This window comes from Leiobunum rupestre, chromosome 8 (genome assembly GCF_980474605.1).
Source record: "Leiobunum rupestre chromosome 8, qqLeiRupe1.1.hap1, whole genome shotgun sequence".
NCBI classification, from domain to species: domain Eukaryota; kingdom Metazoa; phylum Arthropoda; class Arachnida; order Opiliones; family Sclerosomatidae; genus Leiobunum; species Leiobunum rupestre.
Genome location: NC_143391.1, coordinates 12,806,163 through 12,950,341, shown reverse-complemented (window position 1 = coordinate 12,950,341; position 144,179 = coordinate 12,806,163). Strand labels below are relative to the sequence as shown.

The following is a 144,179-nucleotide window of genomic DNA, read 5'->3' as shown; positions in this document are numbered from 1 at the left end:
AAATTTTAGGGAAAAGTGGAAGTAGGGGGGCTCGGATAAAGTTGGCCCCCCCCTTTGAAATTTTAATTTCTTACTGAACACCATGGGTGCGTAATGGGTTACTGATGGTGCAAAATGGTGCCTAATGGGTGCCTTTCAATCAACTTGTTAGTTTTTGAACACAGCGCTTGGGGGGGGGGGCAAGTTAACTGAGCCCCCGGCTACGCCTCTGAACTAACAATGTAAGCGCGTTCGAAGTCTAATTATGAGGCTTTTCTCTCGCCTAAATAATGTCGCAATACCTGTTGTACGTTTAGTCTAAGCCCAAAAGACCAGAAATTAATTTAACTTACTAAATGAATATGCCACGTAATAAGGCATAACGAAATGGCGTTTGCAAAAATATATAGCGAAAGCAATTGCCGCTGTGTAAAAGACATAAACGACGGACAATAAAAATGCGTTGTAGCCTTTCATATTTTCCGTGACAGAGACTTTTTTGTTATCTCTCGAAACGACGCCACCTCCGAGAAGGAAACAGCTTCGGCGCGCGCCTAGTTATAAATTTCATTTCTATTCTTTTTATCATTGAAACGCTATTAAGCCGCTCTCTTCTGTCGCATTCAGAAAACAGTGGCCGTAAAGATGGAACTATAATTCAACGGAATAATGCGTTCCCGCTTTTCCCATAGACCGGAAGAATGGGGTTATATACATATATACATATATATCCGCGCTCGCCCCTTTCCTTTAGGCTTTCATTTATTACATAATAGGGGAAGAAGCCTCCAAATGGTCAACGCGTGCATCGCGCGCTTACATATAGCATTGTTTCTAGCGCGGCCCCTCTTTCAAAAGGAAAATGAGACCGTGAAAGAGAGAGAGAGAGTCCATAAGGCGCAGCGGGCCCCAAAGGGGATCACCGTCGAAGCGAGCGGCCCCAACCTAAGCTAATGGGACTGCCGCGCAGTCTGCCGCTTGGGGACCAACCGAGATGTTTGAAACCGACTAAAGTTCTACTCTATAGGTCTACGGTGGCTTTGTGTCCCGCCATATACTGATAGCGAAAACTCCCTAACGTATTACCTACGGGTCTTTCCCTCAGCGTAAGACTTTACACCAACGGGAACGACGCTGGTGAGTGCGGAGGGGGACCAACGGAATAATAACCGTTTGCACCCGCGAGGCGCCCACACCTCGCGAGGATCGATAATCTACCTTAAGTACTAACTGCATTCTATAGCTCCGTCGATTTTAAAAGATACGGCGCTTAGCGGCGCTAGATTAGAACGCCCGAAGACCCACCCGCCTCTTTTTAATTAAAATTTATCGAAAGATTTGAGCGGTGAAAACTTCTAATCAAGAGTTTTACAAAGGTCGCGCCTTCCCTTTTCTGGACTTTGTTCCCTAAATTTCCACGGAAGAGTTGTATTAAGTGAATGTACGTGTTTTGAAATCGGATTCTTTCGAAGGAAATTGGATACGAAAACTGGCTTCTAAAATTGTATCATATTTGTAAAAGTCGAAGCGATTAATGAGAAAATTGAAACCACCGGGATAAAAACGTAAGCCACGTGTTTCGTTGTTTTCCTGTAGACGAGGACAACGACAGCGCAAAGTTCGGAGTTGCGCCTTTAACCTCGTAACTACTTTTAAATGGTAATGGCTCGTTAAGGATAATTGGATCTCAACTCGCTCATTCGTCGAAAAAGAGAAACTTTCGGTTTCTTCTTTTTTCCTCTTATTTCTCTATCTGGGCGTACTTTCGGCGCACTTCCGTAGTCCTAACGATCCGGAGTCACGATTAAGAGAATCGACCGTCTATCTGGCCCGCCACCGCCGCCACTAAAATAAACCTCGCTGAATATGGAGAGGAAAGGCCCACCCGAGCGAGAGAGCAAAAAAACCACGCGCGTTTTGGTTAATTCTCTCTTTTTTTTTCTTGGTTCTACTGTTAATAATCATTCGCTTCGTTAATTCGTGTTTTATTTGTCCTTCATTAAAATGAGCGGACCCCCAAAAAAAGAAGTCTTCAATCTCACGCGCCGACTCTGGTCCGGATAATGCCGCGACGGGACGTATTCGAAAGCGGAAGAAAAAGAAATTTTCATTTATGTTTAAAAATGTTTCAACCGTAATGAGGTTGGATGAAAAAAACGGCTGAAAAGAAATAATGGATTTTAGGGATTGCGAAAAAGAATGCGCTAACAAAACGGTACGGAGTGGCCGACCTAATTACCGACTTCATCCATTGTTTCTGTCTGTTTACACGTGAGTGATGAAAAAGAGATATTTAGAGCGTGGAAATGTTCTGGGCTAATGCGGCTAAGATTGCCGTTTTTTACTCCCGCCAATAATGCATTCGGGTACTTTAAGAAGTTTAACGTTAGCCTTTGATACCATTCTCACGTAATTGGTATCGTAATTTCGTTTGCTTCTTAATCTCGTAACGTAACCATAGATGGCGTTAAATAGGTGGGGTGGCGGAGTGGTTAGCACTTTCGCCTCGCAGCAAGAGGAGCCGGGTTCGATCCCAGCTTGTGGCACTGGGTGAAAACTCGGAACAACTCCTTCCGCGTTGAGTTTGCAAGTTCTCTCCCCACTGGTTTAAGGGGTTTTTCCCCGAGTTCTTCGGTTTCCCCTTCCATAAAAACTTGTCGAGGTTAACGGTAATAGTTGGTGTAGGGAGCTGTTGGCTCGATCTCGTGGCATGCAGGGCTTGCCACCACCCTCCTACGCATTGTAACCCGGCCACCTGAATTAATGGCTTCAAAAGTCGCATGATGACTTAGGCCTAAGGTGGTGCCTTGGGTATTAGCCTAGCTGATAATTATTAGAATCGAAAGCGAACCAGGATGGGATTTAGCAAAGACCCCAACGCCGCGAAATTTTGACCGGCGACGGCGATTCGGTGATTTTCCATCGGCGGCGGCGTTGAGCCAAAATTTAACGGCTGCGGCGTTTATATGAAATTTCGTTTAAATTGTAGAACGTTTAAATAATCCCTTTTCTAGGAATTTAAGACGTTAAGAGTACACACTAAATACCAACATCCGTGATAAAGAAAGAACTAAATTTTTGTTAAAGCTGCATAGAGACTGATATCAACAGAAAATCTGGTAGACCTGTTAAAATATATTATAAACATCGGTGGCGGCAGTGGCGGCGCACCGTTCAAAATCATTAGGCGGCGGCGGCGGCGCAAATAAACGATCGGCGTCGGCGGCGTCGGGATCTTGTTTAGCATCTGTACCTTCTCATATCCTTAGTTCTTCAACTTCGTCGTAAGTTGGAGAGGGTACCAGTGCCATATTATCCGTGATTTATAGGCGTTGTCCTATGGACGGGCGCCCCCTACCGCCGTCTAGGGAGGCTAAAAACAAATGGCAAACGAAGGGGACTAAACAGGGGCAATAATAGGTATGATCATCGAAAAGGAATATACACGCGGGAGATAGGGACGGGAAAAAAGGGAGAGTTCGGAGCGTTCCACCGTAATGAGCCATAGATTTCCCCTAAAGAAAAACGAGCCCCGCTCTCCTCGGTTCCGGCTTTATCCCCAACGTGGCGCTCAAACACTCCCCTCTTCGCGGGAGGAATAGGCCGCCTTTTCAGCTTATGCAAAAGCAGCAAAAGCCCTCTCCCTTCGCTTTGGTTTAACCTCGCGTGAAAACTTTTCCTACACAGAAAAAAATCATTCCTACGAATTTATTGAATTTTCAATCGGCGTGTTAATACCAGGCGAGAGTCCCTTCAGAATACACCCGTCTATTTCTCTCTCTCTTTCCGCTCGGAAACTTCAATCGTTATTAGGCCTAGTCCTACTGAAAAATTTAAACCGACGCCTTTCCGAATCGCGGATATAAAGAAATACTAGGAGTGTAAAGTTTGTTTACACGCTAGCCTCCGAAGCGAAACAGTTTCGTAAACGTACCATTACGGGGGCAGACTCGTCTATTTTTGGCAAAATTCTGAGCCGGGTAAATTAATCGATGAATGATTTACGACTTCGTTTCGCGTAGCTTAGGTTTAACGTCACTAAAGAGGTGTTGGCTAAATATTTCAATCGCTTCGTTCACCTCAATTAAAAATGTTTTAAAAGACTCCGGTATGAAAAATGGGCGTCTCTGGTTACGAAGGGAACCGGGGGAAAGGAACGGGGGTCGGAGGGGCAGACGGCTGGAAGGGAAGAGAGGAAAGGGCTTTATTTATATCAAAAGCGTTCGAGTCGGGGCTTATGACGTATTAATTAGTTCAAAATATAAACTATTATTAGTGGGGAGGCGGGCTTTCCGTCTCCGCGCTACCAACAGCCAACTATAAGGATAAAGCCCGCGTAATGAATGCCGTCGAACTGTAAAAGGAGTAAACGGTGCGGCGGTGGCGTCCCCTCGCGGGAGTGTTGGGTGTCACTTCCTCCCTTTTCGCTTTTAATTACTCGCGGGCTCCGGCAACTTTCCACCAAAGAGTAATTTTAGATCAAGTAAAGCGGCGTAGCACGCGATACTGCTATACACCCGTACACCCGTACGCGCTAGGAGAGGAAGCGCGGGAGGCTCCGGTTTTCCAAAACTTGACTCGTTAATTTCGAGCAGAAAAGCGAGAAGATAGCGGCACGAAAGTGGTTCCCGGTCGTATTAAATGTCGGGGACAAGATCGGCTTCCAAAATTTAGCGGAATCTCCTTTCTTCTTACTAAAAGCCGCCTCTAACGAGACACTGAGTTTATTAAGGGCTATAGACGCTTAATTCCGCCAAACGGAGCCGCGGATAGGCTTGACCGGATATAAAGAATGAAAGGGAGATCCCGCGCGTCTACGTCCGTCGACTCTGTACGGCTTCGCGGAGAAACAATTAAGTATGTCCAATTTCCGGAATTGGCGAGTGACGAGCGTAGAACCCAAATCGGGAGCTCCCTTATTTATTTTATTACCTCGTAGGCCAGACGGTCCGATTAAGGATATAACTTACGGATCGGATGAAACGGGGGCTTCGAAACCTATCAACGTCCGAAAGATTGGATATGATCCAAGTTGAAAATCTAAACTTAGATAAGAATATCGTGGAAAGGGGTCGCCGTGGCTTTGGCCGTGGTCGGATTCGGAAAAGGACCCCCTCCTGTCGAAATGACCACGCCCGAAGCGAGCCCGCTAATTAATTACCGGGAGACCCGCTCGAAGCCCTCGCCGCCGCCGCCGCCACCTACGTCGCCTCCCGAAGCGCGAGTAGGGGCGATATATAGGCGGCCGCGGTGTAAAGGAGGTGGGAGGGGATATTCAAAATTAGCTTGATAGATGGGCCCGGGCATCGTCTTCGTAGACAATTCCCTTATTAATTAATGATCCCGATCGCCGTAAATTAATGAGCGCCGCCTTTTCAAAGACTGTTGATTTTGCCATAATAGAGGAATTATTTCGGAGAGTATAACGTCGAGAATTAATGAATACTCCGGCGACGCCGACGCCCGGATCAAAGCGATATATACACGTTTGCGTATAAAGTCAAACCATTTCCAACGGGAGGGGAGGACGCTTCCGAGGGAGCTTGTCAAAATTACGGACACGGCTTATATAAACGTAATCCCATATACAGTCTGTAGACAGACGCTTCGTATTTGAAGTCGGAGAATTCCGCGTTGCGTAATTTCATCATCTAATCCCGTAAAACCCGCAATAGGCCGAAATACGCGTTGGCTTTCGTTATTTTGGAGGTGAAAAAAGGACGGATATCGCGTTTAATCAGAAATAAGCGACAATTATATCGAGTTTGAAATTCCCAAATGACATTTATTAAGCCAAAGTATTTATATATACATATAGTCAAGTATATTATTTGGAATTAACGGAAAGACTGATGTCTATTTACGGATAGTAAGTTTCCAAGTCGCTCTTGGGTTTCGGCCTCTGTTTAATAATACGCTTTGGTGGACCTTCCGTGACGCGGAGACGTTAGAAGTTTTACGAAATTAATTTCAGATGCGTGTATAAAGGTAGCGGATCAGTTTGGAAGAAGCGTTTAATGACGGGTGTCTCAACTGGCCGGCCCCCCTATCGGTTCCCGTTTAATAAGATTTAATATGGATTTCCAATCCCCCCCCCTTTCTCTCCATTTTACGAAATGTACATCTGGCGAGTGACTGGGGAGGAAACGAGAGCTGATAATGTCCGCACGCCGCCGAAACTTTCTAATTACGACCACGATATACGGTACGATGACTTTTCACGCGTTCCCAACTTCTCCGCCGCCATGGCTGACTGGCAATCGGTCCTCGAATCCCTTTTTGCGTGGAAATAGAGACGTGATAGAATAGGGGACGCGGACCGGCGTGAGTCACGCGCCACTGTGATTGCTGGATGGCATGACTAATCCCATCTAAGGCGAGGGAGAATGTGGAATCCAATTTCAAACGGACCCTTTTCTCGGCGTCACCGTATCCTTCCCCGCGGACCTTTGCATTAAACATTTTTCCGTTTAAAAAACACGGTTAAATTACTCGTTAACACTATCGGTCGGCCGCCGTTTTAATGTTCTCCGCGGTTAATAGCGCCGGGTTCCGCCATCTCCCCATTCTGGACTGCGACTAAGGGAGTGGCTTCGTTTCTTTCTCTCCAGTTTATCGTATTGTCGTTACGAGACTGTGGATTATCGGCAGTATGTAATGGTCATATCGGGGTTGTTACAGGATCTACCTCAATTTGAACCACCTACTTTGATTTATAAACTCAATAGAGGATTAAAATGATAGAAACTAAACGTAATGGTCATATCGGGGTTGTTACAGGATCTACCTCAATTTGAACCACCTACTTTGATTTATAAACTCAATAGAGGATTAAAATGATAGAAATTAAATGTAATGGTCATATCGGGGTTGTTAGAGTTGGCATCCCTCAATTTGAACCACCTACTTTGATTTATAAACTCAATAGAGGATTAAAATGATAGAAACTAAACGTAATGGTCATATCGGGGTTGTTACAGGATCTACCTCAATTTGAACCACCTACTTTGATTTATAAACTCAATAGAGGATTAAAATGATAGAAATTAAATGTAATGGTCATATCGGGGTTGTTAGAGTTGGCATCCCTCAATTTGAACCACCTACTTTGATTTATAAACTCAATAGAGGATTAAAATGATAGAAACTAAACGTAATGGTCATATCGGGGTTGTTACAGGATCTACCTCAATTTGAACCACCTACTTTAATTAATAAACTCAATAGAGGATTAAAATGATAGAAATTAAATGTAATGGTCATATCGGGGTTGTTAGAGTTGGCATCCCTCAATTTGAACCACCTACTTTGATTTATAAACTCAATAGAGGATTAAAATGATAGAAATTAAATGTAATGGTCATATCGGGGTTGTTAGAGTTGGCATCCCTCAATTTGAACCACCTACTTTGATTTATAAACTCAATAGAGGATTAAAATGATAGAAACTAAACGTAATGGTCATATCGGGGTTGTTACAGGATCTACCTCAATTTGAACCACCTACTTTGATTTATAAACTCAATAGAGGATTAAAATGATAGAAATTAAATGTAATGGTCATATCGGGGTTGTTAGAGTTGGCATCCCTCAATTTGAACCACCTACTTTGATTTATAAACTCAATAGAGGATTAAAATGATAGAAACTAAACGTAATGGTCATATCGGGGTTGTTACAGGATCTACCTCAATTTGAACCACCTACTTTGATTTATAAACTCAATAGAGGATTAAAATGATAGAAATTAAATGTAATGGTCATATCGGGGTTGTTAGAGTTGGCATCCCTCAATTTGAACCACCTACTTTGATTTATAAACTCAATAGAGGATTAAAATGATAGAAACTAAACGTAATGGTCATATCGGGGTTGTTACAGGATCTACCTCAATTTGAACCACCTACTTTAATTAATAAACTCAATAGAGGATTAAAATGATAGAAATTAAATGTAATGGTCATATCGGGGTTGTTAGAGTTGGCATCCCTCAATTTGAACCACCTACTTTGATTTATAAACTCAATAGAGGATTAAAATGATAGAAATTAAATGTAATGGTCATATCGGGGTTGTTAGAGTTGGCATCCCTCAATTTGAACCACCTACTTTGATTTATAAACTCAATAGAGGATTAAAATGATAGAAACTAAACGTAATGGTCATATCGGGGTTGTTACAGGATCTACCTCAATTTGAACCACCTACTTTAATTAATAAACTCAATAGAGGATTAAAATGATAGAAATTAAATGTAATGGTCATATCGGGGTTGTTAGAGTTGGCATCCCTCAATTTGAACCACCTACTTTGATTTATAAACTCAATAGAGGATTAAAATGATAGAAATTAAATGTAATGGTCATATCGGGGTTGTTAGAGTTGGCATCCCTCAATTTGAACCACCTACTTTGATTTATAAACTCAATAGAGGATTAAAATGATAGAAACTAAATGTAATGGTCGTATTGGGGTTGTTAGAGTTGGCATCTACCTCAATTTGAACCACCTACTTTGATTTATAAACTCAATAGAGGATTAAAATGATAGAAACTAAATGTAATGGTCATATCGGGGTTGTTACAGGATCTACCTCAATTTGAACCACCTACTTTGATTTATAAACTCAATAGAGGATTAAAATGATAGAAATTAAATGTAATGGTCATATCGGGGTTGTTAGAGTTGGCATCCCTCAATTTGAACCACCTACTTTGATTTATAAACTCAATAGAGGATTAAAATGATAGAAACTAAACGTAATGGTCATATCGGGGTTGTTACAGGATCTACCTCAATTTGAACCACCTACTTTGATTTATAAACTCAATAGAGGATTAAAATGATAGAAATTAAATGTAATGGTCATATCGGGGTTGTTAGAGTTGGCATCCCTCAATTTGAACCACCTACTTTGATTTATAAACTCAATAGAGGATTAAAATGATAGAAACTAAACGTAATGGTCATATCGGGGTTGTTACAGGATCTACCTCAATTTGAACCACCTACTTTAATTAATAAACTCAATAGAGGATTAAAATGATAGAAATTAAATGTAATGGTCATATCGGGGTTGTTAGAGTTGGCATCCCTCAATTTGAACCACCTACTTTGATTTATAAACTCAATAGAGGATTAAAATGATAGAAATTAAATGTAATGGTCATATCGGGGTTGTTAGAGTTGGCATCCCTCAATTTGAACCACCTACTTTGATTTATAAACTCAATAGAGGATTAAAATGATAGAAATTAAATGTAATGGTCATATCGGGGTTGTTAGAGTTGGCATCCCTCAATTTGAACCACCTACTTTGATTTATAAACTCAATAGAGGATTAAAATGATAGAAATTAAATGTAATGGTCATATCGGGGTTGTTAGAGTTGGCATCCCTCAATTTGAACCACCTACTTTGATTTATAAACTCAATAGAGGATTAAAATGATAGAAATTAAATGTAATGGTCATATCGGGGTTGTTAGAGTTGGCATCCCTCAATTTGAACCACCTACTTTGATTTATAAACTCAATAGAGGATTAAAATGATAGAAACTAAACGTAATGGTCATATCGGGGTTGTTACAGGATCTACCTCAATTTGAACCACCTACTTTAATTAATAAACTCAATAGAGGATTAAAATGATAGAAATTAAATGTAATGGTCATATCGGGGTTGTTAGAGTTGGCATCCCTCAATTTGAACCACCTACTTTGATTTATAAACTCAATAGAGGATTAAAATGATAGAAATTAAATGTAATGGTCATATCGGGGTTGTTAGAGTTGGCATCCCTCAATTTGAACCACCTACTTTGATTTATAAACTCAATAGAGGATTAAAATGATAGAAACTAAATGTAATGGTCGTATTGGGGTTGTTAGAGTTGGCATCTACCTCAATTTGAACCACCTACTTTGATTTATAAACTCAATAGAGGATTAAAATGATAGAAACTAAATGTAATGGTCATATCGGGGTTGTTACAGGATCTACCTCAATTTGAACCACCTACTTTGATTTATAAACTCAATAGAGGATTAAAATGATAGAAATTAAATGTAATGGTCATATCGGGGTTGTTAGAGTTGGCATCCCTCAATTTGAACCACCTACTTTGATTTATAAACTCAATAGAGGATTAAAATGATAGAAACTAAACGTAATGGTCATATCGGGGTTGTTACAGGATCTACCTCAATTTGAACCACCTACTTTGATTTATAAACTCAATAGAGGATTAAAATGATAGAAATTAAATGTAATGGTCATATCGGGGTTGTTAGAGTTGGCATCCCTCAATTTGAACCACCTACTTTGATTTATAAACTCAATAGAGGATTAAAATGATAGAAACTAAACGTAATGGTCATATCGGGGTTGTTACAGGATCTACCTCAATTTGAACCACCTACTTTAATTAATAAACTCAATAGAGGATTAAAATGATAGAAATTAAATGTAATGGTCATATCGGGGTTGTTAGAGTTGGCATCCCTCAATTTGAACCACCTACTTTGATTTATAAACTCAATAGAGGATTAAAATGATAGAAATTAAATGTAATGGTCATATCGGGGTTGTTAGAGTTGGCATCCCTCAATTTGAACCACCTACTTTGATTTATAAACTCAATAGAGGATTAAAATGATAGAAACTAAACGTAATGGTCATATCGGGGTTGTTACAGGATCTACCTCAATTTGAACCACCTACTTTAATTAATAAACTCAATAGAGGATTAAAATGATAGAAATTAAATGTAATGGTCATATCGGGGTTGTTAGAGTTGGCATCCCTCAATTTGAACCACCTACTTTGATTTATAAACTCAATAGAGGATTAAAATGATAGAAATTAAATGTAATGGTCATATCGGGGTTGTTAGAGTTGGCATCCCTCAATTTGAACCACCTACTTTGATTTATAAACTCAATAGAGGATTAAAATGATAGAAACTAAATGTAATGGTCGTATTGGGGTTGTTAGAGTTGGCATCTACCTCAATTTGAACCACCTACTTTGATTTATAAACTCAATAGAGGATTAAAATGATAGAAACTAAATGTAATGGTCATATCGGGGTTGTTACAGGATCTACCTCAATTTGAACCACCTACTTTGATTTATAAACTCAATAGAGGATTAAAATGATAGAAATTAAATGTAATGGTCATATCGGGGTTGTTAGAGTTGGCATCCCTCAATTTGAACCACCTACTTTGATTTATAAACTCAATAGAGGATTAAAATGATAGAAACTAAACGTAATGGTCATATCGGGGTTGTTACAGGATCTACCTCAATTTGAACCACCTACTTTGATTTATAAACTCAATAGAGGATTAAAATGATAGAAATTAAATGTAATGGTCATATCGGGGTTGTTAGAGTTGGCATCCCTCAATTTGAACCACCTACTTTGATTTATAAACTCAATAGAGGATTAAAATGATAGAAACTAAACGTAATGGTCATATCGGGGTTGTTACAGGATCTACCTCAATTTGAACCACCTACTTTAATTAATAAACTCAATAGAGGATTAAAATGATAGAAATTAAATGTAATGGTCATATCGGGGTTGTTAGAGTTGGCATCCCTCAATTTGAACCACCTACTTTGATTTATAAACTCAATAGAGGATTAAAATGATAGAAATTAAATGTAATGGTCATATCGGGGTTGTTAGAGTTGGCATCCCTCAATTTGAACCACCTACTTTGATATATAAACTCAATAGAGGATTAAAATGATAGAAACTAAACGTAATGGTCATATCGGGGTTGTTACAGGATCTACCTCAATTTGAACCACCTACTTTAATTAATAAACTCAATAGAGGATTAAAATGATAGAAATTAAATGTAATGGTCATATCGGGGTTGTTAGAGTTGGCATCCCTCAATTTGAACCACCTACTTTGATTTATAAACTCAATAGAGGATTAAAATGATAGAAATTAAATGTAATGGTCATATCGGGGTTGTTAGAGTTGGCATCCCTCAATTTGAACCACCTACTTTGATTTATAAACTCAATAGAGGATTAAAATGATAGAAACTAAATGTAATGGTCGTATTGGGGTTGTTAGAGTTGGCATCTACCTCAATTTGAACCACCTACTTTGATTTATAAACTCAATAGAGGATTAAAATGATAGAAACTAAATGTAATGGTCATATCGGGGTTGTTACAGGATCTACCTCAATTTGAACCACCTACTTTGATTTATAAACTCAATAGAGGATTAAAATGATAGAAATTAAATGTAATGGTCATATCGGGGTTGTTAGAGTTGGCATCCCTCAATTTGAACCACCTACTTTGATTTATAAACTCAATAGAGGATTAAAATGATAGAAACTAAACGTAATGGTCATATCGGGGTTGTTACAGGATCTACCTCAATTTGAACCACCTACTTTGATTTATAAACTCAATAGAGGATTAAAATGATAGAAATTAAATGTAATGGTCATATCGGGGTTGTTAGAGTTGGCATCCCTCAATTTGAACCACCTACTTTGATTTATAAACTCAATAGAGGATTAAAATGATAGAAACTAAACGTAATGGTCATATCGGGGTTGTTACAGGATCTACCTCAATTTGAACCACCTACTTTAATTAATAAACTCAATAGAGGATTAAAATGATAGAAATTAAATGTAATGGTCATATCGGGGTTGTTAGAGTTGGCATCCCTCAATTTGAACAACCTACTTTGATTTATAAACTCAATAGAGGATTAAAATGATAGAAATTAAATGTAATGGTCATATCGGGGTTGTTAGAGTTGGCATCCCTCAATTTGAACCACCTACTTTGATTTATAAACTCAATAGAGGATTAAAATGATAGAAACTAAACGTAATGGTCATATCGGGGTTGTTACAGGATCTACCTCAATTTGAACCACCTACTTTGATTTATAAACTCAATAGAGGATTAAAATGATAGAAATTAAATGTAATGGTCATATCGGGGTTGTTAGAGTTGGCATCCCTCAATTTGAACCACCTACTTTGATTTATAAACTCAATAGAGGATTAAAATGATAGAAACTAAACGTAATGGTCATATCGGGGTTGTTACAGGATCTACCTCAATTTGAACCACCTACTTTAATTAATAAACTCAATAGAGGATTAAAATGATAGAAATTAAATGTAATGGTCATATCGGGGTTGTTAGAGTTGGCATCCCTCAATTTGAACCACCTACTTTGATTTATAAACTCAATAGAGGATTAAAATGATAGAAATTAAATGTAATGGTCATATCGGGGTTGTTAGAGTTGGCATCCCTCAATTTGAACCACCTACTTTGATTTATAAACTCAATAGAGGATTAAAATGATAGAAACTAAACGTAATGGTCATATCGGGGTTGTTACAGGATCTACCTCAATTTGAACCACCTACTTTAATTAATAAACTCAATAGAGGATTAAAATGATAGAAATTAAATGTAATGGTCATATCGGGGTTGTTAGAGTTGGCATCCCTCAATTTGAACCACCTACTTTGATTTATAAACTCAATAGAGGATTAAAATGATAGAAATTAAATGTAATGGTCATATCGGGGTTGTTAGAGTTGGCATCCCTCAATTTGAACCACCTACTTTGATTTATAAACTCAATAGAGGATTAAAATGATAGAAACTAAATGTAATGGTCGTATTGGGGTTGTTAGAGTTGGCATCTACCTCAATTTGAACCACCTACTTTGATTTATAAACTCAATAGAGGATTAAAATGATAGAAACTAAATGTAATGGTCATATCGGGGTTGTTACAGGATCTACCTCAATTTGAACCACCTACTTTGATTTATAAACTCAATAGAGGATTAAAATGATAGAAATTAAATGTAATGGTCATATCGGGGTTGTTAGAGTTGGCATCCCTCAATTTGAACCACCTACTTTGATTTATAAACTCAATAGAGGATTAAAATGATAGAAACTAAATGTAATGGTCGTATTGGGGTTGTTAGAGTTGGCATCTACCTCAATTTGAACCACCTACTTTGATTTATAAACTCAATAGAGGATTAAAATGATAGAAACTAAATGTAATGGTCATATCGGGGTTGTTACAGGATCTACCTCAATTTGAACCACCTACTTTGATTTATAAACTCAATAGGGGATTAAAATGATAGAAACTAAACGTAATGGTCATATCGGGGTTGTTACAGGATCTACCTCAATTTGAACCACCTACTTTGATTTATAAACTCAATAGAGGATTAAAATGATAGAAACTAAACGTTATGGTCATATCGGGGTTGTTACAGGATCTACCTCAATTTGAACCACCTACTTTAATTAATAAACTCAATAGAGGATTAAAATGATAGAAACTAAACGTAATGGTCATATCGGGGTTGTTACAGGATCTACCTCAATTTGAACCACCTACTTTAATTAATAAACTCAATAGAGGATTAAAATGATAGAAACTAAACGTAATGGTCATATCGGGGTTGTTACAGGATCTACCTCAATTTGAACCACCTACTTTGATTTATAAACTCAATAGAGGATTAAAATGATAGAAATTAAATGTAATGGTCATATCGGGGTTGTTAGAGTTGGCATCCCTCAATTTGAACCACCTACTTTGATTTATAAACTCAATAGAGGATTAAAATGATAGAAACTAAACGTAATGGTCATATCGGGGTTGTTACAGGATCTACCTCAATTTGAACCACCTACTTTGATTTATAAACTCAATAGAGGATTAAAATGATAGAAATTAAATGTAATGGTCATATCGGGGTTGTTAGAGTTGGCATCCCTCAATTTGAACCACCTACTTTGATTTATAAACTCAATAGAGGATTAAAATGATAGAAACTAAACGTAATGGTCATATCGGGGTTGTTACAGGATCTACCTCAATTTGAACCACCTACTTTAATTAATAAACTCAATAGAGGATTAAAATGATAGAAATTAAATGTAATGGTCATATCGGGGTTGTTAGAGTTGGCATCCCTCAATTTGAACCACCTACTTTGATTTATAAACTCAATAGAGGATTAAAATGATAGAAATTAAATGTAATGGTCATATCGGGGTTGTTAGAGTTGGCATCCCTCAATTTGAACCACCTACTTTGATTTATAAACTAAATAGAGGATTAAAATGATAGAAACTAAACGTAATGGTCATATCGGGGTTGTTACAGGATCTACCTCAATTTGAACCACCTACTTTAATTAATAAACTCAATAGAGGATTAAAATGATAGAAATTAAATGTAATGGTCATATCGGGGTTGTTAGAGTTGGCATCCCTCAATTTGAACCACCTACTTTGATTTATAAACTCAATAGAGGATTAAAATGATAGAAATTAAATGTAATGGTCATATCGGGGTTGTTAGAGTTGGCATCCCTCAATTTGAACCACCTACTTTGATTTATAAACTCAATAGAGGATTAAAATGATAGAAACTAAATGTAATGGTCGTATTGGGGTTGTTAGAGTTGGCATCTACCTCAATTTGAACCACCTACTTTGATTTATAAACTCAATAGAGGATTAAAATGATAGAATCTAAATGTAATGGTCATATCGGGGTTGTTACAGGATCTACCTCAATTTGAACCACCTACTTTGATTTATAAACTCAATAGAGGATTAAAATGATAGAAATTAAATGTAATGGTCATATCGGGGTTGTTAGAGTTGGCATCCCTCAATTTGAACCACCTACTTTGATTTATAAACTCAATAGAGGATTAAAATGATAGAAACTAAACGTAATGGTCATATCGGGGTTGTTACAGGATCTACCTCAATTTGAACCACCTACTTTGATTTATAAACTCAATAGAGGATTAAAATGATAGAAATTAAATGTAATGGTCATATCGGGGTTGTTAGAGTTGGCATCCCTCAATTTGAACCACCTACTTTGATTTATAAACTCAATAGAGGATTAAAATGATAGAAACTAAACGTAATGGTCATATCGGGGTTGTTACAGGATCTACCTCAATTTGAACCACCTACTTTAATTAATAAACTCAATAGAGGATTAAAATGATAGAAATTAAATGTAATGGTCATATCGGGGTTGTTAGAGTTGGCATCCCTCAATTTGAACCACCTACTTTGATTTATAAACTCAATAGAGGATTAAAATGATAGAAATTAAATGTAATGGTCATATCGGGGTTGTTAGAGTTGGCATCCCTCAATTTGAACCACCTACTTTGATTTATAAACTCAATAGAGGATTAAAATGATAGAAACTAAACGTAATGGTCATATCGGGGTTGTTACAGGATCTACCTCAATTTGAACCACCTACTTTGATTTATAAACTCAATAGAGGATTAAAATGATAGAAATTAAATGTAATGGTCATATCGGGGTTGTTAGAGTTGGCATCCCTCAATTTGAACCACCTACTTTGATTTATAAACTCAATAGAGGATTAAAATGATAGAAACTAAACGTAATGGTCATATCGGGGTTGTTACAGGATCTACCTCAATTTGAACCACCTACTTTAATTAATAAACTCAATAGAGGATTAAAATGATAGAAATTAAATGTAATGGTCATATCGGGGTTGTTAGAGTTGGCATCCCTCAATTTGAACCACCTACTTTGATTTATAAACTCAATAGAGGATTAAAATGATAGAAATTAAATGTAATGGTCATATCGGGGTTGTTAGAGTTGGCATCCCTCAATTTGAACCACCTACTTTGATTTATAAACTCAATAGAGGATTAAAATGATAGAAACTAAACGTAATGGTCATATCGGGGTTGTTACAGGATCTACCTCAATTTGAACCACCTACTTTAATTAATAAACTCAATAGAGGATTAAAATGATAGAAATTAAATGTAATGGTCATATCGGGGTTGTTAGAGTTGGCATCCCTCAATTTGAACCACCTACTTTGATTTATAAACTCAATAGAGGATTAAAATGATAGAAATTAAATGTAATGGTCATATCGGGGTTGTTAGAGTTGGCATCCCTCAATTTGAACCACCTACTTTGATTTATAAACTCAATAGAGGATTAAAATGATAGAAACTAAATGTAATGGTCGTATTGGGGTTGTTAGAGTTGGCATCTACCTCAATTTGAACCACCTACTTAGATTTATAAACTCAATAGAGGATTAAAATGATAGAAACTAAATGTAATGGTCATATCGGGGTTGTTACAGGATCTACCTCAATTTGAACCACCTACTTTGATTTATAAACTCAATAGAGGATTAAAATGATAGAAATTAAATGTAATGGTCATATCGGGGTTGTTAGAGTTGGCATCCCTCAATTTGAACCACCTACTTTGATTTATAAACTCAATAGAGGATTAAAATGATAGAAACTAAATGTAATGGTCGTATTGGGGTTGTTAGAGTTGGCATCTACCTCAATTTGAACCACCTACTTTGATTTATAAACTCAATAGAGGATTAAAATGATAGAAACTAAATGTAATGGTCATATCGGGGTTGTTACAGGATCTACCTCAATTTGAACCACCTACTTTGATTTATAAACTCAATAGGGGATTAAAATGATAGAAACTAAACGTAATGGTCATATCGGGGTTGTTACAGGATCTACCTCAATTTGAACCACCTACTTTGATTTATAAACTCAATAGAGGATTAAAATGATAGAAACTAAACGTAATGGTCATATCGGGGTTGTTACAGGATCTACCTCAATTTGAACCACCTACTTTAATTAATAAACTCAATAGAGGATTAAAATGATAGAAACTAAACGTAATGGTCATATCGGGGTTGTTACAGGATCTACCTCAATTTGAACCACCTACTTTAATTAATAAACTCAATAGAGGATTAAAATGATAGAAACTAAACGTAATGGTCATATCGGGGTTGTTACAGGATCTACCTCAATTTGAACCACCTTCTTTGATTTATAAACTCAATAGAGGATTAAAATGATAGAAATTAAATGTAATGGTCATATCGGGGTTGTTAGAGTTGGCATCCCTCAATTTGAACCACCTACTTTGATTTATAAACTCAATAGAGGATTAAAATGATAGAAACTAAACGTAATGGTCATATCGGGGTTGTTACAGGATCTACCTCAATTTGAACCACCTACTTTGATTTATAAACTCAATAGAGGATTAAAATGATAGAAATTAAATGTAATGGTCATATCGGGGTTGTTAGAGTTGGCATCCCTCAATTTGAACCACCTACTTTGATTTATAAACTCAATAGAGGATTAAAATGATAGAAACTAAACGTAATGGTCATATCGGGGTTGTTACAGGATCTACCTCAATTTGAACCACCTACTTTAATTAATAAACTCAATAGAGGATTAAAATGATAGAAATTAAATGTAATGGTCATATCGGGGTTGTTAGAGTTGGCATCCCTCAATTTGAACCACCTACTTTGATTTATAAACTCAATAGAGGATTAAAATGATAGAAATTAAATGTAATGGTCATATCGGGGTTGTTAGAGTTGGCATCCCTCAATTTGAACCACCTACTTTGATTTATAAACTCAATAGAGGATTAAAATGATAGAAACTAAATGTAATGGTCGTATTGGGGTTGTTAGAGTTGGCATCTACCTCAATTTGAACCACCTTCTTTGATTTATAAACTCAATAGAGGATTAAAATGATAGAAACTAAATGTAATGGTCATATCGGGGTTGTTACAGGATCTACCTCAATTTGAACCACCTACTTTGATTTATAAACTCAATAGAGGATTAAAATGATAGAAATTAAATGTAATGGTCATATCGGGGTTGTTAGAGTTGGCATCCCTCAATTTGAACCACCTACTTTGATTTATAAACTCAATAGAGGATTAAAATGATAGAAACTAAATGTAATGGTCGTATTGGGGTTGTTAGAGTTGGCATCTACCTCAATTTGAACCACCTACTTTGATTTATAAACTCAATAGAGGATTAAAATGATAGAAACTAAATGTAATGGTCATATCGGGGTTGTTACAGGATCTACCTCAATTTGAACCACCTACTTTGATTTATAAACTCAATAGGGGATTAAAATGATAGAAACTAAACGTAATGGTCATATCGGGGTTGTTACAGGATCTACCTCAATTTGAACCACCTACTTTGATTTATAAACTCAATAGAGGATTAAAATGATAGAAACTAAACGTAATGGTCATATCGGGGTTGTTACAGGATCTACCTCAATTTGAACCACCTACTTTAATTAATAAACTCAATAGAGGATTAAAATGATAGAAACTAAACGTAATGGTCATATCGGGGTTGTTACAGGATCTACCTCAATTTGAACCACCTACTTTGATTTATAAACTCAATAGAGGATTAAAATGATAGAAATTAAATGTAATGGTCATATCGGGGTTGTTAGAGTTGGCATCCCTCAATTTGAACCACCTACTTTGATTTATAAACTCAATAGAGGATTAAAATGATAGAAACTAAACGTAATGGTCATATCGGGGTTGTTACAGGATCTACCTCAATTTGAACCACCTACTTTGATTTATAAACTCAATAGAGGATTAAAATGATAGAAATTAAATGTAATGGTCATATCGGGGTTGTTAGAGTTGGCATCCCTCAATTTGAACCACCTACTTTGATTTATAAACTCAATAGAGGATTAAAATGATAGAAACTAAACGTAATGGTCATATCGGGGTTGTTACAGGATCTACCTCAATTTGAACCACCTACTTTAATTAATAAACTCAATAGAGGATTAAAATGATAGAAATTAAATGTAATGGTCATATCGGGGTTGTTAGAGTTGGCATCCCTCAATTTGAACCACCTACTTTGATTTATAAACTCAATAGAGGATTAAAATGATAGAAATTAAATGTAATGGTCATATCGGGGTTGTTAGAGTTGGCATCCCTCAATTTGAACCACCTACTTTGATTTATAAACTCAATAGAGGATTAAAATGATAGAAACTAAATGTAATGGTCGTATTGGGGTTGTTAGAGTTGGCATCTACCTCAATTTGAACCACCTACTTTGATTTATAAACTCAATAGAGGATTAAAATGATAGAAACTAAATGTAATGGTCATATCGGGGTTGTTACAGGATCTACCTCAATTTGAACCACCTACTTTGATTTATAAACTCAATAGAGGATTAAAATGATAGAAATTAAATGTAATGGTCATATCGGGGTTGTTAGAGTTGGCATCCCTCAATTTGAACCACCTACTTTGATTTATAAACTCAATAGAGGATTAAAATGATAGAAACTAAATGTAATGGTCGTATTGGGGTTGTTAGAGTTGGCATCTACCTCAATTTGAACCACCTACTTTGATTTATAAACTCAATAGAGGATTAAAATGATAGAAACTAAATGTAATGGTCATATCGGGGTTGTTACAGGATCTACCTCAATTTGAACCACCTACTTTGATTTATAAACTCATTAGGGGATTAAAATGATAGAAACTAAACGTAATGGTCATATCGGGGTTGTTACAGGATCTACCTCAATTTGAACCACCTACTTTGATTTATAAACTCAATAGAGGATTAAAATGATAGAAACTAAATGTAATGGTCATATCGGGGTTGTTACAGGATCTACCTCAATTTGAACCACCTACTTTGATTTATAAACTCATTAGGGGATTAAAATGATAGAAACTAAACGTAATGGTCATATCGGGGTTGTTACAGGATCTACCTCAATTTGAACCACCTACTTTGATTTATAAACTCAATAGAGGATTAAAATGATAGAAACTAAACGTAATGGTCATATCGGGGTTGTTACAGGATCTACCTCAATTTGAACCACCTACTTTAATTAATAAACTCAATAGAGGATTAAAATGATAGAAACTAAACGTAATGGTCATATCGGGGTTGTTACAGGATCTACCTCAATTTGAACCACCTACTTTAATTAATAAACTCAATAGAGGATTAAAATGATAGAAACTAAACGTAATGGTCATATCGGGGTTGTTACAGGATCTACCTCAATTTGAACCACCTACTTTGATTTATAAACTCAATAGAGGATTAAAATGATAGAAATTAAATGTAATGGTCATATCGGGGTTGTTAGAGTTGGCATCCCTCAATTTGAACCACCTACTTTGATTTATAAACTCAATAGAGGATTAAAATGATAGAAACTAAACGTAATGGTCATATCGGGGTTGTTACAGGATCTACCTCAATTTGAACCACCTACTTTGATTTATAAACTCAATAGAGGATTAAAATGATAGAAACTAAATGTAATGGTCATATCGGGGTTGTTAGAGTTGGCATCCCTCAATTTGAACCACCTACTTTGATTTATAAACTCAATAGAGGATTAAAATGATAGAAACTAAACGTAATGGTCATATCGGGGTTGTTACAGGATCTACCTCAATTTGAACCACCTACTTTAATTAATAAACTCAATAGAGGATTAAAATGATAGAAATTAAATGTAATGGTCATATCGGGGTTGTTAGAGTTGGCATCCCTCAATTTGAACCACCTACTTTGATTTATAAACTCAATAGAGGATTAAAATGATAGAAACTAAATGTAATGGTCATATCGGGGTTGTTACAGGATCTACCTCAATTTGAACCACCTACTTTGATTTATAAACTCAATAGAGGATTAAAATGATAGAAATTAAATGTAATGGTCATATCGGGGTTGTTAGAGTTGGCATCCCTCAATTTGAACCACCTACTTTGATTTATAAACTCAATAGAGGATTAAAATGATAGAAACTAAATGTAATGGTCGTATTGGGGTTGTTAGAGTTGGCATCTACCTCAATTTGAACCACCTACTTTGATTTATAAACTCAATAGAGGATTAAAATGATAGAAACTAAATGTAATGGTCATATCGGGGTTGTTACAGGATCTACCTCAATTTGAACCACCTACTTTGATTTATAAACTCAATAGAGGATTAAAATGATAGAAATTAAATGTAATGGTCATATCGGGGTTGTTAGAGTTGGCATCCCTCAATTTGAACCACCTACTTTGATTTATAAACTCAATAGAGGATTAAAATGATAGAAACTAAATGTAATGGTCATATCGGGGTTGTTACAGGATCTACCTCAATTTGAACCACCTACTTTGATTTATAAACTCAATAGAGGATTAAAATGATAGAAACTAAATGTAATGGTCATATCGGGGTTGTTAGAGTTGGCATCCCTCAATTTGAACCACCTACTTTGATTTATAAACTCAATAGAGGATTAAAATGATAGAAACTAAACGTAATGGTCATATCGGGGTTGTTACAGGATCTACCTCAATTTGAACCACCTACTTTAATTAATAAACTCAATAGAGGATTAAAATGATAGAAATTAAATGTAATGGTCATATCGGGGTTGTTAGAGTTGGCATCCCTCAATTTGAACCACCTACTTTGATTTATAAACTCAATAGAGGATTAAAATGATAGAAATTAAATGTAATGGTCATATTGGGGTTGTTAGAGTTGGCATCCCTCAATTTGAACCACCTACTTTGATTTATAAACTCAATAGAGGATTAAAATGATAGAAACTAAATGTAATGGTCGTATTGGGGTTGTTAGAGTTGGCATCTACCTCAATTTGAACCACCTACTTTGATTTATAAACTCAATAGAGGATTAAAATGATAGAAACTAAATGTAATGGTCATATCGGGGTTGTTACAGGATCTACCTCAATTTGAACCACCTACTTTGATTTATAAACTCAATAGAGGATTAAAATGATAGAAACTAAATGTAATGGTCATATCGGGGTTGTTAGAGTTGGCATCCCTCAATTTGAACCACCTACTTTGATTTATAAACTCAATAGAGGATTAAAATGATAGAAACTAAACGTAATGGTCATATCGGGGTTGTTACAGGATCTACCTCAATTTGAACCACCTACTTTAATTAATAAACTCAATAGAGGATTAAAATGATAGAAATTAAATGTAATGGTCATATCGGGGTTGTTAGAGTTGGCATCCCTCAATTTGAACCACCTACTTTGATTTATAAACTCAATAGAGGATTAAAATGATAGAAATTAAATGTAATGGTCATATCGGGGTTGTTAGAGTTGGCATCCCTCAACTTGAACCACCTACTTTGATTTATAAACTCAATAGAGGATTAAAATGATAGAAACTAAATGTAATGGTCGTATTGGGGTTGTTAGAGTTGGCATCTACCTCAATTTGAACCACCTACTTTGATTTATAAACTCAATAGAGGATTAAAATGATAGAAACTAAATGTAATGGTCATATCGGGGTTGTTACAGGATCTACCTCAATTTGAACCACCTACTTTGATTAATAAACTCAATAGAGGATTAAAATGATAGAAACTAAACGTAATGGTCATATCGGGGTTGTTAGAGTTGGCATCCCTCAACTTGAACCACCTACTTTGATTTATAAACTCAATAGAGGATTAAAATGATAGAAACTAAATGTAATGGTCGTATTGGGGTTGTTAGAGTTGGCATCTACCTCAATTTGAACCACCTACTTTGATTTATAAACTCAATAGAGGATTAAAATGATAGAAATTAAATGTAATGGTCATATCGGGGTTGTTAGAGTTGGCATCCCTCAATTTGAACCACCTACTTTGATTTATAAACTCAATAGAGGATTAAAATGATAGAAACTAAATGTAATGGTCGTATTGGGGTTGTTAGAGTTGGCATCTACCTCAATTTGAACCACCTACTTTGATTTATAAACTCAATAGAGGATTAAAATGATAGAAACTAAATGTAATGGTCATATCGGGGTTGTTACAGGATCTACCTCAATTTGAACCACCTACTTTGATTTATAAACTCAATAGAGGATTAAAATGATAGAAATTAAATGTAATGGTCATATCGGGGTTGTTAGAGTTGGCATCCCTCAATTTGAACCACCTACTTTGATTTATAAACTCAATAGAGGATTAAAATGATAGAAACTAAATGTAATGGTCGTATTGGGGTTGTTAGAGTTGGCATCTACCTCAATTTGAACCACCTACTTTGATTTATAAACTCAATAGAGGATTAAAATGATAGAAACTAAATGTAATGGTCATATCGGGGTTGTTACAGGATCTACCTCAATTTGAACCACCTACTTTGATTTATAAACTCAATAGAGGATTAAAATGATAGAAATTAAATGTAATGGTCATATCGGGGTTGTTAGAGTTGGCATCCCTCAATTTGAACCACCTACTTTGATTTATAAACTCAATAGAGGATTAAAATGATAGAAACTAAATGTAATGGTCGTATTGGGGTTGTTAGAGTTGGCATCTACCTCAATTTGAACCACCTACTTTGATTTATAAACTCAATAGAGGATTAAAATGATAGAAACTAAATGTAATGGTCATATCGGGGTTGTTACAGGATCTACCTCAATTTGAACCACCTACTTTGATTTATAAACTCAATAGAGGATTAAAATGATAGAAACTAAACGTAATGGTCGTATTGGGGTTGTTACAGGATCTACCTCAATTTGAACCACCTACTTTAATAAATAAACTCAATAGAGGATTAAAATGATAGAAATTAAATGTAATGGTCATATCGGGGTTGTTAGAGTTGGCATCCCTCAATTTGAACCACCTACTTTGATTTATAAACTCAATAGAGGATTAAAATGATAGAAATTAAATGTAATGGTCATATCGGGGTTGTTAGAGTTGGCATCCCTCAATTTGAACCACCTACTTTGATTTATAAACTCAATAGAGGATTAAAATGATAGAAACTAAATGTAATGGTCGTATTGGGGTTGTTAGAGTTGGCATCTACCTCAATTTGAACCACCTACTTTGATTTATAAACTCAATAGAGGATTAAAATGATAGAAACTAAATGTAATGGTCATATCGGGGTTGTTACAGGATCTACCTCAATTTGAACCAGCTACTTTTATTTATAAACTCAATAGAGGATTAAAATGATAGAAATTAAATGTAATGGTCATATCGGGGTTGTTAGAGTTGGCATCCCTCAATTTGAACCACCTACTTTGATTTATAAACTCAATAGAGGATTAAAATGATAGAAACTAAATGTAATGGTCGTATTGGGGTTGTTAGAGTTGGCATCTACCTCAATTTGAACCACCTACTTTGATTTATAAACTCAATAGAGGATTAAAATGATAGAAACTAAATGTAATGGTCATATCGGGGTTGTTACAGGATCTACCTCAATTTGAACCACCTACTTTGATTTATAAACTCAATAGAGGATTAAAATGATAGAAATTAAATGTAATGGTCATATCGGGGTTGTTAGAGTTGGCATCCCTCAATTTGAACCACCTACTTTGATTTATAAACTCAATAGAGGATTAAAATGATAGAAACTAAATGTAATGGTCGTATTGGGGTTGTTAGAGTTGGCATCTACCTCAATTTGAACCACCTACTTTGATTTATAAACTCAATAGAGGATTAAAATGATAGAAACTAAATGTAATGGTCATATCGGGGTTGTTACAGGATCTACCTCAATTTGAACCACCTACTTTGATTTATAAACTCAATAGAGGATTAAAATGATAGAAATTAAATGTAATGGTCATATCGGGGTTGTTAGAGTTGGCATCCCTCAATTTGAACCACCTACTTTGATTTATAAACTCAATAGAGGATTAAAATGATAGAAACTAAATGTAATGGTCGTATTGGGGTTGTTAGAGTTGGCATCTACCTCAATTTGAACCACCTACTTTGATTTATAAACTCAATAGAGGATTAAAATGATAGAAACTAAATGTAATGGTCATATCGGGGTTGTTACAGGATCTACCTCAATTTGAACCACCTACTTTGATTTATAAACTCAATAGAGGATTAAAATGATAGAAATTAAATGTAATGGTCATATCGGGGTTGTTAGAGTTGGCATCCCTCAATTTGAACCACCTACTTTGATTTATAAACTCAATAGAGGATTAAAATGATAGAAACTAAATGTAATGGTCGTATTGGGGTTGTTAGAGTTGGCATCTACCTCAATTTGAACCACCTACTTTGATTTATAAACTCAATAGAGGATTAAAATGATAGAAACTAAATGTAATGGTCATATCGGGGTTGTTACAGGATCTACCTCAATTTGAACCACCTACTTTGATTTATAAACTCAATAGAGGATTAAAATGATAGAAATTAAATGTAATGGTCATATCGGGGTTGTTAGAGTTGGCATCCCTCAATTTGAACCACCTACTTTGATTTATAAACTCAATAGAGGATTAAAATGATAGAAACTAAACGTAATGGTCATATCGGGGTTGTTACAGGATCTACCTCAATTTGAACCACCTACTTTAATTAATAAACTCAATAGAGGATTAAAATGATAGAAATTAAATGTAATGGTCATATCGGGGTTGTTAGAGTTGGCATCCCTCAATTTGAACCACCTACTTTGATTTATAAACTCAATAGAGGATTAAAATGATAGAAATTAAATGTTATGGTCATATCGGGGTTGTTAGAGTTGGCATCCCTCAATTTGAATCACCTACTTTGATTTATAAACTCAATAGAGGATTAAAATGATAGAAACTAAATGTAATGGTCGTATTGGGGTTGTTAGAGTTGGCATCTACCTCAATTTGAACCACCTACTTTGATTTATAAACTCAATAGAGGATTAAAATGATAGAAACTAAATGTAATGGTCATATCGGGGTTGTTACAGGATCTACCTCAATTTGAACCACCTACTTTGATTTATAAACTCAATAGAGGATTAAAATGATAGAAATTAAATGTAATGGTCATATCGGGGTTTCTAGAGTTGGCATCCCTCAATTTGAACCACCTACTTTGATTTATAAACTCAATAGAGGATTAAAATGATAGAAACTAAATGTAATGGTCGTATTGGGGTTGTTAGAGTTGGCATCTACCTCAATTTGAACCACCTACTTTGATTTATAAACTCAATAGAGGATTAAAATGATAGAAACTAAATGTAATGGTCATATCGGGGTTGTTACAGGATCTACCTCAATTTGAACCACCTACTTTGATTTATAAACTCAATAGAGGATTAAAATGATAGAAATTAAATGTAATGGTCATATCGGGGTTGTTAGAGTTGGCATCCCTCAATTTGAACCACCTACTTTGATTTATAAACTCAATAGAGGATTAAAATGATAGAAACTAAATGTAATGGTCGTATTGGGGTTGTTAGAGTTGGCATCTACCTCAATTTGAACCACCTACTTTGATTTATAAACTCAATAGAGGATTAAAATGATAGAAACTAAATGTAATGGTCATATCGGGGTTGTTACAGGATCTACCTCAATTTGAACCACCTACTTTGATTTATAAACTCAATAGAGGATTAAAATGATAGAAACTAAATGTAATGGTCATATCGGGGTTGTTACAGGATCTACCTCAATTTGAACCACCTACTTTGATTTATAAACTCAATAGAGGATTAAAATGATAGAAACTAAATGTAATGGTCGTATTGGGGTTGTTAGAGTTGGCATCTACCTCAATTTGAACCACCTACTTTGATTTATAAACTCAATAGAGGATTAAAATGATAGAAACTAAATGTAATGGTCATATCGGGGTTGTTAGAGTTGGCATCTACCTCAAATTGAGCCAACGACTTTGATTTTTATCAACTTTTTATCCTCTATTTAATGGCGTATAAATATCATGTCTGTTATTTACTTTTTAAATAACCCGACCACCTGAATTTATGGCTTTAAAAGTCACATGATGACTTAGGCTTAAGGTGGTGCCTTGGGTATTAGCCTAGCAGATTATTATTATTAATCTTAGTATTAAAAAATTTGTGAATTAAAAATTGTAACTAGTAGATTCGTATTATTCGTAACGGTCGGTAATTATTTAACTTAAAAGTACTCGAAGCGTACCCAACAGAAAGGGGGCAGTTGTATGAAGAAATTGACTACATTGTCCCTAAACGTGGCCAACGGAAAAGAGGAAGGCCAACGTGTCAAGCGTTTTTAAAAAGGGCAAAACGCGGGAGCAGCTGCTGGACTATATTGGATTTTTACGCTTTTCTTTTTATAGTTCCGTCGCGAGAAGGTTGACAGTTTAAAATAAGAAGCTCCTGGGACTTTTAGCCATAATTTCTCACTACTAAAAAAATTGCCCTTTTTCCCGCGCGTCGTCGTTTCGCGAGGAAATCCGCCTCAAGTTTTTATCAGCCTGTCCAAGTTTATTTGGCCACCGCTTTCGAGGAGACCGGAAGAAAGGAGCTGACAGCATTCGCTCGCTTCTACTCTAACGAAATATGCCTAGCGTCTACGACCCAATTCTCCCGGACTACCTGACGCTCGAGGGTTCGTGGTTTAGAAAAGATTGCACTTTTTCGATAAACATATTATTATCAAAGGATGGTAAAGCCTAAAGGTTTGTCAGGATAAACCAAAGAATCGCGTATCTTTCTAATTGATATAGTCACGAATCCCGGGAGATACGACTCGTCTGGAAAGACTATCGAAACCCGAGGAACTTTCTCGATAAAAGAGGGGCGTTAAGGGCGCGTAAATTAGTCAAAAACCTGTTGACGGGTAAAAGAAATCACTATGAAAAGATTAGTCGAAATTGATAATTTGAACAATGCCTTCCCGCGAAATGGCGCAAACCTTTCAAAATATTCGCGAGAATCTTTCGCTCCACCGTTTTCGAAATGGCGAAGCGATATTAGCGATCATTCATCTTTCCATTAAAGGAAACGAAGAGGAGACATCAGCGGCGAAAAGGAAGGAAGGGAGAAGCCCCGAAGAAGAGAAGAGAGAGAGGAAGCGACGCCGGAGTTGGAAGCTGTCTGTCTGCTGGAGGAAGATTTCGATGATGGCGCTCGTAGATAATCATTCATTAAACGAGACAAAAGGAGAAACACGGCCGAGACGATTTAAATTTTAAACGAGATCCTTAATTGTCAGTATCGGGGCCATCCGCGAAGGATTCATTTATTTTAACGCTCCGCTGCTTTTGACGGTTCGCCTCAATAAACGAACTGCCAGAAACTCCACGCGCCGAATCGAAAGCGAATAATATCCGGGAGGCCCTCCGACGGCGCCCAGGGGGTTCAGACGCGGATGAACCATAAATCCCGAAAGGGGACCCTTCTTGCCATCGCATTTGGCCTCCGACTAAGGCTATTTCGGGGGCTTACACGACCATGCCCGAAAAGGGGTTCGCGAGAGAAAGACGCCGCGAGCCACATCCGCGATTGTAAGCGGATCTTATAACTAAAGAGAGAGAAACGACGTACACGCGCGTACGTTCGGAATAACTGATTCGAGGGGAACGAGACGGGGTGTTATACAGTCTAGCACCCGTTCCCGCGCTTAACACGAATTCATTAGTAGAATTACTCCTCGCAAATTGCGTTCGAAGCTATAGCTGACCAGGAGAGCGGTCCAATTCGAAGCCTCCGCCGGAGCACCTTCCGGGGAACCTTACCGGCGAACAAGCGTTGGGGGATCTCTTCGAAACTACGAAACGACGTATTGTTATAGCGATGATAGACATTGAGTCCCTAAACTAGCGATACGGGGCGCTTATAGTTTAAATTAACCCAAAGGGGTCGGGAGGAAAGGGCCGTATAAAGGGATATACATATTCGAGGAGCCCGTTGGCGAAATGGCGATTGTGTTTCGGAAGGTGGCTCTAGAGCGGCTTTCTCGACGTCCTTCCCTTCAACGCGCGTCTCAACAGCCGCGAGTTGAATCGGCGAAGGCCAATATTAAGCCAGGAAGCGAAGCGTATTTACACTCGCGGAGAGACCCCCGACACCGTCGCCGCCTGTTCAACCTCCGACGAATTTGCGCATAATTTAGGAGCGATTAATTGGCTTTCGATAAACCCCCGATCTCTTATCTCGCGCCCTAGTCCGGCTGCCAATCACTCGCGCCTACGGAGCGCCTCATTCCAGGCCGCGAATTACAGCCAGACTACAGCCTCGCTCCTACAAGCCATAAAGCGTTTCATTACGTGACCCGTCGAGGCGCGATCCAACGTAAACAAAACTCGCGACGAATCGAGTGTTTACTTTCGATTAGGGCCGCGTCGATTATAGGTCGGGACGCGTGACGCCAGAGCGCGTCGTGAACGTAGACCGTGACCGATTAATAACCGCCAAGTTATATCGCGCTAGACTGTCCACTTCAAATAGCTCTCGGAAAGGTCTTGACCTCGAATAAATTTCCGCCCGAGATATAAACGTGTCAGCTTGTTGGACACTAGCCGCGAAATAAAAGTTGTTGTCCTTTAAAGCGCGTTACGAAGATGTACGGATTGCGTTAAACTTTTAAAGGACAAATAGCTTTGTTGGCGCTTAAAATATCCCCTCTTAATGGGTTTAATTCGAGCGGAGATTCGCTAAAATGAGCCGAGCCGGTAAACGAACGTCTTCGCGGAGTCATTATGGTTCGGAGACGCTCTTGTCTTTGAAATATTAAACTTTTCGCCACTCAAACAGGCGACGTGAGCCGAATTAATTGTTGCGCGTTCAATATTAGCTCTAACTAATAAACGTTTACTAGAACGGAGGAAGTCGGCTCTCTCTCTCTCTCTCGGGGGAAGAGGCCAAATAGTCAACTGCAGCGAAGAGAGGGAGAGAGTAGCGAAGTCAGCAAAGCAAACAGAGGGAGCCGGAGAGGGCCACTTGAGGAGTACAGTTCAAGCGAGCGGCTAGAGAGACTCATTTGCATTTTCGGTAGCCAACCTCGTAAAAGGAGCTTCAGTAGCGTCCGTCTCTTCCCTTAAAGGCGGCACAATGAACGACTTCGTCGGGGTCCGGGGTGGCGTCTTTTCCTAAATTGTCACCGCTGGATTCGAATCTATAGCGCAGAATCTTGCATGGGCGCTAATGAATAAGCAATGACTTTGAAATAGAAAAGGGTAAAAGGATAGGCCCGCGCTGGCGTAATTTCTCGCTTTGAAAACGAGCAACGTCGAGACGACGGATTCCCCGGTGACCCTCGTTGACAAAAATCCCCCGTCGCCGCACCCGCTCGCATCGATCGCCCTCTAGAAGCCAGAACGACAACATTTCTCCGAAGAGACGATAAAAGCTGGCGGACACTGAAGAGAAGGCGACCACTGAAGAGAAGGCGACCATTCGTCGTCGTGCCGGGTCCGGATGAGACTGCGATAATTTATCAACGAAGAGCCCCTCACCTCACGCGCCCAGACGGCCTCTCTCGATTCTCTTCCTCCACCTCTCACTATCCTTATACGTATAAGCGTGATTAATGGAGCGAATTAGGCGAGTCTCGGCGTGGCGGAGGCGGTGGCGGCCTCTAGGCACTATTTACTAACGTGTTAAGGATCCTAAATAACTTATTAGCTACCAGGCACCAATTAATCTTTTTCATTCGTAGAAACATTTGATTTTCTACCAGAAACGAGAATTAATTAGCTTCCAGCCGAAACCCCGGAGGAACATTTCCATTCGTTACTGATCTACCGTATACTTCTCGGCTCCTTCAGTCGTTACTCCCAAAAAGCCCACTCGATAGAAACCGAGAAAAAGACCCTTATAAATAACGTCCGACGAAGTGCCGGCGGTTTTGGAAATATTTACCCATCTCTTTCTGTAAAATACAAACGCTAATTGAAATCTGGTTTTCAATTAAATCTAGATTTAGAGTACATAATTTAATTTAACGGAAATACAATTATTATGCTTTAAGGCTGGTTTTCACTAGGACAAAAACGCAAAAATATTGCATTAGGCCTAACGGAAATTTTTCGCGTCGACGTTCACCGTCGTGGCGTTTTTGCCCTAGTGAAAACCAGCCTTTACGCGTAAGCCAACGATTCAATTAAGCCATATTAGCATCGATTCCAGATCTTGTTTAAGCGTCGTAAGCTATAGATCAGTTACTGTACCGAGTAGGCTTGGATTAATTAAACACAGGGATATACCACAGAAGCAAAAACGAGGAAACGATTGCTGTGTAACCTCTATTGGTGAAATCGACGCCCGAATGGAAATGACTAAAGCCCATGCGCGATAAGTGGATCAAGGGGCAGGCTGAGAAATAAGGAATTTTTTTAAACTGGACCTGTGGCCAGTAGAGCCCAGGTAGTTTAATTAAAAAACTGGCCACTGCCCACTTACCATTTTTAACCTTCAAAATCAGGCTTTCATAATTAAAATTAAAATAATGGTAAAATTATCTATTCTTGACAATATGTGCTAGAAGCAAAGACCAAACAATTTTAGGGGTTAATATAGTTTTTTTTAATGAACTAAAATCTTAAAGGGAAAAAAAATAATTAAGTGGTCACCAGGGCCACTAACACCCCAAGCATTTAATTTTTAAACTGGCGATTGGCCTGTGATAGTGCTTTATTTCTCACACTGTCAAGGGGAGATTCTCCATAATAGCAATTGAAACTAAAAATGTTTAGCGATCATATATTTGAGTTGATAGGTATTAAATCATCAGAACCAAGCAATATAAGCAACCGAGTCAATGGTAAGAAATTAATTACTGAAATTTGTAGTCTGAGAGTATATTAAGATTTTACCATATTATTTAGGTGAAAAGAAAGGGGTGTCACTAAGCCTTTTCTCAAAATGTGAAGATGCGCTACTAGTTTGACACACATTTCGTGCATGCGCAATGGGAATTTCCGTTAATTCGCCGATTTCCTCTGATAGAGGGTTTATAACAATCTTTTCCGCTACATGATGGAATTTTAAACTGGAGCGGTATATCCGCGTGTTTAATTAATTCAAGGAGTAGGTAAGGTATTTTAGTTTTCATGGAATGATGAAACAAGTCGTTCCAATATCCAACTTCGAAATAGTAACTTCAGTTACTTAATCATCAACTTATCAAAAAGATGTTTCCAAAGTGGGGGATGGAAGAATGGGGGGCTGTAGAAAAGAGATTAACCCAAATGCCTTTTAATAACCCGATTAAAAATGTGATGTACGTTCTTCGTTGATTCCCAGTTCACCTAGCGCGGCTGACGTAGCAGTGCAGAGAGAGAGAGAGAGAGTGAGTGAGTGTAGGAAGGGAGTTTGACACGCGGAGACCTTCCCGTACAAGCGTAACAACTCGATAATATTTCTTCGCGGAACCTTCTTAATGCGTTTCACGTGTTTCCCATTTGTCTCAATAGAGTCCCGGAGCGGGCCCAACTTACAATGAACGATACACGTCTCCGCGTGGCCCCCGTTCTTAGCCCCACGCACCGAGTCCGCCATTCTTGGACTCCTTAAACATCAATATTCCACCACGAATGTCGCCCAGTCCGCGACTGAACTCGGACGTTCGCCGAGCTGTATAGCGAACGAACGAAACTTTATTACCGGGCCCGTGTAGTGATAGATTTACGAGCGTCACTTCGTATTTATCATTTTCGCTAAAGGCTGGTTTTCAGTAGGGCCAAAACGCCCCGACGGTGAACGTCGACGCGAAAAATTCCCGTTAGGCCTAACGCAATATTTTTGCGTCGACTCTCACCGTTGTGGCGTTTTTTCCCTAGTGAAAACCAGCCCTAACGCTGGTTTTATTAGCGCGTTAAATGAAGTTGAATCGATACGTAAAACTTTCCCATAATAAACGAAAACGAGCCTCTCTTTACGCAAACAAAGCTTTTCGCGTTTCGGACACGGAATAGAGAACTTGATTGAAACAGACTGCGTGATTTAAAAGGAGCCTAATGATCTTTCTCTCTGTCTCTCGGGATATTTGCAATTCCGTAACGCGCCTGGTATAGAGCGAACGCTCAAGTTGACAGTTCTTGGTAAAGCGAGGCGAAGTACGGTTACGAAGTATACCCACGAGCGTGTCTAGTCTATTTACGAAATGAACTTCAACGCGATATCGAAACTCCGTTAAATATTCAAACTAAAATATATAAATATACTAAATGAACGTTAGCTGTATAACGTATAAAGTGAACGTAATGGAAAAAAATACTTAAAAATTCCGTTTTCATATACACAAACTATAGAATTTCATTTATTCTACAAAGAAATTCAAAACGAAAGATGAAAATAAGGTCAGCCACATTAGGAACGAAACCCGATATTTCAAAAAGGCCGAATGGCTAATACGGAAAACATTCGCTTTTAATCTAAGATTAAGTTCATTCTCTGTAGGCCTAATTGAAAACTATCGGAAACTCAATTACTTCGAACAAAGCGCGTTTATTTTGCACTCTGGCTGAAAATATCGACATCTATGACCTAAAACTAAACCGGGGAAATAAAACTAAGGTTAGCCGGGTTATTTTGAAGGAATTTCTTTTTTAAGCGCGGGAATCTGCTCGCTTTTCTTATAGCAACGGGAATTTCCAAAGGAAACGGTAAACAAGTTTGCCAGGGGCAAATTATTCGCTCTTCTTCCTAAAATGTATTTAAGAGTTAGCTCTTTATTTGAATAAGTAAGTCTACCTTTTGAGAATGATTTCAGTAATGAGACAAATAATAAATGCGCGTGCTGCTACCTAAGATCGAAGGTCAAGCAAGTCGAGGTACGTTATTTTTTAAATAAATTCTAAATTAAAATCCTCGAGTATTTTTACGTTGGACTTACCCATTACCTTTAATAATAATAATAATGGTGATTTATTTTGTTAAAATGAATATTTACATTTTGTTTGTTAATTTTTTTTCGAGTTTTAAATGAAAAATTAAATATCATTCGTTACATAAAAAAAAGTTACAATAAGAGTTGTTGTACAGACAAGAGAGATAAATTTATACAGTTTTAATTAATACGCATGATTTTTAAATGATTCCACGGTAACTGGGGCCAGCGGGTTACTATTATTGTATAGAAAATTGATTTTAGTTTTAAATTTATTCGTGCTAATGGAATGTCTAAAATATATTTTTGACCGGTTGATTCAGGCCCGGACTGGCTCCTTTGGGGGCCCTCGGCTAGAGACTGAAGATGGGCCCCCTTACCGGGTGGTGTGGGCGTATGGAATAAAAATCTATTTATTATTAAAATTGATTATAGGCAATTTGGGACCCCCTTGAGCCAGGGGCCCTCGGCGATCGCCGACCAGCCGACCTGACCAGTCCGGGCCTGGGTTGATTTTTTATAGTTGAAGGTATTATAAATTTTAGAAGCTAGGAACTCCAATATAAAAATAAGACAAAATTATCCATAGATCTGAAGGATAATTAAAATTTCATGGTATTTAAATATAGGAGATGAATGCGCAAAGTACTTTTTGTTGTCTATTATTCTCTATATTCTTTTTTGTAGTAAGAGCAATCGATTAATTTTTTCCCCGCGGGGTTTCCCTAGATAGAGACGCAAACATGGATAAATTAAACTATAATATAAATTCAGACTAGTTTCATTTCCAAAAATTGAACGGTTTCGATTAATTAAATATGTACCATAAGTAATCTTTTTGGAAATGATATCCATGTGCTCATTCCAATCTAGATACCATAATCCCGGATATTTGCCAATCATTGCGTGTTTGTTCTAGAATATCATAAATACTGTTTTTTGTTTATTTACTTCCAGGAAATGATTTTTTGGCCATTTATCTATTGTATTCAGGGATATATTGGTTCTAATTATGATGTCGTTTAGGACTGGACCTCCATCTAGATTTAGCGTGTCATCAGCGTATAGGAACCCTTGGGGCACACCGATATGCACTATTCTTTGTGTGGATAAAATTTCGTTTAATTTGGTTTGAGTTGGGCGGTCGGTAAGATAGGATTTTAACTAATTGCGCGCCTGGCCTCTGATACCCATAATTTTTAAATTACTTAGCAGACGTTCATGATTTACGGTGTCGAATGCTTTCCTAAGGTCTATGATATTATTAAGATATTTCAATTATTAGATTACTATAGCAATTATTATAAATATAACACCTTAAATAAGGGCGTTTTATTTGCTTGACCTTGTCTCTCAGGTAGCGGTGTATCGTTGATACATTGAACTGAATACGCCCTTATTTAGCACTAGACGCGGCTAAGGTAAGGTCAAAAATATTTTTAAGCCGCTATTAACGAGGTGCTGATTTTAGTTTTATACGGTTATTAAAGTAATTTTAAAGTTAGAGCTTACAAAAACTCATCTGGTAAATACTGTGCAGTGTTTAATTGTCAAACATAATTTGAGTTGAAGAATTATCCTATGACGAACATAAGCCTTTGCTTCATTCCATATTCATTTAACTCATTACCCAAAGATGAAGTTTTACGACAGGCTTGGATTAAAACTATAAATCGAAAAGATTTTAAACCATCTCAATTTACTTTCGTAATATTAATAATAATATTTGACCTATCAATTGAACTAATAAGTATGTTCACTTCATTTTGAAGAATAGCATAAAAGTAATCGTAACAAAGTACCAAATAAGAACCTTGGTTATAACGGTAATAGTTAGTGTAGGGAGCTGTTGGTTCGCGTGGCATTAAGGGCTTGCCACCACCTTCCTACGCATTGTAACCCGGCCACCTGAATTAATGACTTTAAAAGTCGCTCGATAACTTGGGCCTAAAGTGGTGCCTTGGGTATTAGCCTAGCTGGTAATTATTAAATTAATTATTATTATTATATTCCCAAACCAAGAAGAATTTTAAAAAGAAATATAAACAACGATGCTTTAAAGAAATGTAAGAAACCAAAATTAGACTCTGCTATAGGAATTATAGACGCTGTTCTAAATATGACTAGCAATAATTAGGAGCTAATATTAATGGATACACATTTATTTGATAATGAACGAATCACTGGTTTTGCTATGGAAAATAAAGAACTTTCTTGTATGACGAGACCTAAAATTGTGGAATCTGCCACACAATACATCATTTGTACGGTAAACCTCTTCGTGACTCACGTATAGTTGGGACGCAAACCTATTTTCCATCATTTTCACGTAAAATGTTAAATAACACAGATTGGTTTAAATTTAGTGCTGTTTTTCCGCTTATTTACATGAATGAGTGGATGCGATGTTCCTTTCAAGCTTCCTCACCCTGGTACGACCAAATATTAGTTCTTACGCGAGTTCTAGGGTGACGATTTGGTATTCCAACAAGCCTTGCCAGCAATATATTCAATACATGGATCAGAAAAATGTCAGCCGCATCAATAAAACCTTCAGTGGTTTGCTTACCAAGAGAGACAATCCCAGAAAATATGCCACGTTCTTTTAAAGAAAAATACCCTAACACAACTGCAATTCTTGACTGTTCAGAAGTGTTTATTGTACGACCTAGATCACATCTGACGAAGGCTTTAACTTACAGTAATTATAAGAAAAAATCATTATGAAAAGCTATATCACCAAATGGATTTATTATGTTTATTTGAAAATGCGTACGGTGGACGTGCAAGTGATAAATTTATCGCTGTTGTATATAAAAAACTAAGATCTATTTCTTATCTACATCTGATAAGATATTAGATAATGCATATGTGGCGGCGTGTCTTAACGACAGTATAAAGGGCGTACCTAACTGATTCCAGACACTCGAGCTGGGAGGTTGGATAATGTAACTTCATTGTAAATATCATCATTCTTTAACCTTGTAATAAAGACTTGAATTTCACTTCAATCGTATCGTTATGATGTCCAAAATACATAACAAATGGCGACGGAGATAAACGGAAACCTTAAGGAGGACAGTGTAGAAGCCTAGCAACGCAATCCAAGGAAATCACGGCACGTTATCTACCGACCGTAAGAAATTTTCATTATGGCATCTATAAGTCAATTTGGATCTTTTAATAGTAGCGTCGAGTCCTGGCCATTGTATTCAGAGAGACTAGAACAGTTTTTCATCGCAACGAAAGTCACTACAGAAGAGATGAAACGAGCTCAATTACTGACTTTTATCGGGGCTGAGACTTATGCTATCCTAAAAAGTATAGTCTCGCCGATAAATCCCAAGGACAAGGACTTCAAAGACTTGATTGACGCTCTTACCAAGCATTTCAACCCTGTTCCATCTGAAATCATCGAGAGGTACAAATTCAACATTCGGGAAAGGAAACCGGAAGAGTCAATAGCCATCTACATATCAGAACTTCGTAAGATGAGCGAATTTTGTAATTACGGAGCTGTTCTCAATGACATGCTACGGGACCGATTAGTATGTGGCTGCCGAAACGATGCATTGCAGAGGAGATTACTTTCGGAAGAAGGTTTGACATTGGCCAAAGCCGTTCAGATTGCTCAAGCAATGGAATCTGCCAATCGTCACTTGCAGGACATCAAGAGTCAATTAGCACCGTCACCTCGACCGTCACTACCAGAGAATGTCAAGGCCATTTCAATTCTTCACAAGAAGAAAAGATCTCAAAAGTGTAATCAAACTCACTCTCAAACCAGAGGACATCAAAGAGACGGAGACAATAAGCAGATCCCTAGATCGCAAGAGAGGCAATTTTCGAAGTATAACCGATGCAACGATCCGATTCACTCATCAGCTGAATGTCCGTTTCGTGATTCCAAATGCCACAAGTGTACGAAGCACGGCCATATTGCACGTGTCGTTCCAAACCAAGCAAGACCAACCACGGTGGTAGAATCTATGTAACCAATACCAACCAGATCAACCACAGCGGTAGAAGCTACGATGTGTTTCCTGAATACGAGTCGCAAGACCCTAGTGTAAATCACATCACCACGAGGAAGAGTCAATCTAGAGCAAATTCGAACGCACAGTCTGAGAGCTATCAGTGTCTAATTGAGCAAAGTTCACCGGCAATCTATCATATAGCGGAAGGCAAGAACCATCAACCATACAAGCTACCAGCGCCTTACCAGATCACAGTCACCATGAATGATCGAAGCGTCGACATGGAAGTTGACACTGGGTCAGCCTATTCACTCATTCCAAGTTCCAAAATTCAAGATCCCTTGAAGACTTACGACCTAGAACCCTTCAATACACGACCAACTTCATTTTCTGGTCACGAAGTAGACGTAGCCGGGGTCATTTATCCCAAAGTCTCGTATAAGAATGTAGAAGTGGAACTGCCTCTGATCATCTATTGCGGTCATGGTCCGACATTGTGTGGAAGAACCTGGACGTCTTCACGTTTACCGATCTTACAAAACGGAGTCGTACCCCAAGCTGTTGACCAGGTCGCTCATATCACGCAGAATACGCATTTGGATATCATTCTGGATAAATACCAAGAACTTTTCAATGACGAAACAGGATGTCTCAAGGATGTTGAAGTTCACCTGCATCAGAAGTCAAATATTCATTCTGTTTTTCATAAACCTCGATCAGTTCCTTACGCTCTCAAAGACCAAGTAGAAGAAGAGTTGAAACGAATGGAAGATCAAGGCATAATCAAGCCGATTTCCTTCGCCAAGTTCGCAGCGCCGATAGTTCCAGTTATGAAGCCAAATGGGAAGGTTCGAATCTGTGGAGACTTCAGCGTGACTACCAACAACATTATCAATGCAGACCAATATCCACTTCCGAAGGCTGAAGACATATTTTCGAAGATGTCGGGATGCACTATATTCTCCAGAATCGACATGAAAGACGCTTATAGTCAACTCCAACTGGACGAAGAGTCGAAAAAGATCACTGTCATCAATACGTCGAGAGGACTATTTCAGTATAACCGACTTCCGTTTGGTGTCTCATCCGCGTCGGCAATTTTTCAAAAGCATATGGAGGTTCTCCTGGCGAATCATAAATCAGTCTCACCATATCAAGATGATATCCTTCTGGGTGGCGTCGGCGAATCCGATCATCTCGAGAAATTGGAGAAACTGCTATCTACACTACAAAAAGCTGGTCTCAAACTGAGAAAAAAAAAATGTCAATTTCTGCGAGAAAGTTTGGACTTCCTGGGTTACCACTTGGATAAAGAAGGCGTGCACCCTCAGCAATCTAAAATGAAAGCCATCATGGAAGCACCAGAGCCTACGAACCTCGAAGAATTGCGATCGTTCATAGGATTCCTGAACTATTACTCAAAGTTCATTCCGAACCAAGCTACAGAACTGGCTCCGCTGTACGACCTTATGAAAAAATCATCTGGATGGAAATGGACTCCGGAACATAAGCAAGCTTTTATCAATTCAAAGAATTTGCTGTCGAAATCCAGTTTCCTGACGCATTTTGATTCGAAGAAGGAAATCAGATTGGCTTGCGATGCTTCGCCGAGAGGAATTGGCGCAGTTATATCCCACGTTGTAGACGGTAACGAGCAATTGGAGCGAGAAGCGTTATCTCTAATATTTGGAGTGACGAAGTTCCGAGATTACCTCCTTGGGCGGCGGTTTACATTAATCACCGATCACCAGCCGTTAATCTATCTGCTTTCAAAGAAGAAACCCGTACCTCAAATGGCTGCAGCGAGACTCCAAAGATGGGCTTTGACGTTATCAGCGTACCGTTATACCATTGAGTACAAGAAGGGAGTACTGCACGCCAACGCTGATGCTCTGAGCAGATTACCGTTACCAGCACCACCAGGAGATGTTCCTCTTCCAGTAGAATCAGTATTGCTCATTCAACAATTGGATTCTGGACCTGTAACTTCGATGCAACTTCGAGATGACACTAAGAACGACTACCGTTTGACAATGGTCTTACGTCAATTGCGAGACGGATGGGAGTCGCGGTATACAACTGGAGATTTCGAGCCATTCTATAGACAACGAACGGAGTTGTCTACACTTAAAGATCTCTTGATGATTGGGAGAAGAGTCGTAATCCCGAAGACCAGACGACAATCCATGCTACGAAGTCTTCACGAAACTCACCAAGGTGTAGTGCAAATGAAAGCCGTTGCACGTTCAACATTCTGGTGGCCCAACCTCGATAAAGAGATCGAAGCCATAGCTCGAGAATGTCAAACTTGTCAAGCACTCGCTCCTGATCCAAGAAAGACGTTCATAACACATTGGCCAATTCCAGACGACCCTTGGCAACGAGTTCATGTCGACTTTGCTGGACCAGTCGAAGGGAAAATGCTTTTCATAGTCATTGACGCCTACTCAAAATGGATAGAATGTGAAGTAATAAATTCAGCATCGACCGAAGCCGTAATACGATCATTGAGACCCATCAATTTAAGATTCGGTATAATGAACGCGTTAGTCTCGGACAACGCAACCTGCTTCACCAGTTCAGAATTTGCCACATTCACGAAAAAGTATGGGATCAACCATCTGAAGATAGCGCCATTTCACCCACAGTCCAATGGACAAGCGGAACGAACGGTTCGGACGGTCAAAGGTTATCTCAAGAAACTCTCGGGCGGGACAAGCACCGAAACCGAAATACTTGAAATGGGACTTGACCTCTTCAGAGCTGGTACACTAGAGGAAAGGATCAGCAAGATCTTACTAAGATACCGAAGGACGCCATTATCAACTGGGAAGTCACCCGCTGAACTACTTCTCGGACGTAACGTAACGACAACTATTGATCTATGTCATCCGAGAACAAATAAAGCTAAATCTTCAACACACGCTGAAAAGACGCTACGCTTCAAAATCGGCGAAGAGGTCCATATACGCAATTTCAGCAGAGGACCTAAATGGATTCCCGGTCGCATCGTCCAAGTCATTGGCAACAATATGTATGAAGCTCAGTCCTCTAATCGTATTCTACGTAAGCACGAGAATCAACTGCGACCAAGGCAAACTGTTCGATTCAACGAGAGCAACGTCAAAGAATCTCGTTCCGATAATCCCGAACGTTCGTTCATGACCAAAACGTCATCAGATGTATCCAATAGAACGCCAGTCATAATTCGTAACCAGTCGAAGGAACCTGAGCCGGATTCATCAGCGACAGTCAGCGACCATCCATCAGCTAACGATGTTCCAGTATCACCAACAACGTCGGATTCGAACACGGTACCATCGGACAAGATCATATCCACCGATTCAAATACCAGTCCACCAGTAAGACGATCAACACGTCACAAGAAACCCATCGAACGAATGGTACTTTAAAATTAAAAATGGGGTAGTGTTGTATATAAAAAACTAAGATCTATTTCTTATCTACATCTGATAAGATATTAGATAATGCATATGTTGGGGCGTGTCTTAACGACAGTATAAAGGGCGCACCTAACTGATTCCAGACACTCGATCTGGGAGGTTGGATAATGTAACTTCATTGTAAATATCATTATTCTTTAACCTTATAATAAAGACTTGAATTTCACTTCAATCGTATCGTTATGATGTCCAAAATACATAACAATCACCAATGATTGTGGAATTTCAGATTTCATTTTGCCAGGAGATGAATTAATGTGTGATCGTGGGTTCTTAATTGAACAAGAATTAAGTGAACGCTATGCTCGTTTAAATATGTCAGCCTGCAATAAAGGGAAAAGCAGCTCAAAGCGGAAGATGTTCACGGAACAAGGAAATTTGTTTCAGTTAGAATTCACGTAGAACGGGTTATTGGCAGGTGGAAAACTTTTAGAATATTTAAACAGATATTACCCGTAAGTACTTTAAAAGAATTTGATGTTATTTATAGTGTTGTAAGTCGGAAAATTTTCCGTGGAAAATGACCGAGACCATTTCTCCAAAAAAATGAAAAACAAAAATTTCATTCCATGATTAGTCTAATACCGTTTGCAATTCTAAATAAAATGGCATTTTCGCCTCATTTTTTCGAATCTAAAAGTAAAACTATACCTCTAGACTAGCTTTAAACTGATTAACATTGTAACACTATTAATGTTTTGTAGTATGTTTACCCTTAAAGAGTAATTTATGTTTCAATTTTTAATTTTTACGATTTGGGGAAACGTTTTCGCATTTTATTTTTCCGGAAATTTAACAACACTCGATATTTACAGTCGCCCAGAATATCAAAGGAAATATAAAGTAACGTAGAAAACAGCGTTACAAATCTTCATGGTTTTTTACTTTTTTATATTAATTGTAAAATTAATTTTTGGGTCATTATTAATAATCTATTTTAATTTATACGCTATCAAAAATTAACTATAGTCGTTAAAGAATTTCAAGCCAATTAATTAATTTTTAATAAAGTCTGAATTTATTGTGTACAAAACTTTTCATATTCCTTTTGCACAATAGTTTTATGAATAAACATTTCTTCAACATAACGTAACAATGGGTTAAAGTAAAACTGTTTTAAAAATTGCTAGGGTCAAATTTAATTTAAAACATAACAGGGTCTTTCTCGGTATAAACAAAAAAGAAACAATACAATACATACAATAAATAGCAATTTGAATTTGTAAATAATACCCAATAATTTATTTTAAATATTATTCGGTGTCTCCATTTCTGTCCACTTTTTCTCTTACATCGATTTTTCCACCCTGAATTAATTTTCTGGCGTTTCTCGTATCAGGACACTTAATTTCCAAAATGACAAAGTCACTAATTAATCCGTCGGGGCTTGCTAACATCCAGAACTCTGATTGCGCAATCCAAGTCCCTGTTTGGACAACGGTTAGGCTTTCGAAATGCTCACGAGCCACGGATTCAAGGCAGATTCCTCTTTCCATAGCTGATGAGGATAACCTTTTTAAACTTAAATATTCACGTTCTTTCTTTGGGACACCATTAGCCGAAGTACCAGTAATTCTTATCATTCTACTTTGTTTCCATTTAGTATAAACAGATTGATCACATGTGTTCCATATAGTATTAACAGATTGAATGATTGATCACATGTGTCATTTGGTCTTCTTACATCTGATAAGCGAGTTAACCCGGGCTATTTATTTTAAATGTGGAGGTCAAATTTATAAAATAAGCTTATGGGGTCTAGTGTCCTCTTTTACGAACAAAGTACCATATAGAACACCTCGTTATATTTTCCTCTAGAATATGTTTACAAAAAAATATTAAAAAACAAATTATATTTGTACTAATTTCTGCACCTCCGTTATGGTGACCGAAAAGTTTAAATAAAATGGCGCGCTACAGGCCTTAGTATATTCATCTGATCATGTCCAACCAACAGTGGCCTGTGGTGCGGGAGGGCCCCTAAAATATTCCGGTAAAATGGTCCACGAGTTTCGTGGGCGGGCCTCAGAAACCTTACTTATGAAATATAAGGTACATACTACGATTACGTCTGTAATCAACGCGTTAGTTACGCTACGGTAACTCCATCGACGCGGTTAAGCTAAAAAGAAATCGAAAGAGGAAGGAAACGTCGGGAATGACTGGAGGAATAACGGTTAAACCGCTTTTTAGAATTTATATTCACCTGGCATTATTTACCTGGACGTCTCATCTAGCCTTCGTGGGCTTAAGAGCTTAAAAAAACTCGCGGGGTTTTTTTTTGCGAGCCGCGGCGTACCTACCTTATTCAACAACAACAAAAGAAAGTATATTTTTTCGCTCTCTTTCTGCCATCCATTTTTATCAGCCCGTGGCTCTTTTAGTCAGCTTATTGGCTCTGTTCGCTACTAAACGCCGACATCTATATAAGCATCCGACCCCGCTAAACAGGCCGAGCGCGGAGGCGGGTTACCTCGCTTCGCCGTATAGACGCTTTATAAAATGGCCTCTGTAATGAATAAGGGTTAGACGATATTTGGGCACGACTATCCCCGATTGAGATGCCGCCTTTCGTAATAGATGAAGGCTATTTATCTTAAAAACTGTCGGCCGGGACCTAACCTAGCCTCTGATCTATTTTTCAGCCACGAACGTACGAGACCCCGCCAACTGCTCCCGCTTTGTTTCTTATAAAGCGAACCTATATAAAGGAAATCTTTTGACTTCGCTATCTAAAGCGGCTCGCCCGCGATACACCCTATATACTACGTACCGTATAACGTGGTCGGGATCAAAGTTGGCAATTCGCTCAATTTATATAAACAATCGCTATTATCTACTACTATTGCGAAAAAAGGCGGATGAAAATAACGGTTTATTGACAATTTGTTGGAAGACCAGATTACGAGATTCGGTATAGAACTACGAAGGAAATTAAATTTTCAATATAACACGCCCCGAAGCTTCGTTTACCACCTAAAGTGGTACACGTTTTAACCGCGATTTCTATTTTTCGCTCTATAGAACGCCAGATAAAGAGAGAGCCTTTTATATACATTTTTCTGGAAACCAGATAAAAGAGACTCCGGGTTGTGGGCTGATCAAATCAAGATATTCTTCGTCTAAAGTAGGTCTACAACGCGTTTACGCTAGCTAGATTTATGAAGAAATAAAAATTATCTATGGAAAAAGTAGGGTTTGTAGAAAAATAATCAACGTTATAATCGTCGAATATGGGACGATAGGATTAGGAATCGGTGGGTGGAAAACTCCTGTTTACGGAGATAATTGCTGGCCAAATCGAAGAAGCAATTATGGAGAAGTTTCCGGGATAAAAAGACGATTCTTTTCAGAAGAGCGGAAAATTTTGAAAGCGGGAACGTCGGGGTATTAAAGGGAAGTAATTGACTGGCGAGCCAGCGTTTCATTCTTCTCGCGAAATTCCAATCTTCCAGAGGGCTACTGCTACACACCGGTAACCGATGTTACCCGATATTTAAAACGCGGGCACGGTATACAGGTACACTCTGCGAGTCCCAATATCGACTAGTAATTTCAAGTGCCGTTCTTATCGGACTATACACCCTCTCCTTTAATATATTCCGATCTGATTCTCGGGGTTGGAAAATTTTTAGCGAAAGCGATTTTTATTAAAGTGGAGCCCCTTCTCCCCCCCCCCCCCCTGCCACCATAAACGATTCTTCTGCGCAAATAAGAAAGGATCCTAGAAGACTAGCCGAACGAAAAAAATGTTCCCATCATTTCAGCTGTCCCGCTATTAAAAGGATCTTTTTCGCGTCGTATCCGGCCCACTCGGTCTCTCTCTCTTCGCCTTATTTGCAATTTATTTCTAGCCGTTTACGGTTAAAGACGGTCGGAGTTGGTCGTCACTTATATACATTATACGTAACAGTCGATATTGAGAAGGCCGTTTCTCCCGATACAGGTAATAGGATGAGAAGGAGCTGATTCTCGATAATAGCTGGCGCGTCTCTTCCACCCATTCGTTAACTTGATCGCGGACGACATTCGATATAGTCACGGAATGAGGCAATCGAGTCCGGCCGTCGCTGGCTCCCAGTTGCCGGCAAAGAAAGAAAGAGGCTCTATTTGAGAGGCAAATCCGCGGCCACCCCGGGACAAATATCCTTTTTCATCTCGCAGCTCCGAGAAAAGGCAATCAACTCTTTCGACACCTCAATCAGGGCGCTCAGCTGTCTGTCGCCACCGCCGCGCCAGAAATAAACGATAAACGCCCTCCCCGATAAATCTATTCCGAAAAATTAGCTTTCTCTCTAGCTCAAGCGCGTTGTTACGATATAGATTTTCGAAACAAACTTTATTTATGGTGTTTCTTATTTTGCGTGTAATACTATTTAGAAATCCCACGCTATTTCGCGATCTGGCCTATTTGTGACCTACTAGCGCCTGTAGAAGTGTTCAACACGCGGCACACCAATGTTCAGAAAGAAGCCTACTACCAAGGTTTAAAAGGATCGAATATTATTATTAATCGTTATAAATAATATCGTATTTTCAGTGTTTTAAACAGGAAAATTATAGTTTGTTTCCATTTTATACTTTGTATTTGTGGATAAAAATGACATTTGTAGATTCGGAATATATAAATAAATATGTTTAAAAAACACGTAGACTTTTATACCGTGGAAAGTGTCATCACGTTAAAATTTAAAATGAATTCCCTAGTAAATCCCATTTTGATTTAGACGTACGATTAAATGTTTTTTCACACGGATATATGAAAAGTAATTAATACCGGTGTTGACGACCTTAGTGTAGATTAGCTAGGAAATGCAAACGCTGGTGACAACGGTATCAAGACACGAAATATTCGCGTACTTCAGAGCGAAATAAATTTGCCTGCAAGGTGAGTGATATGATCTGGAATGAGATTACTAAGGTGACTGTCCTCTTCGTAAAAGCATCTTGATATTTGATTCGTAATATTTGCAAAGACGACATCGAGTATATACGGAACGCCGTACATCGTGGGAAGATGGATCTCCTCTTAATTCGCTATCCAAATATGTCATTTCCTTCGCTGTCTCGCGCTTCTCAACAGTCAGTAAAACGAGACCACGAAATTCGTAAACTGACGCGCCGCCCGACCATATTTGCAACTCCGCGCCTAATACCATCCATACATAGTGATCGATAATCTTAATATCAAGACTATTTCTAACCGAAAAGGGGGGTCGCAAATTGAAAAGTCCAAATGAAAATGTCGGCGGTGAATGCGTGTGTATTCATCGGGGATGGCTCGACTGGGATTCAAAGATCTTTGCAACAGATATATCCCCTCAAAATGAAGGTTTCTCCCTCTCTTGATATATAGCGAAAAACTTCCAAAAACCGGGATGAAAAGTTTTTGACCGAAAATATAAATAGAAATATATAACTCCAGCTACTGCAATAAATTCTACAAGCCACCCAAATTAATGGAAATTGCTATTTCAGTCGGGCTTTCCACGGCCGATACAGTTTTTTTTACGGTATAAACAAATCTTTTTTTTGAACACGGGTGAAATTTAACGTTAAATATATAAAAATTATTATTTCCTTTCATCCGATTTAAGGAGCTAGAAATAACATTTTATTACGAAGATCTAAAGTTTTTGTTTTATATTTGGCTAGATGAAAAAATATAAAGAATATATATAGTTAACAAGACGTCCAAATGGCCATAATGTGATGGACTCTTCCTTTGATAAGAATATTGAAGCGGGGATGGGAACCAAGACCGTATTGTAGTATTTACGTAATACATTTTAGGTTTACTCGGGCGCTCCTGTAAAATGGGAGCCAATTTCGGAAAGAGTTTTTTCGCCGCTTCCTTCCTTGTTTTTATTCGCGCGTTACGCGTCGCCAAAAACAAAGGGTGACACTCGTTTGAAGCTTAATGGTCTGTAGTGGAAACAAAACGACTTTCCCCACCCAAGGATTCTTACATACATCAAAAAAGCGATGTTTTTAAACCCAAGCAGCCGCGCTCGCCCGTAGTCGTTCCAAGTTGGCAGGGATAGGATACTCGTAAGTTACGTCAAAACGAAGCCACCTTGTTGGTCAAAAGAGATAGACCGCCGAGAGAATATACCAGCCGGGTTCAAGACGAAAAAGGTTTTAAGGGCGCCCTTTTCATTTGCGGGGACGCGTTAAAAACAACGACCCCGTCCTCCAAAAAGCGGCTGGACCATTTAGGGGGCCCCAAGTCCTATCGGTAATACAGTTTTCCCGGGTATACGTCGTCCGTTTTTCCGGGACAAACTGGCCGTGTCGAAGCCACTGTACCAAACCACGCTATTCACTAGCGGTTATTATACACATCTTTGATCTCCAACCTCTTCCAGCGGTTTTATGGAGCGGTTATAAAGAGAGAGAGAGAGCTGGCTAGTAACGACGTGGTGCCGCTGCTTGTCTCAGGGAGGACTCACCGTGGCTAAATTTCGGACGTTCTCTTTCCATAACGGATGACAATTATCCCCAGAGAGAAAAGAAAACTGGAGTTTATAGCGAAACTTTCTAAAGGGTTTTTGGGTTCGCAAAAAAAAGAACTACCCAAAAGAGAGCTATAACCGTTTATATGGAAAACCAAATGCGAATTCGGCAGCGACGAAAAAGTATCACTACAGACAACGACAGCTGGCTCGAATGTATACGCGCTCTTTAACTTCACTACGCATTGCGTTCCCGCCATCGCTCGTGCATGACGGAGCTTGATAAAAATACATTCCTTATTACATTCGGTAATTTTAATACAAAAACAGTGTACATTTTGTTAGACGACAAGCAAGAATACTATGCATATATTATAGTTAATTTGTTATTACCAAATATCTCTTATAACAGACGTAACTTACTAATTAAACTCTACCAGAATATGTTGCTCAATCGACCAGGAGTCGTGATCCAAGCTGAAGCGACAGACATTTCCCTCGATATTGGCGGAGGGCAGCAAAAGCCATAACGACTCGGGGTGTGGGCTACCATGGAAGAAGCAATATAAATCTCCCTTCTCCCAATAGGTATAACCATCAACTCCAAAGGGAGGATATACCGGCTTATTTTACAAGAAATAAGGGTCTGGTAGAAGGTGCGCCGCCGGCAATTTGATAGGACTATTCGAACGATTGCTCGAGCGATTCAATTAATCAAAAACTTCCAAGGAACCCATTTGTTCGTCGACTGGGGATTAAAAAAGCGATGGTCCTTCGGGGCCTCCGTCCATCCGGGTGGGGGAGAGGTGGTAAGGAGGGTGGGAAAGAGGGTCGTCGAAAACGACAGGGTGCTGCGCCGTCGAGATCTCCGGAAGAGATCAAAAATGGGCGGAGGAGAGATAGGTGACATGTTTCTCTTTCAATTGTTTCGATCACTGTCCTATACGCTCAAATGCCTTTTTCGTTTTTTTAAGGGGTCTTCACGCTCCCTTCCCTACATATCGCGTCCTCCCGCCAGCTTGTTCGTTCCGCGATGGATTTTCCTCCTCCCGTTCGTCTCCCCCGTTTTGCTAGCTCCCAAAATAAGTAATAGGTTTCGACAAAACGTCGTTAAACTGTCTTTGGCCAGTCACCCCATTTTTTACCCGATACCGTTCGATCTGTTTCTACACAAAGTCTTTCGCTTTAACGTCATACTGGCGCTTCCCAACAGCCTAAAAGAAAAGTATATCAATATAGAGTTCGCGAAATAAAATCCAATGAAATCAAGCTCCAATAGGAACGGAAACTTTAACCTAAAAGGTCTACGATGGTTCCGTAATTATCATATCAGTTGATTTTTATATATTCGAAGCGTATGGCCTATTTACGTTTTCATTTTGGAAAATCTGACTCTAGAGGTAATACACGCCGAATTGACTCTAGCTTAAGTACCTGATATCAACTCGAAAATATTAGCCTAAGGATTTTGGCCTCAAAACGGAACAGCTGATATTCTATAAGAGGTTTATATACGTACATATACCATCGGTGTTAGGCTGTCTAAAATCTCAAATTCTATCCAACGAAAACGATCAATTCAATATAGTGGAAAACGTTATCGAGTTATTCACTTTGGAAAACCGTACAGCTCGCTCTACGGAATATATATATATATATTTGAAGGAAACTTTTGACCTTATCGAGCAAATATATGAGAATTAAACTTCATATTTTGATTCCCTTCTGCATAACTGCTCGTCGAAGCATTCGAAAAATCCATTTCATAGAGAGAGAGAGACAGAGAGAGAGAGAGAGAGAGAGAGAGAGAGAGAGAGAGAGAGAGAGAGAGTGGGCGCGAAAGGCGAATGGAGGAAAGGTGATTTTTATTTTTCCGCTTGGGGGGAGAAGGTGGCTTCTCGAATACCGTTGTCGGTTTAGCCACCGTGAGCTTCCAGCTCGATTTCATCGACATTTTTCGTCCCTCCGATATTGGTTAATACTTCGCGCAATGACGCATCGCCGTACATTCGCCAAATTTTCGCCTTCAAACATCAAATCGAGTTTCGTTCACATTTACTTCCTACCCTTTAAATTCCCTTCCACCAATACCGAAAACCATTATTCGTATGATAAGAGAACGGGAGGCTGACGCGTATAGGACCATGAGAAAATTTGACAAATTATGAAAAGAGAAATTAAGCGGAGAGAACCGGACAACGCGGGCCGCTCGTAAACAAGCGAGGGTCGAGCGGGGGTTGAGTGGCGCAATCGTGCGAACGAGACATATTCTCTCTCCGGGGGAAGAGGTCAGTTTGAACGTATATGATCGGATGCCTCTACCGAGGATGTACCGGTCTCTGGGAGTTGGTCGATCGTCCGTTGCCGGAGGGGCCCTCTCCGCGGGTGTGTGTGTGCATGCGAGAGCTTCAAATACTTAGCGCGCTTTATTTCAGAGCATGGCCTCGCCAAACGCCGCAGTGTGTAGTTCCAGCGATCGTTTTTCTTCGGTCAGTGCATTCCATTATCGTAACTGTCAGGGAGGAAGCGCGATCCGGGAAGCTCGGGAAGAGAATATCGCAAACCCCGCGAGCGCTCCTATAGGATCTCGAGGTGTCTGGATTTTTCGGAGCAGCGCGCTGGCCCGAGCTATAATAATAACGCGTCTTCTCCCCCGTATATACTTCATATCATATATTACGTTTTACGTAAATCACAAACCTACTCGAGAACCCGAACGGTGAAGAACCGGGAACACCTCAAAGTCGCGAACTCAGCTACTATCCTGAACAGTGGCGCCTTAAAAACTAGCGCACCCATCGCAGACCCCAAAAATTATTAGTTTCCAATTTTGGACACGGAATTGATATCTGATTTTTGAATATTTCCTCGGAAGAGAATATAGGAGCAGAGTTTCCCCTTCCCCCAAAAATGCGATCCACCCCAACCGGCTTCATTACTATTCGTCCATTCCGGGGGAAATTTCCATACGTATAGCTTAATAAAATTTCTCGACCATTCAGATAAACTAGTCAAAAGAATTTTTGCATAAAGTAAAACTCTTTCGGGCAACGTCGGCGGCGAAATCGGTGGAAGTTCGTAGGCGCAAAATTCTTCCGCGAAGTTATTTAAGAAAATGCGCTCGGGCCAGTGAAAAACTGAGAAAGCGGCCTCGAAATAAAAATAGGAAATGAAAAAGAGAAAACGAACGGCAGAAAAATCCCCTAATTTTAACGAATGAATATAAATTTGAAATGTAAAATTTTTAACGATTTATTTAGCGGAACTCTCTCTCTCTCGCCTTTGGAGGAAAACGAGGGAGGTGGTGGGAATGCAGCCCAGCCAAGCTACTTCTAAAAAGAATAAAGAATTTTCTTAACTCGGGAAAAAGTTTTACGGCTCGACGAGTTCGAATAAAGCTCGCCCGTATAACCGTAAAAGAGGGCCCGGCAAACGGGGAAGTCTTCGAACGAGAGAGAGAATCGGGCGAAGGAAGAAAGATGTTTAGGAAAGAATTGTTCCAGAAAATCAGTTGCGAAAATACATATTTCCATTTCAAATATTATTCCGACTTCTTCTCGGGAGCTGAGACAGAGAGGATGATAGAAAAGAAGGGAAAACGGAGCAGAGCCGCGAGAGGAGATAGAACACAATTTAACACTTCCCCCCTTCAGCCCGGGTACGACGAAAATCTGCTCAACCTTATTCAAAAACCCCCCTCGGAGTTTTATGTATTAGGATGAACGGTAAAAAGATCGTAAATATTTATGAGTTTCCCCTCTCGCGCGCACTCACTCTCGCGAGCCTCTAAAACGTCTATTCGGTAAATAAGAAAGAGGACGATGCTGAGAAAACGGACCAAACGGAAGATAGAGCCGACAGGGGAGGAGAGGTTGGACACAGGGCCCAAAATGACCCTAGGGCCCTTTTTCGCAGTTTCATAATCGATAGAAAAAACAAAAACCTTCACGCGAGCTTCTCCGTAGAGAACTTTCCCGTATAGCGGATAAAGAAACGTATACCGCTCTGTATAAAAAAATGAATGGTCAACTGTTTTTTCCCGGGCCTCCTTTCCACCCAAGGCTCTCTCTCTCTCTCCTTATATATATATACGTATTTATCCGGGTGCTCCTATCCCAGCGCGTTTACTTCAATCTACACTTTTCCATCAAGCATTGATGGCTCCGAGTAGAAAGAGGGCCAGCAGCATTCGATAATGTCCGAAAACCTAATAGAGAGACGAAGAAGAGAAGGCTGCGGAAGGAAACCCAAGGGTTATATCGCCTCCTCTCCTATCATACATTGGAGGTACGGGTATAGACAGCGACGGAGAAATGAAAAAAAAAGAGAAGAGATCTTCGGGGAATGGGGGCCCCGTCCGCGTTATCATTGGCCCTGGGAATAAAAGGAGACGAAGCCTGGATATGGCGAACTTTTTGGCCTATAATTTTTGGGGGGATAAATTCTTCTTGTTCCTACCGTCGCGAAGTTTTTCCAGCTTCAGTATTTAACCAAAAGCGATCTTCTTGCTCGGGTTTGGGTGTATACTCCGTTCTATACAAACATCATCAATTTCCCGCGGGACATCGAGGACAAGAAAATTTAAGACGTATACTCCGCTACTTCGCTGGTGGCGCAGTTAAGAAACGTTTTTCCAAGACAACGACCCTTTCCACCCTTTCAAAGTGCCCCCCCCCCCCCCTCCATCACCAGTCTCGAGTTTGTTCTCTCGTTAGCCCCAACTTTTTTCGTTCCGTTTTTTTCATCGTTGTCTTCGAGAGCCGCTTTCTTTCTCTCTATCCCGCATTTCCCCCCGCTTGTTTTAGGTTCCTTTTTTGTCGCGGCGGAGCCCCGCTGGCCGCCTCCGTTCTGACGCTGCCCGCATTTTCGTCCATCGGGGTCAGGGTATTTAGGACCTTTCGCCTCATCCTTTCACAATGTTTACGCGTCTCCAGTCGCGTCAGAAAATACGTAGCTCGAGTAGCCAACCCTTCTACAGCCATCGCAAACGCGCAATTTTTCTCCCTCCTTCAAACGGCGAGAGGATATACGTAAAACATTTTTCATATAACAGTGGTCAAGCTAGCAGTGGCCTTGATGAGCTTCGACATTTACCTTTACAAACAAATTTAAAAATTTAATTATTAAGAATTCAAAAGATATTTAAGTCATATTATGTTTTCGGTTTAAATTACGTGACGTTGATATAATTTATTATTAACTTGAATAATCAATATTAGAACATATATTGAATGATAAATAATAGTTTTTAAATTTTATACAGAGTTTCGATGCGAGTGTTATAAATAAATTAATTATTTATATAAATGAAAAAACAGGTAAATATAGAAGTAAACTTAAATCAATATATATAATGTCTTAAATGAAAATATTGTTGATAACCCCCTAACCTATGAACATTTTCATATTGTTTTAAATTATTTAGTACCTTAACACAATAATCTGGATTTACTCATATTTACGGTTATTAATAAAAATACCTTTTTTGCCATAATTTACCAGAGGCAATATCTTAAAAATATATATATTTTGCGACAGTGAGTTCATATAATAAAAACAATGGATGATATCCAACTATAGTTAAAGCCGAATTTTACGCGTACAGTGGTGATCATATGGTGCGAGGGGGAGATTTTAGCACTGGTTGTGGAGATAATAAACCCCGAAAAATCAGTCAGTTGGAGTTTATTAAATACATATTCAAAATAATAGAAAATACCGTATTTTGAATATTTTTTACCGAAAAAGTAAAATAATTATGCCAATCCATGCGATAAAGTTATACTGCGTTTTGTTGGTAAGCAATAGTTCGAAATAGGTGTTTCTTTAAAATAAGTAAAAAAAAAGTAAATGTTTTTTCTACCGTTTCTACAGCCCCAGTTATACGCGCGGAAGTCGGTAAAGATTTTGAAATTTGAAGTCACCTGCGAAACGCTCGTGCCAATAAAGTACTAAAAGGCTTAAGCTCGTGACGAGGGGAAAAACATTTTAAACTTAAAATTTTTTATAGTTTTAATTTATGGAAACTTCCTACCGTTATAGATTTTGAATAGGATTAAATACGTGTTAAAATTTGTGTTTTTTCATTTGATTTTATAGAAACATCTATAGGCTTCGTGCGTAGTTTAAACTTTGGTCAGAAGTATCGCCGCCTACCGACTGAGTTTTAAATCGAATATGTGAAAGCTGTCTGTTTATTTCAAATTATCTCGAAATAAAAGCTGAACGTTTCAGTTAAAGAACATTCATATTCAAAAGTCGTCTGCTATTTCTTCACACACTTAGTTGACAGGTATTAAAGTAGATGGCGCTATCTTTTCTAAGCTCGAAGTCTAACTAATACGTTTTTAACTAGTTTTAACACATCACTTCGCCATCTCGGGCAGTTTATAAACGTGCAAAAAGAAATTAAATACGTAGCATTTCTCTTTACCGATAGTAGATGGCGCTTTTGTAGTGTATTGGAAAGAATAATAAAGAATAAATTATTTATTAACTTTTGAGAAACCCGAAATTGATATAAACCATGACTCGAAAATTGACCATTCCGACCTCGTCAAGGTTGGTGATGAAAACTATAGAATACTGGTCGGGTTTGGCGATAAAATCCATAGAATACAGGTCGGGTTTGGTGATGAAAACCATAGAATACTGGACGTGGTCGGTGATGAAAACCATAGAATACTGGACGTGGGCGGTGATGAAAACCATAGAATACTGGACGTGGGCGGTGATGAAAACCATAGAATACTGGACGTGGGCGGTGATGAAAACCATAGAATACTGGACGTGGGCGGTGATGAAAACCATAGAATACTGGACGTGGTCGGTGATGAAAACTATAGAATACTGCTCGGGCTTGGTGATGAAATCCATAGAATACAGGTCGGGTTTGGTGATGAAAACCATAGAATACTGGACGTGGTCGGTGATGTAAACCATAGAATACTGGACGTGGGCGGTGATGAAAACCATAGAATACTGGACGTGATCGGTGATGAAAACCATAGAATACTGGATGTGATCGGTGATGAAAACCATAGAATACTGGACGTGATCGGTGATGAAAACCATAGAATATTGGACGTGAGAAAAGGGGTCGGGATCGGTGATGAAAACACGAGAAAACGTTCGGGTTCGGTGATGAAAACGTGAGAAATGCTGTTGGATTCGGTGATGAAAGCGTGAGAATAGTTCTCTAAGTCAGTTTCGGTGATGGAAACGCAAGAAATGGTGTCGGGCTCCGTGATGAAAACGCGAGAAATGATGTTGGATTCGGTGATGAAAGCGTGAGAATAGTTCTCTAAGTCAGTTTCGGTGATGGAAACGCAAGAAATGGTGTCGGGCTCCGTGATGAAAACGCGAGAAATGATGTCGGATTCGGTGATGAAAACCCGCGGAAAAGTTCGGGTTTAGTGATAAAAACGCGAGAAATGGTGTCAGGTTCGGTGATGAAAACGCGAGAAAAGAGGTCGGGTTGGGTGATGAAAGCGTGACAATATAAGTCAGTTTCGGTGATGGAAAACGCAAGAAATGGTGTCGGGCTCCGTGATGAAAACGTGAGAAATGCTGTTGGATTCGGTGATGAAAGCGTGAGAATAGTTCTCTAAGTCAGTTTCGGTGATGGAAACGCAAGAAATGGTGTCGGGCTCCGTGATGAAAACGTGAGAAATGCTGTTGGATTCGGTGATGAAAGCGTGAGAATAGTTCTCTAAGTCAGTTTCAGTGATGGAAACGCAAGAAATGGTGTCGGGCTCCGTGATGAAAACGCGAGAAATGCTGTTGGATTCGGTGATGAAAGCGTGAGAATAGTTCTCTAAGTCAGTTTCGGTGATGGAAACGCAAGAAATGGTGTCGGGCTCCGTGATGAAAACGCGAGAAATGATGTCGGATTCCGTGATGAAAACGCGCGGAAAAGTTCGGGTTTAGTGATAAAAACGCGAGAAAAGAGGTCGGGTTGGGTGATGAAAGCGTGACAATATAAGTCAGTTTCGGTGATGGAAAACGCAAGAATAGGTGTCGGGATTAGTGATGAAAACGTGAGAATACTGGTCGAGGTCGGTGATAGCACTTTTCCGAGCAGGTAATGAAATGCTGAGCTAGGATCCTTGACTTTCCAGATTAGATCCGGATGGCCATCAGCGCTCCCTATAGAACATACGAATTTACAAATAATTTTTTACTTATTACTTTTCACCCGAGCCTTCCACAAGCCACTGCCCCCCCCCCTTTAATTAATTTCTGGGCGCGTCACTGGTTCCCGTACTATCGCTAGTGTGGAAAATATAAAAATTGTCTCTGAAATTTTATTACAATATAATTTCTATCGTCAAATATCATTTGGACCAATTGCGATATCATCATTTAGGAAATACATACTCCGGTAACGAGAAAAAGAGTAGCGAAAATCAATTCGGCGCGGACAATAAAGCTTCCGTATTTTATCCCGGCCCGTCCTCGCGGGGTAAACAAAAAATACGCCGCTTTGTGTATATATATGGCAACAAAAAATAACGGTAACGATAAGTAATTTTTCAGGAAGACAGCTAATTAAAAAGAAAGATAAAGTGGTTGCCGGAATAAACGGACTTTGGCCAAAGAAAAGCGAGGCGTGGGGTCCCAGAGAATATAATAAACAAGAGACATTTTCCATCCCCAGAGAAACGCTAGACGAGCCCCAAAGATTGATGCAAGCGCGGGCTCAAAGAGTATAATTGTATACAAATGAGAAGACCGTCATCCATTATGGATATCGAGAGACAGCCGCGGTGTCGCGCGCCGCTAGCATCCGATTTAACGCCAGAAAACTACATAAACACCAACTAGGGCCTCACCCGACTCCCGTGACCAAAGAAAACAGGCGTCGCCCCGCCTTTATCCCTAGTGCGTGGTGAGGTATAACGAAGCCCGATTGCCGCTGTATTATACCAAGACAGAATCTTGGCAGGAAAGATGCCGAACTACTTTCATTAAAAGCCAAGTTTTAATAAATAATCCGACGCCGGAGCGCGCTATTCGAATAATAATTCTCGGGGTTCCTCTCTCTTTCTGCGGAGGATCTCTCTGGGGTGTAGAATTTGGATGACAATAAGAGAGAGAGAGCGCGCGTTATTCGAATGGAAATCCGCAAATCCCAGAGTCTTAAGGATGGTCGAATGGCTGGCAAAAGGATCCGAGAGGAAAGCTGTCGGATCGATGGCCAGCATTCTCGGCGCACCGGTGCCAGATTTAATTATTAGCAATAAGTCGTCGGCGCTAGAACGCTCCGGAAAAGGAAGAAAGCGAGCGTAATTTTCATTTCAATATACGAGGGATTAAACGGGTATCGGTTTCGCTTCATTCTCAGCCAACTGCTCCCCGATCATTTATAGACTGCGGCCTTAAAACCCGCGACAACCTCATCCATCCAGGCGAGCCAACTGGAGGCTGATAATTAGGAAATCCTAATGTCATTCTATCCTCTTCCTTCATTCACTCGCTAATACACGCGTTGGAAAGCCGCTTCTAGCTTCGTCAACCAGTACGGTATTAAAGTTTCGCGCCGTGTTCTTTTTTGTAAGACTAATTCCGGAAGAATAAAGCCGGCTTGGAATTTCATTACGAAGAATAAACTTTCCCGGAGCCAACGCAGTTCCGCCAAAATAATAATCCCATTTAAAGGGAGTATCCAGTTTCATTTTTATGGAACGAATTTCGTATTTCTGCCGCTACGTTTAAGAGAAACTAGGGGTGATTGGCGCTGATTACGTAAAACCAAGTCGTAACTCGCGATAGCGGACGCTTTTTCTATTTAGTTTCTACTCCGGAAAACTCCACTTTGTACACTACTACATAAAGTATAAGAAAAAAGATGTTATCCAGCCGTGTATTAATAGAGTGGTTAAGCCGAGCAGTGTAGAAGTTTGAACAGCAACGTTCAATATCATTTTAGACCTTTTACTTTTCCCGTTTGTACTTCGGAGTCGAATATTTTACCACTTCAAGACGACTGTTGAGCTCACGGGACACGTAGTAATATATTTATAGTGTTTAAATAAAAATACTGATAATTATAATTTTCCAACACAACAAATCGAGGTAAGTTTCGAAAAATTATCTCGGCCATAAGGCATTTATTTCTTCTTAGGGATAATGACTATCCACCTCGCACTCTGTATCATCCCCTTAACGTCAAACAAATTGGATCGTTATCTCGTTGGTTCCCTAAATCTGACGACAATGCAAAAAAGTTACCAAGCGTTTGGAATTTACAGAAAAAAAACGACGATTGGATTTTGTACTTTTACCAGTTTAACTTAAGACGTTTTACTTTTCCAGTTTGTACTTCGAAGTCGAATATTTAACCACTTCAAGACGACGCCATATTTCTGTTGAGCTCACGTGACACGTCGTAATATATTTGTAATTTTTAAATAAAAATACTGATAATTATAATTTTCCAACTCAACAAATCGAGACACAGTTATGACAACTTATTATTCATCTAGCAGCGTACTTGTTAAAAAGCGTAAATACTTGTTTGAATTGAAATACGCCTAAGCCTTGTGGAATTAAGACTAACTTGGCCGAGCTTGGCTCAATAAGTACGAGTATCCAATAAGATACATTTTCGGTACACCCGGGCACATGAAGAAACAAATAATGGTATTTCGACAACACTGATACCCATACATAACGCCTGTTTTAGTATTGTTCAAACGACGTCTTTAATTCTTCGTGTACCCTGCGTTAACGAAAAGTGTTCAATTTGTTAAAATTTGATTGCAAACGTACTTGATTGCGTTAGCCGGCGAACTGAACTAAAACCGATTTTACAGAATGTTTCTCCTCGAACGTCGAGACGTCGAGAGTAACTTCTAGGGCGCTTGGAGAGGATGGTTACTACAGTTCCAAGAAAAATAATAGAGCGTTCTATAAAATCGGTGTGGTGTGCTTTCCCCCTTTTGAGTTCGGAGGAGGTGAAGGTTTGGCCGGTTTTTCGTGTGAGATAAAAATATTTATCCGGCAAACCCGTAAGAAATTGAGAGCAGTCGATTTTTAGGAGTAGCGTAGTTGCTAGCCTAGGCTTCACAAATTTCCGGCTTTCCGCGCCGTTTTTCTTATTTTAAATGATTTTTGTAATAAATGTATGATGGCAAATAAGCCAAATACTAGTCCCAAATACACGGGTTAAAAAGAAACTTAGATCATGAAAATATTCTTAGGGGTCCTCCTACAACTCCTAAAAGGTACGTCTCTAAAATATTCATATACAGACAGGACATAAGCCGAATTCTCTCAAACCAAAGAATAACAAATGTTGTTAGTCCTGCTCAACTAGCTCTATAGTCTGTATGAAAGTTGGCCGGTTTTGGGCCGATTTTATAGAACGCTCTATTCTGTACTTTTTAGTAACGCTAAATTTGAGTTTAAAAAAATTAACTCTTCGATAAAGTTAATAACACCAACGTACAATAAATTTCCTACAAGAATTAACGTTTTCAATTTCAGGTTATATATAGCCATAAATGTATTCATTTCTACCATGAATATAGAACTATACCATTACCCTTTCTACCACCTAAGGGTAAGATGGGCAGTACCTTTCTGCACTTTACGTAATCACTTGAGCCATAGACAAATAAAAGATTATCCAGGACAGAAATCCCGTGCCTTACCCCGTACTAATATGGTAGTCTCCGCAATGTTACCCTTCACTTGGGGGTGAGAAGGGGATGAACCAGAATTGGGTACAATATCCGGCTTGTTTTTCCGGTCGGTATTAGTCGGTTTAAAAATTATCTAAAAAGTCTGTGACGTAAGTTGTACCCAAAGTGACGTAATTCTACGCTTTCACCTTTTAATCAAAAGGTGGCGCTCGTAGTTAACGGTTACGTTGAGAAGAAGCGTTTTGAAACGGATAGTTTATTTTATTTATCGACTCATCATTTTTCTATCAATTTTTCTATCAATTCTATCTGATTTCCAAATATTTTCGATATTTCTTAAATTTCCGGTATTTCTTAAATTTCCGATATTTCTTAAATTTCCGATATTTCTTAAATTTCCGGTATTTCTTAAATTTCCGATATTTCTTAAATTTCCGATATTTCTTAAATTTCCGATATTTCTTAAATTTCCGATATTTCTTAAATTTCCGATATTTCTTAAATTTCCGGTATTTCTTAAATTTCCGATATTTCTTAAATTTCCGATATTTCTCAAATATTTCCGGTATTTCTAAATTATTTCCGGTATTTCTCAAATATTTCCGATAATTTTCATATTTCCGATATTTCTCAAATATTTCCAGTATTTCTAAATTATTTCCGATATTTCCGATAATTTTAATATTTCTGGCAATTCTCAATTAATATTTCCGATATTTCCGATAATTTTAATATTTCCGGTAATTCTCAAATATTTACGATATTTCCGATAATTTTAATATTTCCGGTAATTCTCAAATATTTACGATATTTCCGATAATTTTAATATTTCCGGTAATTCTCAAATATTTCCAGTATTTCTTTGGATTTCTAGATTTCCGGAAATAATTATTTTGATTTTTCGCTATTTGTACACCATATTTCTTAAGTGGCTACCCCCTTGTCTGATGGAGCCAGTTAGAAACAAACAGAATTATTCTAAATGCTACAAACTCTTTAATTGATAAAAGAGCCCGTGTTCGTGTGTTGGCTTCAGTAAACATTCGAAATAAAAATATTGATTTATAGTAACCATTAAATTTTCTGAAGTTTCCTTATATATCAATATTGACAGTTGTTAGAACGATCTTTATATTACCCATAACTCGAAAGCTCTGTAAATTGAAAAGAATACCCGTAAAGTGATCAGAATACCCGTAAAGTGATCAGAATACCCGTTAGTATGCCCAGAGTGCTTTAACTTTATTTAGGATATCATTAATATGCCCAAAGCCGCGAATCTAATCTTATCGTTCCCGAATGAAATTCACCGTAGCCGTATTTAAATTAATAAATTTAAATCAATTGAAACCAGGTTTCGAGGAGAATTTCTCTAAAGTGGAACTCACACGATTTCATTGAAGTCAAAGCGACTTAAACTGGGTTTTAAGGTCTTGCTTATGACAACAAAGAATTCCTTTTTATTAAGTGGTTATACCTAGAACGTCCGTAAAGATAGTTATAAAGATCTATAGAATTTCATAATAAATAACTAATTAATTCCAATTAATTCCAATGATTTAAATTGAAAAATATTCGGCTGGAAAGAAGAGCTATTTTATCTAACTTCGTTTCCGCTTTTTTATTACAGCTACAACATAACAAAAATGTCTATTTTTAATAAATATTGGTGGTGGGATTAATTTATTTTATCCATGACCTTTGACTTTATCACGATTAACTCTTTGTTGAGAGTTTGTGTAGGTGGTTATCGAATTACATGTTTTTAAAAATGAGACCATTTTCTAAGATGGCGGACAATCCTGGATTGCCTTATTCCTTTATCATTAAAATATAAAAGATGGCACCTATTACGCCCACAGTCGAAGCATCAACTAAAAAGGAATCGAGCTAAAAACAGCCATATCCCTCGGGAAATAAGAAAGAAAAGCTCGAAAAAACGCTATCATTGCGAGGGACCGGTGTTTCTTTAATAATACTCTACCGTTAAAATAAACTAAGCCAAGGCTTAACACCAACGCTTGAAGCCTACGTTTTCCCACATATTCCCAGTTATTTAAGAGAGGGAACGTACAGAGATGCAACGTCACCGAATGAATAAAAAAAGTGCGAAAGATAAATCCAATAAAAAATATATATTTCCTTTTAAACTGGAATGGAAATCCCGACGGACTGCCGCGTAGAGTGTACGATACAATATTACCCACGTGCATCAGTATAAATTGAATAACGTAGAAAATTCGAATTCACTGCTGGAATGTAACAATACTCTACAGTTAAAGCTATAGAATTTTCCAATGTTATAACATATTTCATTTAAACTGAATTAAATTTTGATTCATATAAGTGGAGGGGCTTTAGGTTTTTAGAAGGAGCATATTTCTCCAAGAATTTGGTCAAACTAACACTTTGACCTTTTCGGCGTTGCAAACGCGTTATTAGTGAGAAAAACCTTCTGTTCAGTACCGGATTTACTGAAGGTGGGGCCCTAGGCAGATTTTGGTGGGGGCCTATGTAAGGAAAGCGTAAAAACGCTAAACTCGCGTGTCCCGAAGCTGAGCTTATGTCACGAGAATAATGACTTTTCAAATAATAAAGCAACAAGCCTGATATGTTTTTCTCTTAAACCGAATCAGTGAGGGCATTCTGTTGGTGCGGCCCATTGGCCAGTGCCTAGTAGACCTAGTCCTTAATCCGGAACTGGGGCGGTAAATACTAATCTCTTCCTGTCAGATCTACCAAAGATTTATAGAACTGCGTACCCTAGATTCGAATTCTGAGAGCTTTGGGATTGACGGTTTTGTAACGAAGCATTTACCCACTGGCGGCACTTGACCTCCGGTCGCTGCCAATAGTCCTATCGCGGTCAACTTTGATGACTCGCTGTTGCGTGGCCAGCGCGTCATCAAAGTTGGCCGTGTTCTTAACTTTATTTGGCTACCATGGAAACAATGGAGCAAATGTTTTCGGAGTTTCCGGCAAGAAGTGGGTAAACGCTATTGATACGCGCGAGGCAGTCATTTCGAATCTAGGGTTCCAAGTTTATATTGTAAATTTTCACGGCTAATGTTCTATGGTAAGGCTAGATTGAACCGTAGCTTGGAGATGAGTGAAGAATGTGTAAAATAAAGATACTTCTACATCGATTTCTACTCGTTTCACAAAACGTTTTTAACCCCTCCTTTTATCTGTTGCACGCGTACTTACATAATCATAATGAAAAGCAGCTAGACTAATACCCAAGACACCACTTTAGGCTACGTCATCTAGGTAATTTTAATTGGGCTGGGCTACAATGCGTAGAAGGCTTGTGCAAACCCTTCAAGCCGAGTGAACAAACAGCTCTCTACATTAACTATTTGGCGGTAAAGTTTTTTTGGAAGGCGAATCCGAAGAACTTCTTGGGAAAGCCAAGATAACTTGCTGCGCGAATTTTCACCAAATGCCACAGGCTGGGATCGAACCCGTGTCCTCTTTATGCGAGGCTAACAACAATAATAATAATAATAATCAGCTAGGCTAATACACAAAGCACCACCTTAGGCCCAAGTCATCTAGCGACTTTTAAAGGCATTAGTTCAGGTGGCCGGGTTACAATGCGTAGGAGGGTGGTGGCAAGCCCTTCATGCCACGCGAGCCAACAGCTCCCTACACTAACTAAGTAACTATTACCGTTAACTAGGGGAAAAATCCCTTTAACAAGTGGTGAGAGAACATGCAAACTCTACGCAGAAGGAGTGGTTCCTAGTTTTCCCCCAGTGCCACAGGCTGGGATCGAACCCGGTTCCTCTTACTGCGAGGCTAACCACTCCGCAACATCACTACATTAGCATCAAATTCATATGAAAAGGATGACTCGAAATAACTGAGGATACAATTCTAATTTTTAAAATTCGGGCTTTCGACTGACTTGTTATATTTTCAATTAGGTTCAAATTGACCAAGGTTTCATATGTTTTCTACTAAAACTAATATTTTCATATTGATTTACACCCCCAGGGATACTGGTATTCGTCGAGATCTCGAATAGTAACACTTTAAGACGACGGATACTTCATGGTAGTAATTTTATTTTGAAAACACAATATTTTTAAAAACACTTTGCGAGCTTTCGGAGCCTAGTCCTTACAAATTTAATTGTATAAAAACAATACAATTAAATTTGTAAGGACTAGTGCTTGAAAAGGGACTCCGCAAAGTGTTTTTAACAGTGATGGGCAACGCTCCTCTCATTATGAGCGCTTTTGTTATTATGAGCAAAATTGAGCGGCAAAATGATTTTTTAAAAGAGCGCGAAACTAAAATGAGAGGAGCGCCAATTTCAGCGCTCAAAAACAGCGAAAAGTGAGGAGCACCAATTTCAGCGGTCAAATAAGAGCGAAAAGAGAGGGGCGCTTATTTTACCACTGAAAAAGAGCGAAAAGAGAAGAGCGCTTATTTTACCGCTCAAAAATGCGGGAGCGTGAGCGGATATTATGCTAGCGAGTACGAGCAGTGAGTGAGCTGAGCGGCTCTTTGACGAAAATGCCCAACACTGGTTTTTAAAAATATTGTGTTTTTAAAATAGAATTACTACCATGGAGTATGCGTCGTCGTAAAGAGTCATTATTTTAAATCAATTAAAAACCATAGTAAATAAATTCAACATATACGATTCCTATTGTCTTAATGCTAATTTTCTTCACGAACCTTTTTTCGACACTGACACAGCTACAACTTGCACTTACAAATGAATTGAATATTATGCCTATATTATCGTTCTTTGTAGTAGTTATTTCATCTTCGGCACGTTCACACACTAGGCGGATCTGTTTTAACTAATCCGTGATCGCGCGATGAATCTGAAAATCATTTCGGTGATAATAATTGCTAATGAGGAAGATTTTTGCCCTGAGAATGCTCTTTTATAAAATAATGGTAAGTTAAAAGGAACCACCTATGAATTGCATTGTAAAGGATGATAAAATTACCGAATAAGTAATAAATAATTTAATTTAGTTTTTTAACTCGAAGATCTATTTGGTCCGAGTTTCGTGTCTTTTTGTTTGCTCGAAGACCTATTGGTACGAGCTTTTAGTAAGTTTTTAAATTCATTCAAATTTGTTTAGGGTTTAGCTCTACTTATTCGGTAATCTTATCATCCTATAAAATAATGGTACGTGCTTAATTAGAACCTTCCTCATGCTCGTATTTATTGTTATTATGTTACTTATGGTATTATCAAACAAAATAGCTCGGTTGGAAGCACTATTCGAAGACAGGGTCGTGTTGAATTGCTTATCTCCAGTCCATTTGATTTTCTTTGTCGGGGGCGTTCCTGTCAACGCGAGAAGCGCCGCAATACGGTCACACTTTCCATTCCTTAGGTGTATATTCTTCGGGTAATAAATCACTCCGTGTTAACGAATAAAGTACCATTTTAGCTCGTGCTTATGCAAATTAGATTTTGACTCGTGATGATGACAACCGCGTTTTATTATATTATCTTAAATATATCATTTATTTGACTGAACTTTGACCAGCAATATCGCAGGTCGAATTTTTAAATTTGGCCTTCGTCACGACCCAGCGAAATATCGTTATTTTATTTTTATTTGAAATTTAATTAAAATTGATTCGCAATTGGAGTCGGTCCTACAGCAGCGGAATATTTATTACGGTAAAATTATTTATTTATTAGAGATATACGGGTATTAAACATAAGGTTTAACAATTTACGAAACAGCTGTTGATGACATAGAATTCATTGTCCCGCGATATCTTAACAGCGGTAGAATCACTCAGCTTGAAACTTTATATGGTCATTCTTCGAACTGAATTCTAGATACAATTATAATAATAGTCAAAATAATTAAGTTTAATTGGCTTTTTTTTCTTCAAAAATAATAAACTTTATTTTGGTGCACATGACAACTAGGTCTTCGCACCATACACACCCTGATACAGATACTCAAAAACCAAAGAAAAAGAAAAAATATATATACAGAAAGATAAAAGTTGGCAGTCCTTTCTACTGTTTTCTGTTTTTTTCCCGCAAGTTTAATTGGCTTTGATATATTTTTTAAATTATCGACAGAAGCGATAGCGTTTCAATGCCAATTATTCTACCTATAATTATTATTTAAAACTATATTCAATCATTAAAAATAAAATGGCCGAGTTAATATATGAGTTAAAAGATATTTTCATAAAACTTTTATCATATTTTATATTAAGCTGAGTACAAATTAAAATTACTCAATCAAAATTATTTCAAATATTTTAATGCTAATTTTTAATATTTTTATTCTACATGGGAAATTTTAATAAACTGTCTTGGGTATAAAAATAATTATTGGACGTGGAACCCTCTTCAATTCCAACAGAAATATTTGGCCCCAAAATGACCCAACTTCATTTTTTGGGTACACTGCTCAAAGGCCTTGGTATTAGCACTATTTGTGACTGTAGTTGAAAATGTCCTTAACAAAAAGGGATTCGGAACACACCAAGGTTCGGAGTCAAAGTTTTAATCAAATAGTACACTCTTAAAAACGTTGGGTTAAATGATTTTGGTCATTTCATTTTTAACTACTTTTTGAGTAAAAAATAACCCAAATGTAGTTGAAAATCTTGAAACGCAAAATTTGGGTTAAATAAAATTAGGTTGTTCTTAAGATAATATAATAGCAACCCAAAATTGGGTCATACTATCGAATTTAAAGTTCCCTCGCGCCAAAGACGATATGAGCAACTAAATGTGTCCATCGAACTTGTAGTCTTTGGAAGACTGGAAATTAAACTTTCTGCATCGTTTCCATGAGTGCTTGAAAGGATTCTTAATTTTTAATTCTAAAGGTATAGAATATTTTTAATTTTATTTACTATTTATAATTAACATTTTTCCAATATTTTAAATTTATTTTTATGTTGTGTTGATATTTCAGCGGAAGAACGTAATGAGCTCCCATGTTTAAATTTATTGCAAATTGCCAAGGCCTTACGATATTCTTTCAAGTGTGATCAAATTTATAAATGGATGTTTTTGTGGAAACAAAATTGAATGAGTGGTCAATTTATAGGCATCTTTATATCCCCATAGAAAAAAATCTTAACAGGACATGCAGGTACAAAGAATAAAATTGGAAGGCTTATAATTTCAAGACATAATTTTATACAACCAAATTAATTGTTAATTTATAACAAAAAATTGAGTCATATATTAACCATATTTTGAAAAATAACCCATTTTGGGTGAAAACGAAAACCACCCAATATTTTGTTTGGTTAAATACTGACCCAACAATGAGTAAAAAAAACAACCCAATTAATTGTTAAATTATAACCCAAAATTTAGTCATATATTAACCATATTTTGGGCTAATATTCAATCTATATTAGGGTAATTTATAAATTTAACCCAAAATAGCGTTATGAAAATAACCCTTTTTGGGTGAAAACTAAAACAACCCAATATTTTGTTTGGTTAAATACTGACCCAACAATGGGTAAAAAAACAAACCAATTTGGGTCAAAAACAACCCAATATTTTTAAGAGTGTAATTAAAAATACAGTGCCCGAATTTTCTTGGTGTATTTGATTTTTGCATGAGGTATATAAATAGATAATTTAAAATTTGAAAGGTTTTACCTGCCATGGCTTTAGAATTTAAAATAAAATAAAATTACGTAATAAAAAGACTGGATACTTCATGAAGTATCCAGTCTTTTTATACGTTATTTTATTTTATTTTATTTTAAAATATATAAATAGATAATTATAATTATATTGGTAATGACGATTTTACTTGAAAAATATATATTCACTGGCAAATTGAAGTTTTTAAATGATGGGGTAGGCTTTCCTGCATTTCTTGGGTGCCCATTATTGACGTCATTTGCGGGTAGATGTTTATATTGGTTGCTACTAGAGCGAGCCGAGAGATAATGTTTCGAGGGAAATCAGAGAGAAAATAGTAGGATTAAAATTTATTGTTGAAGTTTACAACATGCACGCAGGGCATAGCCGCTTGAGGGTTTAGGAGTAACCAAACTGAACGACGTTAGAAATAACGAACTAGTAATTTATTAATAATGGCATTAAAAGAATATTTACAAACTATATACATTTAACGAATATTACTAGAGCGACATTACTGCAAGAATTGCAGAAGCTAGATGACACACCTTAGTGAAATGACAGGCGGTTTTATATACGGTCAAAATCTTATCTCTCAAGGAGATAGCGGAAAGATAAGATTTCATTGATAAAAATATCTTCATTGCTCTTTTTCTTCAACATCTTACTCCTCATTTTAGGATTAACATTAATACGACATCGTAATCAAAATTCTACCTTTAATTAAATCATATTATATTTTTACGCATAAAGAATTTAATTCTCAATAAACATAAATCAATTCCTTATTTCCAAACGAAAATTTTATAATCTTTCGAAAATTATTGGTGGTTTTCGCTTTTTTCCGATGCACCATTAAATTTATGGAGCGCGCATTTTTATTTTTGAAGGGAGGGGGCAAAATCACGCCAGTCACACCCCCTCTGAAATATTAAGAGCGCTCGCCCAAAGAATCAACACAGATTTTACACGTGTTTAGTCCTTAGTCGATAATTAAAAAAAACGGTCAAAAACGCCGCCGATCAGTTTAGTAAAGTATTTTCGGCGGCGTAGTCGTTGGCCATTTTCGGTATGGAGATACCGGCTGGAAGGCAGGCAAGGCTGCCAGATTTCGATAGACCGAAAACGGCCAACTCTCTCAAATGTTTTCGTTTTCAAAACGAAAATTTTGCGGCGTAGCTATCGACTAAGACTATAGCTGTTTATATAAAATAAATCAACTAAGAAATAAAAATATAAAACTTTTTTCTCCGCGTCACGAGTTTAAGGTTATTAGTACTTTATTGGCACGTGCGTTTCGCCTTCGCAGGTGAACTTCAAATATCTCTTTCTATAAAATAATAATAGTTCTTTTTATAAACTAACGTGGCCTTCTTGTTGAAATGTTGCTCTTACGTCACAGTCTCTTACTTTGACAAGCCTACTAGCGCGCGCTACAGTCGCGAGGAATATAGCTTTTTCTAGAGCGCGTGCAAATCGCTCGTGCGAAGAATACACAAATAAAGCTGGGTCTTGTGACGTAAGAGCAACAGTTTAACAAGTTGGGCAAGACCACTTTTTATTTTATAAAATCAACTATTACGCATACATGCAAAAAAGTGTTATTTTTTGGAACGCGCGCTTCCTAATATTTTCGTGCGTTTTCGCGCGTGCTCAACAAAAACAAAAATATGCGCGCGCTCTCTAACTTTAACCAAAGATAATATAACTACGTACCCTAGATTCGAAATCAAGCTCCTTGCACGTAAACGCAGGCTCTTACTGATTTCGCGGCGGAAGTCGGAAAAAACTGCCTCCATGGAGCTGGCAAGGCTACCGACACCTAGAAGTGAAGAGAAGCACATTGTGAAAAACTAAATGAAAAGAGACTTAAAACGGTTTTAAAATTCTCAATTTATTTATTTAAAAAATCCAACGTTTCGGAGGAACTTTTCCTCCTTCTTCAGGGATTTTTACGTTGGAATTTTTAAATAAATAAATTGTGATTTTTAAAACCGTTTTAAGTCTCTTTTCATTTACCGACATCTAGTTAAAACGTCAAGTTTTAGTGAAAATTGCGCCGTGGTTTTTGACTCGCGGTTTTCAAGATACCAGATATTTTTGCGTTATATTGTTTTAAGACATTAATGGATCATGCCTGTAGCTCTAAAAATGTTTCTAAAACTAAAGGCGAGTAATATAATCTTGGGTTATCTATTGAAATTCCTTATTTCTCACCCTGCTATGGAGCCCGATTTTTTCGACTTCCGGCGCGAACTCGGTAAAAGCCTTACGATAAAACGCGCTATCGAGAAACGCCGTGATTTCGAATCTAGGGTACGTAGTTATATTATCTTTGCTTTAACTGCACGATGAATCTAACGTAATCACGTGACCCCTCGTATTTTATATAAAGAGCTATTTCATACTATATTTGTCGACTCGAGCCCGTGCTCTCTATCTTCAATAACTGTAGCTAGTGACTTTGAAAAAACATTTAAAAGCGACCTACCGTATTTTATAGAAATATTTATGAGGTAGGAAATCTTTAAAAAAAAATTATCTCCGCAACAATGTATGATGTCAACCATGCGGCGAAGTGATTAACATATACATATTTTAATATTAATTTAATATATGTTTTAAGTGCCATAACATATATATTTAACATAAAAATCGATCTTATGATGTACCGTAAATCACAAATTTCGAAATTGCTATGTAATAAAGAAATACCTTTATTATAACTTTTTAAAACGAAAGCAACAAGAGCCAGCTTTCAAATGTTTATCCATCAATTTCGACAACTTTTTAATTAAATTAGAAAAGAGCTTTCTATGTTCAATAATGAGATAAAAACAAGTTGGCAAGCCAAAATATACCTCTCCTCGGAAGAATTGTCCCTAGTCGTATTAATTTCTCGAGACGACCGCAATTCGGAGTTATTTACTTAAAACATAGTCCCGGTTCAATCCCGCCCGGTATAAAATATTAATTTTAATTAAAATAATTGAGACGAAACCATGGAGTTTAATATATTTATAATAATCTAAACAAGTTCACCAAAATAAAAAAAATCGCCGTATCATAACGGTTCCTTTACTTCAATATTTTGCCTGTGATGTGTTTTGTTTTCAAGGAAGTCAGTAGCTCGGCGGTAAAACATCTGCTCAGTAACACGACAACCTGGGTTCGATTCTTCGTCATGAGCGTATTTTACAATTAAATTATTAATTCATAAATTAGTTATAAAATTATAAATTTTTTATAAATTTAGTTCATAAATATTTACAAGATTAAATCAACATAATTTCATTCGTAAAAAAACCAGATTAGGCCTTCATAAATTCATTCATAAAAAAATTCAAGACTTTATTACCTATTATGCTTACGATGAGTGTCTTATTTTCAGTGAAGCTAAGCAGATATCGCTGGTTCTGTGGTAGAGCGCTCGACTGCCAAGTCGAATGGCCTGGGTTCGAAACCTAGGTGGCGCTTTTGTTTTTAATCAATAGAGAAAACGCTAAATTAGAATTTCTTCGATACAACAATTTCAATTTTAATTCTATTTCAATTAAACCAAAATTTCGTACTCTATTAAATACGCTTCCGATAAAGCTAAAGGTCTAATTTTCAATGAAGCGTAACATGTGTCGGTGGTTCTGTGGTAGAGCGTCCGCCTGTCAAGCAGGAGGTCTCGGGTTCAAATTCCGCCCGATGCGATCGCAAATTGATACTAAGACGAATACCGTAAAAATTGGTGGAAACCCTGCTATTGGAAGTTGAGAGGTTGCCATAACACTCAGAGAGGTAAAAACTTACAGAACACAAACCGGAAACGTGCTCTCCTATTTTTGAAGATATACATGATGTTAACTATTAACGATACAGAGCTAATAACTTGATCCAAATGTGTTATAGGTACGAATTTGAAATTTTAAACAAGGATAATTTCAATGACTTTGAACCATGTCTTCAAGGTAATTCGAAATTTATCTTGAGAACCATTAACTTGGTTCCAATTAGAAATGTGTTCCCCATCACAATTTATGTTGAAATGCTCTAAGCCCGACCTTATGTGACCAATCGAAACCCGATCAATTTTACACCAAACGCAAGAAGGTCGCAAAGGGAATAATAGTCAATAGATTACACTTAAAGGCTAGTAAATCAAAAACTACTAGTTCTAAGGCATCCAATAATTTTTCATGACAAACTAGTTGAAATTTTCATTGTCGAATGAGCCCCTACACGCTCTATATACTCTTAAAATTTAAAATTCGTACCTAAAACACATAACTGAACCCACGACTAAATATTTAGCGAGCGTTGTCTTAAGATGAAAGTTAATTTATAAATTACTTCGAAGTAGAAGCTGAATTGTCTTACCAATCCTGTGTCCCTGTCAAAAAAGATTCGTCTGTATTAAGTTGGGTAATACTAACTTTGTATTTGTTCTAAGCCAAGTGTCTTCGGGGCATTTTAATTCTAGTTAGTAGTAAATTCAAGTATAAAAGCGAATGGTACATCTACTGTGAAGCTTCCTCCATCCAAAAACATTCATCGATGAGATTCATTGCCATAAGAAGTCATTTAAATCAAAACAAAAATTAAATATATCGAATTTTAAAAATGGCGTTTACTAAGCTTTGCCATGGGACTGCCAATTTTTAGTTTCACTTAATATTATACTTTACAACGTCTTAATGGCAACTTTGTTATTTTTATATTATGTCCAAACGACTCCTTTTTCGCTAAGTCTGACTGGAGGAAATAATATTGTAAGTTTTCTTTTACTTTTAAAGCATATATTTCATATTTAGATTCGACTGAGAACTTAAGCTTAATTTTATTTTGTCTAGAGCCAGCAGTCTGCTATAACCTAATCTATAAAATTGAATTATTTCTAAATATACTATTCTAATAATAATAATAATCAGCTAGGCTAATACCCAAGACACCACCTTAGGCCTAAGTCATCAAGCGACTTTTTAAAGCCATTAATTCAGGTGGCCGGGTTACAATGCGACTATGCCGGCCATTTATTAGTGATAATGCATTATACAATATAGAATATCACACATACAAAAAAGTGTCCAATCCTTTGAAATTTTGCTTCAAATTTGATCGAGTAAAAAATACATATAATAATATTTATTTTTAATAAAAAATGGTGCTCTTGGGGTGATATCGATCTTAAAATGGTGATCGTTAAAATTGAAAATTGGGCACATGACCTGTATGATTTAAAACTATTAAGTAGTAGCCTTTGCGCGTTCATTTACAAGATTGCAGCGCAAAATAAATAACATGCAATCTAACTGTCGCTTCTTTTCTAACTGCTTACTGTTATAGAGGCTAAAAAAATTACAGCTGCTGTGGAATAAAGTGGCATATAACCAACCTTGTGTCATTCATCATACCGAAGCGGACACAGGAGTTTGAGAGGATATTTAGTAAAATCCCAACAGTACAATTCCAAGTATACAATACCAATGTACAAAAATTGTACTATTAGAAAAGATTGTTGGATCTCTTACCGTATTTATAAAACTATAATTTATTATATTCAAATTTAATTTTAATAACTGCTGTACCAGTAAAATTTAATTTGTTATTGAAAAGACACCCTTAATTTGATTAATTGTTACGTAAAAAAATTATATACCAACTGAAAAATAAATTATAATTTTTGTACATTGGAGTTGTATAATTGCTTAAAACGTTTGTTCCATCTTTGTTAGACATATTTGTGTTACCTAGAATGTATTTATTTATTGGTACCCTAAACTCACGTTTTCCAACGCAATTGAGACAGACGCAAGTATGGATTTCCTCCCCTCCCTTCCATGCTGGGTGTCCACATCTTTATCTTTAATTAAAGACAATCTTGGTGTTACCAAAAGTAAATAAATTATTGTTCCTTTCCGAAGTTTTTACGTATATTTTTTATTATTTACGTTCAACGTTAGCTTAAAAAAAACTATTTTATTTTATTTTATTAATTTAAAAAAATTTGATGTGCCAAAAATAACTTATCTTGCACTACGAAAATCCTTTTCAAAGACTCATTTCATTATTCGATATTGTAAGAAAAACATTTACACATGCATTGTTGCTATTTGACTAATTTCGAAAACTTTAGGCCATATTATTTTCATATAAAAGGTGCGATAAATGACATTTAAACCCGTGATATTAGACCAATTTTCAAATCCCTTCCACTAGAAAGACTATTCTGTAAAAATCAAAAATGAGCAAAAAAATCTCGATCCGTCAAAAATGTCAATACGCATGTTTAGAAGGGGCGGATATCGAAATATCAAACTATCGATTGTATAAGTTCAATTTTAAGCATTGGTAGTATGTTACGCTATATCCGATATTTTAGTCAAATCATAAACTAAATGCTTAATCGAACGAGAAATAACTCACGTCGGCATTACAGACCGCTACGATTTTGAATTTGACCAATACTATCGATAGTTTGATATTTCGATACCAGCCTCTTCCGCACACGCGCATTGTCATTTTTGACAGAACATGATTTTTTTGTCGTTTTTTATTTTTACAGAATAACCTCGACCGTAATGATGAGAAATAAATAACAATATTTAATTTATCATTAAAATATTACGACCAAAAGTGGGATAGATAGGGATCCTATATATTATTTTTGTTTTATAATCGCGATATCTGACCTATTTAAAAGATATAATATTTCCGGGCATCGAAATAGCATCTCAATTCTCAATGAATACGAAAAATATCGTCTCTAGTTGTATAAAAAGAAGGAATATTCAACGGATCAAAGACATCTGCTAGAAATATGGCACAGGCCGTAGGTCAATAACTCGAATAAGACCTACGTCGTCGGGGACATAGGGAAAATCCGCATTTCTAAACCTTAGGGCTTCCCGGGCGCTTTCTTGAGCCGGGCTCGGAATTCGATCGAGTCGACACTATACAACGCGGAAGGCCTCTACGACAGAAACTATAGTCGAGTCCAAATGTTTATTTGATAGCCCCGGCAAAGTACGCCGAAAAGAACAGCCCGGAGACTGAACTGCCACCGAGTTATTAACTAGTACTCGAAAGGTGCTATATCAAAATTCGGCGTCACATCGCGTGTCAAATGCAGAAGGTGAACGCTATATGGACGCTCCTACGTCCGAAAGGGCAAAGACGACGAAGATGACAAACAGGCCTCTCTCTCTCTATCTCCGCTGTTAATATAGAGGAAAATCTCTATTTAATCCGATGACCAAAAAAGGAGAGTGGGAAGATGAGGATGAACGGAGGAGGGAGAGTCAGGGAGGAGTGAAATAAAGTATATTCCAACGTCGAGGCTCTGGAGTTTATGGGAAACCAATATTAGAGCGACATTATCGCGAAATTCATTTCAAGGACTCCGTTTTATAAGAGGATGCATTCGGCTAGTGAAAACTTAATAGTAGGTCCGGGTGATCTCCAATAATATAGCGACGGAAATTCTTTCTAAAAACGGGTGCTTATTTCTCACACCAAATCCCCAAAAACGCATTAAGGCGGAGTACATTTGTCTCCTCGGAAAGCGGGCGCCAAAACATTGGTTGACACCTCGGGAAAGATTGCTCTAAATAAAAAAGAGACGCGAGCAAAACACGAGGCCGGGTAGTTGATCATTGCCAAAACTCGGCGGGATAAAAACCGGCTGAAGGTACGTCGGAGAGACAAAACATTTAGGGAAGCGTTAATCACGCCTGCCAGAGTCTTTCGTGTCCGATCAACTTGGCTACCCCTTCCCCTTTTTATAGGAAGAAAACTTAATAGTAGATAAGCCTTGGCGTAAAAAATAACGCGCTATTTCCGAAAGTGGGCCGACAGAAGGTGCTCAAAGACAGAGATGGAAAAATCTTTACGAAAAAAGCGACGGCGTAAGAAACTCCCCGAGAGAGATTCAACGCTAAAACCAAACAAAAAAGCAGAGCTAAAACTTTCCCAACGGAGAATTATTTCCATTAACCCAATATGTTAATTTTCTTCAACTAGAAAAGATGAATAATTTTTTTCAAAGAGAATTAAATTTAAATATTCTCCGAAACTGAATTTAAAATCTATCCTTATTTCCTTAAATTTCCCCCATTGGGTATGGAAGTTATTTGGAATCAATCGTCAACGGACCGAAACAAAATAAATATTTGAAAATTTAATTTAAAGCATAATTTCAGTCGTAATATTGACTTTCGGAATTACGCTGCTAGAACCGATTTAAATATGAGAATTTACTCTTATTTAATTTATTTATTTATTTAATTATCTTTCTATCACCAAAAATTAGTTTATCTTTACCTTAGGAAGTTTAAAAACAAGTTTTGTTGTAAAAACTAAATACAAATTGTTGATTTTTCCAAGAAAATCCGAATGAATATTTCCAATACTATTTATCGTATTGGCAGAACCTACGAGGATTGATTAAACTTGGCAATTCAAACTCGTTGTATTTGTTTGTATAAAAACTCATTTAAATTTACCGAAAATCAAGTTTTTTAAATAGTTAAACAGACATTTACATTTAAATTAGTTTGTAACTTACACTGAACAACTGAAGTGGGCGAAAAATTCATTACTACTACGTTCACAATTTTTATTATTTCTTAGAACTCTGCACATTTTAGGATGGAAATTTTGAGATTTTATTCAAGATTTTAAAAAAAGGATGTGATAAGGAGCGTTAAATAATAATCAGCATATAGCGTGTGTATATTTTCGTATTCCGTACAGAATCGAAACTTATTTTTCTACAACAACATGTGGCTGGGAAGCGGAGATAAGGAGTCGTCCCATCCACCGAGAAAGCCTACGAATTGCGGAGGCAGGGATGGAGAAGGAGGAAGAGTCGAAGAAATTTATGGGACATCATGTAGCACTCGTTCCCTGCAAAACCCGATATCGCCCCCCCCCCTTACCATCGCCAAAAAAAACACGTTACACGCTCCAAGGCTATATTGAAAGGTTTTTCCTGGAGCCCCGTGAAATATCGCCAGTAAAATGCGAAAAAGAACCAAGCAAAATGAGTCAATAAAATAAGGCTGGATAAATAATAAATCCCCTCCCAGTCCGATCGAAACCAATCAAAGAGACTACAACCCAAAAATAAAAAGCGAAAGAAAGCGCGATAAATTAAACTGTCCAACGTTATAGCTCGCCTTCCACTTAAGTTTTCTTCAATTTCTACAATAGTATTAGCCCTAAAAGTAATGTTACGCTTTAAAAGAAGGACGAGGTCTCGTTCATAGTCAACAACCAACTCTTTTCGCGGATAACTGCAGGGTTGCCACAGGTCACACAAAATAGGGATATCAGGGAATAAATAGTGAATTTAAAAATTGCCCTTAAAATTTCCTGGGAATTTCAAGAATTTGTAAGAAGTCAGAGATAAGTCAGGGATTTTTAAGAATTTGTAAAATGACAGGGAATTTAAAGAATTTGTAAAATGACAGGGAATTTAAAGAATTTGTAAAATGACAGGGAATTTAAAGAATTTGTAAAATGACAGGGAATTTAAAAATAATTTGTAAAAAGTCTGGGAATTTAAAAATAATTTGTAAAAAGTCTTGGAATTTAAAGAATTTGTAAAAAGTCTTAGAAAAGTCAAGGAATTTAAAGAATTTGTAAAAAGTCTGAGAAAAGTCTTGGAATTTAAAGAATTTTTGTAAAAAGTCTGAGAAAAGTCTTGGAATTTAAAGAATTTTTGTAAAAAGTGTGAGAAAAGTCAAGGAATTTAAATAATTTGTAAAAAGTCTGAGAAAAGTCAAGGAATTTAAAGAATTTTTGTAAAAAGTGAGAAAAGTCAAGGAATTTAAAGAATTTTTGTAAAAAGTGTGAGAAAAGTCAAGGAATTTAAAGAATTTTTGTAAAAAGTGAGAAAAGTCAAGGAATTTAAAGAATTTTTGTAAAAAGTGTGAGAAAAGTCAAGGAATTTAAATAATTTGTAAAAAGTCTGAGAAAAGTCAAGGAATTTAAAGAATTTTTGTAAAAAGTGAGAAAAGTCAAGGAATTTAAAGAATTTGTAAAAAGTCTTAGAAAAGTCAAGGAATTTAAAGAATTAATAAAAAGTCTTAGAAAAGTCAAGGAATTTAAAGAATTTGTAAAAAGGTTGAAAAAGTCAGGGATTTTAAAGAGTTTGTAAAAAACCAGGTAATTTCCATATATCTTGATAATCTTTATGAAGGTGATCTAAAAAACTAAGCTTTGTCTAAAACCTAAATATTAAAATATAAGAAAATTCCTTAATTTTGGCTTTAAAGGGGTTAATGATAATATCTAAATAATGGTCAACGAAAACAGAGCAAAGTCAGGGAATATTGGAAAATAAATTATCCACCCGGAACTGGGTACGCGTATAAAAAAACGGCGTAATATTAGTTGAAAATGGACTTTTCCATCATTTAACAAGAGACGAAAACATGTTAGAGCGAATAAATATACACGTATACATAAAGGCTTAAAGATACGGTCACGTATAAAGAGCCTAAGGGGATACACATTTTGGAACATTTTTGGGAATATCCCAGAGGAGGAAAGCGCGGTAAGGGACGGTGAGGTATCGGTGACTAAATCAAAACTTTGACACGATTTCGACAAGAAAGTCGGTGCGCGGTGTCCCCCAAGCGGCGGCAAGGGCAGAAGCGGCACCGAGAGAGAGAGAGAGAGAGCACGCTTTAGCCTAAATCTTTCGACGCGGAATGACGAATGGAGCGTCATCGTCCGAAAGAGATACATCGAAGGCAACTGCTCTCCGAGGTTTCGCTCGACGATAGGTGCATTACCAGAATTGCCTATGAATTATAGAGTTTTCGGGGCCTTCTCCTCTATCCATCGCCTTTCGCCTTCACGTACAGAACCGCGCCGCATCCTTCAATCTTCTCTTCGCCCGTTATCCTCGCGTCAACCTGGGTTAGCCTTTATTTCTTCCGAGTTTCGTCTCGTCAAATATTCGACGCTACGCGGACTGTCGACGTAAAGACGACCAAAAAAAGAAGAGAAATAAACTATTCAAATCAAAGCCAAGAACCTTTTCCGAAGAAAAATTGAAGACGGCGAGAAAGGGAAAAAAAAGGAACAAATTTTCCGTGGAAAACATTGGAGAATATTAGATTAGGTGACAAAAATATTTCAAAGGGAGATGGAACGAGTTGAACTGCGGAGAAAAGGGAATTTCTAATCAAACGAATTTGCGACGGCACGTATCCGTGATTCGGATCGCGAACTAGAAGAGCTAACAGACCGGCTTCGGAGCTAGAGAAGACACGCGTCTTGAATTAGTCTCGTTTAAATATTTCGGACTCCTCTTTTCGGACGCTACCTTTATTTCGGCGAAGCTGGAGCCGTATTTCGAGACACATGTTGCCAAATATAGAGGCGGGCTCGTTCAAACATTCATTCGTTTGATGTCGGGGAGTCACGGATCAAAGTTATGATTCGCGTATAATTTAAGGAGATCTCGTCTCTCCGATATTAAGTAGTTCTCCTTCGAATCATTTACTATTTAATGAACGAGCTAATTCAAACTTGGAATGAGAGTTAGAAAATTCCCGGAAGCATACCTAGGAACACGACCGCTCTGCTTCGATAGTTCGGACTCGGCGTGGATTGAGAGATGCAGACTCTCCTAGAAACCGATGGAATCTTAACTATTACTCCGCTCGGTGTCAGCTTTCTAGCATAAAGTAGGGGAATTTCGCTCGGGGAAATAGGATACTGCCGATATTATTAAGGTACCGGCTGCCTACCGGCTTCCTACCGGCCGAATGGCGACTCTATCCAGTGACTGGATGCCGCTGCTATATTTCATTCCCAACAAATTCATTTCATTCAATTTATAACGGCCAAAAAGGTATTATCCCTCCAAGGTGTTTGCTGTTATCAGGTAAAATTCATAGAAATTTCAAACCATTCTTAACTAATCAAAGGAAACGCCGTTTTTCTAAATTATTCGCTAATGATAAATTTTATCATTTACTCTTTATCAAAGAATAGCTTTCTTAAATAGCTATATTTTAGCTTTTTTCTTTTAATTTGTTCTAATATATTCCTACTCTGCGTGATTAAAATATTTTAAGAGTAAAAACGCGAAGAAGAAAAGAGACCAAGAAGTGGGGGAGAAAACTAAGCTTTATTGGGGAAAAATATGTGGTACTTCGGCCGATAGGCCTTCAAGGCGAAAAACTTAATTGACGGCTTTTAAAATTCATTTTGCGCGTGAAAATACCTCTACATGTTATGGTCAAAAAAGCACGCAAAGAAGGCTGTGTGCCCAAGACAGGTACCTGTAGTGTCAAGCGCTAAAACGTCATTTCAAAATCCGTCCATTAGGCCTAATTGACAAATTGAAAATGTTTAAAAAATATTAAAGACGCGTGGCGCGAGACGTTAACACGCGACAGCAAAAATAGAGGGGATTGTTCGCAATAAGTTTGATGAAAATATACCAAATGTAAACATTTGGATCATTTTTAAAACTTATTTATTTCAATTTACTTAACTCAAATTATGAATCGTTTCTATCTATCTATCGTAGACCAATCGTGTCTGAGAAGCTTATCTAATCTCCCCACTGGTTAAAGGGGTTTTCCCTCGAGTTCTTCGGTTTCCTCTTCCAAAAAACTTACGGAGGTTAACGGTGAAGGGCTTGCCACCACCTTCCTGCACATTGTAACCCGGCCACCTAAATTAAAAGTCGCTCGATGACTTAGGCCTAAGTTGATGCCTTGGTATTAGCTAGAGATACGTATCGGTAATTTTCTTGAATCTTTCTGGCTAAAATGTACCTAAAATACGTCGCACAAGATTACAAAACTCAAAACCAACCGTTATTCCTGTTTTAGTGTATTTTTGCATCGTTTAATAATGTAATTTCACTCCAGCAAACCCTAGATCATAGGCGTAAACCGCGTAACGCACTAACAAGGAGACGACCCGAGGTGATAATCACCGATTTTGTTCAAACTCGGGTATAGTGTACACCTCCATGTAACTTAAAAAACCTGCAAGGGAAAAGTTGCGACGGGCTTTCGTTTTGCCATGGCAACCGAAAACGTTTTTGACAACATCATTTGGAATTATTACCATTGAAAATAACATGGGAATCTGAAGGATTTTAAGGGTCCCCCAACTGACGAAATTGCATTTAAAATTGATTAAATTTAATTTTTAAAATCAATTTATATTTTTTTTAACGTTTTTGAAATTATAATTGTTTTCATTTTTTAAAAGGTTTCCCAGGGAGGGGGGGGGGGGACCCTTAAAATCCTTCAGATTCCCAGGTTATTTTCAATGGAAAAATCCCAAATCATGTTGTCAGAAACGTTTTCGGTTGCCATGGCAAAACGAAAGACCGTCACTGATTTCCTAAATAACGTTAATTTAAGACCTCTAGTATTAGCCTAGCTGATTATTATTATGTCAAGTTACGGTGGCAGAAACTCCATATTTTTAATTTGTATCGAAGCGTCTATTAACTTGACTTACGTCGTTAGCGCCCAAAGGGCTTTGTAAGTTTTTCGTAAAAACCCGCAAAGGTCAGATGTGAGGAGTTGCTATAAAGATTCTTTCCAAGAGACGTTGTCCAAACACGGGAAAGGTTTCCACCTTTCCCGTGTTTGGACAACGTCTCTAGGAAGATCGTCGGTACCACGTCGTTAGACGAAGAAATCAAGAATTTATTAATTCAAACAGGCTCTCTTTTGGGAATCGCGTCGGCAATACCTAAGTAGGAGAAACTATAGTTCCTTTCTACGGAAACTCTACCTGAGCCGTTTGATAAATTGGTAAAAAGAGGTTATTTCGTCTGGAAGCGTAACTCGGCATATTCGTCGGCGTCGGCATCTTGGGGCAGGCAGCCGCGTAAAGGCTCCATTTGTTAGATTGAATTTGGGAAAAACTGGACGCGGAATGCCGGTATTAGCGCCAATACCCGCGGCTTCTTTATTTTGGCACGCTCTTGAAAGAATAAAGACATCGGAGCAACAAAGTTGTTTCCTTTTGGGATAAGCGAGAAAACCTCCGAAAAAATACGAAAAAGTAAAGGAATTCCCTCGGTTTATTCGGCGAGCTATATTCCCCGGGCGTTTTCTAGTGTTTATTCCCGGCTACAGAGGGCGCGACCAGCTTGGTGGCGAACTTTAGCCGAGCTTCCACCTTCGGGCAGGCGTCTCACTCCGCGCGGCCCGCACTCCATTCCAGTTTGGCGCTTTATAAAACCCGCGGATCGAAGGGCGAGACGCGCACATTAGATTGGAGCGTCGGCGCTGAAAGATTCCGGCTGAGAAGCCTCCGAGAATTCCGTCATTCTCGGCCCGTGCGAGCGAACGTTCCAACATCCCGAACGTTAAAAGGGTTCCGCTAAAGAACTGATACTAAGCCCCCTTCTTCGGAGCGAGCCACCCCCGGTGTCTGCCGCCAGATATAATTTGGGCGTCGGACGCTCCCGCCGTACAGCCCGGAGGAATGTGATCAGTGCGGGATGCGGACGGATCTCTGGTGGATGAGAACTCGTTTCAGTTTCGGTTCGGGCCCGCTGAATTTCTTTTCCCCACGGATTAAAGTTTAGTTTCGTTCGTTTTTAAGTTGCTTTTTTTACGCGCAAAGACTTTCGATCGTCTCCGAATCACGTAAATAAGGTTGAAGATGCCGTGTCCGAATTCGACCGTCGAAGAGACCGAAGTTCCGAGGAAGGATGCTGCTGGTCACGGATTTAGGGGAGAAGGATGGTCTGACCATCAACGGGAAACTACCGGGTACCGTCCGTCACGATTTCGTGATACAGTAGCTTCTACGCGTGGTTTCGCGACTCGGTTGACCGCGAACGGACGTCTCAGCGTACGCTTCATTACCGTGTCCACTCTACTCTTGACGTTTAGTATTACGACCACCAACTGCTCACAGATTTTATCAGGTCAGTATATACTGTCGTTTCGCTTACTATTTATATCTAGGATTATCTTAACTCGCTTAACTTAAATACGATTAGTTTTTGTCATTGGATTCCCTCCATGTTTTTGACGATAGAGATTTCGAATTTTTATCAGTCTCGATTTAAAGTTTATACGGCTGGAACGGTGGTAGACTTACAAGGAGAGTACCCGAGGTGTAACACACCGATTTTGTTCAAACTCGGGGGTTTGGTAGACCTTCATGTTACTTGAAACACCCTAAAGGGAAATGTCTCCATAAGCAACCGTTTTGGCATGGCAACCAAAAATGTTTTTGACAAAACAAATAGGAAATTTTCCCATTGAATATAACATGGGAATCTGAACAATTTTAAGGGTACCCTCTGTAAAAATTTTAATCAATTTCGAACTTTTGTATTATTTTTTTATTTATATTTTCTAGCATTTTAAAAAAATTAATTTTTTTACACGGGGTACCCTTAAAATTGGTCAGATTCCCATGTTATATTCAATGGGAAAATTTCCTATTTGTTTTGTCAAAAACATTTATGGTTGCCATGCCAAAACGGTTGACTATGGAGACATTTCCCTTTAGGGTTTTTCAAGTAACATGAAGGTCTATCAAACCCCCGAGTTTGAACCAAATCGGTGTGTTACACCTCGGGTCGTCTTCTTGTTAGTTGGGGTGGATCGTCAAAATCTAAACTAAACGTCTCCCGAGCTCGATTCAAAGGCCATAAAATAAAAGAGCGTGACCGGCTCGAGGGGAGGGGTGTCCGCTCTTCGATGTTGGCCATAAGGCACGACTGGGTTTCGCATTATTGGATCCGCGATAAAGCCGATGGTTACGCTTACTCGGTTCCGGAATGCGATATCACGACCGGAATCCGAAGTAAACCAGAGGCACCCCCGAAATAGCCAAAGCGAACCTATCGAAAAGTCCTCCATACACGGTTTCGGAACGTAGAAAATAAAATATCTGCCTCATATTGTTTCCAATTTCTTTCAATTTGGCTGAAATGTAATTTTTTTGGCAAGGTCTACGGTAGAATCCCTTTTCCCTCGTGTTAAGTTTTCGTACTCCCTCAAATATACGTAAGACAGGCTAAGAAGACCCGAAACACTACGAAATTATACTTTGGATAAAAGCAAATATCACAAAGTGCCTTTGCTTATTAAAAACCAAATGATCTATAAAATCATCCTTTTCGCGAAACTTGAACCCAACTAAAACTAAGATGCTTATCGAGGAACTGATGCAATTTTAATCCACGTAGCGAGCATTCTCGGGTTGGTGGAACAAGAAATGCGAAATTCTGCGAAACGTACGATAATAATAATCATCGTAGAGCTACTTAGCAATTTACAATCCAGGTCGGACAACGAATGTTAAGGACGCCGAGTTCCGTCCAAAGAGAATTATTAATCGTCAGGAATGTTTCCGGGACGAATCTGTCATGAATTAATAATGGAATGAGTAAAAGGGCCGGGGGAGGGGCCCAAAATATACATACGCCTTAGACGATAATGATTAAAATTAACGGTGGCTTTATTAGCGGGACCTCTGTCTGCGCGCGCTCTCGCGGCTTTTCAAAGTGAATTAGAGTGCAGATTAACGAAAGGACTACGTAAGAGATTAACGCTCTCCTGAACGCCTCGCGAAGAACGAATTTTCACCTGACAAATGTCTTTCGCATATCGGTGACCCTTAAGCGGAGAGTGCCAGGGAAATAAAAGAATTAAACCTACAAAAATGGTTCGTTAATTTTTAAATACAATCGTAATGGAGTGTTTTACGTAACGGCGTAGTTAAAAATGATATTAAGAGAATATATTACCTTCGTTTCTACAATTTATTATCAATTAAATATAAAATACTGATTTGGATCGTAATGATATAAAATAGCAGACAGACGGGATGGAGCTGAATTTCCATAAGAAACCCATTCGCTTGACAATATTTAGGAAATGTGTCTAACCTAATTTGTAGATGGAGTAAATTTAAAACTATTTAAGGAAAAAAGTCCCGTTGATGAATTACCCTCGTTTACCACCCTCGGATCTGTATTAAATGTAATTTAGATTAATTTGAATAGCATCGGTGTAAGCGATGGTCTTTCTCGCTCCTAATAAGCCAATTAGAACCACAACACAATTTAATTAATTATCCCGCAAAAAATCATTAAAAATTTACAATAGCCCATTCTATAAAATCCAAGCAAAACCAGCCAGACTGTGGGACTTGCAACTTCTGTATTATTTCGTTTCAAAACTTTAGATCATTTTCGGTCTTTACATTTTCAAAGGTATTTATAGACATTTTTTTACGTAACCGAGCACAACTCCCATACTTCAAAGTGGGAAAACACTGGTAATTGATTTTATAAAACGTTCTATTCTCGGGATATAATCTAAACAGCGTAGAATTTCCATTATTTCATCTTACAGTTACGCCCCCAAAGACCCACCGATTTTAAAAGACCATAACGCGCCTGGTTTCAAACATTGTTTGCGCTTCCTAAAAATGAAAATCCAAGTATATCATTAAATTAATTCGCTCGGCTCATCCTACTTTGCATCCGATTAAAATTAAATCTTCGAGGTTTACAACATTAAATCTAAGGAAGCGCGGGGGACGCTCAACCTGGCACACTGTCCGCGTTATACGTTTAACCGTAACCAGGGAATTATATCGTGAAAAGGGGACAAGAAACGTCGCAAACTGGGGCTGACGTGTTTTATAAAAGCGGGGAGTACGAGGCAAACCCGAAATACTACAAGTCGTTAGAAAACTCTTCTTGGAAAAGATTGGAGGCGAGCGCGCGCGGGCCAAGCTTACGAGCTAATTAGTGCTAATTTGCATGTTTTTGCATACTAATAGCTTCGGTTTGTCCGTCGCGACCACCGCTCTTAACGCATCTTCAACGATAGCGACGTCTCTCTTTCCTTCATTATACGGAGCCTTAAAACAAAACTAAAACATAAGCGAACCTCTTTTATAGCGTCTATTTGTCCCGTTACGAGCCTCGAACCGACTCCAAAAAAGAAAAAATAATAAAAGCAAACTGTGCCAGAGGGGGGCGAAGCGGAATCGCTTCTTCCGAGAAGAAGCTATTTGTTCCTTAACGAACTCATTTCCTTTAATGATGGTACGAAATGCCAGTCGTTCTTTTAGGTCCGAAGACTCTACGTACGCGACTGGGGCGTCTCTCGTATTAAGATGAGTTGTTAGTTTAGAATAAACCGCGTCCGATGAATACGCGAAGGGAGCGAGCTAAAAAGAAATACCTTTAAGCGACCATTAAAACATTCCTTGGAAATGGATTTTTGAGGCTTAAGTCGGTTCGCCTTTAATATTCTTAAAAAGAGAACGAGAGATGGCGCTCGCTCAAAGGGGAAACGATATTTACTGCAATTCTGTATCGTGATAAACTTTTAAGCGGCTTACAAAACCCGCTCCTGAATTTTTGCGCGCTAAGACAATCCCCGACTCGTACAATCCATTAAAATAATATAAATTTATTCCGCTGTTATTCGAGAAATATTTCGCGTGGGTTTAGTTTTAAGTGTATTAAAACTTTTAAAAGCGAGAGATGAAAATTAAATTACACGTAGTTTAAGCGTCAACTCGAAATATTATCGCTGATAAAACAGCGAATTGACCTTAAGCCGTCGCGATTTCGGGATCGATATAAGCTCAAATTTCAAAGATGTACCAAAAATACTTTTATTTTCGTTCTTGAGTTATCGAAAACTTTGCCCTTTTTGCCCGAGCAGTAACAGTGTTTAAAATCCACTTCCGATTTCTCTCCTCCGGGTTCAAGTTTTTTTTATATATACATTTTTTTTTCATTTTATCGCCCATCGATTTTTCTTTTGGTTCTATCTCATCGGTTTCGTTTTAGTAAAAGCGTTTTGGCTTCGACAGAGGAGTCGGCCGAAGGAAATTTCTCTTTTTTTTTTCGCCTGTCGACGCTGCCCCGAAACATTTGTGTAGAAATTCAAAACAGCCAAACGCGAGAACAATCAATCTATCTCGACGGCGGATATAAGTGTTGAAAAAAAATATTTTCCGGGGATAAAAATAGAGGCTCGTACGATTGAATGAATGAAAAAGGGAGAGAAAACAGCCCCCCGCGACCATCTACGTTACGTATGGGAGAAAACGAATCGCGAGAAGACACGTACAAGCCCGAGGCTACAGGGACGAGCGTAGTATTAAATGCGGGGAATCGATATTGGGTCGCGTTTTTTGTCACCTTCTGATGAAAGAACCCGACGATTAATCTTCGAGAAGAACAAAGATTGTCAAAAATGGAACCCAGCCTCGGAGATAAGCCTTTAAAAACGCGAAGGAATGAATTTTGGCCTAAATCCCGCCAGAAACCTTTTTTTTCTCCCAACTTCTGGTTTTTTAGTATTCCACTGCCGGGGTATTTCTGGGACTTGGAAATAAGAAGAATAAAAAAGAGTGTAGTATTAAGTACGTGCCCAAAATATATTAGCGAAGATTTCCGAAGACTCGAAAGATACAGAGCCGCCGAGTTATCTAGGCTACTTTTCTATACGCCTTCTTATGGATATTTATTATTATTATTATTATTATTTTAACCATACATACACCTGGAGCGAAAAAAACAGTGAGGAATTGGCCACGAAAAAAGTTGGAGAAATATATTTTGTTTTTAGTTCGTTCGGGGCAGCGTATACTAAAAGGAAAAAACCTGAAAAAAGGCAGTGTTTTTCATCCGGAAAATACATTTCTTTCCTTGGCTTATTCCTTCTTATACGGCCGCCGCTTATTTTACTTTTTTCAATTCCGACTCCATAAAAATAAACCCTAACGGTACTAAGAAAAAATTAGACTTTTCTCTCTATCTATCTCGTACGATAGAAGTAGAATAAAACAATAGGAACGGTGGTTTTTAAAGAAAAGAAACTACCTCGGATTATTCTTATCCCTTTAAATATAATTGAAGTTCGCTGTAAACAGATCATAAAACGCGTTTTTCTTTCTTTATCCATTTTCAAAATAAACTATCGCTGTTATATTAAGAAAACAATTACGTAATCTATTCTATGTTTTACGAATTTCGTGACTCGAGGCTATTTCCTCGAAGTCAAATCGATAAACAAGCAGATACCGGTGAAATAAAATAGATATATACGTCACATTTCCGCTTTTATACGATGAAATGCGCAACAACAAACATTATCGTCACTTTATTGTTTACGTTCTCAAATTTCCTGATTTATCGTTAAATATATTGACTATACGAGGGAATATCACTGATTAAAGAAAATATCATTTTTAGTTTCTATTTCCGATTGCGAAAAGCTAGTTTACAATAAAAGGTATGGATGCGTTTTTCCTTTCTCGTGAAAGCGATGGCGAAAGCCCTTCTTATTGTAGTACACTTCGATATGTCGGCTAGATTCCGGAGAATCCGAAAGCCAATTACGCGGAACAAGTTGAAGCTCACTAGGGTGCTGACCGTATATGGAAGACGCCAACACCCCGGGGACTGGCGACCTCGGAGAACATTAGCCGCTACGTAGAAGTTCGGGTTTTGCCTCCCGGAAGGAACGATACCAGAGGTAAAGAGTCCGTGCTAAAGACAGAGACGCTGAGAGAGAGAGAGAGAGAGAGCTTCCGAGGGCAAAGCCGCGACAGCGTCGCCCAATAATTGGTGATTCGGAACAAAGATTTACAGAGGAGGTTTTCTAAATAGAAGCTTACCTAACGGTTTCAGAATGATGGTTTTATACGCGGATTAACTGGGGTCTAGGGAGGGGAGAACGATCCGGTAGATCCTCTCTCTTCCACCCCTCCGTCGCGACTCATCTCGACCCCACTCGCGGTTCTTCTATCGGTTCCAGGCTGGTACTGACTTGGTCCTCCGCCCTTTCCTTATCTCTCATATGCCGGGGGACTTCAGCCACACGCTGTCTTACTTTAGGACAAATGCACCCGGCGCCTGTGGAAAAAGAGTGCCATTCGGTTTTAATATTAATGAGACAACTTCTCCCTGGTAAAGCTTGTAAGCGTTCATGCCAGAGGGACGAAACTACTTTAATTGCGCCGTTTTAATCAAATGGGCAATTGAGAGATTTTTATCGCCCTACCTGGGTTGTGTTTCTCGGAGACAATTTTTTACTTAAAAAATATAGTTAGATCCGTAAGCCACCTAAGCGTGTTCGAATTTAATGGCGCCATTCATTTTAATTCATGAAATGAAGTAACTTTGAAAAAGATGGCAGAACAAAAATAGGCCAACTTGCTTGTTGAAGTCATTGAATTTGGAATAATACTGCTAGAATTACAACTAAGACTGTACAAAATTCATCTTTATAATTAGGCGGTAGCGCCATCTATATTTTGTAAAGTTATATGGCTAAAAATAAATAATTATTAGCTAACTCGCCGTAACTTAAGTTAAAAAGGATCGTGTTGACAGAATAAAATTATTTTTAAACAACTTCAAAGTTTTGTTTGTTACGAGAAATCATACATTTCAATTTCGCATCAGATTCGCGAAAAAATTCAATTGCAATATCGTTGCCACACTAGAGACAGATGCCGCCACGGTAGAACGATAAAGTTGATAAAGTCTCCTTATTCCACGAAATTGGTCCCGCGCCAGCCAGATTTAGTTGTACCTCTATTTATTCCCAACTCAATGGTTGAAGTGTTCTAAACGCGGCATGAATGAATGTATATTTACTCAACACAATACAGTGAATCCCTTTTAAATCAGGGAGAAGCCTCTTTTGAGGTTCTCAAGTAACGATGAGCAGGTAATCCGCTTTAACCGTGTCAACCAAATAGCAAAAAAACGTATATATTAAAAAAATTAGATTGACAACGAATTTTTCTCGTGCACAAGCGTAAAAAGTTTATTTTAAAATAAACTTTTTGCGCTTGTGCACGAGAACAATTCGTTGTCAATTTTTTTAATATATATATATATATTTTGCGCAAGTCAATCGCTAACCTCTGAATAACAAAAAAAGTGTTTTCAAAAATAAAATGAATTCCAATCTCCAACGGTCAATAGGAATAATAGAGTGTCACCCCAATGGTCAATTCATTGAATGAGGGAGCTGAGGTTGGCGGGTATACTAGCTTTTGAGTATGGATAATGTCACTTTTAGGATCTGGGGCGCTTAGAAAGACCAGGACCGTTTTATCCATAAGGCAGACTAGGCAAAGTGCCTAGGGCCTACGAAAATTTTAGGATATATTAGAGCCTACGATTCCATAATATAAGGCCTACGATGGTGCTAAAAATCGGTAAATGAGATATTTTTTCATTAAGCCAACTGAAGGGCTTAAACGGTCATGAGAAAGACGCGACCCACCAGGCGCTTGGCCAAGCATGCTTTTGACTCGAATAAAATTTAACGAAATGTTTGTTGCAGGTCGAGAGTACACGATCGGCGGCAGAGTGGGAGACGACGTGGTGTTGCCCTGTGATGTGAACGTGACAATGTGCGGAAGGGTTTATTTCATTACGTGGACAAAGAACACTTCGACCGAATGGAAGCGCGTCTATTTGTACAGCGACTCGTACGAAACGCCCATGGGTCAATTGACAGACCCGGAAAAGGCCTCCTTCTTTTTGGAGAAGAACGCCGCCTACCTGAGAATCAAATCGCTAAGCATAGAAGACGAAGGCGCTTACAAGTGCGACGTCACCTACGTCCACGGAAAGTGTCCCTCCCTCTCATTCGTCCAGCTTCACGCTTTCAGTAAGTACGCCGCTACTACACGTACGTCCCCCGAATTCTGTACCATCCAACTTCCGGCCCGAGCTACTCTACCTTGATAACCCGCCACACACCACCCTTTCCTCGACACCTTTTTCCTAACTTTTTAAACGGGCTAAAAGTCGACGCGAAAAGCTTACGCTTTCTTGATAAATTGGATAAAGCGAGAGCGAACGTTAAAGCCTGGTCCAAAGTGGACCCCTTTTACGGTCGCCGAAGCTATAAACGCTTTTGTCGAATTTACTGGAAAGAAATGTAATTTTCCTTTCTACAGCGGACGAGCTAATATGGTTTTAAAGCTCGGCGTTCGGAGCCACTTCGATCGACGGAGCGAATATATACGTTGAAAGAAATTACGGCCGACGACAAAGTTAAGAATTGGTTCGAGAAAACGACCGAACTCCGCGTTGAAACGCGTTCCAAAACTTCCCAACTGCGGACTTTACCGATATACTATTCGAAGTCTCCGGACCGTATTTAGTAAATTACTTTAGAGAAAGTTTCGTAGCGACCGTTCCTATTTCGAAAAATAAGAAATCATTATCGTCGGCGGTCGCTTAACGTATAAATTCTAAACAGGAGACTAGGCTTCTCTTCCGTCATCGGTATTTTTATTCTAGCAAATGTCTATTCAAGAGCGACGGAGCGAAGCCTGCAAAGATGTTTTATATACGGAACGGCGCGGAGAAAGAAACGGAACTTGTAGCGGACGAAAAGTAGCGAACGAGAGAATGGCAAATGACGCGTATAACAGCGTGAAAGTTTCGCGGAACTAAATTTATTTTCTCTCAATCGATCACGAAGAGAATGCCAAGCGGCCAGAAGAAGAAAGGCCTACGACGGAAAACGTCCTACGTATCCTTTAAAAGGCAAATAGGATACCACGTTTGTCTGAAAGGCAAATAAAAGTTTTCCAAGAAGAAAAAAAAGTGATATACCCCGTGTTTCGATATCATGTCCGAAGTATACGTGGCCAGTCTTTCGACAATCATTCTTGCCTATTTTTTATTGCCTCTTCGGCTAAGATTACCAATGGAGACCTCAATCCAATATATTCGATAATATCATAAGTCTAATATACACTCTTTAAGTAGGACACTTCCTATAATTTAGCGTAAAAAATAGAGGCGTTCTGACCATGTGGGCATGTGGGTGGTCACTTTACTAAGGAACAGAGGTATGAATCCATACGGAATATGAAGTAGTTGTGCGATCGAAATAATGTTTCACCCTTTGTGGAACCGAGAGGGTACTATGGCCACCTGTCTATAAAACGTCACCAGTTCCCTTCTGGCGCAAGGTGATTAATCACAGCGATTTGCTTCCTCTAATGCCTTCCTCCGCGGTATAAATATTATCTAAAGAGCCATACTTATGGAACATAAATTACGATAATGTAGATCGAGATATAGAAAACATATAGAGATGAAAGCACGCAATTCGTAAATATAAATGAAATGCTTTCAGGTATAGAGATTTTCCGTATAACCTAAGAAATCACGCTACAAGATAATATTTCAAGCCCCAATCTCTTATAAACGTAAAAATAAATTATGATAACGGCTAAATGAAATAGATTACCGCGAGTTAGCGGATACGTCAGTTGGGCTGTAAGGCAACGCTTTCGGGAACAAATCGATTCCGGTAATAGTCTAGACTAATATTTCTCTACGCACTATTTGTTGGTGGGCCCCAAATCATATTTGCAATGATAAAAGATGCAATTCGGTACATTTCGTCCTTACAGTGAGGAATAGGATAAAAGGGAAATAACGCGAAAGGAAAAAAATACAAGACGGAACTTTTTTTTATAATAAAACGCGTAATCACCTCGACTAATAGCTTCGTTAAAAATACATAAAAGGGAAAGTGGTGACCTCTGACGCTGAGAAAGCGAAGTGGAAAGAAAAGCGTGTATATAAAAAGAATTCTTAAAAGGTTTCAGCGCTTATTTTCTTCCAAGAACTTTGGAGTTTCTCCGATTATAAAAGTTAAGGTACCGTATCTACGCGTATAAAGAGAATAGCGAAGGAACTATTATATTTTGATCCAGGGGGGGGGGGTGAAAAAAGCGTGCTCGAGTGAGGGTGAAGGCAGGAGGGGGGGGGGGGTCGGTCAAGTGAGACGCGAAGGGCGAAGGTAAGATTTATAGCCTTAATGGCGAAATGTGCCCGATCTCTATTACCGGGAGAAGATCGTTAATAACAATCGGCGAGCGGCGCTCCAATGGAAAAGTACGCGATAATACGGCTTAAAAGACTATACTTTAGAAGGGATAAAATTGCTCAAACAGTAGGCTTTTAAGAGTCATTCTACTTTCTCCAGCAGACGGGATCGTCATTGCTTTCTCGTTCGGTTCGAAACTTCAAAACCAAAGGATCCAGATAAAAATACGATCAAAATCGATCGGACATTGAAATTGAAATTGTGTATGATTTGAAGGATAATTTATTCTTTTAATAGGAAATTAGATTCATACTCTCTCGAAAATGCTTTTGACAAATAATTCAAGATTTTGCCTTTTATACTTAAAAAAAATATTCTTAGCTTAGATTTAGTATTACCTTGGACGAATAATTACTGGACCCGAAACCAAATGGCGCGCTTGGTGCTTTTACGACAGCACCGCTTGTAACGCCGTAGTGTCAAGTGTTGGAAAGATTTCTATCCAAATACTAAACACGTGCCCAATATTAGCGGACGCCGAAAGGACTAGCGTTCTTAGCTCGTCACTGTCATCAAAGCTTTCATCTTTATTTCCATTTTGACTAAGCATTTTTAAATTTATAATCTATTTAAAAATCCACACAAACTATATGTACAAAAACATTAAAATGAACTTCCTATTTAAATAAATTAAATCAATACCCTTTCATTTTCATTTCAATACAATTATTACTGAATAATCTAAAGCCTATTAAAATTCCAAAAGCCTCATTTCTATTAAAAATTGCGGAGCAGACGACGGAATCTGACATTTTTACGCACGTGTTTTGTATTTGGATAGAAATATTTCGCGATTCTCTCGGTAGAAGCGTTGACGGGCGATGCAAATTGTGGAACCGGAGATTTGGCTAAGGTTTCAAGTCCAGTAATTATTCGTCCAAGGCATCTCGGGGACCGTTTTCGGTGACGTGAATGAGAAAAAATCGCCCCTCTCGCACCCGTCTCCCCTCTTTGGGAGTTTTTACCCCGCGCAACCTCCCGTTTTTACAACTGTAGTTTTGTTGTCGTCTGCTCTTCAAGTTCGCCTATTTATCTTCCGTTTTCGAATTGGTAGAGTACCAAAACCCGTAAAAATTTTGCCTTTTTCTTATTTACTATAAAATCATTAATGCATTTTTCCCACAAAGCTTTGTATAAAGATTTGAACGTGTTTTCCTTATTCCCATTGAATTCCAGTATCTTTTGGCGGCTCTCCGTGAAATTAAAATAACAATTCCCTATCCAACGTTTTTGTTCTTTAAAAACTTCATCTAATTTAACTGATTTTATTTTTTGTTTTAATAGGTTTAGTTTTACTTTCGACTGCCCGGCCATTTCGAAATTTAGGGTTAGGTTTGTCCAGATTATCTAGAAGACGACTATATTAGGTAATTGGGGGGGTCCATGATATTTTTGGTAGGAGATTTTAAGCCAATGAAAATCGTAAGAGAAAACACGTATGCTCTGACTTCAAAATGATGAAAAAAACGGTCCCCTATAGATAGAGACGGAAATCGGCCGAGATAACCATTCCTAGTTCTAGGTCTGAATTCCTGTCTACACGTATCCCAAATTGTTTAATTCATATGCCGAAACTTTATCACCATTTTAATGATTGTAATCCAATCTTCGAAAAGACGTGGTAACAGTGGGTACGGATAAAAGTCCTTCTTTGCCGAAATCGAATTGGCTCGTTCCTATAATCTTTAACGACGCGAGTAAAAGTCCATCGCACGCCTCCGCGCTTCTTCTTGCGGGGAGAATCCGCGCGAGTCTCTTTTTCGATCCCGTCGTCGAAAGCCTTCCTCCTAATTACGGGGAAACTTGTAAAGCCTATTTGACTCGGGCGTGAAAAATAGAAGTTGGGCTCGTTACCAGAGGCTCCTCAGACTCGCGCACCGTGCTCGGCCTCCTTGATTACCTTTTTCATTAAATAAAAAAGCGAACAGAGGCTATTCCGCAATGGGCTCCCACCTACTCTACGCGAGTCTCGAGGGGAAAACGTTGCTCACGCGAGAAATACATTGAATATTTTATGCAACGTCGACACGCGTATGTATATAGTTCCCCGCGGAAGACTTAACCCTGATTATATACTTTGTAACAGTAAAAAAAATCCCTGGTGTGCCGTCTCTGTTATTTTTACTTAAAACAAAATAGACCGAGGTAAAAAGTTCACCTTTTTTCGCGCGAACAGACAATCCGCTTCTTGGATAATAAATGAATAAATTAATTCCTTGTCGCGCGTTCAAACGAATTAAATTAACTATACGGCCGAGAATGGAATAAATGAGGTTTTTTTAAGAGAAAAAGTATCCAACCTGATACCGCTATCAAAATCTCGAAGACTCTCGTGTTTCGTCGCCGTTAGTTTCAGGAACTAATGATTTCTATTAAAGTAAGGCTAGTTCCAACGTGTCCTTCGCTTTAATAGCGTTTTCGTAAATGAAAATGAACGTTAAGTAGAAGCGACTAGCTTTATCTCGAAAGAACAAAAACGAAATTCGCCATAAAATAAAAGTAAAAATTCCCTTGTTACGTGTATTTCCACCGAATTTGGATAAAGTTAAAATTTGCAATTCAACAAGCCAAAGAAAACGGGGGCGTTAAAAAGAGAGGGATTATTCAAGCTGTCAAAAATTTCTTTGTTTTCAACAAAAGTATAAAGCTTCCTAGCAACGAAAACCAAAAAATGGGGATTTGGGATCGAAAATGGTTTCAAAGGGCCACCGTACAGTTTTCACAAACAAAGGAATAAAAGGAATGGGTTTAACTTAAAACTTGTTTAAATACAGACGAAACCACGGTACACAAGCGTCAGTGGGAGGAGTGGGGTGAGAGTCAAGAGAAAAAAAAATTAACGGCTTTTTCCAAGGTTCGGATACGTTATATCTGGTAAACCTCGAGGTCACGGATTCCTGGGTCGAACGACCGCCATCTTGAATATATATTTTTTTTTGGTCTTTTTCCCTCGGTTATAGAGGAGTCTAGGTCAGACGAGCACCTTCCGAAAGAGAATCGGGAGGCTCGGGTAGGGGGTCGAGGGGTTTGGATTCCCCCCACCCCCTTACCTTTTGTTTCTACCGTTTACCGTTAGGCTTTTCCGCATCGCCAGTTCTTCCTCTCGGGAATGGCTTTCGAGTTCAAGAGAGAGCGAAAAAAAGAGAAAAAGATAGCGAATGTTCGAGCCATTATTGAACGCTCCTCTCGCTCGCCTATTCTTTCGCAATCAAAGAAAAGAAGGGAGACAACTTTACCCCCAGCCCCGCCTTCCCAACTAGTTCCGTCGAAACGTTATTCTGGCGCGCGGAATCGTTAAAATATTCAATCTTCGCTCTTATATGGAAATGGGAACATCTACAGAATTTTAAGTCGAAAATAATTTCTTTAAAATCAAGATTTCTATCCCCCATTTTTCTTCAATCATCAATAAAGAGATAAAAAATGGAAAGTGGAGTGAGCTTGGTAGTTATGGGAATAAATTTAGCAGCACGTGAAAAGAGCGGGTTGAAATGATTCCCCTTAGTAACGTGAAATGATTCCCCTTAGTAACGTCAGCATCTTCGAATATATAAGTCATAAAAGCGCGAGGGAAGTCTCTCTCATCCAATCTATATAATAGGGGTCACGAATGAAACACGATGATATTTCAGCCCGATTTCTAGCATCCAGAGTAGCGGGGCTCTGGCTGATCGAAAGGAAGAGACGCGTGGGCGGTTATCGGGCGACTACGCGTCGCCTGGGGACGAAACTAACCCTTCGTTCTCTTTCCGAGTCGCTTTTCTCTCAGCCTCTTCCTCCCTCCCAGCGAGGCCTCGGCCTCTTCGTTTCTCCGATATTTCCGTACGGTTGGAATTTTCGGAACAGGGCCAATAAGCTTTAAAGGGTACTTCTTACCAAACTCTTCGTGTCAAGTTGAAAAGCGCCCTTTTCCAAATATCGATTCGGCCTTTCGTCGGTCGAGCCCAGGAACAGGCAGACCTCGAGTCTCGAAGCTGCTAGAGCCGTAAACTAACTCTATCGTAAATTATCGCCCGAGTCGGCGGGTGACTCTTTTTTTGTTTCTTAAATTGGCGCTGGTGGAGAGGAATGGCTGGAGGAATAAGGCTGCGGGCTTTTCCGTCGGGTGTCGATGAGAGGCGACTAAGGTCCGGGGCTTTCTAAAGTGGATCTTCACGTCGGACAATAAAACTCTTTATTGGCTTACGAACATTTATTTCACCAAAACATAAGTCCCGTTTTTACTCGTCCCGCTTCACTCCTTTCTTACACCCCGACACTTCTCAATCGATACAGTTTTTGGCGGCTTCTCGACGGTAGAAACCGTTCGAGTCGTCGAAAAACGCCCGTAAAAAAGGCAGAGGTCAATTTCGTTTTGGAGTAGTAAGAAAGGGCTCCCGAGAAGGACTAGAGTTCGAAATCGACCACGTTTAAGACGCGATTTTGGGTCGACACCGGTGGACCCGACATTAAACAACAGGTTTGGGGTTTCGACCTTCGCAGTCGACGTCAGCCCCGGTTCGATAAGAGGGCGAAAGAGCCGGGGTTGGCTCCCCGACCGAAGAAGGAGAGATAAATTTCTTCGGCGGGTCCCCGAGAGTGGCACCCAATAAGCCTTATTGCTTTCAAAAGTTAATGTCTTTCTTCTCACCCCTCGCGCGCAGTCGTTCCCTCCGAGCCGGTCGTAGAGGTCGAGAGCGAGGTGGCTCTCAACGGCACCGAAGTGGGTCCCTTCGTAGAGGGCTCGCCCCTCACTCTCAACTGCAAGTCGCGCGGCGGCCGCCCTCCGCCCAAGGTCACGTGGTTCAACGGAACGCGGGTCATGCTGTCCAAGACGAGAATGAAGGCTGAACCCGACGGAACCTTTGACGTCATATCACAGGTGCGCTTCGTGTTGACACGATGGGATCTGGGAGCGAAACTAGTCTGCGCCGTCGTGACGAACGCCACCAAAACTCCGCAAGAGAAATGGATCAAACTCGACGTTCACGGTAAGTCTAGATCGACGACCTCGCGGGTCAAAAGGTTAAGAAACCCCGGTCGGACTCGTGATAGAAATAAAAAGTTTTCGAATAAATTAAATCCGTTCGTGGATGATAAAAACCTTCGAATTGCGGGAAAAGACATTCCAATTAAAAAAGAGCCCCGAAAAGAAAGTGCATACTATCGCGATCAAAGTCGGTTCGGTCCCCGCGGAATCGACCTCAAAAGCGGACTCGAACCTCTTTTAAAGCGACGGAGAGAAGGGAAAAAAATCATACGTCGAAGAAGTTGGGACCTTTTCTATTTCAACCCCTTTTTCCTAATCACGGGTTCTTGAGTTATGTTTCGACCCTCCCGAGGGATTTTCTTTTAAATTGCTCTTAGCGCCACCGCCGTCGCTCCACCTTCAATTTCCATAGATTGGCTACGGAGCCCTTCTAGCCTCTCTCGTTTCCCTCTGGCCTCCCCGGAACTGGTGGCGCGCTTCCAAGTACGAGCCTTCTCCGTTTCAACGGATTCCAAACCCGGCATCACGTAGCCGGCCCAACCAGCCACCATTAGTTCGTTTCCACCTCGTTAGGAAACTCCGTGTATATCGTTTGTATCAAACGGTCCAACAGTTTAGGAAACTCTATAAAAGACGTATATCAAAGGAAGCGAATAATAATAAAAAAAAATATATATATATGGAAAAATCCCTCGCTAGAAAAAGGTCGGCCCTAGTTTCGAACGACAATGTTATCACGGTAAAAAGTCGAAGAAGAAAAAGGGTTGAGTTCGTTAAAAAAATCCCCTCTTTTTGAAAATCTCTCGGGTGCCAGAAATTTCAAGCCCGTGTCGCGTACAACGAAGGCCAAGATTTTCGTCCTTCCTATCCATCGCGTACCGGGGGTCGACCGAGTGGGACCGGGTCGCTATTTTTTGGAGGTAATAATCCTTTAATTGACTCCCGGGAATTCTGGCCGATAAGAGAATAGGAACTCGTTAAGAGAGAGAAAGTGAAGGTCCTCTACTCTTTCTAAATTGCATTCCAGCTCCGGAACGATTTCAATAAATTTACCTCCGAGCCGGGTCGAACCCTACCGACCGTTGTCGCTGCGCCTAAGGACGATTTTTCACGCGCCCGTTCCCAAGATTTGTAGAACCGGCTGGAGATGGTTAAATTACTCGAAACGACGGGGAAGGGTCGTTCTATGAAATTTAAACTTCAGATAAGAAAAAAAGTGAAGGGTTATCTTCCTTAATGAAATACCGAAAGGTTGAGAATGTTTATACTTTCCAAAAAGAAAAGACTAACATTTTCCAAGGTGAATATGAAATTGAAAGAGCGCGAATAGAATCTTCCCGGTATCCAAAACGAGCTTGTATCCTCGCGCGTACTTGGGGCCATTTACAGGCTCGGAGCGTCTCGCAATATTAACGCGAATTAAGAAAGCGAAAAAAGGTTCCTAAGGGTCTGCGGAGGAATACCTGGAATGGAGGAGTTTGTGGCGGCCACGAAATGGTTTTGATTTCCCCGAGCTCTCCTCTAATCCAATTAGGGTAAAGGATCCACTTAAGAACCCGAAGAGATGATGGCCGCTTTCCCCCGGAATCAGACAAGACCCTTCGAGAAAGAAACAATAATTCCCTCTCCTCATCCTCCGCGGCGTGTGTCTTCCCCGCAACCACCTTTCTCTCAACTTGTAAGCGGCTGCCGTCCGCTTTAAAAAGCTCTTTTTCGGGATCCTTTAATAGGATTTGCCTCTTCTCCTTCGCTTTCCCCAGCGGAGAAAACACCTTGTTAACCCAATCTAGTCGACGTTCTTTTTACGACTCAGTTCCCTCTTCAAAATCTAAAGAATTTCCCCCGGACCGGCGCGTCCACTTTTAGGGTGACTCGACGGGAGCGTAATGAGACTTACATCGAGCTGGTATTATTTTTTAAAAATCATTTTTTTGACAGTGAGGCCGCATTCTCTTCTGGTTCGAAGCCCGCAGGCGCACGTAGTGGCCGGTGAGATGGTTTCCTTAACGTGTACCGTCAACGGAGCACGGCCAGCGGCCAATATCACCTGGTACAACCGATCGGACATCGTCAGGCCGCAGCCTCCTTCTTCCAAAGATCTAATGAGCGAAGGAACGTATCGGACATCGAGTACCTTAGTCTTCACCGCGTTAAGGTACGACCATCAGGGGGAATTCTTCTGCAAGGGTACCAACGAAGTATTGAAGAAACGGCAGGAAGCGCCACTACTTACGGCGGCCAAACTACACGTCCTCTGTAAGTCCGTTTCGAAGTTGCGTTAATTCATTTTTTCTTAAATGTTTCCATTAGACAAAGTGCCCCCGTTTTCAAAGTATGTTTACGCGAAAGACACGAACTGAAAAATCTAATAAATATTTATCGTAATTTTAAAAATTTTCTTTGAAAAGTTGTCACTCCCAAAAATATCGCTTTTCGGATCTTAGGCTTCCGTTTGTTTACCCATACGCGCCACTTTTTTTTTCACTCCCAGCGCGATTTGAGTGTCTTCAAAAATTCCCAATATATTGCCCGCCTTAGAACGAGTCTTGAGAAATATTTTAGTTGGATTAAATTGTATTTATACGCAATCTCGGGAAGAGGATATTTAAATACAACGAAATATCACGAATGCAAGCCCAATGGAAATTTTAAAAATTGGCCATGGATTGGAATCCACAGAGAGGATACACGGACCAACAAACTTTGAAAAACGTTCTACGATAACGGAATATTGGCTTCTCTAGAAACAGCAGGGCATTGCGTGGCGTATGTTTTGGTCTTAGGATCGGGGATTGCGAAGTGGCTAGATCTGGTCGTGACGAAACGAATTCTCGGGCGTCGGGGACCATTAAGAATTAAAACGTTTTCTAGTTAGTGCCAAATTTAAAACTTTATTCCTCTTGCAAATGCATTTCTATTTGAGCTTTATATATTTTAAATATCTGTTCTATTAGTTCTATTCATACTTTTGTTTTATTTTATTTTTCTAAATTTCCCTAATTTTTGCCAAACATATTATTACAATAATTTCGATAGAATGTGTTTTTTTGACGATGGCCAATATATTTAAAGTATGTCACTCGTGAAACGATATTTATGGTATCCTCCTTGTTATAGAAGGAATTTGTTCTTTAACAAAGAGTAAATGAACATTTATTCATTGCTACTCGCGTTTTTATGTCCAAAATAGCCTTCGATTTTTTATCGATGACTCTACGGATACCAGAACGCAATAGGTTTGAATATGACCGATAATATTAAAAAGTTTGCGCGAAATGAAGGATTTTATAAAGTTCGCGTAAGGAATAAAACGATCGATAAGAAAAGGAACCAGAGGGACTGATCCGACGGTTCGACTCTATTATTTTCGGGGAGCGAGTTGTACACGCGCCTATATATCCTTCCTCTTGGCAGTTCTTTCAATCCGTGGCCATATCCTTTTCCGAGAATACTATAAGCGAGGGAATAAGGGACGAGTGAAAGAAATCTTCGTTCAAGATTGACATTCGGCCTCTCTCGGCCCAACTAAAAGCCTATAATAAAGCTAGATATCTGGAAGGGCTTCCCTTTCTCTCGAAGCAAACAAGGGTTTCGTTTGGGAATGGATTTGTCCTCGATAGGGGCCGACCCCTCCTCCCGGCAATAGCTCCCAGTAGCTTTGGCGTCATCTCCTGGCATGGCGGCGGGTTAATGGCTCTTCTCGCCGTCTTCGCGACGACCTCCTTTCGGACATTACGAATGGCCGAATACATTATCTTTTTCTCGCTCTCTTTCCCTCCTCTCCTCGTCGTGATCGCTCCCAATCTCCGTTCTCGACGCGTGGCACGCCGTTGTTTGCGGGCTCGTCCGACGCGCTCGCAGACCCTCCGGCCGTGGCGGTGTCTCCCGAAGGAAAGCTCTCGATCCCGGAAAGAGGAGCTGCCAATATTACCTGCACTTTCGACGCTAATCCGCCTAACGTCACCGATATTCTCTGGTACAAAGACGGCAAAATTCCCAAGGCCAGGAGGAAAGGCGAGAGCAAAACGAGAAGGCCGCTGGCGACGGTCCTCCGACTTCGGAACGTCTCCAGGGAGGACTCCGGTTCCTACAGCTGCGAAGCCCGAAACGCCTTCGGAAGGGACAACTCCTCCAACGCCCTTCTCCTCGACGTCATGTGTACGTGTTATCTCTTCTCTCATTCTTTCTTCTCTCTCAGTCCGATATTTTTCTCTTTCTCGCGGAGTTCGACTCGATAACGGCCTCGTTCTTATACCCATCATTACTTTCTTTTTCCTACACCGGCGCTCGCGAAAAAAGGGGAACAGCCCTCGAACAGCCAGATAGCGGCGCCACGTAGCGACTAAAACTCGGGTCACTCGGTCACCGAAAGAGACCGTATTTTCCAGTTTAGCTAAATGACGCGAAATATTTATCTTCTAAGCGAAACCATCCGGTATACAATGTATAACGGCAGATGCGCCTCGTTCGATTGGAAGATATACGCGGCTGCACCGCTCTAAATGAGTATTCCCTCTCGCCCTCTCCGTATATCGTATACGCCCAGTTGCGCGCTTAGCCGCCCGTCGAGCGAAAAGGACCCTTTTAAAAGTACACATTGCCAATTACCGGTACACCGGATAAATAGACGATATCGATCGGCTCGATGAATGAAAAGCGGTGGGTGGCGGGAGTGGCGACTATCAGCGGGCCTTCTCTAATTTAAACCATTCGAGACGCCAAGGACCAGAATTCCAATTGACCATTACCACGCGGAGCCGCTTCTACTTAGCCCCGATGTACTCTTACGCGTGCCTAGGGAAAGAGGGTGTAAGATGTCGTACAGCGCGTACCTAATAGGAATATTTACAGCGAGATCTCCGTCTCTATTGGCATCTAGCCCCTCATTTGCCCGCGGAAATTGAGTTCCAGTAAACGCGCTGAAAATGAGTGAAGCGGGATTAGGACTGTTATCGGCGCCGAGTTAGGCCTCGCTCGCCATATAATATAAGTGCCGCTGTTTACCTTCTTCGCGCACCAATAACTCGCGTTAGTCCCGCTCGGGATCCAAATTTAGGTATTCATTATCCTTAAAGACACTCTAAGGAGACGCCGAGTCGCGACAATTCGCTCCCGGAGAAGACAGGACGCTATACGGTTTAATTAATTAAATTAATTTCATAGAGACCCGATTCGTTTCTCTCTCTCCATCACCCTTTAGACGTGCCGATCGTCGTGCTGAAGCTGGACCGAAACAGTATCGTCGAGGGAAGCAAGACGAACATTACCATGAGCTGCGAGGTGCTGGCGGGAAACCCGGATCAACTGAAAACGGTCCGATGGTACCAAAACGAAACGCTCATCGGGGAGACGAGTACCGCCTACTTCGTCCTAACGGCCGTCGATCGCTCCTTCAGCTCCATCTACTCTTGCGAAGGACAGAACGAAGCCGGGTGGAGTCCACGCTCGGAGTCGCAGCCGGTCCTGATACAATGTGAGTGATGCGCCGCGATATTAAACGAGGCGACGTCAACGCAATCGCCATACTCTCTTACCAATGAAGACATTCCGCAAATGATGCTTGTAAATCACGGCTAGCTACGACTCACTTTCAACCGCAATCGCGGACTGGTATAAATAATTAGTTTAAAAGCTTCATCATGAAATACGAGTCGTGCTTTTCCGTGATTCAACGGTTAAATTACAAATTTTAGGACATTAGCCTAAAAATTATATTTTTGCCACGAATTTCAAACCGCGCGTTTTCGAAAGACCCTTTAAAATTTTATTCGATTTTGATTTATTGATGCAAACAAAGATACAGATCAATATTAGATCACTTTGTCACATGAGAACATACTCGTGCGTGGTAGAGAGGTATATATTATTTATAATTTTTATTCATAAGCAAAAAAGTATAAAGAAAGTTATTTATCAATTTATAAATATATATAATTTTATAAAGAATGTGTTATAATAGCTACTTGTAGTTAACAAATTATAAAAAAGTAAACAAAAAGTGAACAAAGAGAGCGTATAAAAAAAACAAAAACTTAACTCCATTCTAAATTAATCTAGTGTTACAAAAAGTAATAAAAGTTACAAAAGTTAAACGTAAAATAAATTATTTAGTTCGACGTATTCAATTTTTGACAACCACTCAATTATCAGTTTTTTATATTTTGGTAGATTTAAAAGATCTCTCAGGAATTAAATTGCAATTTAAAATGTACAGTATAATATAATTAGACCAAAGTATCTTCGATTCGATATTCAGCTGCAAATCATTCTTTCCTAATGAAGGTATTTAGCTCTTTGCAACAAAAGAGAAACTCCTTCGGGAGATTTGTCGCGAATGAATAACTAGGTTAGTTTCACACGATAAGCGTCGTGATTTGCTTAACAACAACTTCCGCCTGGCGGATATCCATCAAAACCCCTGGAGCTCTCAATTTGCATTTTTCCTCCAACAATAGACAAAGGGCTCCGCGGATTGACTCGTATTAAAGAGGCGCTTCGAAAAGATTTCAGGGCGCGGGTCCTCTTAATTGGGAGGAGTCATAGTTTAAAATCCATTTAAAAGAGAAATTAGAGTTGTCTGGACTTTTCCCGTGGCTGCCAACGGATAATTTCCCGACGAGAGGTCGCTCCCATTAAACGCGCTACACGCTGGAACGCGTGTCGTTAGCGGCAAAATCTTGTTGATTTCATTCCCGTCTTAAATGGAGTAGACTCAATTATCTTGACGAGCTCGGAGGCACTCGTCTGAAAAGCGTCTTAGAGGCGACACCGAGTACCAGCAGTCAGCTAGAACTACGCCGAGACAGAGTGAAACTAGTTCCCCGTCTTCGCGGAACTATCTGTTGATAATAACTAGCAGCTATAGACCCCGGACTGGGGGTTTATAAGAAGAGCGTTAGCCGCCTCACCTCTCGTCTACTTCATTTCTGGCGCCCTTTCCCGAGTATAATTGCCAAATCGATTCGGGAGAGTAACGCGGCCAGCTAGGTAGCGATATTTTGCACAGCCGCCGTGACCCTTAATTCCCCGCTTCTCGGGAAGAGTTTTTTCTTCAAACTTACTTTTGGCCCTAAGTCGCTTTAGAAGAATGGAACAAATTAGAAATTGGTTCCAGGATTTTCACAACTCTGGAGGGAGCGACGGGTGCCGAGCGGAACCGAAACTCGAGTGTCGCGGGGGGCGGCCAGCGACGGAGGGGGCCTAAAACGTCGACACTCCGATTGGCTTCTAATTAATCAAATTACGCGGCAGTCTCGACTTTAGCTTTAACAAAAGGACTTTCCCTCCGTTCCCGGCAGCCGCGGACAGCCACTCCAGATCCCTTTAGTAGCTGGCATCGTCGTTCGCTTGTCGAATCTTGGAAAACTCTCGCGTCGAGTTACCTAGCTCGCAAAATAAACTAAAGAGGGTCTTAAATTCGAGCCGAGTGAGAGGAGCGCGTACTGTTGGAAAGAGTATACGCTGGGCTGAGCGCGAGTAACGATATCCGAGCAAACAGGGACAGAGAGAAAGCGTGCCAAAAAGAGTCGGTTCGGCGAAGGCCGTTTCAAATTAGAAAAGTAAATGAATCAATAGCGCGACACTTTTCAAACACGTTCTCCTGATTAGGGTTTCAAAATTAGAACTCTTTTGTCTTTTCTCTCTCTCCAAAGCGCTTTTCTCGCTCTCGGTTGGGGACGCGTGTACATCTGTCAAAATTGAAAAGAGTTCAATTTTAAAAGGCAAACTTTGTAGGAACAAAAAGTTAATTAATTCCCCCGGGACGCTGACGAGAGTCGAGGTACGTACGCGCCCTGACTCGAAATGGAACGTGTTGGAGTGTAAATCAGGGCAAATTGAAAGAATGGCCGGCTAAGGGTGAAGTGGGGTCGTGCCCGTGACGAACACGTTCCTACGGAGTATACGCTTCTTTTTCAACAATATCGCCATACCGGGGGAATCTACGTCGGAAAATGTTTCGAATTATTTTATAAAGCAAAGTATAATTCTTACTACAAAAGGGGACGTAAGTAGGTCGTCCCTCTATATAAAAATTTAAATTGTAAATGTATGCTGGACGGAATTGTACGTCTCCGGTGTATAGGCGGACCCTTTCCTCGTATCCGAGAATGACAATATTTACTAACGAGGTAATAGTGATGTAGGTCACGCTCGACGGGGATACGTTCGGATTCCCAGACACGCCGCTCGTTCGTCGCGGAGCCAAAGGCCTCGGAACGACAGACTGATCTATACGGGTTCGAGGAAGGGCATTTATAACCGCACGATGCGGAGTAGAAAGAGAGAACAACGAAGAGATATTGCCCATATATGGGGAGGGGGGGGGGGACGCGATATGGAAGGAGGGTTTCCTTCTCCACTTATTTCTCTTTTTTGTCTCTTCTTTTATCGTCGCGGCTTCTGCAGATCCGCCGGGTCCAGCAATCATCCAGCAGTTAGAAGCGGAGGCCGTCAAAGGAAAAGCCGTCACCTTGCGTTGCTTGGTGGAGGACGCCGGTTTCCCCTACCCCAGTCATTTCCGATGGCAACACGGAGGGGTCCCCCCGCAGACCAACGGCTCTTTCGAGTCCCTAGCCATCGACCCCGTCACCGTCTCCAGCCAAGGCAATTACACTTGCTCGGCCGTTAATGACGTCGGAGGTGGAGCCAAAGGATTCTTCTCGCTAGCGGCCAAGGGTAAACTACCGTCTCTCTTGATATTTTTTCATCTCCGAAGCATCCATCCCCGTTGCGGCCGCCGCGTATTTCGCTGGCCGCCAGTAGACCCGCGCACGTACACCAGCGCCCATTATAAGTGGCGCGCTCGTTTTCTTGACGCTCCCCGGTAATTGACAAGGAGCCTCTCGCGTTGTTGTTGTCTCCCTTCTCGCCTCTCTTTTATTGCATTCCTTCTCTGTCTTTTTTCTAGGACAGCCGCTTCTTTATTTTCGCACCTTCACGCCTATTTATATATAAAAAGATCACCCCCGCCTTTACGGCTTACGGCTATCATAAGCCGCGCTAGAAATTCCCCTATGGATAGACCCCCGGTACGAGATAAATTCACCGGACACTCCCGCGTCACGGTTATGGCGCTTACTTTAACAGTTATTCGCCTTCGCTCTTAATACCAGGTTGTTCGCTATTTTAGTAAGGGAATGATTGTACCTGAACCCCTTAAAATAGCGTCCCCCGGGGCGCAATTTCGGGCTTTCAGGCTACATAAAAGCGTTTAATAGTTATTTATAGCATCGTGAAAGTATCTTCCATAAAAGTTGCGTAATATTTTACGGTTTAAAAAATTGCGGAAAGGTCACATATTTTCGTTTTTCCCCCTCTAATAAATTTGCCAATGATATTTCTTTTATTTTTTATATTTTCGCGAAGGGGAACTGCGCGAATCGGAAAATTAAGCAATGAAGACCTCAACGAAATAAAAAAAAATAGGGGGAGTAGGGAATTCGTTTTTGATAAGCTTAAAGCCGCCAGTTTTCTTTCGTTATAGCCCGGGGAGATAAATAAGGCTGGTTACTGGAAACCAATGAATGTGTCATCCTTTAATCAAAATAAATTCTTTCTCCGGGTTTATGAAATAGAAAAAAAAACCTTTTCCCCCCAGAGGCGGAGTACAATATATACGGATGAAAAAATACCGCTGTATTCTATCGCTGGAGGTAATAGGAAAAGGCTGAAGGAAGGCAGGGTGCGAGGGTAGAGAGGAAATCACGTGACCTACGACGCGCATTATAAGCCTCTTTTCAGGCCGCGTCCAAATCTTCTTCCCTAAACGAAGAATATTGTGGCGTGCGAGGCCAGGCTAGTCGCGTGGGAATACGTTATAAATGATGAGTCTCAGCGGCCGATACTTTCTTATTTCTGAGTCGTGTGTTCCGCGGCGTGCGGCTGGTACTGGCTTCCTCCTCGCTCTCTTTGAGGCTTGTTTCCTGGCTCTTTTGGAAAAAAGGGAATGGCACTGAGAGAGAGAGAGAGAAAAAGGGAATGGCACTGAGAGAGAGAGAAAAAGAAGTCGTAATTGCTGGCCAGCAGATCCGTAATAATAATAATACAAGTCAGACCGCGCGCGGCGGGAAGAGCGGTCGTAAACGTCCGAATGATTTATTCCTCTTTATTTCGCCGTAACGAGCCCCTAATACCACGTGACGACTTTCTAAGAGTCATTCTTAGCGACCGAATGTCCATCGCGAACGTGCTGGCCACTCCATTGTAACGGAAAATCGCAACAGCGAGCGGCTAGTATCACGTATTTCGACGGAAAATATTTTACTAACATATTTAGTTTCAGAGATTATACGAATACGCGAAATATAAGGCTTCATTTGTCTCGCTCTTGTCATCAAACAAAATTGACTCTTTACGAATAAGATAATGTCAAAAATTATACTCCGAATTAATTGCATTTTAAAATGACAGACTGCCGTATTAAATCTAGTAAGATAGCGAGCTAACAGGCGCTTTTTACAAGTTGATTTACGACCACTTTCAACCGTGAAAGGCAAAGTTTGAAATCCTTTACGAATGAATCCACGACCTAGATTCCTTATAACGAGAATAGCATCTAAATTTACAATGAGACAGTTGATATAACGGCGACAGTTTATCTCAAGCTCATCCTTCGCGATCTTTTATTCTATACGCCCCTTTTCTCCGAACCCTCCAGCGCAGACACCGGATACCGAAAAGGAAAAAGCTCACCCTGAAACGCGTCTCTCGTTTCCAAAGTGTTCTATTTTTTGTCTGGCTTATATTTACGGGGACATATACGCGCTACAGTCCCTCGAGTTGATAAGTTACCATAAAAGAAAGGCGAGGCTAAGATAGAGCCGGAGAAATCCGAGTAAAAGAGCAACAAACTCGTCAAATTCACAAAGGTCTTTACCGCTTTTTTTTCTCTCTCTCCATTCAGGCTTTAGGGGGGGGGGTCGAGTGTGTGTAGCCCAGATGGTTTCTTTCGCTCTTTATTTTCCCGACTCGCGAGGCCAAAAGAGTGCCAGTGAGCGATTTGATCCGCTCAAAGAAAATCAAGTGGCTCTAGGCTACGCGCTGAAAGCGAGGAATATTAACACCCCTTTCTCGTATTATAGAGATTCGAAATCTACCAAATAAGGCGAGCGAAGGCTTGAACACTAACGCCCACTATATCGAGAGTTTGACCGAGGCTCTTCGGTGAGTTTCGAAGAGTACTATAGTATTAGTCCGATAGAGAGGGCACGCGAAAAACTCGTTTAGCAAGGAAATATCTCGATCACGTCGTGGCCGGTTATCAGTAATGTCTAAATAATTATCATCGATTTTTCTCGATATAAACCCGAGCGGATTTTCCTTTTCCTTATCCGCGGCAAAAGCTCTCTTCGGTCTTAGTCAAAAGGAGTTTATATCACGTGGCTAAACTAGCCTCGAGTTGTTAACGAGAAAATACAACTTTGAACGAATTAAGCTCTTTTGTCGATATGGCGGAATAAATTATATCTTAACAGAAATATCATTATCGCGAATGCAAGCCCAATGGAAATTTTAAAAATTGGCCATGGATTGGAATCCACATAGAGGATATACGGACCAACAAACTTTGAAAAACGTTCTACGATAACGGATTATTGGCTTCTCTAGAAACAGCAGGGCATTGCGTGGCGTATGTTTTGGTCTTAGGATCGGGGAGTGCGAAGTGGCTAGATCTGGTCGTGACGAAACGAATTCTCGGGCGTCGGGGACCATTAAGAATTAAAACGTTTTCTAGTTAGTGCCAAATTTAAAACTTTATTCCTCTTGCAAATGCATTTCTATTTGAGCTTTATATATTTTAAATATCTGTTCAATTAGTTCTATTCATACTTTTGTTTTATTTTATTTTTCTAAATTTCCCTAATTTTTGCCAAACATATTATTACAATAATTTCGATAGAATGTGTTTTTTTGACGATGACCAATATATTTAAAGTATGTCACTCGTGAAACGATATTTATGGTATCCTCCTTGTTATAGAAGGAATTTGTTCTTTAACAAAGAGTAAATAAACATTTATTCATTGCTACTCGCGTTTTTGTCGATATGGCGGAATAAATTATATCTTAACAGAAATATCATTATCGCGTTAAAGGCTTAAGCAGCGTTCAAACTATGTGAAAATATTACGTTAGCATCGGTCGTGTCGTTTCGGTTATGTTGGTCGCGTCGGTTCGTTCATTTCACCGTTCAGAAAGGAACCAACCTTGCACGGAGATTAACATAAAAAGTGATTGTTCATCCAATCAGAGCTCAGTAATAACGGCGGAAAAATTGAAATAATTTTTTATCCACCTCTGATTGGTTATAGTATTTCGATGGTTCTAAAGGTCGCCACTACCTAGAGTCAGCGCTGATCAGGCATAAGGCTATATGCCTGCTATGAACTTTTTGAGCGGAACGAAATGAAAAAATGTAAACGACACGCGCGAAAATTTAAAGTCTCTGTTGAGAAGTCTGAACGGTGTAAGAAATCGAAAGAACCGACACGATCGACGCAAACGTAATATTTTCACATAGTCTGAACGCAGCTTAAAAGGCATGTTCGGTTACCGGGGTTACTCGAGTGCGTGTGTTGGCTACGGATATTAATTAATTGGCCAGGTTGTAGAATTTCTCGGATGAAATTGGATCGTGTGAATCGGGAAAATATAGTTCACATTATGTGTTTAACGTTATGGTCGAAAATTGGTAAATTATTCATCGCGAATTGACCAAATAATTGCCTAATTACCCTACGATAGTCGTATAAAAGCTTTACAGCTTAACCGCGTTACACTGATCTAAGTGGTCTTTACTCGTAGTACCATAAGTAACAAAATAACAATAAGTATGACAATAATTAACGAGATTTACAACCAAAATGATTTTCATAGTTATTGCGTAATCAAGATGTTTTCTCAGCACAGAGCCCTCTAGTGTCTAAAATATGCGAGACTTCCGCTAAGCTGAAATATCTAGTTTCCGATAGATAGGCGGAATATTAGGCTAAAATGATAAAAATTAAAAATGTTTTTCTCGGCGCCACGAGCTCATGTTTTTTTTATCACGCGTGATTCGCACTTGGGCTTCAAAACAAAGCTAAAGCCCCTCGCGACTCCAGAACGTGCTCTCCGATATTAGACTTAAATTTTTATCAAAAAGTAGTTATCCAAAACGGTAAGTCGCGAGTCCAAGTCACAGCTTCAAGAGAGTATCAGTGCCGAAGAAAGGTTCGGTTAGAAAATTAGCATTAGAGCAATAGGAAGTGTCATAAGTATTGTTATTATGTTACTTATTGTAGTACTAATATTCCTAATTAATGTTAATGACCCCATTTTTATCAAATCGGAGACAATTAAATGGCATTAATGCTTATATCCATTTTTCAAACACGTTTGAATGTTTACAGACATACGCCCGAAGAATGTCAATAAAAATTTGCAAAAACGCGGAGCAGAAGGAATGAATGGCACGATCTATTTCGAAAAACAAATCTTGACCACATAGTCTGATAGTCTATTGAGAAAGAAAAGGTTGAACTGAAGAATATAGATTTTTCGCTTCGGAGAAGAAAAAACTGACCCATAGCGAAAGAGCGTGAAAAATGAGATGGTAAAAACGCGCCGTAAAAACGTTTTGATCCTTTTACATAAACGTGAATTATGCAGCAAAACTGCTAAGGCAACCAAAATTATCGCTAGCTTTTGGAAATATTGGGCAAAAACGGCTCTGTTCACGCGAACGCGAATCCGTCGACTCTACTATATATCGACCCGTTTCAGGTAGGCAAAAAAAAAATACATAGCCTCCTTTATCAGTGGTCGCCCGTCAAAACTCCGCAACGGCAACGTCACGCGGTTAAGATACGGCTGGAGAATGGCACTTTTCTTCTTATAACTTCGATCGCGAAACCCTACCAACCAAGCAAAAAGCGGGGAAAAGTTTTGTTTCGTCTAATTATATTATACCTCGCTAGGCGCTTTGTTCCATTCCCTTCCTTAAATATCACTAACGATGTAAATGTCCACTACGAATTAAATGGCGCGCGCTCGCCGTTTGAGTTAAATCGTTTCCTGTATGCTCGCGAGTATAGGTCGCGTTGGTACGTGTATATAACGGAACGGAGAGACGCGATTTTACGCTCCCAATTGAGTCTTTGTTTTTTAAGGGGGCGAGAGAGTATTAAAAATTTACGACAGAGACCGTTAACGGCCTGTTCACGCTGATAACCGCGCTTTTCGGCAAAGGTTAATTCACTCTCCGTTATTTACAGCGTGGGTTAAGTTTAAGCGGCGTTTCGAGAAGATATAAAATGGAACCGCCGAAAGCCCTGGTCGCCTTATGGAAAGAGTCGACGTGTTAGGCCTTGGCGCCATCATTGTTCTATAGTTGGCCGCGTGTGGGCGTCATTTTGGACGAAAAGAAAAGTCAAACGGACTCGGAAATCACCGTAATTTGAGAAATAATTTGCCCCCTCCATACCCCTCTTTGACGTAGAAGCGCTTCGTTTCAAATTATCTTCAAATGGTTGTTAGTAATTGCGACCAAATTACCCAAAATACTTATTTTCTACGAACGTGGGTGCAACGAAATAACGCTATTTAACAAATATAATATCGTAAAAGGTTTCGTGCATCAGAATGCGATCTGACCTATTTTTAATCTAATAACGCCTGTAGAAGTGTTCTAGCTGCAGTGATCAAAATTATTACTCGCGAGACAACTACCAGGGGCTAGCTTTAACATTTATCAGATAGGAAGTTTCTTATTAACCACTCAAATGGCGAATTTTTTTTTTCGTTCGTTAGATAGTTACAGCCGTAATAATAGTAAAAGTTAATTAATTCAACCTGTCCTGACAAAGTACGAACTTGAAAATTCCACCTGCGATGAAGTCAAAATTTAAAACACGCTAGTCTATGGGAACTCGCATAAAAAGCGATTAAAATATATTCATAAAATTCGACGAGATTTTATTTAAACAATCAATATTCAAAACTTAAAAAAATAAATTTCTTAAATGAGGTGATTGCTTTTCAAACAAATTTAAACGTTTCCATTATGGTTTGTTTGTAATACGCTATTACGTATTTATTTTCCTGTGTTCGAACAACCAAAATGACGTCGAGTAATTTCTAGACACTGCTAGACCTGTGAGTAACCATCGATCTCGGCAATCGGAAGGGCAATTGAAGGCGAATAATATAGTAATCACCCAGGCTAATACCCTTGGCACAAGTAATCTAGCGACTTATAACGCCTTTAAACACGTGACCGGGTTACAATGCGTAGGAGGGTGGTGGCAAGCCCTTCATGCCATGCTCCCTACACTAACTATTACCGTTAACCTCGACAAGTTCTTATGGGAAGGGGAAACCGAAGAACTCGGGGGAAACCCCTTTAACCAGTGGGGAGAGAACTTGCAAACTTAACCCTGAAGTGGTAGTTCCGAGTTTTCATCCAGTGCCACAAGTTAGGATCGAACCCGGCTAATCTTGCTGCGAGGCGAAAGCGCTAACCACTCCGCTACCCCACTGACATATGACCTTTTAAATCGTTTATTAGATTGGTTATAAACTAGCTTACTTCGCTTGAGTATCGGGTAGCTAGAGACAACCTAGTTACTTTTGTTAATTAAAGTTTAAAGAAATTGCAGCAATTTTAAACGTATACGCCTCTTACAAACAATCTAAGAACTCGTAAACAGACTTGAGAGTTACCTCTCCAATTAAGGCTGTTTTTTTTTCGTTCCTGCCGTTTGTAGCACCGCCAAATTTCGTCGAGTCCTTACCGGAACGAGGTGGCGCGTTGAGGAACGCGACTTCGGTCAGCTTGGTTTGTCGAGTGGAGTGCGAACCACCGTGCGACGTTCAGTGGTATCGAAACAACGAAAGCCTGGCTGAGTCGAGAATCTTCACTTCGAGCATTCAATTAGTGGCGGAAGACCCGGATGAGAATTTGTTCCGCTCGGTGATGTCGACGTTGAATTGGAACATGGCTCTCTCGCAGACGGAAACTTTCCACAACAGCGTCTTCACTTGCCGGAGCACCGGCAACGGAGTGGGGCCCGGGGTCTCCAGCTCCACCCTCTTCACCATCGAATGTGAGTAAACCTAATTACGCTTCCTCCACGTCCCCCCACCGCGTTAATTCTACTTCGCTCCGGAATATCCTTCTCCTCATCTCTAGACCGTCGCTACCAGTAACCCATTTCCTCAACAACCCGAGCTTCGCTTTTTCCATTTACCTGTTTATCCCATTTTTAGCCGGAAAACGGCATCCAATATCGAAAGAAGGTCATAAATAAAAGCAGCGCGCGCGAAGAGAGAGAGCCGCTTGGAAATGGCGCATTTTCACCATTCCCGAATTAGCTCGAATAGTAATGGGAAGAGAGTCGGCTGTTATTAAATTACTCGGGCCGAAAAAGGTCGTCTTAGTCGTCGCTTTTGAATTCGGACGAATGAGGAAAATTGGATCCCACGTCTCAGTCGGCCAGCCAAACGACCAATCCGTATAAGGGCATTCTTCTGGTGCCGCGCCAAAGAGGGGAAGGAGGAGGGGAAGAAAGACGGTAACTTTTTCGATCATCCGGTGGAAGGGGTTGACGATCGCAATCACGGCGCCGAAGGATGGCGCTGGACTCGGTCCCGTTTCCCGGCAATGAGAGCCTAAGCCAGGAATGCGAATTAGCCCCAGAGAGAAGACGCTGGCTACACCTTAAAGGGAAGATGCGGAGTTGAGGAGGCCTTCGGGTGCCGAGGAAAGGGGTCGAGGAAATCTTCATTTTCTCTCTCCCGCGTTCCTCGTTGAGTCGTGCCTTTCAACGCTCTCCGGAAATGATTTCCGCCGCCTCTCGTTCTCCTACATGGTGTTTCTACCGCGGGGGTCATCTGTATATACTTTAGTCGAGAATAACCAGACAGTTGGTTGCTAGAAGACGGTGGTAGGGCAAATGCTTCGCTCTTCACTTTACCATCGACACCGCTGTTTGGTTAAATTTGATTCCGGCGCTAAGTTCTCTTCGCGCACTCTACAATTACACAGAGCCAAAAAGCATCGCTCCCACTCAAAGCGCTCATTTGTATATTTAAATTCGGAGACCGTCGCGCGTGGACTTAGTTCGGACGTGACTCTTTCGTCTCTATCGTATTTACCTTTCGAACTCTTATTCCGGACGGTTTTTTCGTTCGTGAACAAAGAATAGCTTTAAAAATCACGAACTACTTCGACCGGGCAGAGAGAGTCTTTTCCAAAAACTTTTCATCAACAATTACCGGTTCGCGTGCTTGAAGCCATTTTGCTTTCCCTCCCTTTTTAACCAGTATATATACTTTTTTTCCCGCGTATAACTTGTGGAAATTACTTAGGACACGCCATAAACGAAAGACGAAACGAAACGTTCGAGCAATTCGAACGTGCCTTCGAATAATCAAGACAAAGCGCGAATTTCGTAAAGAATCAAATTAGGATATTTTATGAGTCGAAAAATTTCAATATTTGCAAAATTTTCAAATCATTTTTCTTGCAATGTTAAAAATCCTAATTACATTTAAAATAAAAAAGATAAAAAAGATATCTTTTACGATGACGGTTGTAAATAAAATTTAATTTTAAGAAACTACAAATTGTCTTATCACCCTAAAAAATATAAATTTAACAAGTCAGACGCCAAAAACGTATGATTTTAACTATAGTTAAAGAAAATAAATTCCACTTTTTTTTGGGTATTAAACCTCAGGCCATATCTTCCGAGTTTTTTAAAGAACCTTTTCTGATTCTCTATCGTTCGATCCATCTTTCATCTTTTCTAGACGGGATCACTTATAGGCGCCCGCCGCGAGAGAAGCTAGGGTTGTAAAAAAAATTATATTTAAACGAAAAAGTAAATAAGAAAGAGGAGGTTTTGAGCCTCGGGAATTTTAAGCCCCCAGACTCGGGTAAATCTAATTGAATTTCGAGCATAAGGGATTCGTCCACCCACGCCAGTTTCTAGCGGCTCTTTCTCCTTTGATTTTTGGGTAGTATCTTTCCCCGTCGGCGCAAAAAAGGAGGCTCTATTGTAGAACAGCGGATCGCTAGCCGAGAGTGGCTTACGAGGAATAAAAATCAGATTCATCGATTTTATTTTATCTTTACGCTTTATACTTTAAGAAAATAACCGGCGGGAGAGAACTCGGGACGCGAAACGTTCCGGTTTGGTTCACGCGTCACTGGCTGGTACAGATGCCCGCGCGGAGCGGAGAAGCCGACTATCGACGATAGAAAAGATGGGTCCCTACCGGAATAAAATAGCAAATGCTCTTTTTATATCATAGTCGGACGGACCCGGCTTGGCTGCGGGGGACCCTCTCTTATCCTTTATATATTAAATTTTTCGTTTCCCCTCACTGGACCGTTTCTCGAGTGTTTTCAAACAAGCTCGATAGAATGTCGTATCGAATTTTCCGATCCGCAAAACGTCGGTCGTAAAACTAATACGGGTTAGATTAAATATGATATCGTTATAGAGCGGCGCGCTGGCTGCCGGACATTGTCGGGTATCGTTCCTTTTCCTCCTCCCTCTTGGCGCGTACGAACCTCTTGGAAGCCGCCGCGGTGTCGGGGAACTCGTACTCCAAGCGCAATATCCGCTCGGATATTCCTTCGCGCCATTGTGTACGAAAGTTTACGATTCAATGGTTTTCCAAACAAAATGAGGCCTACGCGAAACTCGGCAAACTTTGGACCGCGACTCAACATGTCAGCGGATACGACGGACTTTACAAATTGGATTTTGCGGATAACGTAATTAACTAGGCCGTAATAAAACAACCCATCCGTTTTCATTTATAGACCGCGTAATAGACCATAGAGCGAGAGACCTACGGTAAAACGCCTAATATTAATTTGATTAGACCGATAATGCGGCGGAGTTAACTTACGAGGAGACTACCCGAGGTGATAATCGCCGATTTTGTTGAAACTAGGTGGGTATGTAGACCTTATGGTAACATGAAATTTCACCAAGGGAAAAGTTGCAATGGGCATTAGTTTTGCCATGGCAACCGAAAATGTTTTTGACAACACAGTCTGTATATTGTCCCATTGAAAATAACAATTGATCAATTTTTACATATTTTGATCAAATTGACCAAAATTCATCAAAATATCATAAAATTCATTTCATTTGTTAATTTTGATCTATTTTTTTTGGTTTTGAAATTTTTTTAAAATTTTTCACAAATATTCACAAATATACATACTGTGTTGTCAAAAACATTTTCGGTTGCCATGGCAAAACTAATGCCCATTGCAATTTTTCCATAGATGAAATTACATGTTACGATAAGGTCTACATACCCACCTAGTTTCAACAAAATCGGTGATTATCACCTCGGGTAGTCTCCTCGTTAGTCCAGTATTAAGTTATCTAATTCTAAAGAGCGGTGGTCGGGAAAATCTTCTAATAAGCCTTTAAAATTTAATTTAGATTAGAACGATACTTAAAAGCGCTTCTAAGTTACGGATAAGCTTAACACAACGGAGTAGAAAAGAAAATGTCGGAGAAAATGATCACTTTCTATCGTTACCATTAGACCCTCCGGAAGATGTCGAGCTATCGTCGGCAAAGATCGAACTGGTGGAGGGCGAGTTGGTGGAGGATCTGCGCTGTTCGGCGTCGGCCAATCCTGGAGGGGATTACCACTGGTTGTTGGGGGAACGTTTGGTTCATTCTGGTCCGGTACTGTCCTTCAATTCTTCCGTCTCCCGAGAGATGGGAGGACGCTACACCTGCGTCGTCTCCAACCGACACGGAAGAGCCCAGGCGGACGTCGATGTCACAGTCTTACGTAAGTCTCGTCTTTATACGCCTCTTTTATTTATACATCGGGCTCTGATTAAAAAGGAGCGGAACGTCCTCCCCGACGCCCAAATCTTAATCGAAAATGGGGAATTCAACAAGTCGGGAGTCCCGTGTTTTTTGCGCCGCTGGGTGTTGGCCGTTCTCTTCGCGTGTTTTAACAATGGCCTCTGGCACGTCAAAATATCGCTGCCACGATTGTAGACATACGCTCTCGCGTACATCTAGACCCTGGGCGACGGCTTCTCCTTATAACTCATACGTATATAAAGAACGGTGGCGGAATACGCGATGAATCTCGACTTCGCTCATTAAGCCGGGAACTGCGGGGAAAAGTGTTTATTTTATTCTCGTAGCAATCTAATAGCAGTTGTACTAAATAATGACCCTCTTAATGGAAAATATTCCGAGCCGTTACGCTCTGAGTCGCGGGGAGGGGTGACTAGCCATCCAGCGATATAGAATTAACTTTTGTCCTTTTCCGGCCACCTTACTTCCCCGACTCGAAGCGGACCACCCCCGGCAAACGAAATTAATCGATTTCTATAGGGCACTATCGCGTCTCATTTATTTCCTATTATCTATACGAAAAACAAGGGCCGGCGGTTTCGTAACTGGCCGCGTCGTTCCGCGGAAAACACGAAGACTGTTTTAGCGGGAAAAGTGGACAAATCATTTTCTAAAATAAACCGAGAACAAACGAAACAATAATTACTCGTTGGCGAGGCGCGCGGAACGAGATTTTTGTCCGTCTATTAGTGATTAAGGACGCCATTTCGGAGTGGCGAAATGGAAGGGAAAGAGCGCCTTCTAAATCGACGGCATGTTTACGATTAATCGTTGCGCTAATACAGCACCAGGGAAATGGACACTTTCTAACAAACTACGAATATTACGAAAAATCAATATTGCGTATATTATTATACTCTAACGGTCTCGGAGTATTTTTTATGAAACGACAAAATTGCGTAGCAAACTGTTCGGCGTTCTCGTTTAAAGGGGAACGGTCAAGCTTTAACCAGTTAGATAGCCCTATAGCCCGTTAAAAACTAAAATTTATGGCGAAAACCGCGTAAAAAAATATTAAGTGGTTAATTTTTAAAAAAATAAAAAAATTTCGGGGAATTGAAAAGCGCGCCTTCGCCACGACACCTGGTGAGAAATCGGTGAGACAGAAAAACAACATAGTATTAAAAATTGTTTCGCACGCGCGGCGCGTTCCAGTTATACGAGACCTAAGCCTAAATTGCGCGATTTTAAAAGTTAGGATAGTTCGCAAATCGCTTACTAACGTCCTGCTGGCGCTGGCGATACACCTTAAGATGGCGGCGAAAATTCAAACCCAAATACTTGGCGTTATTTTGCGTTTCAACTTTTCAGGCCAAAAACTATTTTTTCAAGACAAAATAAGGTACGTGTAAGTATATTAAACGTCTAGTTGATATTTTGATATGCAAATAAGCCGATATTTGTAAAAGCTTGGCCTATCCCCTTTAAGTACCTCGGTTACTGTACTATAGTTTCGTTTTAGTTTTCTTTTGAGGATTGTGAAAGGTTAAGTACTTGTATGGTTAAGAGTCTGCCCTACATCTACAATCCACTACGCCAGGGGTGCCCGATGGGCCGACACCTAGTTGTACACCGATTACGAGGAGTACATTGAAATAACGTGCTCTTTACGGCACTCGTGTACACGGACTACTCAGAATGGTTGGGATGTCCAACTTGCCAAGATATCAATATCCGTTTTCTAATATCCCTTACGAAAATGAGGATTCAATGTCCAAATTTGGATCCAAATGGAATCGAATCAAATCGATCGGAATAAAATTGGATTTTATACATTTTAATTGGATAAAATGTGTCACATTTTGGACTGCTATTTTCAATCAAAGTCCACTTTGTATCTTCCAAATTTTGGTATAAAATTTGATCCATCATTTGCTTAAGGGATCTTCCACCCAAATAAAACTTCCTATCAATGGACATAGAGTTAAAGATTTTGGATAAGTAAACAATAATTCCGTCAACATCGTGTTTACTTCGAATTGCATTACGCATACAAACGCGAGTTAAGCGCTTTCATCTAGATATTCCATTAGTTTCTGATTTATAATTTGGAAATCGTTAATAATAAAGTATAACTTTTTTAAAAGCGTTAGAATTAGGAGCGTCACTTATGTTTGGATAAATAGTTTGATATTAAGCGAGGTACATAAAGGTTTCTAGAGCTTTGTAAATATGGATATCAAATATCGAGTCGGAGCGCGAGCGTACACACACCGTAGAAGCGTATATACACCAAACATCTGGATATCCGCGTATACGTATTGGTATTAAGTATTAACGACGGAAGATTAAGTACCAATGCTTATAACTAATCTAGGATGCCAACTTCCCCTCTTGAATTATAAACGTACAACGCGTACTTCATATATTCGAAACGGGCGAATTGAATTTTAGGTTTCCAAAGACATTAATTTACGGGCGACCTATTTTACAGTTAATAAAATTAACCTTTAGGCTCGTAATATCCAAATTCGATATACGAGGCGTGCGCGTCCTTTTGGCCAAGTACGCAAAGTTCATTAATACTTAGGGCCCCAGATTTCTAATCGGCGTATTTTATCAAAAGTGACAACCTATATTGAGAATGGGTAGAGTGCCCATTTTGAAATTCGGAGGCCAACTAGACCCAGTGCCACGCGTTTACTAATCCTACATTTTAAGCCCACTTCACACGCACGAGCCTTTTGTAAAACTCCATCCCTGTTCTTCTCCTTAAACGAAATTATTGTTTCGATATTCTATAAAGTAAAGTTAAAGGGGGGGGGGGGGGCGAACAGGCGAGCCGCCTTCGCAGGGGGAAGGGGAGGGGTTTCCCGAGAAGCCATCGGTGAAGCGGGTGAGATTCCGGCTAAATGGGTTGTTAACAAAATTAGTTTCGGGCTATCACGGAAAATTCGGGTTTACGCGCCCCCGTATTTCGTGAGAAGAGGCCAGAAATCGTTTTCGAGTTAATTAAGGGAGGAGGGGGTGCCGCTTTCGCAGTTTAAAAACTCGTTGGAGACTAAAGTGATTAACATCCAACCCTCCTGCGCCACTTTTACGCGGCACCAATATGCTTAAATATAAATGTATAGGAAAACGCCAGAGCATTCTGGCCTGCCCCCAATGAGTGTTGTTGACCATGAATCAAAGGTTCTAATCCGAGTTTAGAAGCTTCCATTCCCCCAAACCTTTTACGCTTCTAGAGGTCCGCCTATAGAGGTCCTGGCTTCGTTGGTTTTCTCCTATTAAAATTTAATATAAAAGAGAGGATCAATCTCTAGTCGTTACGCTAAGTGACGTGTTTAGGGGGGGGATAATATCCTACACGCTTATTTGACGCGGTAAAAGAGTCGCTGGGAATTCTACGGTAAAAAAGCGGGGGGGGGCTGGTATTTTAAAAGGCCATAAGAGAGAAATGGTCTGTCTAATTTACGGTTTTAATTAAATTTGAAAAACAACGAAAGTGGAGGACTACTTATATCATAATTTAAAAACGCTAAATAGTTCAAAATGTTTAATTGCTTACACACGGTCAAACATTTTTGAATGCCTTTCCTTATTTAATAAGCCTAACAAGTTCTAGAATTACATATTCCTTTCAGCGCTCTGAGGTGGAAAATAGTGGAAAATTCCAGCTTGGAAAAAGAGGCCAGTAAATATTTTTACCACAGAAAATTATAAAATAATAAAAATAAAATATTTTAACACAGAAATTTCAGATTTGGGCTACTTAAGGCAAATATATATGTATAGGAATGGTCAGATTCTGAATAACATTAGAATAGTGTGTTAATTTTTTGGAAATAATTAATTAATATTGTAAGTTCAGTGTAAACTAAGACATTTTTACAGTAAACTTCTTAAACATTTAATTCCAATTACTTTTTTAAGCTTTGAAATGCAATTTTTCTTTATCACCCACTATTTGCTACTTTTGGCCAATTTTCCACTATTTGCCACTGGCAAATAGACCTTTATCCAAAAAGGTCGATTTTTAGAAACACTGATGCTTTTTAAACCCTGATACGTTTTAGATATAATAGAGATATTAAATAAAGTGCTATAAACGTTAGAACATCAACGTTGAAGGCACCATTACGTTCGAGAAAAGGTCTTCTCAGTTGGACGGCTTAAGCCCGAGTCAAGAATCTCTGGCTGAAAAATTATCGCGATAATAAGGGGAAACGGGAAATCACGGTGAATGTATCGTTTCTGAAAATCACAGAGTGAAAATTCCCTTAAGATTGGGAAAGTGTGATACAAAGCTAGGAACAGGGGCTTCGGCAAGGTGGGGGGTGATAATGGAGTAATTTCCGCCTTTTACGAGCTATGAATACACTACTAAAGGTATGGAGTCCTTCCCCCATAGATCAGGGGTGGACCGTCAACTTTGGAGGCCCGGTGCTAACACTGTTGGTCGAAAAACTGTTATTCTATCTCTTTTAATTTTTATTTTCGATTGTTTAGAAAATATTATTAAAGCGACACTTGTACATACGTATCAAGATAATAAAATGTTGAAAACCACTAAATGTAAAATAAAAAATTATTTAAAAACTAGTCTAATTTTTAAATAACAACTTTTTATTGTACATTTAGTGGTTTTTAACATTTTATTCTTTTTGATAATTTAAATTTTATTTATTTTTATTTTTTTCAAAAAGGGCACTGGACTGCAGCCCATAAAAACCATGCTTAAATTCGCGCCCTGCCATAGCTATGACGTAGAGAAAATTAAACTTCACAAGATATGAACAAGCTAATTTTCACCCACTGATTTTCAGAATCGACCTGTTATAGTTCATTTCGAACAAACTTGGCCGATCGCATAGTGATAATAGTAAAAGATCCTTAACTTCTTAAATGGCCTTGAAGCGGCAGCGAGTCTCCCTATTTAAGCCAAGCCTACCGTGTCGAAAAAACGGAAATAGTCAAGTCCCATTAGATTCTTGGATCATGGCTAACAAAAACTAACGCTGGTACAGTAGAAGTTTAACACATGGTACGAGTATACGGGAAGAAGAATTTTTTTATCAGCCAGACACGAAGAAAAATAAGTGTTTGAACAAAACTGAAAAGGAGCCTTTTGTATTGTCGTGAGCATTGTCTACGCACTCGTCCACTCCTTCGCGAACGAAGCGAATAAAAAACCAGGTTTAGTACACCAAAGTTATTTTTAAACTGGAGTTTGTAACCAGAACTCTATTTTTTCCTGGCTTTAAATAAACCGAAATCGGCTTATTTTATAATCGACTGATAAGGGTATTAGGGAACATTTTAGTCTAATTCCGTTTGAAATATTCTACTGCAAAGTATAAAAGAACACAGTCAGAAATAAGCACCCGAATCTCAACGTTGTTCAAGTTTCAAGAGCGTTTTGCTTAAGCTATCACAAAGCTCGACGGATCAGATAAATTAACCGCCAAAATTTCGATTATTCATAAAAATTTCGGTTAACTGTTTATTTATGGATATTATTCGGGGTTATAAAACGATTTAATATGCCAAAAATAAGATTTTATTCGGATAATTTTTGGTTATGGATAAAAACAAATAAATGGGAAATTTCATATATAAACCCCTAGATGTAAAAGTCATATATTCATATATTATATTATAAAATATACATATCAAAGCGTTTTCCAAGTGATGAGATGGAAAAATCGATAAACTTGAAAGCAATAACACCAATATAATCTAAATATTGTTTTCCGTCGTACCAATACAGAACGCGTATAATATTTATGACATAAATTGAATCAAGCGACTTATTGTCGGGTCAATTTGTTTCTGGGATCAACCAATAACGTATAATGAATACCGAAAAAGGACTTATGAATAAATCGGTGAAATATTTTTTCCGTAGATATCGCTACCTTCGACGGGGCTAAGTAGATAACTGCTTACTCGCCACGTATCAGTTGTATATAGGAGCGTATCCTAGATCCGGAGGAAAACCAATAACGCGTAGGCTATAGACTAGGAGGGTGAGAAATGATTATATCCTCGTATAGCGTCAGAAATATATAGGTATTTTACCTTAGCCGGATAGGATTATACGGTGGGAGGAGCGGCGGCTAGGAATTCCCGAGTGACTAGCCAGTTTCGCCCTTTTCAGCTATTCCTAGCTTGTTTATTTCTAATAGAAAGGCCAAGCGGAGGAGAAACATTCAGCCGAGCAAATCGAGTGCGCCTTGCTTTTCCGTTCTCGATACTTCTCTCTTCTTTTTTTTTGAGGTCCGCCCCCCCCCCCTCTTTCCTCTTTCTACCCCCCTCCGTGGCATTGCCCTGTTTATTCTCTTTGGTCGGCATCTCTGAAAAGATGCAGCCTGAGAAGGCCAAAGCGGGGATACGAAGGGATGGAGAGAGAGAGGGGGGAGTTTCCTTGGCGTTTCCGGATGAAAAGATTGTATTCAAAGCGGCGCAACCAACCACTAGGCGAACTTCCATTTGAAATCAATATCTCTTTGGCGATTTTTATCGGGATAATTACAAATGTACCTCTATCTGAGCGAACCCCGCGATGTGAAACCTAACTCGCGCACTCTTTTAATAAATGGGAATAATCCCGAAGCGCGGGAATCGGTTAGATATTCTTTTATATTGACTACTCAAAGACCCAGCGTCATATTCCTACGAAGACCATCCGTTACTTACGAGGGTTTCGCGTATATCAGGCCAAAATTACCGATACAAGCTTACCGTTTGAGAAATTATCGGTGTAGCGTATGGGTCCAGGTTCCAGCGGGATTTGGCTGTTGAATATACTTTCAATTAGATCCGTTTCTTTTTACTCAGTCGTAATCATTGAATTGGGAATGGTACCGCTAGAATGACATAGGCGCGTTCGGGAGACGTGATTTTTCGAAACAAATTCTGAAATTTCGAGTCGGCGCACTCAGCCGTCAACTCTATCGTTATTCGGTGGCGCCGTCTATCCCTTTCAAAGTCTTAACTTATATCAGTTATTAATCTTAAGCGCGTGACGCAAAAAAAATGTATAGGATATAGTTTCCGCCGCTAACAGCGGATGGCGCCACCGACAAATGAGAGAGTTATCAATTTTTAAAAATTTGATTCGTGGAAGGCAGATTAAAACTGTAATTCTAGCGGTACTAGTCCCAATTCAATGGTCGTGGTTTGTTTTATACAGATATTTCTTTGGAAGGTAATTTCAATTGGACATTACGGCTAACTAATATTCGAAGCCCGCGAGCTAACAGTTATTTGCAAAGGTCGTGGCGAGGTCTTTGAAATGATTAGGCTTACGTGTATTTGAAAAGCGCTTCGCTATAATAGACGTTCCGTTTTCTACGCAATGTATTACAGATCGGCCGGAGTGTTTCTTGTGGCGCGACTTTGATCACAAGGGGAACGTGATGCTTACCTGTTCTGCCAAAGGCAATCCGGGAGTCTCGAGATTCATGTGGTACCGAAATAACAGCGTCCTTCAGGAAGTCGTCGCCGTTTCCTATTCGGCAGAGGGTTCCTCCAGCACGTACTCGCTGCCCGCGGACACGCCGGACATGTATGGAAAATACGCTTGCGTCGCTGTCAACGCCATTGGAAATTCTGACTCTTGCGAACTGGAACTGGCTCCTTTGCCCTGTAAGTAATTAAGTTCCACTTTTATATTCGCGTGGACCCTATTCCTACTCTCTAAACACCCCACTTACAATCCTTCATTAACGATTGCTTGAACAATTATAAGTTTAACGAAAATGACTTCGTAATTACTAAAATCGTTCCATTTAATTGTCTCCATGTACAATCTTTTGCGGAAATTAAATTTTACTATTAACGTAATTAGTTCATCGCGCGACGGAAGTCCCTCATTATCAAGTTTAATTTCTTTAAAATATGCGCTAAAAGCAAGCGTTTCATTACTTAAGGGGATCCTTCGGGAAATGACTAAGCAAACTCAATTTTTTTTATCTTTAAATAAATATTTGAGTTTTTACGCTGATAAAAGAATAACCGGATATCTTTTATGTGTAGAACGCGATGGGAACAAAGAAGAGAACAAGGTTGTTAAAAAAAGAAAAATCGAAAAAATCAACCTTCTGCAAAATTAATAATTTAAATTTATTTTTCTTCCGACGCTAACTTATTGTAATAACGTTTTATAATTCACAAAAAAAGATGTTATTCTTTTCGCTTTAATACCACTATTAAAAAGTAAAACTAGGAATATACAGGGTGGAAGCCTCAACCGTGGTCCAGCCTCGCTACTTCACCTAGTACACCAGAGTGCTGCGGGTCGAACACTTCTACAGGCGCTGGTATTCCACAAATAGACCAATGGCATAATTAGAAGCGCATCTTTATCCAATCGCCCGAAAAAGCATTTGGAGGATGCGTTTCTAATTCTCCCATTGGTCTATTTTTAGACTAGGAAACGTACCGAGGCTGGACCACGACTGAGGCATCCAATTCTCCCATTGGTCTATTTTTGGCCTACTAGCGCCTGTAGAAGTGTTCCACCCGCAGCACTCGGGTGTACTAGGAAAAGTACCGAGGCTGGACCACGGGTGAGGCTTCCACCCTGTATATGGACAACGATAAAACGAATGGAAAAATTATACTAATTGGTGGCGTCAGGATCGAGTTTATATTGCTTTTCTCTACCATGAATATCGAGCTGTGTCATTAACCTTTCTATCATCTGGGGGTAGGTTGGCCAGTCCTTTTTGTGTTTTACGTCATCACTTAAGCCAACAGAAGAATAACATTTATCATTAACTCAGTCGACCAAGAGTTTCCGGGATTCGCATTTCAACCGGATAAATACCTCTCCTAGTACAAAATATTAACTTAATTAATACTCACTTGGTGAAAACTCCGACAACTCCTTCCGCGTTGAGTTTGCAAGTTCTCTCTCCACTGGTTATAGGGGCTTCCCCCTGAATTCTTCGGTTTCTCCTTTACGTAAAAACTTTGTAGAGGTTAAAGGTAATAGTGATTGGAGGGAGCTGTTGGCTCGAGTGGCATGGAAGGCTTTCCACCTCGCTCCTACGCAATTTAACCCGGCCACCTGAATTAATGGCTTTAAAAGTCGCTGGATGACTTGGGCCTAGGGTGGTACCTTTGGTATTAGACTAGCTGTGAGGTGAACTATTAATTATTATTTTAACTTATTTTGTTTCGGTTGAAAAGATAAGTTTTTTCATTTTATGAAAGAATATTTGGTGATGAGCCTTGTTGCGGAAAATAGCCAATATTTTTTTATAACTTCGCATTTCTGAGACCGAAGGAAGACTGGCTAATGCAGTTCGATATTATGGTATAAGTTAATACATTAATGGCAGAAATCATTCTACTTATCACCATGAGAGTTCTGCGTTTACTTTCAACATACTGAATTTGATGAGCTGGGGTCTAGCACTTTGTAACATACCTGTAAACGAGGGGAGCTTTTTCAACTAGTTAACCAAAAAACGCATTAAATTATTAGGTTGAATATAGTAATGTATAAGAAAGTATTTAGGACCTTAAGAAACTTGAGCTAAGACAATCCTAGGGCCACGCCAGTTTACTTTTCGGAATGGATAAGCCCTAAATTACGCATGTGCCGTCATCCCGAAGTTGGAAAACTAGTATTTATAGAAAGACCTAGGGTAAATCCCAGTTCCACTTTGTACACATATTTTTAATAGTCTTTTTTTTAATTAATTATATTACTATAAAAAATATATAATTTCATGTTGTTTTCGATTTTTAGAAAAATTAATAATTTGGTTCTAATTATTTAAAACTTTTATGAGATTTTTACTCCGATTCTCTTGAAGATGGCGCCACACAACAATAGGGGTTTTTCCGCTTCTATTTAATAACGGCGCGAGCAACACATGTTCAGTGCTATGTTTAAATTATCACCTTCATCTAATCGTGCGGTGGTGGCCGTTATTAAAAAAAAGCGGGAAAGCCCCCCAAGTGTTATCTTTAGCATAGTCAGATTAAACAATTTCCTCATTTAAAGATTTACAAAATATATATTATATTTATACACATTTTACAGTACGATGTAATATTTTTTTAGTATAACGAATACTTTTAGTAGGTATAGTGAATATTTTGATCGAACGAATATTTTTAGTAGATTTAGTGAATATTTTTAATTCCCGCCAATTTTAGTAGACCGAAAATGTGAAAGGTTGCCGATTTCTCAGCACTTTGGGGAATACTAGCTGGCTCTTAGCGGTGCCAATTTGCCTCCCCTTTTGAATAAGCTTCTACGTTCCCCTCACTTCATATTTTCCTCTTAGACCAATGGTCATACCGATAATTCGGGTCGGAAGCTTTTAGACCTCCCGCCCAATTATTCAGTCACCTTTGATGGTTTTCCAACTTTTTAGCTGGCATCTCGGTCTTTGAAAAGGGTTGACTTTCGGGGGAATGGCGCATGCTTTATTCTTGCCGCGCTATTTTCGTCGCGTGTCTTATGAAAGTTTTGTACTTATTTTAAATAATTATACCCGATGCCAGAGAGATACATAGCAATTATTTTTCAAGTTTCTCGGAAGCCGAATAATTCGAACTTTCCCAATTAATCTTACTTCTTGGAAGGTCAGTGAGAAAGTGTGGTTTCTCACGGAGAACTTTGACATCTCGTCAAGGAGAGGTCAAATAGACAAAGGATATAGTTCCTTGTGATTGGTACTTTTTGAAATTAGAGGAGGGTCCTAGAAAACCATCCTCCAACGCACCAGGTATTTATACCTAGGACATTATAGAAAAGGGAGATAAGGAAACCAAGTTGACAGAGATGTGATTAATAAGTTATCCCGCAATAAGAGAGAGCCAGTTATCCAAAACTCGGATCACGTAAAAGTAGAAGATATCTCCGCTAATTGCGATTCGGTCAATAGCCACCGACTACAACAAGCCAACCTAGTGATGAAGTGATGAGTATAAATCCACAATCAAATTAAAAAGACTTAAGTCACACAATGACCCCGCCTAACTTAATTTAATTATTGATCATCCCTGGCATCTCTCCCAATGTTTTGTAGTTATTGAGCTATTGTTATTGTTTAGCAGTTTTAGTTTTAGTAAATTATTAATGCACGCTGCGTGTCGTATTTTGGGGGATATGATTTTAGTTAGTCTTAGTGTGTTTAAAACCTGAACCATTCATTAATTTAAACCCATGTTTAATAATTCATATAAATATATTTTAATTTAATCAAACTCAAGCGATGACCAAATAATTTATCTTTGCCACCCGTAGTAGTAATTTCATCTTAAAGCTTGGCATAGTTAGGCCACCGAAGGCAGGTAGTAGGATCCGGAAAAAGCTGTTACAACGTATAGTACGTTAAACACTTTTATTCAAAATATATTTATCGTGTGGATCCGAGATTTTAAGTAAAATCAAAACTTTCCTATTTGGGCAATACATGCAGATCTTATGACATTCAGATCTAGTAGGCCAAGTTTCAGTTCAGGATCGTTAGGGACCTCAATACGTACTTTCCTATAGCAACACGCTTCAGTGTCGTTTTTCCAAACTGATATTTAAAATTTTCATAACTACGTAAATTTTGTAAAACTGCGAATAATTTAGTAAATGGGATGAAAACTAAATAAACGTAGAATTATGCAGAGCTTTATAAATATGTGAAAGTTGATTTCAAACACATTTGTTATTTAAGTTAAGTAAATACGGAAATTGAGATGATGTTGGTTAGTCGATTAAAAGGAATTTGATACAACCTAATATTAAATTAGGAGCCTCGTAAAAAGGCTGACGCCAGATGGAGAAACTACAGTAATTGAAATAACGACATCCGAGATAAAATTTAAATAAACGTTTAAATGAATCGTAAAAGCGCGTCAAATGGATTTGAAATCCCGGAGTTATATTACGTAAAGTGTAAACTAATTTCAATAATCAATACGAAACCCAATCTGTCGCGGTTAAATAGATAAATGCGTCGGAGGCGGTGGTAGGGCTGGCCTTTTAGTACTCCTAAGTTCAATCGCCTCCGATAATTTATCTAAACCCATAAACAAAGCGGATTGTTATCTGGGGAACACTGGCTCGTGACAGAGATAATGCGCTTTTGAATACGCGCGTCCCCGAATCGCTATCGACGGATAAATGAAGGGTACGCCTGTAATTCGCTGGAAACGGAAGAGAATAATCGCCTTTTCGTCTCTCGATGGCCAGTACACGACGGGCACGCCGACGCGGATAACGGATCGTTTGTTCTATCGACAATCGCCTATAATAGAATATACGGAAGAGAGGTGCGTGATATAAGACGGGCGGGGGACGAAGATCGACGCTTAATCAGCCATATTTACCAGTTCGGCTCTAATATTGGCCTACTGCGTAGACCCTCGCTGATTCGAGGAAAAGCCGCGCCGTAACCCGACCTCCAAATACTCTCGCTAATACTTTAACGTTATCGCGCGGATTTGGTTAGTTAGAGAGCTTCTACGAGCTCACCGACTGATGCTAATAACCGAACTGTATTCCGCCTGAATTAATTTGCGAACCGATTGAAACTCGAACCGCTCATGGCAACAACCGAACTATATTTACGGTTAAATCCTCAACATTTCCATATACCTAGAGTCGTGTAGGACTATTATATTGATTGAACCTGATAATACAAATAAGAATTGATTAATATTTAACGTAGAAATTTATACGCACGACGACGCACCCTGGTAGTCGAGCTCTCCTAGAACACTCGTGTACTGCTACTCAAACACTTCTACAGGCGTTATTAGATAAAAAATAGGTCAAATGGAAAAAAAGCTTGTTTTTTCATCTTTTATATAATCAGGAATAAAGAGCGCATCTTTTATTATAATCAGATACCATATTTTATATCATTTTTACTACAAATAATATTTGAATATGTCGAGCCTAATCTAATACCGAAAAATAAGCAAAAATGGTTCTTTTCCTATAGCTATATTTAATGCACACTCACGTAAAAATAATCAAAATCCGAAACCCTCGCATCTTTCCTTTTCCTCGTATCCGCGGCGTTGATCTGAAAATGACATAGAGCGGAATAAAGTAAAGAGTGGCGCGGGGTTTACTCAATGTATACGCTACGTGTAGGTGTATTTCAATTTTTGATTTTATTCCTCTCTCTCTTGCGCTCTCCCCTTCTGCCGGTATTTTGATAGCCCCCGCCGGATGGGTTCAACTCTTTCTGCAGGAGGAAAATCTAATCATCGTAGCTTGCGTGGCCGGCGGGATCGCCGTCTTGGGGATCATTCTGGTCACCGTCATCATCATTCTGGTCATTCGAAGACGCTTCTCCGGTAAGCCGAACCTTCTCCTCCTCCGCTCACTGCGAATACAACGTACAAGCTCTACCTTCTCCCCTTCCCTTCAAAAGATTACCCCCCGACGTCAACCGCAACTACTTGAAGCCATACAAGCCGCCTTTGGCGATACATTATCGTTTGGTTTACGAAGTTTCAGTGACCAATTTTGTACATATCGTCGCGTTTCCGGTAAAGTACGGCCCTCGTGTTTACTCTCAAATATTTATAAATGTAAGCAGCGTTCCTCCTTTTCCCCCTCAAAACTGAAAGTGATATCAGTTACATTTTCAGGCGTGGTTTTTATTAAAAATTAATTAATTGAAGGGAAGAGGTTTATTCACGGTGTATGGGTCACTCCTACCTATCCTAAAGATCTATTAAAAGTGTTAGAATTTACTGACTTCCGATACTTCAGTGAATTCGTACCGTGACTCTCTTTCACATTACATTCCATAAGTTTATTTTCCGATCGATATCCAATACTAAAAAACCGGATCGAAAAAATGCCGATTATTGTTTTGTTATTTTTATCCATAGGACCCCCGAAATCGGAAGTTGACGACCATGAAAAGTGAGTTAGATAGTTTTCACGCTTTTTTTTAAATAAATCATTGCACGTTTATAACCATTACCGGAAATTGCGCTCTATAGAGAGATAAAAAATAACTATATTATATATAGCAATCAGATCCTCTGGCACAAGTTTTCCAAAGGTTTTAATATTCAAAAACAGCGCGGTGTGGGGTATGTAACGGCCGGGGAGCTGGGCTTCGGTCGCCAGCGAAATGATCGAAATTTCCACTAGATTTAACCGTCGGAAATATTCAGAAAAGAGCAGCTAGTCTTTTTATTTTCCTCCCTTTTTTGGTATTCAGAAATGATTCACTTTTGTCTAGCTTAGAAGTCCTCAATACGGCAGCAGACGACACTTGGAGCCAAATTTATTTTCTCCGGAATCCGAAACAGAAAGGGAACCGTTTGCCAGAAGAATTTGTGGTAAAGTTTTACATTCCGAAAATTTCATTCCTCCTACTCTCACACTATCATTCTCTCATTCCACCTCTGCTAAACCACCCACCGCGCCTTGGGTATATATAAATATATATATATATATATATATATAGAGAAAAGGGAAGAGCAGTAAGAAAATACAGTGTCTGTCTGTCTGTCTGAAACCGGGAAAGAACGCGATTAAAATGCTAATTCCGCGAAGAGAGGCGCGCCAGTTTGTGGAAATAAAATAATGTTTAGCACGCGCGGTCTTTTCTAACGAAAGGAAGCGGAAACGGAAATTCGACACGATTGAAGGCAGAATGCAAATTTATTTAAAAAATATAACTTCCCTAAATTTATTTAAAAATCAGAAGGTGTGTAAAGCCTCTAAACGCAGACAATCACTTCTAATGATTTCCATTCAACATTCCCAAAAAGCCAAAAATTTATATAATTGTTAGGGAGGGATTTATATTGAAAAATTATCGCGGGTTTAGTAGTTAATATGTAAAATTTGTAACCATAGCGAATATTGTGCAAAGGCGAAACTAACAAGGAGACATCCCGAAGTGTAACTCACCGATTTTGTTCAAACTCGGGGGATTGGTAGACCTTCATGAATCATGAAAAATCCTAAAGGGAATTCATTCAATGGGCAACCGTTTTGCCATGGCACCGAAAAATGTTTTTGACAACAACAAATGGAAATTTTCCCATGGAAAATAACATGGGATTCTGACCGATTCCTAGGACCCCCCCCCCTGTGAAAAATTTTAACAAATTTCAAAATATCGGAAATGCCAAAAATAGGAAAAATAGATAAAAATTGACAAAACAACATCAAAATTGATCAACTGTTGATCAATTTGAGGTCCAAATCTCATGTTATTTTCAATGGGAAAATTTAATATTTTGTGTTGTGATAAACATTTTTCGTTGCCATGGCAAAACGGTTGCCCATTAAATAAATTCCCTTTAGGATTGTTCATGATTCATGAAGGTCTACCAATCCTCCGAGTTTGAACAAAATCGGTGGGTTACACTTCCGGATGTCTCCTTGTAAATGGACCCATTAAATCGAAGGGCAGTCAATAAAAATTAAAATGAAGTCAGGCTATTCCGCTCTAAGAATTTTATCAGTGACCATGACATTTTATCCACAAATTAACCAAACAGAAGCGAAACAGCTTAGTCGTAGCCACAAATCTGATCCCTAATTTAATTCACCAGCCTCTTATTTACATATTTTTAAATTACATCATTTCGCGTTGGCGATAGTGAAATTAAAATAGCCCAGCTTGATGAACTCGTGATACGAATGAGTGTGAATGATAAATGGGCGAAGGGAAGCGAGGCGGGCGATTAGCGGCGCTTATATAAGAAGCCGTCGCGTCTTTTCTGGGCCGCGGGCATTTGGCCGCTTGCCAAAGCCCAGATTTGACTGATGACACTCGACTTAATTTCTCTCTCAGGTCCGGTACCTAGAGAGTCCGTTCGGGGGCCAGAAGCGATGGCCAGCCTAGGACGCGAAGTACCGCGCCGTATAATTCATTACCATCCGTGACCCCGGGTCGCTGGCGAGTCTACGATCCGGGCTGCGACTTTTAAAGGCTACCGCGTTTCGCGTAATGGTCGCGGAAGAGGTCGAAACATCGCGGATCGCGGGGCCAAATTTCTATTCTTCTCTTTCGCGGGGGCCCTATACTCATTTCTATTCTCCGGAAAACTCCGTTGGAATTCGCGGTGTTCCGCCTTTGTTTTGGGAAAGACTCGGACGAGAAGAAAAGGGCTCTCTTTGTCCGTATATAGTCTTTAAAGAGCATCGACTAGAAAATCTCTTCCTCGGAGCTTTTCCTCGAAGCTGCGGATTTTAAGCCTTTTCAAAAATACAAAGGAATCCATTGGCCGGCCAGACGGGAGGGGGTGTTAGATTTCCTGGAGACTTCGTAATGGACGCTTATCAAAATCCAATCAGCGTTTCTTAAAAACGGCCTGAGCTCGTCAAAAACGAATTTTCCGGGAGGAAATTGTCGGGACCGGAAGATTATTTTGGTTGGAAAGATTTACTCGTAATTATTTTAGAAGAATCGTGAAAAATGATGACTATAGGGCACCCGCCCCACTACCTCCGTTCGCCTCGTCGGGGTTCCCAAAAGTCCGCGTATATATAGACAAACCCAGCTCCCGACCCCAAAAGTACGCGGGGGGGGGCTAAATCAGAGGGAGCCGTTGAAGCGGAAAAGCTCGTTTTTAAGCTCCCCCATTTATTCCGAATTCGTTCTTTTAAGAGAGAATGAATTTAGAAGTTTAGTGGAAGGAAATTATTTAAAACTTTTCTCCCAGGAATATTAATCGCTATTTTTAGTTAGGAGGGGAGCGCGTTTAATAAATGATTCTAAACGTGATACAGGCCACGCGCTCGAAAATAGTCTAAGTTAGATTAACGATTATGCTGGCGGCGAAAATTCGAAAGATCCGAATGTAACCTATTAAGTATCTAATAGGTAAATTGCCTATTAGAGCGAAAGATTAGCCTTTGCCGAAACTCAGCTTATAAACACTTAGGTCAAACGCTTCGTCGTAACGAATCACGGGAGAGGGGGAGGATAAGCAAGATGGAAGAAAAAACGCCAAACAATAGCTTCATCCGAAGCAACGGAAACTTATTATAAAATATCATTCGCGATAATAGAGCTATCGCGCACTCTGATTTCTTCCATCTTCTAATTCCAAGCTTATATTTCGCATCGACATCGCGTTAAAACGACTCTAATCTGATTAAATTATTTGAATCGCAGATTTCCACAACGACTTGGGACACCACAACCACCTTGACGAACCCGAGACGTTGAAGAAGCAAATCTACCCGGAGAACGGAGTTGGATGACAGATGGATCAATCGGTCAGTGAACTCCGCTGCCCCTGCCACACGGTAAGACCCTTTTTCCACGGGATATTTTCGAAACACCTACCACCTATAATCCACGGACCTTTCTCTGTTTTCTTTATTGTAAAATGGCTATAAATACCCGCGTCATACACCGCCGTTCAATATACAATGCCTGAATAAAATATGAAAACTCGAAATGAAAAATCTCCGCAGGCAAAGAAGAACCACCTGCGTGCCTACTTCTAGACCACTTAACCGTCATCAAAATGAGGAAATTCTTGGGAATATAACCAAAAAAAGAAATCGTATCATTCTCGACCACCAAACCCACTCCGTTACCCTCCTTCCCCCGTCCTAACTCCCAACAAAAATATCCTCCGTTGTCCACCTGGAAAAAAAAACGCTCTATCGTCTCCTCGTCCGAAAAATATAAGCCGCTTTTATAAATATATCAATACGGAAGAATGAAAAAAAGAATATGGAAAAAAATATATACGGTATTGACGCGTAAATAGTTGGGATATTTTTGTCGACTGCATATTTCTCAACCCGATATTATATGTATATATATGTATCAGAATCCTTCGAAAAACGCGGGGTCTAAATTTGGGTCAGCGGAACATTATTCGGATTCAGTCGCGGTTTTTATACGAGCCGAGAAAAAGTCAAGCTTTGGAAAAATATCGGATTTTCTTTGTTTGTGTTTTTGGAACAATATACGAGAAGATATAAACTTTTTCAACGGATTTGTATACGAAAATATTAAAGGAAGTGTATAAAAATGAAATCGCACGCGCGAACCGGGCTATAGTTTTAATTTTTTAGTTATCATTATAGCTTTAAAAAGGGGCCTAGAAATATACCTCGACCTATCCGTTTTTGGCAATATTTCGCCAGTCCCTTTAAATAAAAAAAAACATAACTATAGGTCTATTATAGCACGGAGTAAAAAAATGAGTTTAATTGTATACAAATTATTACAATGACGGTTTTTAATATAACGAGAAAGTAAATAATTTGTAACGTTTGAAAAAAAAAATGTTTGTTTCCCCCTAAGACTTTTGATATGCTAATTACCTACAACCGTATAGAGAAAAAATACCAAAAAATACCGCGGTGTTAAAAATATATATATATAAATTGAGTCATCGCCGTGAGGAAGAAAAATTGTATTAAAAAAATATTGGAGTAAAAGAACAAAAAAATGACGCAGCTGCGACCGTCTTCGCCACTGCGGTGGTTTCGAGCTAAGAGACGTTTTTTCTCATTCTCCAAAGGAGAAAAATTGAAAAAAAAAAACAAGCAAAGAACTGTAGAAGAATCGGCAGAAAACGTTTCCCCCTCCCCATGATGGGAAACCACCGAGTTTGTAGCGTTAAAATATATAAAAAAAATTAAAATACAAAAAAGATAAAAAAAAGCTATATTGCTAAAGGGAAGAATGAACTTGGGTAAGAAACCTTTTTCGTATAAAAAAAGAGATGATGTTTATAAATATTATATATGCGTAATAAAAACATGGTCAAATATACGTATATGTTAAATACGATAATATGTGTTCATTTATTTCTTTATTAAACATATTAAATAGGGTATAGTTTTCTGGTTGGTAACATTCTAGAGTATTGTGGTAAATATAAGGAGTCTAGTACGGGATAAATGTATTGGGTGAAAGACTGGTTTGTATTCTAGGGTATTATAATAATCCATCCTTTCGTGGCGACAATAAATGAAAATGATCGGGTATATTTATATGTATTAGAGAGTTTCAGCAAACACATTTCTAGGATTTTTCAGTTTAGGGGGCCCGACAAATTCCTAAGGGGCACCCTTAAAAATCCAATTATTTCCTTAAGACCTATGAGGCTATGACTACAGGTCCACTGACTACTTTAAAATGATCTTAAACGTGTACACGGGCCACACTGGCGTTTGACATTGAAACACGTGGTTTAAATAGATAAAAATTAATTTATATAAAAAGTAAATCGTAGTTGAATTTCCAATCAGATTAGTTTAGTTTTAATTTCTTGGTGTTTTTACCACACATTTATCCATACTTGGATTTACAATGACTTGATTAATCTCAAGCGAGCCGATAGCGAGACTAAAATTATGTAAACTGAGAACAAATTGAGAACGTTCTATTGTTGTGAACCATAGAACGTCACTACACGGAGGGAAATCCGGAAAAAAGTGAAATAAGCCGCAGTTAGTATACTTGGGTAAAGCTGAATAAACGACGACACTGTACAATAGCATATAAACTGCAGTACTACGGAAAATTAACCTTAGTTAGTAAAGTCCAATCAATTACGTGCCATATTATTGTTTCTGTTACAACTAAAACTTTTTACTTCAAATGGTGGAAGCAAAGAGTATGGAGGAAATAGAGATAAAACAACTGGGAGAAGTCCGCAACGAAACGTTCACCACCGAGGGGGATGACAATGGGGAAAAAGCTCTAGAAACCGGCTTCAAAATAGCTACCGCAATACTAGCTGCCGTAGCCGGTTTCTAGAGATTTTTCCCCATTGTCATCCCCCTCGTTGGTGAACGTTTCGTTGCGGACTTCTCCCGGCTGTTTTATCTCTATTTCCTCCATACTCTTTGGTGGAAGTGATACTAATATAGCAAAGCAAGGTATACGAAAGAAAATAACATAGTTTGGACAGTTATACGTAACTTAGTATAATATGTGAATATGATATTCTTTATTGATTTTGTTCACTTACTTTAATATTTCTCAAGGGCACAATGATATTTTTAAAGGGGCACAGATACATTTTGAAGGGTCACGATGGGGCACTCGCACAAATTATTTCTGAGGTGGCCGGGCACACTCAGGCCTCCTCGCTGGCTACGGACCTGCCCAGGAATCAACTTTCCAGCCGAGAACCCTTGACTCGGTTGCCATGGTGAATAGACGAAAGCCCTCGGTCATCGTAGTCCCGGCTTTAATCGTTCGTTGGGTCATTTACTAGAAACTGCAACGACCAAAACATTCGTCAGCTTCTCCCGTAAAAGCTAAACGGCTGGCGAATCTTCTTAGCGTATATTCGTTCGGCCTAGTTTGTAAGTTGATTGTATACGATTAAAAGGCCGCGTTAAACTCGTTCCATTTAAGACTAGCGGAACCGTAAACATGACGCTAAAATTGAGCTTAAAAATCCATTACCGGAGTGGAAGAAAATCAATGAACTTTTTGTAGTTTTTAGCCGAAAATAGGTCCAGAAAGCGGAAGTAATTAGTTCATACGGATCTATCTCGCGTAAAACGTGGCCTAATGATGGGCCCAAATTACTGGCTTAGCTAAAATATAACGCGTCTCATAAGCCTTAATTTAATGATGGTAATTTTAATTTAAAATCCAATTATATTTGAAAAAAGGCGTTTTGGCGTAATTCGACAAAATATGCATCGAGGGGAGCTTTGTTTCCACTTCCCAAAGAACAACAATTACCGTTTCGGGGGGCTTACGGGTGGACCGGAAAGGGTGACGCGAAATTTTATATTTGGGTTGACGAGCGACTATAGAAACGATGTAATTCGGTGGCAATAATTTTCGGCGAACGAGTCGTAAAGGTGGCTCTTAGAGGCGCTTAGCGAAAACGTAATTAAAAGTTGGTATTAAAGGAAAGCGGCTTAGAAATAGGGAAGAGGAGGCCAAACAGCGCCAAAGGGATCCGCGTCAAGAGGAGAGAGAATTTATTAAGGATCGAGGAAGCCTTTCATTCTGTCGGGGAAGCTGGAGTGAGGCCATCGCTGCAGCGATAAAGTCTATTCGCGGAGAAGGACAGCCTCTTCTAATATTACGAAAACTCGTCCCACCACCTCGCACTCTACGCCGTGCGTCTCTTCTTATCTGCCTCCCCTAGATTTCTGGAAGCTCGCGTTTGAATTTCACGCGCGGACAGCGAATGCCTATATACATATACGGGGAGACGGAAAGGATAGGGTAGGGTAGGATAGAACGGTGGAGAAGTTGGCGTAGATATTCTTCCTTTCGGGCGCTGTCTGTCTAGTCGGCGTTGGTAGGGTTCGCGTGAAGGGGCAGCGCGCCGAGGGATTCCGGGACCAAAGCCTCACTTCGGGCCAGAAAAGAGGCAAAGGGGTTTCGGAAAAGGAAGAACATTTTCTCTCTAACGCAATCAGTTCAATTACAGCGAAAAGGGGGTGGCGAGGGTGGCCGCACTCTGAGCCTCAGTCGCGACACCCTTCTCCCAGCCCCGCAAATTGATCGGTCAAGAGCTAGCCCGGAGGTTGCCAGCTAGGTAGGCCATAGAGAAAGGATCTCTCCATCATATATGCTCCCGTACGCTCTCTCCGCTCTCGGGCGCCTTTTGTCCCAACAGAACTAAGCGCCCCCTCCCCCCCCCCCCAACCTTTTCTAAAGGAACAATGGAGGCAACCTGAGAGAGAGCGAGCAGCGGGAAATCTTGGATATTGGTCCGGCTGAGAAGCGCGCCCACATCGCCCGGGGCTCTGTTACAGTACCACTAACTCCCTTTTACGCTCTCGTCTCGACCTTTTCTCTCTCGGTTGGAGCTCTTTTTCGTTGTCCGTTTCTTCTTTGGGTTTCTGGTAAGAGGACCTCCATCCCGTATAAGGTTTTATATCGGAAAGCGATACACGCCGCGATTGCGGACTGTATAGTTTTTCTCGGCTTTCGTTTTCATAGATTGCCGCTCACTCCTGTCGAACCCGATATACAACACGAACAAAATAATAGAAATAGCGCCCGCCCCCCCCCTCCCTCTCTTTTTTACGCGAAAGAATAAAAAAACACAATGGAGATCCCGACGAATAAACTGTAAAAGAAACGAAATACGGTACCCTCCATCGCCTTCATATCGAAGCTGGTTGTCGTCCATTGTCGCGAGTCCGCGTTGACCGAAGATCTTCATCCGTATACGCGGTACGTAAGCGTCCCGGCCGTCCGAAAAGGAGTTTCGTTTCCGGAGCGGAAGCCGAATAAGTCCCCTCTCCCCTCCTTCCACACCCGGGGTCCAGCCAAAGTCGCCGCTCTTGTCAAGACCATCGAGCCACACTCCTCGTCCATTCTTCCCTTATTTTATTCTTTCCGTACCTTGTTTTCCGGACAAACAAGACACGGACGCGTTTCTCCCTCGAGGGTATGCCAAAACCTTAAAGACGCTTCGAGTCACCTTATACCGTAGACACCCACTTCGGTCCGGGTGGTACGCGTTCTATATAGACGCGTCGGTCGGGAAATAAACTCTAGGTGGAGCAAATAAGGTATACGATATATACTCGATACGAAGGCGGTTTATAAAAATTCTTCAAAAAAAGGAAGTCGGAGCCTTTCGTGGAATGAATATTCTCTCCTTTGAAGAGCGCGATACCTTCGAATAAAAGCGTGAATGCCGAGGCTAAAGCAATACCGAAAAATCTACGGAAGCGAAGAGAGAGAAAAAGACTTGGAAATGGAAAAGTAAGGAAACTCGTATAAACCCAAATAAAGAAGGTAGGAGGCGAAACGTCAATTTTCTTTCCTCTCTCAAATCTTTTCTAGCCTGCAGAAGGATATAGAAATCTGGGACCTTTCTTATAGAAGATATTGAGAGGCGAGCCCCGGTTCGGTTTTCTTATTTCACTCATACCCCTTCTTCGTTCCTTCGTCGCTAAAGTTTCTTTTGACAACAACAGATTTCCAAAACTGCGAGCTAGACCGACTACGGCGACAACGCCGCTGGGAAACAGAGCCACTCCTCTTATATATATAGCTTCCTCCATCCATATATACGATATTTTATTTACTCACTTCCCTTCCCGTAAATATAGCGGAGATTTCGCGAAGCACACTGCCGCGCGGAGAAAAAAAGCCTAATATTCCCACCAAGAAAAAGTTCGTTTGAGTTCGGATTTCGACCCGATGAAAGAGCTTTGCAAAAATACAGTAACGATACGGTAATCTCGTATCAATTCGATAGGAGGTATACGGAAACGTAAAAGCTTTAGCGAATTTAAGCTGTTGAATAAAAAGTTTCACCTTATTGGTTTAATTTCGTCGTACCGAGAAAGTACACTTACGTTACCGCCTTAGTAAAAGCGAAATTTCGGTTTTTATCTTATACGGAAACTAACGTCTTCGCTCTCTGGTCGAATAAAAAATGATTTGATCGAGTCCTGGCGGAGTAAAGCGATAAAGAAAATGGCTTTCCCGATACGTTTAAAAGTCCCCGGCCATGACTTATCAGATGAAGAATGCCCCTGTCGGGCCGGGGAAAAGGGAATAGGCGGCTTTCAATGGAAGAGCTGATTAGACGGATATTTCCTTCTTTAGCCCTTTGATTATGACAATTTCGCGTAAAGACGCCACTAAAGGTATAATATATGTTCATAGTTCCTTTAAGTCGAGACGGGGCGAAGAGGATTAGGCCCTAATGGCCGACCATATCTCCCAATTCAATCGTTAGTTTCGTATATAGATATAGGCTATTTGGGAGCGAAAGAGAGAAAAACACTCCTCCGCGGATTCCTCCCCTTTTCCTTCGGGGATCTCTAAATCTCGGTGGAAACGTAAAAGGAGAAGCCCGCCCGTTTCTCCCATCGCCCGCTATATATATACACTCGCATCCTTTTTTTGGTTTGGCGGGCGGCTACGCTTCGCTACAAGTTCTCAGTCGTTAAAAGTATCCGCGGGATGGGAAAGAAGACGGACAAACACGGTGGACGGAGAAGACGGAATGGACGATTCGACGTGGGAGGATTCCGGGAGGGGGGATCAAAGGCTGACCACATACCGTCGCCCGTCTGTCCGCCCGCTTTGCTTCACTACTCGCGCTAGCGACATAAATCTCCGGCCAAAGTGGCTGTCCCTTTTACGTCAGAATCCGACAGTCAGCTAGTCTGAATACCCGCGTAGGGTGTACCCCCAATTTCCTCTTTCGAACGAGCTATCTGGTAAGACTGACGGCGCGGTATCAACTATACCACCAGTACTACAACTAGACACGTATACGTCCAGAGAAAGAGTCTCTCTCCCCGCTTCCGGATTCTGCGAAGCTATAAAGAGCAACCGGAGGGAGTTCTTCCTCGCTGGATAAAAAGGGAAAGAGCGCCCCCTTCGCGCGCGCTTCCTAAAGGGGGGTGTAAAAAAGAGTCGCTCTTCCTCCCTTATTGCTCGGACTGCGCTTTAAGAAAGCGCAATCTCCGACAGCGGCTGAGTAAAAAAGGAAAAGTAAGCCTTGGTCGCGGCTTCATTTGCCTCGATTCTAACGTCGAAGAATTATTCCGACGACGCGAGTTCTTCGTATAATAGAAGAACGTGAATCAGACTTAATTAAGGCTCGCATCAACTGGCCGAATATTAAAAGCTGGCGCGGTTTCGTCGTCGGAAGAAAAATATGAAATGGGGTCGCGACGCGGAGAGTAAAGACTTTAGGCAAAAGTTTCGTCGCGTTCTATATAGATGACGCGAAAACCATTAGGCCTTTGTTTAATATTTACGGGTCTAATATCCCAGCCTCCCTCGAAGACTGTAAATGAAGAATTCGTTCCATTCCATTAATATTATACGTCTTAATTTAAACGAAACCTAGAAACGCTACACCTCTGATACGGCCAAATAATGATGTTGATTTAAAGTCAACGAACTGTGAATTTTACAAAACGCTATTAACGCCGAGTGAAGCCTGTCAAAACACGAAAACTGACGCGTTTGTTTTGGTAGCAAAAAGTTATCAACTATTTTCGTAAAATCTCTTAGAGAAATACGTCTGTTTTGAGCTAGTTTTTCTCGATTTCTGTTTGGCCGGAGAAGCGATATGATTAGGATTGCTTATAACAATAATAACGCGAGGGCGAGACGCGAAAACCAGAAGAGCCCGGAGCTATTTTTCACATCAACATTTCCCTATTTTTGCGTCTCGCGTTGTTCTTATACGTTGCTCTCTAGCGACGCGTGGGCTTTGGGCACTTGGCGCCTCTATTAGGTCGCGGATCTCTCTGGAATATTTATAATCGGACAAGGTTCGGCGGGCGACGAAATGGAAAGGCGAGAAGGAAAAGAGAAATCCGAAGGAAGAAGGGGGAGCGAGCGAAGGCAAAAAAAATCCGATCGATTAAGGCTTATCCGACAGCGGCGAGATACGGCACATGGCAACAACTGCCGATGGCTGCTGCGAGGATTTTCGCGGACTGCGCGACGGATATAGAAGGAATCAGTGGCGCAAACAGGCGCTCGCTCGGGGCTCATCATTTTAGCCGGAACGAAGGGGACGGCGGAGTTGGGGGAGCCGACTAGCGCCTCGGGCGTCGCGACCCACCATCGCACCCTCTCTTCTATTGAATATAGCCGCTAGTACGAGGGAAAAAGGGCAATACTAAATTGGAGGCCTGTTCTACGCCAGAGTGGGATAAAGTTTGCTTTTGCTCCGGGGATCCCGAAGAAGCTTCCCAAACGGCCTGCCCAAAATGCTTTCTCGTTCCCGTAAGCCCGGGCCCGTTTACCTAAAGGATATTATTCATTGATTTCAGTCGATAAAATGAAAAAGAAAAAGATTGCCGTGGCATACCCAGCTGCGACATACGTATATCGGGGAGATTGGTAGATGTACCTCTGTTTGGGCTTTGTACCCGAGATAGATAGTTTATTTCCACGAGCGTGTGGATTTAAAGCGGTATAGAATCAATTTAAAATTTAACTTGTTAATGCCACGCTTAAAAGGAATTTGAAAGTATAATTTGGAAAACGGATTGCCACGAAGAGACGAACTAAGACTTCGAGCATAAATAAATAAATGGTACGAATTTGTTATAATTCAAGGCGTTACCTTCCATATTAGTCTATACCGCTTTTCAATAGAACATTCACCAATGTTAATCTACAATATTATACAATCATTGAAATTAAATCTGGCTAATACACCAATTATTTATCTACTGGATTCAACGAGCTATATTATTCCTAAAGAATTATTTGCCCTTATGATTGATTTTGTAGTATCTAATTTCGATAAAAAGTATAAGTAATAGACTTAAAAATAGCAAACAGCTATCAACTTATAAGAAAAAAAAACGTTGCAGTCTTCAATTTACCTCGAAAACGGGAAAGTTGTAATAATAAATTGCCATTTTAGAACGGTGACGAAAAATTTGAAGAATAGCTCGATAAACTAATATTTTTCGACAGGCCTCGGAGCGCTTCGTCGACACATTTTTGAGGGTGGGCCGAAGAAGCAGACTCTCCTCGCGCTTAAAAGCGTGATATTAGGCAGTCGAAAACAGCACTTTATATTAATAAAAGGTGAGCTAAAAGAGTGCTTTCTAGCGAGCCAATAGAGGAAGTAGAGAGCGAGTTTTAGTTAAAAGCGTTCGCTTCGGACGTGTATAGGGAGAACGGCAAAGAAAAAGCTTGGTAACGAACTTCTTAAACGAGTTAGAAGGGAGCGACCAAATTTCCCTTGACAAGCTGCCATTTTTCTCCGCCACCCCTCCCTGGCCGCCTTTCCCTCA

At 39.5% G+C, this 144,179-nt stretch overlaps 2 protein-coding genes across 5 annotated transcripts; both read left to right on the top strand.

Annotated features, from left to right (window-relative positions):
* Positions 1-37,759: 37,759 nt before the first annotated feature.
* On the top strand, positions 37,760-55,658 carry LOC149932443 (uncharacterized). Its single transcript, XM_090157123.1, has 3 exons — positions 37,760-38,548; positions 38,617-41,988; positions 55,008-55,658. Exons 1-3 carry the CDS (start codon positions 37,760-37,762, stop codon positions 55,656-55,658), a joined length of 4,812 nt encoding a protein of 1,603 aa, XP_090013249.1.
* A 26,326-nt stretch (positions 55,659-81,984) lies between these two features.
* Positions 81,985-136,236, top strand: LOC149932442 (B-cell receptor CD22-like). Of its 4 annotated transcripts, XM_090156232.1 has the most exons (15): positions 81,985-82,686; positions 90,107-90,436; positions 97,324-97,650; positions 99,588-99,905; positions 101,511-101,807; positions 102,850-103,122; positions 106,056-106,325; positions 113,396-113,734; positions 117,207-117,461; positions 124,853-125,131; positions 130,673-130,810; positions 131,354-131,387; positions 131,718-131,812; positions 134,608-134,741; positions 134,913-136,236. In XM_090156232.1, exons 1-14 carry the CDS (start codon positions 82,419-82,421, stop codon positions 134,694-134,696), a joined length of 3,312 nt encoding a protein of 1,103 aa, XP_090012358.1. In that variant the 5' UTR covers positions 81,985-82,418; the 3' UTR covers positions 134,697-134,741; positions 134,913-136,236. The 4 variants fall into 4 exon arrangements, 3 of the variants coding, with proteins under 3 accessions (XP_090012358.1, XP_090012359.1, XP_090012360.1); XR_016472884.1 differs by lacking the exon at positions 131,718-131,812; XM_090156233.1 differs by lacking the exon at positions 106,056-106,325.
* Positions 136,237-144,179: the final 7,943 nt, after the last annotated feature.

Bases quoted from the DNA above. Each gene is read 5' to 3' on its own strand.
- LOC149932443 (XM_090157123.1), top strand. From the start codon at position 37,760: ATGGCATCTATAAGTCAATTTGGATCTTTTAATAGTAGCGTCGAGTCC. The intron at 38,549-38,616 runs GCACGTGTCGTT...AATACCAACCAG, and splicing joins GTACGAAGCACGGCCATATT to ATCAACCACAGCGGTAGAAG. The intron at 41,989-55,007 runs GTACTTTAAAAT...TTAACTTTTGAG, and splicing joins AGAAACCCATCGAACGAATG to AAACCCGAAATTGATATAAA.
- LOC149932442 (XM_090156232.1), top strand. From the start codon at position 82,419: ATGCCGTGTCCGAATTCGACCGTCGAAGAGACCGAAGTTCCGAGGAAG. The intron at 82,687-90,106 runs GTCAGTATATAC...TGTTTGTTGCAG, and splicing joins CTGCTCACAGATTTTATCAG to GTCGAGAGTACACGATCGGC. The intron at 101,808-102,849 runs GTACGTGTTATC...ATCACCCTTTAG, and splicing joins CCTTCTCCTCGACGTCATGT to ACGTGCCGATCGTCGTGCTG.